The 144179-nt window shown below is 41.4% G+C and overlaps 2 protein-coding genes and 2 pseudogenes across 7 annotated transcripts in view; 3 read left to right on the plus strand and 1 right to left on the minus strand.

Moving 5' to 3' along the window:
• The first annotated feature begins 20742 nt into the window (after window positions 1–20742).
• On the plus strand, window positions 20743–84036 carry RAB2A (RAB2A, member RAS oncogene family). Of its 3 annotated transcripts, none has more exons than XM_036436995.2 (9): window positions 20743–20994; window positions 21028–21110; window positions 43121–43192; window positions 44792–44859; window positions 53549–53631; window positions 54063–54155; window positions 61655–61766; window positions 80690–80758; window positions 82726–84036. In XM_036436995.2, the coding sequence occupies exons 2-9, from the start codon at window positions 21065–21067 to the stop codon at window positions 82819–82821; spliced, it is 639 nt and encodes a 212-aa protein (XP_036292888.1). In that variant the 5' UTR covers window positions 20743–20994; window positions 21028–21064; the 3' UTR covers window positions 82822–84036. The 3 variants fall into 3 exon arrangements, with proteins under 3 accessions (XP_036292888.1, XP_036292886.1, XP_036292885.1); XM_036436993.2 differs by having other exon boundaries at window positions 20744–20970; window positions 21001–21110; XM_036436992.2 differs by having other exon boundaries at window positions 20744–21110.
• A 12469-nt stretch (window positions 84037–96505) lies between these two features.
• LOC118718294 lies at window positions 96506–97727 on the minus strand (annotated as a pseudogene).
• A 6888-nt stretch (window positions 97728–104615) lies between these two features.
• Window positions 104616–104732, plus strand: LOC118718684 (annotated as a pseudogene).
• A 22851-nt stretch (window positions 104733–127583) lies between these two features.
• Window positions 127584–144179, plus strand: part of CHD7 (chromodomain helicase DNA binding protein 7) — a 174845-nt gene continuing 158249 nt past the window's right edge. For 3 of the 4 annotated variants that reach the window (XM_036436997.2, XM_036437000.2, XM_036436999.2), the window contains exon 1: window positions 127584–127739. The gene's annotated coding sequence lies outside the window, so the exon portion shown is untranslated. Of the gene's footprint in view, window positions 127740–128463; window positions 128485–144179 lie in introns of those variants that run through there. The other variant, XM_036436998.2, reaches the window with a different exon arrangement.

Raw genomic sequence — 144179 nt, forward strand, 5'->3', positions numbered from 1 at the left:
AGAAGTTTATTTGTCACAGTTCTGGAAGCTGGAAGTCCAAGAGCAGAGTGACAGCACGGCCGGGTGAGGGCCCTCTCCTGGTCACAGACTTCTCACTGTGTGTTTATGAGGCCAAAGGAACCAGGGAGCTCTGTGGGGCCTCTACTAGACATTTAAGGAAACAATGATGCCAATCCTAAGAAACCCCTCCAGAATTTTTAAAATATATTTTTATTGATTTCCGAGAGGAAGGGAGAGGAATAGGGAGATAGAAACATCAATGATAAGAGAGAATCATTGATTGGCTGCCTCCTGCACACTCCAAACTAAGGATCAAGTCCTCAACCTGGGCATGTGCCCTTGACCAGAATCGAACCTGGAACCCTTCAGTCCACAGTCTGACGCTCTATCCGCTGAGCCAAACCAGCTAGGACCTTTTCAGAATTTTTTTAAGTGAAGGAAATGCTTACTCCATGAGGTCAGAATTAATTACCTTGATAACAAAATCAGACATAGACATTTTGAATAAGGAAAACTATAGACCAGTATTCTTCATGACTATAGGTACAAAAATTCTTAACAAAATTTTAGCAAATTGAATCTAGCAATGTAAAAAAAAAAAATTCAACTGTCTTTATTCACAGATGACATCATTTAGGTTGAAAATTCAATAAATCTTACTAGGAAAAGCTACTAGAACTAATAAGTGAATGGAGCAAGATTTCAAGATATAAGATCAATACACAATATAATGATATTTTAATTTTAGCAATAGTCTGAAATATGAAATACTTAAAGATAAAAAGACATAAAAGATCTACAAAAGTTATGGAAGACTTTCATAGTGAGAACTACAAATCACTACAGTGAGTATTATAGAAAACCAAATAAATGGATAGAAATACCTTGTTCATGAATGGAAAATTAATGTTAAGATAGCAATTCTACCCCAAACTGATCTATAGATTCAAATGATGCCAATCAAAAAAAATTATTTTTGGGGTACAAATTAACAAGCTGATTCTAAATGGCATATGGAAATGCAAACCTAGGATAGCAAAGGCAACTTTAAAAAAAAAAAAAAAAAAAAAGCCCACAACTTTTGTGAGCTTAATCCCATGTGATGTCAAGGCTTACAATAAAACTGTGTTAGTCAAAAGAGTGTGCTATTGACATAAAGATAAATAAGCAGATCAGTGAAATAGAACAGAAATTCAAGAAATAGACCCACATATATAGGAACAACTGATTTTTTTTTTACAAAGGTGCAAAGGCACTTGTTTTATAGTAAATTTTCAATAAGTATTTGTAGTAGTAGTAATAGTACCTTGCACTTCCATGCAGTTGTAAAGGAGTAAGTAAAACATGGTTGTGCTCATAGACATCCATTCATTGTCTACTAGAAGCATACTACCTTGTGATGGAGAGACCACAGGCAAGGCAGCCCTCCCAGCAGCCGGGACACAGATCCCTCTTCCTCAGGCAAGCTGGGGCCACACGTCAGAGGTCACCACAGGCACACCAGCAATGGGAGGGTGACAAAAAGCCTGTGCCAGGTCCCTGCATTAGAGGGTACACCACATTAATGATTCTATTCTAGTGAATGTTATACCTAAGCAGTAAGCATGACTAATTAAATTTACAAAGTTGACTTGAGAGGAATTTTGTCCTTTTAGCCTGAGTGCCAAAACAGCTGGCTAAGGGATCTGCTTGATGGCCATTTCTGTGGTTTTATCCTGTGGGGATCCTGAACGATCTGGAACCTGGCTTCCATATCTATGAGGATAAAGATGAGCCAACCTGAAGGTATTTATGACTCCCAGGCTACGGAGTAATAGCCAGTCCTTAGGGCATCTGGGTCCCTCCAGCTGCACTGTCTTTATCTGGATGGACAAGTGTTTAGGTAGATAATGAGCTTAATCTTTTTCTGCAACTTACAGATCGTGTGATTTCCACAGAAAACAATCAGGTATCCTCACAGCATGGAGCTGTAGGGGGGAGGGATGATACTGGAAGTTTAGTGTTGGAACAACCTCACCAGGGAAAAATAAAAATGTCTTTCCTTCACCTTCGAGGGTGGTCAGTACCCATGAATCACAGCAGTTGGCAATGAAAGATTATTAATCACATAAACAAATTTTAAAGCACTTGGTGAGAGACAGGGCTCAAAAATAAGGAAGTTGTATGGATAGAGAATTTCCAGCATTATCACTGGAAACATAATATGTGAAGGAGTGATTGGTCAGAATCATAGGTGGAGAAAATATTCAGCTGATGAGCAAGTAAGACAAACAGTGAATAATGCTTAAGATTTTCAGAGTTCATGTGTTAATCTCTAACTGAAAAGGGTGAGAGAAAAAAAATTCACCAGATGACCCATAAAACCATGAACCGATGACTTCAATATTTAGAATGCATTTTGTTTACAACAACGTCTCTAATGTAAGAGGTTTCTGTTGGTAATATTGAGGGGTTTGGCTTTTGTTTTGCTTTTTCATCAGAAAAAAATCCAAGGATCTATAGTCTCAAGTTGTATGTTTTCTAATAATTGCACATGACTGTGCATATAAATGTGCTCACTCGATTCAAAGATTTGAATTCAAGAAATGGAAACACCACTACCAATTTTTCAGTGTATGCTAATAAGTCAGGAAAAGTAGAAAAGACTGTAGTTATTTGCTGTCAGGCAGATCCAGGTTCATTTCTAAGCTCTGCCACTTACTAGCCGTGTGGCTTTCTGCAAGTTCCTTTATCTGTCTGAGCCAATTTACTTATCCATAAATGGATCCAACAGAGTACCTATCATGGAGGGTTATCACAGGTGTTAAATGAGACAACACAGGCCAAGTGCTTAGCAGAGAGCCCAGGGAACAGTATCTGCCCACTAAACAGTAGCTGCTGCTACATTGCTGCTCACATCAGCTCTGCCACTAGCTGACTTCTGTTTACCCAGGGTTTTTCCGCTCATACACTTCAGATTGGCAGGAAGGAAGTCTGTGTTACTTTTACAGCAGGAATTCCTCTTCACCTCAATTCTTTTAGGATTCCAAACCTTTTGACATCAGCACACATGAAGTATGGGTACACTGCTATAAAATAAATAGTGATGCCTTGGCCAAATGGCTCAGTTGGTTAAGCAATGGTCCATGCATCAAAAGGTCACAGGTTCAATTCCCGGTCAGGGCACATGCTGGACCTGTGAGCTTAATCCCCAGTAGGGGGCATGAAGGAGGCAGATGATTGGTTTCTCTTTCACATCAATGTTTCTCTCTCCCTTCCTCGCTCTCTAAAAATCAATAAAAACATTTCAAAAAATACTAGTAAAATCAATATTGATGTCCTGGGCGAGTGGTACAGTTGGTTGGAGCATTGTCCCAATATGCAAAGGTTGGGAGTTCAATCTCCACTCGGCACATACAAGAATCAACCAATAATTGCATAAATAGGAGGAACACGAATCTCTCTCTCTCCCTCTCTCCCTCCCTCTTTCTCTCATCAATAAATTTTTGAAAATAAAAATAAAATATATATTGATAACAAATATTTTTGGAGGGGCTCAGGACAGTCACAGTATAATCTGCATGCCAATTCTCTCATCATTTGCCATTTTTACTACTGCTTTTCCAGCAAATCCCAAAGCAACCTGAACTGCAAGAGGGTTAATGACTTGTCCAAGGTAAATTGACTCCAGGTTGAGCCAGGAGGACTCAACATAATTGAACTCCTAGAACAATGTTCTTTCTTTTTCTCTAGTTTTATTGAGATGCTACTGATAAAGAAAATTATAAGATATTTAAAGTGCACATCACGATAATTTGATATACGTATACATTGTGAAAGGATTCCTTTCAGCTAGTTAATTAATACATCCATCACCTCACATATTTATACATGTTTTTGTGAATGTTATGGAACATTTAAGTTCTATTCTCAGCAAACTTCAATTATAAATATATATATAGTATATAAAGAACCAAGATATACCTTCACAAAAGACTACATATTGAATAATTTCATTTATATGACATTCTGGAAAAGATAAAATTATAGGAATAGAAATCAGATTTGTAGTTGCCAGAGACTGGGAATGGGGAAGGAAATTGGGGGATGACAAAAATGTTTTATATCTTCGTTTTTGTAGGCTTTATAAAACTGTATATATTTTTCAAAAGCATCAAATTGAACTATTAGAAAGCTACTCATCTCAAGGGAAACATTTTTGTTTTGTTTTGCCTTTTTTAAATTAGAGAGAGAAAGAGAGAGAGAGAGAGAGAGAGAGAGAGAGAGAGAGAGAGAGAGAGCGACTTTGCTGTCTGGGAAGAGTGAGAACAAGATGCCCAGGCCATGGAGCACTGACATGATACTTCCTGGGAGACACAGCCAGAAAACACTGTTGGGAGCAAGACTCAATTATGCTCAAATGCCTTCATGACTCACCTCTCCCCGAATAATGCTTTCATTGTCCCTGGTATCCACCCACACATACTCTGTGTTCTCACCAAGAGTTTACTCAGCACTCCCAACCATGGCCTGAACTCCTGCTCCATGCCTCTATTCTGCTCCTTCTGTCTGGAACGCTCTGACATCCCTCTCTCCTCAAATGAGAAGCAACAGCTAGTCCCATGCACTCTTCAAGAGGCCTGTGCCTCTGGCACTATAACCTAGCTCTACTGTCTCATAGTTGTCTGTGACTCCTCTCTCCCTCATTAATCTTAACGTCTTAGGCTCTTTATATCCTCCACAACACGGAGCACATAAATGTGCTGTATAAATGTTTGTTGACTTTCATTGAAGATGGCATCAGATTGAGGGCACCATATTATGGTACATTCATAAACTGAAATGCTTATATAATGAACAAGTCCTATCCACAGTGATTAACAAATAATAATAATAATAATAATAATTAATAATAATAAAGATCTCTGTTTTCGTGGGTCTTAGAGTCTATTGAGAGAGAAAAAATAACACATAATATATAGAATTGCAAACAGTGCTGAGTTCTATGAAGGAAAGTTTCACTGGATGTGGTAAACTTTGGTGGTGCCCAGTGAACCATGCCTCCTGACATGTTGCCCTTGTGTAATCCCCATGTTGGGGATTACTGGTTGGCCATATAATTAATTCTGACTATTGGGACATTACATACGTGGCTCAAGCAAAGGCTTGATGAACACTTGCACAATGGGACTAGACCTCAAATGCACTTTCTTAGAATCCAGATATCATTCTGTAAAGAGGCTCACCAGCTACATGGTCCATGTGGAAGATAACAAAGGGCCCTGGCCAACGACCCCAGATGAGTTCCAGTAGGTGGAATGCCAGCCTTGTGACCTTCCAGCTACCTCCGCACTTCAGTGAAGACCATGTAAAGCAGAACCACAAGATCAAAAAAAAAAAAAAAAAAAAAAATCATGGTAAATAATAGCATTATTTACCACTGAATTTTGGAGTGGTTTTTAACACTGCAATAGATAGCAAAAACACAAGGCTATGAGAACAAAAAACAAAAAGTCCTATCTAGGCTTGAAAATTGAGAGGCTTTTCCAGAGAAATTGATGATTTACATGGACTCTGAAAAAAAAAAGGTAGGAGTTATCCTCCCAACAGAGAACAGTATGCACAAAAGCTTGTGTTTGGAGGGAAGAAAATGCATTTAAAACCAGGATGAAGGTAATTTTCTTACGAACCTTTGCCTAATTATGAAACATATAGAAAGGTAAACATATGTGTGCATACACATTTGTATCCTATACAGAAATAGCACATTTAAGAAGGAGATGAAAGCCCAAAGCTAAAACCGATACGCTTATTCTTGCTATTACTCCAGACCTGCTATTAGGAACCATCTGGGACGTGAACACTTTGTGCAGGGACCATCTGTAATGTTCCTAATCTAATGGTTTGAGCGATAGCTCACGCTATCATTAGAAGATATTAGCACCTCAAAAAACATTTGCTGGAAATAGCAAGGTACTGATCCCTTCCGATCCTAGCAAGTGGCTACACTGACAACTAATGCACAAAGGAGCAAGAAGAAAGGAAACCAACACTCATTGGGACCCTTCTGTGGACCAGGCCATTTATAAGGTCTCATTAGCCCTCTCAGTAATCTCATGAGGTAGGTATTTTTATCCCATGTTCACTTATCAAACAAAATAAGGCCTTTTAAGGTTCATCAACTTGCTCAAGATCACACAGCTCCAACGTGGCAGAGCCAGGATTTAAACCCCAGTCCCTCTGCTTCTAAGATCTGTATCTAGCCGTTGTTGGCTGCCTCCCCTGTACCCACTTGTCCCTTACTTCCAGAATTTTGTTCTGTTTTCCCAAAACCTCCAACCAGTTCTCCAATTCTCAGTGTACTTCAACTGTGCGGCCTACACATTGAACTCAATTCTGACACTATCTACTTTGTGTAATTATTAACATTGCTAAGATCCCACAGCTTCAGGGCTCAGGCCCACAGGCTGCTCCCACGTTAGATGACAGTCACAAGTCCAAGGGGCCACCTGTACTGCTTGCTGACTGACTGGCTATAAATTGGAGTTCCCAGGACCCTCACTTCAGGTCTGATAATTTGCTAGACTGTCTCACAAAGCTCAGGGAAATATTTACTTAACATGCACCTGTTTATTATAAAAGGATACTGCTCAGGAACAGCCAGATGGGAGAGAAGCAGTCTCCAAGCACACCACCCTCCCAGCTGCTCCATGTGTTCACCAATCTAGAAGTTCATCAAATCTCTCATTGTCCAAGAGTCTTGTTGTTGTTGTTGTTGTTGTTGTTGTTGTTTTTGTTACTAGAGGCCCAGTGCACAGATTCATGCACCGGTGGGGTCCCTCAGTGGGGATTGGGCCGAAACTGACAGTACAATGCCATGTGCTGCTTCTGCCTGCCACTCCTGCCTGCCACTCCCATTCATCCCAGTCCCGCTCCAGGCCAGTCAGTCCCGATTGGGAGAGTCAATCCCAGCCATGAGCCCTGTGTCTACCACCTATCAGTTTGCTGAGCGGCACTCCTGCATTGAGCATCTGCCCCCTGGTGGTCAGTGTGCATCATAGCAACTGGTCAATGGGTCATTCGGTCAATGGGTCACTTAGGCTTTTATATGTGTAGATTGATTTCATAGAGAGGAAGGGAGAGGGAGAGAGACAGAACTGGCACTTTGGGCCAGTTCTCTTGTTCTGCAAGAAACTACTGTTATCTGATTTGTGTCCCCACCTTAAGTCACCTCATTAGCATAAATTCAGGTGTGATAAAAAAATAAAAAATAAAAAAAAACAGAGGGGGGGCTCCTTATGGATAACAAAAGAACTATCACTCAGGAATTCTCTAATAAAACTGCACTGCAATGTTCACTAACACCTAAATGATAAATCCAATAGGCATTTTCATCTTTAGAATTTATAGACTTTCTGTTAAGTGGGTTAATCAAGTCTTCCTTCAAAACTTCTCTCTTCTTTTGGTGTCTGGACTACCACCCACTGATGCACAGAGAACCTATCTGGGGTTTGGGACCACTTAGATATGGATTGGGTGGGGAAACTGCTTCAAAACCACATATGACAGTACAGTCACTGGGTTTTAGAGCAAGGGTTTACCTAAGGACTTGGAAATAAGTTTCTATCCTCAAAGTTTATTTTAAAATTCAATACATAATGACATGTGGTAATTCTATATAATAAAACCCTAATATGCAAATCAATTAAATGGCGGAATGACTGGTTGCTATGATGTTCACTGACCACCAGGGGGTAGATGCTTAATGCAGGAGCTGCCCCCTGGTGGTCAGTGTGTTCCCATAAGGGAGCACTGCTCAGTCAGAAGCCAGGCTCATGGCTGGTGACCACAGTGGCAGTGGCGGAAGTCTCTCCTGCTGCCTCCGCTGCAGGGAGGTGGTAAGAAGCTTGGGGTCCCAGACTGCAAAAGGGATGTCTGACTGCTGGCTTAGGCCTGCTCTCCAAGCAGACATCCCCGAGGTGTCCCAGACTGTGCACGAAATTTCATGCACCAGGCCTCTAGTAATAACATAATATACTGTAAGTTTTGTACATCCTCGCCATTATATGGGAACCCTATGACTCTGATATTATCTTCCCATTTTACAGATTAAGAAACTGAAGTGCAGATGGAATCAGTGGCTTAGCTAAGTCATATAGTCAGAAATGAATGAGAGAAAGGGCATAATATGCTGCAAAATGAAGTTCCAGGAGTGACCTAAAGATCCAGATTGGATCTCAGGGCCAGAACTTGATGGTAATTTGAACTTGTCAAGGTATTAGAAGCAACTATCCATCCCAAGAAGGGTTAGTCAGCCTTAGAAGCTCAAAAACTGAAAGATCTCAGAGATGAAAACTGGCATTCTCTATTGAAAAACTATTCAGAGAAGGTTTTCACTCATCAGAGTACTTGGTACTTGGTTAAGGCTATTGGGCCAGGCTTAGATATGCCTTCAGAGGCCACACAGATATGTCATGCAGCTCAGAGAGAGACAACAGCATGTGGTCAGACTGATGAAATGAGAGAGTGAATGAAATGACAAAAGGCACTAGGAGTTACAGATTTTCTTCCCTGGAAAGAGGATCTCAAAAGTGAGATGAAAGCTTCATGTTCTCTTAGCTTGACGTCATTAAATATTTCCACACATTTTACTTTTTGTCCAGGACAAGAAAAAGCAAATTGCGTGGATTTTACATATTCCTGTCTCTTAAATAGTGATTTCTCATTGCAAACTGCTTTTAAAAAACAGGTGAATGCAAGTCCATTCCTGAAAGATGGGTTCACTCCTGATGTAAAGACTAATCAGGTTTCTAAGCCTGGGTATACCATCCTGTGAGTTCCCTTGGGAAACTTAATACATCCTCTCTGCATGAACATGAAGTGTCCATCACTTCCTGTCGGAGGATAACTACATTTTTCTTATGTGTTACAGGCTGATGACTTCTAAGTTTGTATGTGGAGGTCAAAACTCTCATTAGACCTATATATCCAGCTTCCAGCACTGCCACATAGCTGTCATAACATGAGAAAATATTTAATTTCTTTAAGCCTCAGATTCTTTCTCTATAAAATAAAAATTTTTAATGTAAAAATAACTATATCAGATTTGTTGTGAAGTTTAGAAGACTTGAAGTAGTCTGTTACATATTTTAATCTTGTGAGATGCTGAGTAGAGAACCCATTCACAGTATGCCAGACTTCTGCCCTGCAGGTTAGTGAGGTTAAAAAAAAAAAAAATGGGCTAAGCAAAATAAAAAACAAAAACCTCATAGAAAACAGTATGGTAATTACCAGAGGGAAAGTGGGGAACAGGGGGAGGAGAGGCAAGATATAGAGGGGATAAATGGTAATGGAAGGAGACTTGACTTAGGGTGGTGAACACACAGTATAATATACAGATGATGTATTATAGAATTATAGACCTGAAACCCACATAATTTCATTAACCAATGTCACCCTGTCAGAGCAAGTTCCTCCTTGATCCTGCTTGATCATGCCAACTGTGGGAGCACAGGTTCCCCTACCAGGAACTGGATCTTCATGGATGCTGGATATTAGACGGAGAAGATATGAGAAGTTGTCATCCTAATATGCAAATAGACCGAATGGCAGAACAACCGAACAACTGGTTGCTATGATGTGCACTAACCACCAGGGGACATGCACAGAACATGGCAGGCATCCGTAGCAGGCAGGATAGTGGTGCAGGTGAGCGGGGGCACTAGACCAACACAGGGCACTGGGCGCTGTCATCAGGGTGAGTCTGGTGGTTACTGAAAATTCTTTGCTCCTACACACCATGGTCCTGCTCAGCACTTGCACCTGCTGCCAGGGCCCAGCACAAGCCGTGATCACTCAGTGCCATTAGCAGGTGTGAGCAGCAGCTGCCAACCCTGATTGCCCCTTAGGGCTTCTCCAATTCCCCCGGCTCACGAGAGACGATTGGGGGCAACAGCCACCACTCACACCTGCTGCCAGATACGGCCCCACTCATACCCGCAGCCAGTGCTGGAGCTGCTGCTCACACCCACTGCTGACGCCGGGCACCAGTCCTGATCGCTCGGCACCAGCGAGCCACAGCTGCTGAACTCCTGAGGGCTTCTCCACCTTCTCCTGCTTCTGAAGGGCAATTGGAGCAGCAGTCGCTGCTCACTCCCGCTGACAACACCAGCCCCACTTGCACCCGCTGCTGGAGCCATCCCCAATGGCTCTGCACCATCAGCAGGTGCAAGCGGGGCCAGTGCCATCAGCCCATGGGAGCAGCTGCAGCGGGAGCGGGGCTGCCAGCAGACAGGAACTGGGTGCCAATGCTGGAGGGGCTGGGTGGGGGTTCAGAGGATGGGCCAAGACCCGCTCCTGTCCCCATGGCAGCCTCAAAACCCACAGTTCCTTTCAAGGTGCACGAATTCATGCACTGGGCCCCTAGATGGGTATATAAGAGAGCCTTTATTGCAGACCATGTAGCCATTGCTACCAAGTAGCCATCAGACAAAACAGTTCTTCATAAAGTACCTGTACAAATACAGCAGCTATTGCTAATAAAGTAGCCCGATCAAGTAGCCACAGTAAAAATAGGAGCCATTACACAACGTAGTCCAGCACTAGCTGGTCAGTAACGCATCTTTATATCCACTTAGACAGAAGAGGCTTCTTGCCAAATAGTGACATCAGTATTTGGGTTATAGAAAGATACACCTGAGCAGTGTATACAGTATAATCACCATGTCCTTGCTCAGATTGGCCTGGGCCATCCGGTGTACTCTGGACAGGGCCCCCCACACCCCAATAAATTTAATTATAAAGAAAAAAAACATTGTTTTCAATTTAAAAATATGGTTGTTTGTTTTTTGTTGTGTTGTGTTGTGTTGTTTGTTTGTTTGTTTTGGGGGGTTTTGCCCCTAAGTCTGTCTGTGGTATTTTGTTATACATCAATAGAACCCTGATCCAGTAGGACATGCTTACACTGAGATATGACCTCTACACTATATGATGTGGTGTGAGTCAGCACAGAAGGGCTGGTGGCACTCCTGGGAGCCTTTTCTACCCTGGACAACTTGCAATAACTCAACGACACACAAAAGCCACTGAATAAATATTTTTTCTTTTTCTTTTTTTTTTCCATACAAGGAATTTTACCTATTGTGCAAAGAGAGGATTGTTGGCTCCCTGGAAGATTCTGGGCTCCATTAAGACTGTCCATTTCACAATTCTAGCTCCAGTTCTTCTTAGAAATTACTAAGAAAGAGATCCAAAGACCGGGATGGGCACTGGTGAGGGCAGCCCGCCCTTTGGCTCCAGTTAACGTGTCTGATGCTTGAGGAGTTTGCCACTGTGGATGCTTGCTCCCTGGTCCTGCCGCATACCTGAAGGAGCTGGTTTGGGAGTGTAAGGTTGCTGTGGGTGGGAGGCAGTTCCCTTTAGTCTAGATGAGTGATCAGCAAACCACAGCTCAAGAACCGCTCTGTTGACTAATGAGTTTGCCAACCACTGGTCTAGATCACTGCTTTCTTGGCCTGATCCTGCTGATTCCAATTTGGGACCTGCAGCATTCTCGTGTAGTCCCCCATTCGGACCTTTGTCAACACGTGAAAGAGCGTTGGGATCAAGTCTTTCTCTGTGAGTCAGAAGTCCGTTATGCATGTGGCTCTTCCATACATACTCTTGACACTTCAAAGCGTCCATATGGCCCCAGTCCTGTAAGCCAGATGAGCAATAGTGGGTCTCCAGGGCAAGGCCCAGGTGGCAGAATAGGTGGCCATGGGAGAAGGTGGCAGTCGCTAACAGCAGCATGTTGCATAAATATTTCCTTTTTTACTGTTTTATTTATTTATTTTATTGATTTTTTTTTTCTTACAGAGAGGAAGAAAGAGAGAGAGAGCTAGAAACGTCGATGAGAGAGAAACATCGACCAGCTGCCTCTTGCACACCCCCTACCGGGGTTGTACTCGCAACCAATGTACATGCCCTTGACCGGAATCGAACCTGGGACCTTTCAGTCCGCAAACCGATACTCTACCGCTGAGTCAAACCAGTTTCGGCTTATTTATTTATTTTAAATATATTTGTATTGATTTAAGGAAGAGAGAGAGAGAAACATCAATGATGAGAGAGAATCATTGATCGGCTGCCTCCTGCATGCCCCATTCTGGGGCTCAAGCCCAGAATCAGGGCATATGGCCTGACTGAGAATTGAACCAGTGACCTCTTGGTTCATAGATCAATGTTCAACCACGGAACCACACCAGCCAGCCTGCATAAATATTTCTTAGGAAGCTAAATGTGTCCCCCAACTCAACTCTTCCTTAATAAATAAAAAAATACATATCTGTGGACCCACCTCCCAACACAAGGGGAAGTGTTATAGAGAGGAAGTCTGAGTAGAGAGAAAGAACAGCTTTCATAAATTAAGGTTTAAATATTTAACTTTTGCAGATTTTACAAGAAAAAAAAAGAAAGAAAATTGACTATATGAATACATTTGCCTTAGAAAAGATTTGTGCAAGTGAGGGACCCTGAGCTTAAGCTTCATTAACTTCATGGTAAATCCTCAGCGCCTGGCCTATGACTGGTAGGTCTCAATTCTTTCTTATACACTCCATTAAATTAATCGTAAAATAAGTTGTTTACTTCAGTGATTTGCTGACTTCAAAATTTTCTTAAAGTGAACTATGTTAATTGAGGGATGCCTAGATAGTGAGTCCATTTTCAATTAAGAAATGGATCATTTATAATAACATGTATTATATATTTGTTTCCTCATCTCTGCTTGTTTCCAAGAAAGAGAAGGTAAATAATTCAGTTTTGTGTTTCAAATAGTAATTCAAGAACCTCCGTCTGTTCTTTTATAAGTAAGCAAAACAGCTTATCTTGGTGTTCAGATGAGACCATCTCACATTTGGTGTTTGCATTCAGTGTCTTTTGGAGTGAAGTGAAAGGAGAGCCTTCTAGAAAAGCAGTCAATTCAAAGAGAGGAAGCAGGATCTAGTTCTAAAGAGGGTTTTGTCTGTAATTGGTTTTTCTAAAGGAAAGGTTAACCAAAAGTATAGTATATCAATGCTGAATAATCTGATCTTTCTAACAGACACTTTTGTATTATAATTTGTGTCAAATGCAGTATCAAGAAAATTAAAATATCCATTTACTAAGAGTAACAAATGTTCTCCATTAAGTCTAGTAATGAAAACTTCAAGATAAAATTCTAAAATGGCATAAGCCCGCAGTTCTTTTACTAAAGATTACTATAATACACTGTAGTACCAGAAAAGACTAATTCTAGCGAATAAGGAAGGAGGAAGAGAGAGACATTGATCAGTTACCTCCTGTATGCACCGGACTAGAGTTCGAACCTTTTTGGTGCATGGGATGATGCCCAACCAATTTTTTATTTTTTTTTAATCTTTGAGAGATGACAGAACTAGAGGGAGGGAGACAGAGAGAAAAAAACTTAAACATGAGAGAGAAACATAGATTGGCTGTCTCCTGCAAGTGCCCTGACCTGGAATAGAACCCTCAACTTGGGTATGTTCTCTGACCAGGAATCAAACCCACCACCCTTTGGTGTAAGGGATGACACTCCAACCACGTGAGCTATACTGGCTAGGGCACAACAGGCTTCTTTACAGACTAATCTATTTATAGTAAATTTGTATTATAGATAGTTTAAGTGAACCTGATTTTTTTTTAATATATTTTATTGATTTTTTACAGAGAGGAAGGAAGAGAGATAGAGAGCTAGAAACGTCAATGAGAGAGAAACATCGACCAGCTGCCTCTTGCACACCCCCTACCGGGGATGTGCCCGCAACCAACGTACATGCCCTTGACCGGAATCGAACCTGGGACCTTTCAGTCCGCAGACCGATGCTCTACCGCTGAGCCAAACCGGTTTCAGCTAAGTGAACCTGATTTGACCCAAAAGTCAGGTGGTTAAACCTTTATTAGATCTGTTTCTAGTTCTTGATCTCTTCAGGTTGTGGAAGCCAGCTTCTTAAGATAACCCCCAATGATCCCTGTCTCTGGTATTAATGCCCTTGAGTAGTCCCTTCCTACATTTTACCATAGTGGGTCTATGGGACCAAAAGAATGCAAAGTGATGGTACATGACTTCCAAGACTAGATCATAAATGACTTTGAGGTTTGGCCTTGTACTTTCTCTCATATCACTTACTCTGAGAGAAATCAGCTTCCATGTCATCAGGATACTCAAGCAGTCCTGTGGAGGCCCACGTGGTAAAAAACTAAGGCCTTCATCAACAGCCACATGAATGAGCCATCTTAGAAGTGGATCCTCCAGCCGAAACAGGTTTGGCTCAGTGGATAGAGCGTCGGCCTGCGGACTGAAGGGTCCTGGGTTCGATTCCGGTCAAGGGCATGTACCTTGGTTGTGGGCACATCCCCAGTAGGGGGTGTGCAAGAGGCAGCTGATCGATGTTTCTCTCTCATAGATGTTTCTAACTCTCTATCCCTCTCTCTCTTCCTCTCTGTAAAAAATCAATGAAATATAATAGAAAAAAAAGATAAACGGAGAGCAGGGTTTGAAGCAATTGCATGGTGTAGTCTCTGCTGACACACAAAAAAGCAGATAATAAAATATTACTGATGTTAAATGGTTGCCTTTTAATATACTTAGATACATGTGCAGAAAATTATTTACCCACAATTTAGTATCCATACCCTCTCCTGTTAATAATGTACTTTTCAGAGTGCTTTATATCTACCTCCCAGCAATTCTATTATATAAGCCACCATAATTATTACCTATTGAACATATGACAAAAAAGTCTGAAGATAATTTTCTCAAGGTCAGCGAGGTAGTGGCAGGGAAGAAACTGTAACTCAGGCCTTGCAGAATCCAATACTGGGCCTTTCTCCAGACCACTTTTCCACTGAAAGCATTAGGCAAGTGTTAAAGATTTAGAAGCATAGTTAATTTAAGAAAACTACTCTGGTTTTTTTACTTTTCAGGTTTTTTTATTAATTATTAATTCAAAATATTTATGTGCTCCTATTTTTAATCCACTATTTTTATAAAATAAGCTATTATTATTCCAATATGCACTGTTTCTCTGGTCCATGAACTCATGTAAATCCATTGTATTTCTAATGATCAGTCTATTGTTAAAAAGAATAGCCTACATATAAAAGAAAGTTTCTTCAGCCATCTACATACACATTGACTAAGTATATGAATATGTGATCATTCACTTTTGACTCTTTAAGTAAGCTTGTGAATGATGAGCATAATGGAAGAGAGAAAACAGTCCTATCTGGCTTTGACATGCGGTCAAATAGATCACGCATAGAAAAGTAAAGCAGTTACCCAACTAGAATAGAAATGGCAGGTCAGGTGGACAAGGTGATCAATGTACAACGGAGAGGGCTGAAGCAATTGGCATGACTAGGTTAAAGCAATAACCATGGAAGATTAATGCCCTTAAATGCTCAGTTTGAATAGGTCTCCTTCCATAAAATCTACTCTCATTTCCCAAAACAAAATTCTGTCCTCTAAAATAACACAAGACCTCTTCTGTAGCCTTCCCAGGCCAAAGCCACTCATGACTCAGCACAAAGAGATTCTAGTCTTTTTTAGGGCAGGGTCTTTACTGGCCTCATTTAACTCCCGCAATTCTTAATGACAAGCTGGAGGTAGAGAACAAGCAGAGTATGAAAGGAAGGGGGAAATAACTCTGATGTCTGCTTAGTAGGCTTGACATTGTGCTAGATGCTTTACGTACATCATCTCATGAAATAAATAAGGCTTAGAGAGTTTAGTAATTTATTCAAGATCACTCAACTGATAGGTGGTAAATTCAGGATTTGAAACCAGTTCTATCTTCCTCCAAATTTGGTATTGAGCTTATTAGTATTTGCTGGAAAAATAGTCCTGTCATGGTATTCAGAAATGGCTAAAGAGGGCCTTTCATTGCAATTCTTAATTACTTCTGGGTCATGGACTCATGCAAGAATATTTCCCATAAAATGACATGTATGTAAATACATACAACATTTTGCATATCATTCCTGGAGGATCAGAGTTCCCAGAGTTCATTAAAGAACTAGATAAGGAAACCATGGAAACCATAGTAAGAACCTGTGGATTTCAGTATTCCAAGTCACTCTTCTCCCATCCCATCCCTACCTTTCTTCCCACATCTCAGAGAAAATAAAACCAGAGAAAATGTAAACACAAGATAAGTTTGGCTGAGCAGTAAATGCAAAATTCCAGTATCCTACTGTACTTTAAAATGTCATGGAGCCCGGCTGGCATGGCTTAGTGGTTGAGGATCGATCGAGGAAGCCAGAGGTCACGGTTCGATTCATGGTCAGGCCATCAGTCCTGATTGCAGGCTCGATCCCCCGTGTGGGTCGGGGAGGAGGCAGTCTATCAGTGATTCTCTCTCATCGTTGATGTTTCCATCCCTCTTCCTTCCTCTCTGAAATCAATAAAAAAAAAAATACTCTTTAAAAACAAGTCATGGAGAACTTGAATAAGGAGACCTTGGAGAATGTAGTCTTACCATTTTTATATTTCAGTTATGACCTTCACACCATATATGATGTAAGACTGAGAGATGAGGTTATTGGAATTCATACCCAAGAGGGTGAAATCGCTAAAAATCAAACTGAATGGAAAAATCCCAGGAATTGCCCTACCATGTAAGGGAAGAGAGGTTTATTTCTGTCATTTTGCCTGAGGAATTTTTCTTGAAAGTTGTTTCTGAATATTTGGGGTAAATGTTTTAAATGAAATTTCTGTGATTTCCCTGTATTGTTTCAAAAAGACAGCTTATAGGAGTAGAGAAAATATTATGGAGTACATGTAAGAAAAAGATAGACATCCTAGAGAGATAGGAATGGAGCTGATTTAAAACATGAATTTATATTATGATTAGGTCTTCACTCCCTCAAGGTACTGTAAATTTTTAAAAATTTTTCAGCACTAAGAGTTTTATGTATTAAGCATATATTTTTCATAATTTACAAAATATCTTCATATACATTCTCTCATTTGATCCTAAATTGATTTTGTGAGGCAGTTATTATCTACATTTTCCAGATAAGGTAATTGAGGCACAGGGAAGGACTTAAAAATCAAATTCTTGCTCTTTTGAGATTACACTGCTCTGCAGCAACTGATCATTACAATTCCTGTGCACAAGTACATAATGCATCTCAAATGCATTATGTTCTGTGCAAAAATAATATAATTGGATGTCTGTGGCCCTGACATTTAAATTAGATGATTATGACCTATTGTACATCTGCTTTAGAGCTGGAGGTTGGATAGACACCAAATTAAAGGACTTCAGACTTGGAACACCCTCTTTGGTAACACTTAACTCCTTCATTTAGAGGCCAAATCATTTGTCACAATCATCCAATGTTAGTGGCAGGACCAAGATCAAAAGTAAGGTTTCCTAAGTTCTTTACTTAAATTTATTGGGTGATAGTGGTTAATAAAGTTATATAGGCTTCAGGTATACAATTCCATAATGCATCATCTTTATTTGTATAGCACATTGTATATGTGCTCACTACCCCATTCTTTTCTCTCTTTTTTAATTTTTTAACATATTTTTTATTGTTGGTAGAATTACAGGTTTCTCCCATTTCCCCTCTTTTCTTCCCCCTTCCCCCCCCCCCTCCCGTCCTCCCAGCCTTTACCTGTCCACCCCCAGGTCTTCACTACCCTAATTGCCTGTGTCCATGGCTATGCATCTAAGTATATAAGTTCTTTGGTTTATCTCTTCTCATTCCCCCCAACCCCCACATCAAGGTATGTCGGTCTGTTCCACGACTCCATGTTGGGACTTATTTTGTTCGTCAATTCATTTTGTTGATTAGATTCCACAAGTAAGTGAGATCATGTGATACCCTGTTCTTCTTTACACACCATTGCCTCTATAGCATTATGCCCATTTCTATGACCTCTTATACACCCAATTCTGACCTTTCTCTTCAGTTTCCCTTGTGTCCATTGGGTGAAGTTCTTTTTTTTTTTTTTTATAACATACTTTATTGATTTTTTTTTTTTACAGAGAGGAAAGAAGAATGATAGAGAGCTAGAAACATCGATGAGAGAGAAACATTGATCAGCTGCCTCCTGCACACCCCCAAATGGGGATGTGCCCACAACCAAGTTATATGCCCTTGACCAGAACCGAACCTGGGACCTTTCAGTCCGCAGGCTGATGCTCTATCCACTGAGCCAAACCGGTTTTGGCATGGGTGAAGTTCTATATGCATACTGACATGGCTACCAGACGCTACAAGACCTGGCACCAGTGACTTCACCTCCTCCAACAGTATGGGAATGTTCCTGAGTTGTAAGGATGCTAGGTTTTTGTGTAATACCATGATAGAGTTGTCCTGTTGCGGCTATAAGTAAAGGCAATAAGCTTTCAGAATAGTAGGAAATTGGGTTTCTCCTGGAAGGAGGGGACATTCTTGATATCTACTAGTATCACCCGAAAAACCTGAGGGAAGCACTCAGATGGGAGGGACAAATGGGCTCTGCAGCCTGGAGGCTTTCAGCAGGGACCTCCCCTCCCTCAGGGGAAGGATAAGTGAACCAGATTGTGCAATTTCAGGTAACTTTTTTTTTTAAATCTTCACGTGAGGCTAGATCTGAGGACATTTTTCCCACTGACCTTTTTATTTTTATTTTTTACTAGTTGCCCAGTGCACAAAATTCATGCACAGGCAGGGTCTCTAGGTGGTCAGTGCACATCCTAGTGACCAGTCAGTCGTTCTGCTGTTCAGTCAATTTGCCTGTTAGGCTTTTATTATATAGGATTTTTCTATCACAGATCTTTAGAAAGTGAAAGTGGGGGAGAAGAAGGAGGGAGAGAGAGAGAAAAAAACAACAACACATCAATGTGAGACACATCAACTGGTTGCCTACCTCACAGGGCCTGAACAGGACTGGGATAGAGGTACGTGTCCTTGACTGGGAATCGAACCCAAGACCATTCAGTCTAAGGGCTGTTGCTCTAACCACTGAGATAAATTGGCCAGGGCCCAGATAACATTTCATGTCAAATTCTTGTATGCTGAACCTTTAGTAAAATCCCCTTCAAACACTTCAGAAAAAGTCCTGTGAGTTGACACTTTGCAAGGCCACTCAAATTGAGTAGCAGCCAAGCACAGCCAGCCCAGCATGAAGGTGTAAATAGAATTACATGGTGAGAGATCCCAAAAGAGAGAGACTATTAGGCAACAGGAACCAAGCCACTAAATTCCAGTCACTTCTCCCCATTACACAACGTTAAATTCCCAGAGCAGATCCATGAACTTTGCACATTTTGTTTCTTGTGCCTAAGACTTCAGTTCCTTTCCCTAAAGTTTTATCCTTTTGACAAATTCTTAGTCATAATTCATATGCCTAGTTCAGACATCATCTTCTCGTTTTAGGTAACCTATCCTAACACTAACACTGTCTTCTAGTCCCTCCTCCAAAATGTGTGCTTCTTTACCACAGGATCTGCCTGTAGTTGCAATTCCTAGATATGCAGGAAACAAAAGATGTACTCACTAAGTATTAGCTGAATGAACAAAAAGTTATTTGTCTAGTTCCTTAACTGTGTTTTCCAGAAGGTAATTTGTGAACACTCCAAAAAAATTTCAAACCACACATGAATAATTCAGTGAAACATGGCTCTTTCCTCCAATCACCCCCCTCTCTTGGTGCCAGTTGTGTTTCCTTTCAGACTGACTGTATACATATGGGTATTTAAGTATATTCCTGTTCTTTATTTACACAATGGTAAAAATATGTGTGCTGCGCCAGCACAGAGGGAGGGTGGGTGAAGGATGAAGAAGACAGACAAAGAGAATGAGCTGGGTCTAGGTGGATCTCCTGTGCCTTGCTGAGGCCACAGAACAGATCCAGACTGCAAAGCAGATGTTTTATTTATAGTTAGGGACAAACAAGGTAATCTACAATGTTGTTGTTAAGTTTCACTTGCTTTGGTAGCACTTGCTGCTCCTCCCACAGCCCATTAGTTACCCAGGAAAGATCTAGGGAGCAGTCACAAGATCAAGCTTTAGGCTTAGAGGACTGTGCCCTCCAAGCTGGGACTTGTGACTTTGCCAACAGGTCAGTCTGAGCCTTAACCCTATAACTGCTTCCTACAAATATGCATTTATATTAATGCAACAATAAAATGTAATTTATGTGTTATTTAATACATAAGTAATTATATATATATATCACCTATGACTATATCTGCTATATACATTTATACACTGAGTCTTGTGCTTTGTTTTTATATTTTTTAGTTAAGGGAGGGCCGTGTAGTATTACAACGTAGGGGCATACCATCATATACTTCACATTCCCTCCTTTGCGGTCTCAAATATACAAATAGATCATTTTCACTGTCAAGCCCTGGTCTCCAAGTTCAGAAAGGTCATCGCACTCCAGCCCAGCCTAGGCAGACGCCTGCATTTTCAAACACCTTTTCAGGACCCCAGGGCGGGGCCTTGCTCCGAACGCTACAGAACCGAACCCTCACTTCACCTCCCGCGGCAGCTCCGGGCCGCAGGGACCGCCCGCCCGCTCCAGGACACCGGATCCACTGGCCTCGCCCGGGTCGGATGGGACGGGGCGCGGCTCGCTGGGCGCTGGGCGGGGCTAGGCCTCGTGTGGGCGGGGCTAGGTCCTGTGTGGGCGTGACGAGGCCCTGTGTGGGCGGGGCTCGGGCTGACAGGCGCTGCCGCCGTGCGGGCTCCTCCCCTTTACTCCGGCGACGCCGGCGGCCGAAGCCCTTCCGGGTCGGCGCGGCGGAGGGGCGGGGACGCCACGGCGGCTGTTATTGTTCGACTGGGCTTTGCCGGGCGCTGTCTATCTCGCCTCCTCGGCTGTCGGTTTGTCCGGCTCCTCCTCATCTCCATACTCTCGGCTGCTGACGGCGACGGGCGGAAGTTGCGACGGGCGGACCTGGCGTTTGGAGGCCCTGCTGCGGCGGCAGGTTGAGGGGCGCGGAGGAGGAGGAGGAGGAGGAGGAGGAGGAGGTGGAGGAGGAGGAGGAGGAGCAGAAGCCGGAGGAGGAGCCGTGTGCCCTGGCACGGAGCGGCCGCGGCCATGGCGTACGCGTATCTCTTCAAGTACATCATCATCGGCGACACAGGTGAGGGTCCCGGGCCTCCGGGGCCTCCCCGGCGGGTGTCTGCGGCCTGCGGGCCGGGGCAGAGGGGCTGACGGCGTCGGGCACGGGCGCGGGCGCCGCCGCCGCCGGGCGCCTCCCTCCGGGCCGCGGCGCTCCCATTTCCGCAGTGCGAGCGCTGGTGACGTGGGCACTGCGAGCGCCGCGGCCTCGGGCCTCGGGCCCGGTGCGCGGCCCCCGCCCGGAGCGGCTGCAGCTGGGCCCCGGCATGCAGCTGGGCCTGGGCATGCAGCTGGGCCCGGGGCATGCAGCCGGGCCGGGGCATGCAGCTGGGCCGGGGCATGCAGCTGGGCCCGGGGCAGTCGTGTGCGGCGCTCGGCCTGGGAAGTGTCTGACAGGCGGGGCCGCAGCCCAGGGCCTCCAGGGCCCGGCTCAGATGGTTGCAGTCTCCTCGCCAGAGCTGCTCACTTTGGGGGCCTCTTGGCCTCCCCCCCCCCCGCCCCCCGAGAAAGAACAGGGGAGACAGAGGAGAGCAGAAAAGGTGATGGATGGGAGGGGAGGGTCTGGGGTTTGCTGTAGGAGTCCCACCTTCTCTGACCTACATGCATCCGCCTTGGCCTGGGCATAGCGCTCCCTGGTGTGGGACAGCCAGCTGAGAAGGAGAGGAGACATTTAAAAAAAAAAATGGTGTGTGCTTTTTTTCAAGGCCTACAAATATTTTTTTTAATATATACATATATATATATATATATATATATATATATATATATAGTTTACTTTTTCTAACACCTTCACTTATTAAGTTAGAATAAATCCGATCCCATTACTTGACGGCTGAGGAATCCCTGTCGGGGTCGTTAAAAGCACGAAATAGTTCTGTCGACTTTTGCCACGTGTAAACTGGGGTTATTGGATAATAATTCAAGACTCTGGGTGTGTGCGTGTGTGTCTGTGCGTTGGGGACATGGATCCCCCCCCCCCCTTCCCCATGTATCAAATCTGGGTCACAACTGCTGATTTTTGAGTCTGAAGCAGAAAGAAATTCAGGTATTCTCACTTTAAATAACATCCGATCCGAGTGTATCTCACCTGTAAGTAAACAAACACGCAAAATAATTCCTCAAAACCTGTGACTTTTTTGGTATAATGTGGAATCTAATAATACAGCTGAGGCTTGTTCAGGTGTTATAACTATTAATATACCAGAGTCTGATTTCACTGATGACTCTTGCACAATTTTGGACGCTTTACACAACTTTGGAAATGTAAGATGCAGCTGTGGTTGCACTAGTGATGAAGCAGATTCAATAAGTAACACTAGGAGGATGTTGATTGCTACCTAAAAGGAAAACTTTCTGCCATAAGTAAGATTTTTCAGCTAGGTTTTTATGGTGTGTGTCTGTGTGGAAACTGGATGATTTTCTACAGAAAATCCCAGTGGTTTGCAAATGTTCAGAAGCAAGTTTATATACTGTTAAAAACGCTGTGGCATATTTTGAAGGAAAATGAAGTGGTATTCTAAAACCCACGGACAAATTTTGATTTGGGCTGTAAATCCAAGGCTGGAAGGGGACTTCACCTTAGGTGTAATATGCATGGTTTGGAAAAGTAGAGAGAAAAGTGTGGGCATTTTCAAGTTGCCCTCTGACAGCTCATTTATTGAGCATTAAGGCATGGTGTCAGGAGTAGCAGGGCCACAAATGTTAACCTGTTGGTGCTGTTCTCTTGGAGTTGGCTCTCATTTAAACACAGTCCCCAGGCAGTTCTTGCCGTTGCTGCTGTTCCCTAGTTCAAGCACTGAGTGAATATTTGACACCGGATGCTATATTGCAGTACTTGTCCCCACACCAGTTCAGCCTGTATAGTTTACTGCCCAATTAATCTCACGAAACATCACTGTTAGGAGGCTGTTCCTCTGCCCACATTTTGTTTGTCCTGGAAGGAACTCCGTATTTTAGCCCCGTTTACTGGTCATTGTTCCAGGCGCCCAGTGGCTTTTTTCCTGTTCCCTGTAGATCCCTCTGCTTGAAGTGCCTTCTCTGGGGAAATTCGATTAGTCTTTCAAAGCCTAACCTGGGTCTTCCATAATGCTTTCAGAGTCAACATGTATTAAGCTCTTTAGATGTGTCAGGCTTTTCCTGGTAGCTGGCTGAAAGTGATTGCTCCTTATCGGGGGGGGGGGGCCTCAGCACTGGGTGGGTGCTTGGAGTGGAAGCTTCTGTCCCATCTTCCTGCTCCAAAAGTCCATTCGGTACATTGTCCTCAAGTGTAGATATCTTATCAGATTCATGCATAATCTTAGCCTGAAGACTGAGAAGTGATTCATCTTTCTGATATTAATCCCAGCAGTTTTAGAGCTACTTGTATAGACGTGTATATTTGATTATGTACTTCTTGAGGGCAGAAAAGGTGTTTTATATGGTTTTGCATTTCAGGAAGAATGTAATAGAAGGTAGACCCTATACATTTAATTAAATTAATGCAAGAATAGCCAAACAGGCCACTGTTGTAGCTATCATTATACGTTAATAACTTTGCAGTCCCCTTTCATAGAAGAGGTGTGTGTGGTTTATCTTTTGTTTTTAATTTAGAGATTATGTTTATTAAAGTTGGACTGTGGAAAAAGGAAGGGCCTAGGATAGAAACAACAGTAGTGAGACGAAATGGGACTGCTTTGGCTCCTTAGAAACGTTATTGAAAAGAAGTGAGCCAACGTGGGCCTGCTGTCAGCTCACTGGAGAGTCATTGAAAAAGGGTCCTTGGGAAGGGGTTTAGGGGTTTAGCCCAGGACAGGCTGCCACTGCCCATTGCTCCCCTGGTTGCAAGTCTTGTGGGGTCCCTTAAAGTGTTTTTTTAAAAAATATATATTTTATTGAATTTTTACAAAGAGGAAGGGAGAGGGATAGAGAGTTAGAAACATCGATCAGCTGCCTCCTGCACATTCCCTGCTGGGGATGTGCCTGCAACCAAGGTACATGCCCTTGACTGGAATCCAACTGGGACCCTTCGGTTTGGCGGATGCTCTATCCACTGAGCCAAACCGGTTAGGGCTCGTGGGGTCCCTTAGAGTTTAAGCGATGAATGCTTGGGGGGAGAGGGGAGCATAAAAGGGAAAGGAAGGTTAGGTCACAACTTTTTTACCTGACCAACTCCTATACATCCATTCTTTTAAGATGGTAACAAACCCAATACTCCTTATTGCATTTTAGTGGTCCCCTTCACTCGTCATTCTTTTGAGGATAAGTGCTATAATAAGAAAATAAACAAGACCAGCCTGGTTATACATTATTATATCATCTGAATATATTTTTTAAATTGAGATATAATTGGCATATAACATTGTATTAGTTCCCAGTGAACAACATAATGATTTGATATATGTATATATTGCAAAATGATTACCACAGTCAATTTAGTTAACATTTATTGCCACAAAATACAAAATTTTTTTCTTGCCATGAGAAATTTTATTTATTTTATTGATTTTAGAAACAAAGTTTTAGAGAGAAACAGATGTGAGAGAGAAATATCAATCTGTTGCCTCCTCATGCATCCCAACCTGGTATTGAACGCACAACCTGGATATGTGTGTGCCCTCACCAGGAATCAAATCTGCCACCTTTTGGTGTACAGGATGATGCTCCGACCAGCTGAACCACAGCAAGGATACTATGAGAACTTCTAAAAATTTATACTTGCTCTAGCCAGTTTTGTTCAGTGCATAGAGTGTCAGCCTGTGGACTGAAGGGTCCCAGGATTAATCCCAGTCAAGGGCACATTTCCTGATTTCAGGCTCAATCTTATAGTGAGGGGCATGCAAGAGGCAGCTGATTAGTGATTCTCTTGATTCTCATCATTGATGTTAATATCTCTCTCCCTCTCCCTTCCTCTCTGAAATCAATTAAAATATATTTTTAAAAATTCATTGTCAACTTCCTGCTATATAATATAGTATTGTTAACTATATTCTTCATGCTGTTCTTGACATTCCTGAGACTTACTTTTCTTATAACTGGAAGTTTGTAATTGTGACCACCTTCTCTACAGACATTCTAAATAATCTTATTTTTTGTTGCTTATCTAGAAAACTTTTAACTTTTAACTTTGTCTTAAATGTTAGTGTAAGAAATTTTTAATAAGTGATGAGCCCTTGGGGGGAGATGTAGCAAGGCTTTACCTGGAAGGTGATATTTAAACTGAAATTGGAATGGTGAATAGGGATTTGCCAGTGGAAATGAATGGTAGACAGTTGGAAGTTCATACCTGTTTTCAGCTCAGTGGATCAGTCTCAAGATTTGTGGTTTTAAAACGAGAGATACTGGGAAGTTAAAGGTAGAGCCATTTTATTGAAGACTTTGAGTGTATAAGAGAAAGAAACAATGAGAGTTGGTTGTAAGTTCAGGTTGACTCGTGTGAGTGTTAAGATAGGGCACACTTGAAGTTGAAAGATTGAAAATACAAGAAAGAGAGCAGGAGCAAAATTCTAGAGGATTCTCTAGCACTTTAGAGGGGTGGGAAACCTTTTTACTGCATAAGGTCATTTGGATATTTATAAGATCACTTGCTGGGCATACAGAATTATCAACTTAAAAATTAGCCTCCAACGTTTGGTCAGACAATTAACTCACCCCTGATGCCTTGGCAGGGCCAGGCCAAATGACTTGCTAAGTGAAATAATTCAGACAGAGAGACAGATACCATATGATTTCCTTTAAATGTGGAATCTAAAATAAATAAATAAATAAATAAACTCATAGATACAGAAAACATATTGATGGCTGCCAGATAGGAGGAGGGGTTGGTGGAATGGGTGAAAAAGAGGAAGAAATTAAGATTTACACATTGTCTTGTATAAAAACAGCCAGGGGGATGTAAAGTACACCATAGGGAATGTAGTCAATCTAGTATATAAAAGCCTAAGCAGCCGAATGACAGGTTGACCAGCAGCGATGTCATGCACTAACCACCAGGGACAGACGCTCAATGCAGGAGCTGCTCTCTGGTGGCCGGGCTCATGGCTGGTGAGCCCAGCAGCAGCAGCATGAGCTTCTCACACCTCCGCGACAGACGCTCAATGCAGGAGCTGCTCTCTGGTGGCCGGGCTCATGGCTGGTGAGCCCAGCAGCAGCAGCATGAGCTTCTCACACCTCCGCAGCAGGGCTACTGAAGGGCAGCGGGAGCGGCACCCAGCTCTGGCTTGGGCTCCTCCCCAGCCGCTTGCTGCTTCACCTTCATGCACTGCTACATCCCTGCGGGGATCGGGCCTAAACCAGCAGTCCGACATCCCCTGAAGGATCCCGGGTTTCGAGAGGGCACAGGCCAGGCCGAGGGACCCCACCAGTGCCCGAGTGGATCGCTAGTATTGTAATAAGTACATTGGTGTCATGGATACTAGACTTATTAGGGTGATCACTTCATAAGTTATATACATGTCTAATCACTATGTTGCACACCTGAAACTAATATAATAGTGTATGCCAACTGTAAATGAAAAATTAAAAAAAATATGTTTTAAAAAATTTTAAAGCCCTTGCCAGCTAGCTCAGTTGGTTAGAGCATCATCCTAATGCGCTAAGATTGCAGGTTTGATCTGGTCGGGGCACACACAAGAATCAACCAATGAATGCATAGTAAATAAATACAATAAGTTCATGTTTCTCTCTCTCTCTCTCTCTTTTTCTCTCTCACCCTCCCTCTCCCTTTCCCCCCACCCCCATCCTCCTTCCCTCTTCCTCTCACCCTCCCTTCCTATTTCTCTAAAAACCAACAAATAAAATTTATGAAATAAAAATTTTTAAGAAAAGAAAAACCAGAATTCAGAGGTAGAAAATTTCCACTAAAATTTTTAGCTATGAAATGAATTTTTTAGTTATATAACTATTCATAATTTAATAGTTTTAAAGAATAGCACTAAATTAAACACTCATGCTAAAGAAATACAGATCCTCATCACAAATCTCTCTTCCAGGCTTCCACTAGCCTGTATTAACCTTCCCTTCAACTGTCACATGCATCTCTAAACTATATTGTTTAGTTTGCCTGTTTTAAATGTGTTTAATAATTTTATTAAAGGAGAGAGCTAAAACATGTCTGAAACATACCTTTTAACATCATCTAAAATTAGACAATATAGTTTTTTGTTGTTAATCCTCACTGTAGGATATTTTTCCATTGATTTGTAGAGAGAGTGGAAGGAAGGGGGAGAAGACAGAGAGAAACACATTGATATGAGAGAGACACATCAATTGGTTGTCCCCTACCTCCTGACCAGGGCCAGGATGGAGCCTGCAACCAAGGTATGTGCCCTTGACTGGAATTGAATCTGGGACCTCAAACTGGCTAGGGCAGTGGTCCGCAAACCGTGGCTCGCAAGCCACATGCAGCTTTCCAGCCGTGGTTTGCTGCTCTGTTGACTAATGAGTTTGCCGACCACTGGGCTAGGGCAACAATATACTTTTGTTATATTTAAATTTCTGCTTTGTGCATGTTACATGTAGTTTTTCAAGATTTTTGACCAGCCTTTTCTGTTTCTCCTAACCAGTTTATTTGCTACTTGCTTCCCGTAATATTTATATTGCTCTTTTAAATATATATATATATATATATATATTATTGATTTTTTTTACAGAGAGAAAGAGAGAGGGATAGAGAGTTAGAAACATCGATGAGAGAGAATCATCAATCAGCTGCCTCTTGCACACCTCCTACTGGGGATGTGCCCGCAACCCAGGTACATGCCCTTAACTGGAATCGAACCTGGGACCTTTCAGTCTGCAGGCCGATTGCTCTATTCACTGAGCCAAACCGGTTTCGGCTATATTGCTCTTAAGACTGTATTGAACCATCGTAGCATTGACCCTGTGTTTTTAGTCTTTTTTTTTTTCTTCCTTCCCTTTCCTAGTGAACTTACCTACTCATCTCAAATAAAGCTGCTTTCTCATTGCTCTTGTCTTTTTTATCCCCACTCCATTCCTGCTCCTGCTCCAACATGAAATTAATTTTCTTCTTTATCGTCCCTACTGCCCCCCCCCATCAGTTTATCTTGCTAGCTCTCCTCCTCTTCCTGTCGCCAGTGATTTTGCTGTTTTATTTGAGCCGATCCTGATTTTGCCAGCTCAGCTGTTTTTCCCTCTCACTCTGGCCCAGCTGTGCTTGTTCCATTTTATTTTGTTCATCCTTCTGTCTGTGATGCTGTGTCCTTTGCTACAAAAGATGCAGCCACATCCTGACCTCCTTTGCCCCCCTTTCTAGCTTTTTACTTTTTACATGAACAACCTTTTTTATTTGCAAGATTTTAAATACTTTACATTCTACTTGTAAATAAGGGACGCTTGGCAAGAAGATGCTAGATTCCCTCTGCTACCATAGATGTAAGACAACCTTCTCTTTTACTGGTAACTCCTGCAGTGTTTGTTAACTCAAATGACTTAGGTCTCATGCAGGTGCTGTTTTAGTAGAGCTGAAGTGAGTCTTGGATATTTTTTTTTTGTCTCAATTTTTTTTTCTTTATTGATTAAGGTATTACAAATGTGTCTTTATCCCCCCATTATCTTTTCCTTTTTTAAAGCATTGTTCGTTCTATCAATATGACATTCTTCTCTAGTAGTCAATCTTGGGCCTTTTTTGCTTGCCTAATTTTCTAAAATGGATTTTTTCTTTTTATTGCCAGATTTTCTGCTTTCTGGGATTTTATGGATATTCCTGAGACATATCCAGGCTGAATTTATATAAAATTCTGTATCACATTAGCTTTTGGCACTACGTCTCTATAGTAAATTCTTATGAGGAATTCTCTACATTTTTTGTAGTTCATACACAATATTGAAAGCTTTTTTTAAAAAATCCTTCAACAGATAATATGAAGTTACCATTTTATAGATAAAGAAATGGAGCTATGTCATTTGGGACAAATTATTTATTTGCCTCCTCTTCTTAACCTCACCTATCATAAGTTTTTAGTTTTTATAGCTATGGTGTAATGTAGCACTTTAAGTTTCTTCCAGTTATCTCTTCAAAATATTTCTGTTTTCAGGTGTCATTGACAATTAACTGTGTTTCTGGTCAAATCTAAGGGAGAAATGAAGAAAGTTCATTGAATTTGCTGCAGCAAAATTCTTGAAAACAAGACCATGCCTGGCACAGAGTTAGTGCACCAGAGAGTGTGTGCTAGATAATCTCTGCTGAGTAGGCTAAATGCACTGACCAGTTCGTTTTTCCTGCTCAAGAAGAATTAAGGACACATAATTTTTTTTAAAGTACAGTCTTTTTAATGCAAATGAGAGGAAGGGTGTATTTTATGTTGCTACCGTAAACTACCCTTAGCAGCTTAAACAACACAACTTTATCTTACAGTTCTGAAGTTCTACATAAGTTCATGTACATATCAAAAGTATGACTTGTGTCTCACAAGACTAATGTCAAGGTTTTAGCAAGGCTGGATTCCCTTGTGGAGGGTCCTTGCTCATTCATGATATTGGTAGATTATAGTTCTTTGCATGAGTGAGTGGAGGTGGTTATCTGTTTTAGTGAAGGGAACTGACAAAGCAGTGGTAAGCCAATAGATGAGGTCTGATATCAGCTGCAGAACTGATATCTCCATTTTCTTGCTGTCATCTGAGGGCTCTTCCCCACTTTCTAGAGTCCACCCATATACCCGCATTCCTTGGCATATGACTCCCTTTCTCCATCTTCAAAGCCAACAACAAGAACTCAGGTCCTTTTAGTGTCAAATCTGTCTGACTCGTCGCATCTCTCTGACAGTTTCTGCTTTTTAAGGGTTTCTGCTTTTTAAAAATTCATGATTAAATTGGGTTTGTCTGGATAATCCAGGATAATATCATCTCAAAGTCTATAATCTTAATCACATTGCAAAGTCCCCTTTGCCTCCTAGGGCAACATAGTCACAGATTTTGGGGATTAGGACACGTATATCTTTGTGTGGTGAAGGTAGGGGGTGGGAAGGACAGCATTATTCTGCCTACTATGGAGGACTAGGGAGAAACATAAGATACAAACAGTAAGTTGAAGTCAGAAGCAGCATTAATACTTGACAATGACTGTTGTGTACACCTTTTAGGTTGTTTATTTTTTGTGTTAACTTTTATTGATTGAGAAAGAGAGAAACATTGATTTGTTTCCAACTCATTGAATTTTAACAGTAATATCCACAAGGAAGGCTATATTTTACAGATGGGAATAGGGAGAGTAATCACATCACACAGCTAGTAGCTGATCAAGCTGGAATTTGAGACCAGGTGTTTCTGACTCCAAAGTCCATCTCCCTCTTCCATATGAGACATATGTCTTGATTTCTTCAAATTCCATATCAGGCCTTGTTATTGGTTTACCACTGCTTTGTCAGTTCCCTTCACTAAAACAGATAACCATCTCCACTCCACTCATGCAAAAGAGGGATAAAGTCCTATAAAACAAGGATAAAGTCCTTTCTCTGCTCCTTTGTAGTTAACCTCTTGAATCTCCCTGAGTCTCATTGTCCTCATCTATAAAAATGGAATGAATGTTTGAGATAATGTGTAACACTTGTCATGAATAAGGAGTGGTTAATATTTATTTCATCTTTTTGTCCTTTGTAAATATAAATTTTTTATTGATTTCAGAGAAAAAGTGTGACAGAGAGAAAATCAATGATGAGAGAGAATCATCTATTGACTGCCTACTGGGGATCAAGCCTGAAATATGGGCCTGCTTGTGCTCTTGACTAGGGATTGAACTAGGTATGACCTCTGGTTCATAGGTTGATGCTCAACCACTGAGCCATACCCGTTAGGGCCATCTGCTTCTTTGAATGTTTCTATACTTTTTCCATATGCATTTAAAAAACTAACCCATACTTGATCAATATTGTATAGTAATGCTGTTCATAGCAAAAATTATTCTTTTGCCCTTCATGTGTCCTACTGATTTGATTTCCACTCTCCCTCTCCTCCCATCCCTGCTTGCTTTGCTCATTTGGGACCAGCTGATACTTAGAGGAACCTGCTATACTTGACTCTTGTTTCCTAGCTTATATTGGTGTTTTCTTGTACTTAGCATATTTGTTTGCATCTAGATGTTCTATAGTTTATCAGCATTTTTTTTAACTAAATCTTTATTGTTCATATTATTACAAATGTTCCTCTTTTTTCCCCCCCTTCTATTGCTCTCCTCCACCAGGTTCCCCCCCCACCCTCTGCCCTTTCCCCATCCCCCATTGTCCTCATCCATAGGTGTACAGTTTATGTTCAGTCTCTTCACACATCCCCCTCTCCCCTTTTCCCCAAGAATCGTCAGTTCACTCCCCTTCCATACCTCTGATTCTATTATATTCAACAGTTAATATTGTTCATCAGTTTTTGGTTTTGTTTTTTAATTTCCTTGGTTTTTAGATTCACTTGTTTTTTTGTGTTTTTTTAAAGATATTCCAACTTTTTTTTTTAATATATTTTATTGATTTTGTACAGAGAGGAAGGGAGAGAGAGAGTTAGAAACATCGATGAGAGAGTCATCGATCAGCTGCCTCTTGCACACCCCCTACTGGGGATATGCCTGCAACCAAGGTACATGCCCTTGACCGGAATTGAACCCGGGACCTTTCAGTCCCCAAGCTGACGCTCTATCCATTGAGCCAAATCGGTTTCGGCTAGATTCACTTGTTGATAGTTACGTATTTGTTGTTCATAATTTTTATCTTTATTTATTTTCTCTTCCGAAAGAACTCCCTTCAGCAATTCATATAATTCTGGTTTGGTGGTGATGAACTCCTTTAGGTTTTTTTTTTATTAGTGAAGCTCTATCTGGCCTTTGATTTTGAGTGATAGCTTTGCTGGGTAGATTATTTTTGGCTGTAGGTTCTTACTATTCATCACCTTGAATATTTCTTGCCATTCCCGTCTGGCCTGCATGGTTTCTGTTGAGAAATCAGCTGACAATCGTATAGGTGCTCCTTTATAAGTAACTACCTGCTTTGCTCTTGCTGCTTTTAATATTCTCTCTTTGTCTTTTGCTCTTGGAATTTTATTTTATTTTTTTTAAATATATTTTATTGATTTTTTACAGAGAGGCAGCTGATAGATGATTCTCTCTCATCGATGTTTCTAACTCTCTATCACTCTCTCTTCCTCTCTGTAAAATAAAAACAATAAAAAAATGTATGTGTGTGTGTGTGTGTGTGTGTATATATATATATATATATATATATATATATATATACATACACACACATCACTATACAAATAGAGGTTGGCTGACTAAATAGCAGCACATTTTCTAAAAACTTAGTTTGGCATGACATGGTTCAGTTTGAGTCAGTTGAGTGATAAAGCTAACAGGAGTAATTGTGCTACTGGGTTAGTAAAAGTAAAATGTACAGACAAGGCAGGTAATAGTTCTATTCTTGTCAGGACTCAACTATAAGTTATGGAAACACTTAAAATTTTTTTAATGTTTTTATTTATCTTTTAGAGAACGGAGAGGGAGAAGATATAGGAACATTGATCAGCTGCTTCCTACCCACCCCCTACTGGGTTTAGAGCCCATCACCTGGGCATATGCTTGATCCACTGAGCCAGGCAGTTATGGAAACTTGATACACATTGGAGTCTGTGCTCAGGAGACTAGTCAGGGTGGTATATGAAAGCGCTATCAACCATGACATTTTAGTAACAGTTGAAATAATGGAAACATTTTAACCTAAAAAAGAAGACTTAAAGAATATAATAATGACTTATAAAAACTTAGGTGACTGTCATATAAAAGAGGGCTTAAACACACTTTTCTGGCTTTTCACTGGCAGAACTAGGACCATGAGTAGAAGAAAGATTGATTTGGACTCCCTATGAAATGGAAAGAGCTTGTTAAATGGTGTGTTGGGCCCGAGTTGGTTTGGCTCAATGGATAGTGTCGGCCTGCAGACTGAAGGGTCCCAGGTTCTATTCCAGCCAAGGGCACAGGCCTAGGTTGAAGGCTCAGTGCCCAGAAGGGGGCATGCAGGTGGCAGCCAATCAATGATTCTCTCTCATTGATGTTTCTATCTCTCCCTCTCCCTTCCTCTCTAAAATCAATAAAATATATATATATATATATATATATATATATATATATATATATATAAAATGGTGAGTTGGTTTGTTACCGGAGCTGTTCTGGTAGGGGTTTTATTTGTATTGGGGTTTGGGTGATGGAATGTATGCAAATAGTAGATGATTAGATTAGCTTTTTTTTTTTTTTTTTTTTTAAGAGAGAGGAAGATGGAGGGTGTGGGGGAGAAATCACTGTGAGAAACGTCAATTAGTTGGCCTCCTGTATGCACCCGGACTGGGGATTGACTGGGGATGGAACCCAAAATGTGGGTATGTGCCCTGACTAGAGATCAAACCCAAGACCTTTCAGTGCTTGGACAACAGCCAACCAACTGAACCATACCGGCCAGGGTGGATTTTTTCTTTTTTTTCTTTTTAAGGAAGTTTAAGGTATTCCTTGGGCAGTCCCTATAGTGGAGTTAGAAAAATAAACAAGACTTTTCTACCCTATAGGGGGAACCAGTTTGTTGTAGTAATTACAAGGTAACGTAACAGAGATATGTACAAGTGGAAAGGGAGCTGGAAAGGATTAATTGTAACTGGAGTGAATGACTCAGAGCAGATTCATATTTTTAGTAAACATTTATTGAGCACCTACTGTAGGCTGAGTGCTGTACTCTTGACTTTCATATGTGTTCTTACAATAATCCTATTGACCCTACTTCACAAATGAAAAATCAGGCGTGATATAATCAGACATAGTCTCATTTGTTTGACTAATTCCCCACTTAATAATCCTGTAAATCAGTTTGTGCTTTTGGTCCTATTTTTTATATTTGTTTTGAGAACAGAGAATTGAGCTGAGCTGCTTACAGTCTTTTATTTCGCCAAAAAGGTTGGTTGTCCTTATACCAGCAATGTGATACAGAATGTGGGGGTATAGGGTTTTTGTCAGGATTTTGTGGGGGGTTTAAGACTAAAGAGTCTTGGGATTGTAAAGAGCATTATGTGGCATAGAAAATCCGGTTTTTATCCTCTGGATAATTTCTAAGAAATAGCCTTATTCCCCATCTCTAACCAGGATAATTTTCTACCCTTAACTCATTTTTCTGACATTAATTAATGATCCCTTTCCACAATTTAACTTTTCTTTCTTGACCTCTTCCCCATTCCCCAATCCTTTCTGGCTTAACATTTTCCTTCTTGGAGAATTTACCCAAGAAATAGAAAAATCATGTTGGATTTGAGTGTGAATATGTGAATTTTAGTCATGAAGAAGTCTTGTTAAAAAGTTCTACTGGTCCTTTTGTGGTTTTTAGGGTTTTAAAAAGGAAACCAAAGCCTTTTATTTCACAACTCATTATTTTACTTGCAGGCTTCCTTGTAATTTTCTTATCACATAAACATTTAGTGTAACTATTTTTGATCACATTAAAAGTTTTGCTAGTTATTTAAATACCACATACTATGGAGGTTGTTGGATGAGGCCCTAAAAGTATTGCTTAGATAGTGTTTGACCCTAAAATAGATCATTTATATCTAACTACATATGTGTGTGTATGTATATACATATACATATGTGTGTGTATGTGTGTGTGTGTGTGTGTATAAATAAAATCGTGAAAGTGATAAGTGCTCATGGTGAAAAATGATAATTAAATTATCTACCACTTTACATAAATAATGGTAAACAATAGTTAGTGTGTCCTTCCAGTTTTGTCCTATGCATTTTTTTCCCACATAAGGGTGAATCTTGGGTGTATTAAAATATCATCACCTATATAAAACCTCTCTCATTATTTTTAAGCACCTGCATAGCTGAACCACAGTTTAATCTGTTCCTGATTTTATTAGTCTTGGTCTGTGGTTACAAATAGTAGAAACCTACTATAGCTAAATTAAGCATAAGATTTTATTGGGAAGATTAGAAGTCCACAGAATTAATAGGAAGGCGGTATTGTCAAGCTTGAAAATGGCATAACCAAGGAAGGCACAAGGCACTGCCAAATTCCTGCTTTCAGTATGGCCTTCTGAAGAAGAAGCTGGGCACATGCCAGTATCTCTCATCTCCGCTATAACTACTACCGTGGAGTCTCTGATATTGGAGCACTCCTTCAAGAATCTATATTAAGGACAATAGCATCTGATTAGCTCATCCTAGGTCACCTGTCTGTGCCCTAGCTGCCAGGGAGCTCAAAGAAGGGTTCTCCGATGCCAAGTTGCCAAAAGCCACAAATGTCCAGGACACTTTTTGATGAATATTATACATACACGTTCTGTAGTATGCATTCTTGTGAATTTGTATAACAAAATTTGTGGATCAACTAAGATATATATTTTACATTTTGGTAAATACTGCCAATTACCTTCCATTAAAAAATATAAGAAATATTTAATTTTGAGCTTGCTATATGTTTTGTGTACTTAAATTCAGCAGGCTACTCTCAACATCGTGTTGACTGATGCTTCATCTACTAGTATGTTTGGGAGTTTAACAGTTTGACTTACTGTTAACATGTAGTAGTACTTCTTGGGCTCTTATTAGTTTAATCTGGCAACTGCATAAAATAGTTCTTTTTGCTTGCAGCCTTAACTTTGATATGCATTTCTATCATAACATACCATTAGACATCATGTACAGTAAATTTTTTCACGATTATTATAATGTACATTCAAGCTTTTTTTTCATAGCATTCTGAAAAAATATTCTATTCAAGCTACTTCATTCAAATGTATTTCTTAGATGTGCACTTTTTAAAAAATATATTTTATTGATTTCTTATAGAGAGGAAGAGAGAGGGATAGAGAGTTAGAAACATCAATGAGAGAGAAACATTGATCAGTTGCCTCCTGTACACCCCCCCACACACACACACTGGGGATGTGCCCGCAACCAAGGTACATGCCCTTGATTGGAATCGAACCTGGGACCTTTCAGTCCGCAGCTGACGCTCTATCCACTGAGCCAAACCGGTTTCGACTGAGATGTGCTCTTCTTAGTTGGCATCTTTGCTTATGAAAAAACTGGGCAAATGCTCCGATTAGTATACATTTAATATACCTGTTATTATTTGTTGTCAGTAGCGATCAGTATTAACGGTTTCACTTGGTTTTAGAAGCTCATAATATACCACACCTTCCTGATCCCACCAAACACGGAGAATTGGCCTTGCAGTTGATGTTGATGGTTGATCTGGATCAACCCATGATTTTGTGCATTTGGGATTCTCAAAATAAATCCACTTTTCATCACCACTCTCAACTCTATGCAAAAAAGACTTTGTTTCGTGCTGTTGAAACAACATTTTTACTGACTTTTCGGTTTTCCATTTGTCTTTTATTCAGTTGATGCGGCACCTATTTTCCTTCCTTTAAAATTTTCCCTATTACTTGATTGTAAATGATCATAAATTGTTTGCTGAGCAACATTTAATATTTCTGCAAGGTTTTGTTTTGTTTTTTTAGTTTGACATGCATCTTCACCCAATAATGCTTATAATTGTTGGTCTTCAAACTTTTTCCGTTGACCTGGGCATTCTTTGTCTTCCACATCGAAATTACCACTTTTAAAGCTTTTAAACCAGCATTCACAAGTATCTTGAGATGGAGCGTGATCACCATAAGCTTTCTGAAGTATACAATAATTTTTTCTTCAAAATAAAGTGATGAGTTAAAACTTTCCACAAATGCTCTTTTTTCACACAAAATTCGACATTTTTAAGCATAAAAATATCTATGATGTTAACACCTTCAGCAAATTTGACATATGAAGTTTTGAAGCTTGCAGTCGATACAACAAAATAGCATACATATCAAATCGCATATATATATAAACATATGTGTAACTCCGTCTATTGAAAAAAATCCACATTATTAATTGGTACACCTAGTAAATAACACAAGTACACTAGTATAGACTTGGTTTATAGGGTTCCATAGATACAATAAAAAAAAGAAATGTCCATTGACGTGGTTTTTTGAGTATTTGGCAGATAGCATGTAGTCCAGCTATTTTAAACTGGGTGATTGCCAAAGATAGTAAGTCAAAACCAAAATCGTGTTTTAAATTTAATCTGTACTGTGGTGAAATATATCTCCAGCATTTTCAGTTATTTATCTGTTATACTTAGCATGTAGTAGCTTCAGATTGGTTGTAGTTGGAAAACTAAACTGAAAAGGATTGGGCACTGAAACTACTAGCATTTTATTTTATTTTTTTAAATTTTCACTGTGAAGAAACTACTACCATTTTAATGGATGTGTTTATGGTAGTGGTCCTCAAACTTGACTGCACATCAGTGTCACCTGGAGAGCTTGGTAATCCACAAACTTCTGGGTTCCACCCCACAGTTTGTGATTCAGTAAGTCTGGGATGATGCTAATTGCATTCTAACAAGTCTCCTGATACTGCTGATACTGCTGGGGTGGGTGTTTTAGGGAAACCGTATACTTTATATCTTCCAAGCTGATCCATACTTGATCAGAATAAGAGGCATAACTGAGCCTGCCGCGGTAAACCAGGATAATATAAGGTCATCCTAATTTTACCTAGTGGAAAAATCTTTTTACAAAGAGGTTTATGTAATAGAATTGTCACCTGGTGGATGACTCATGCTACCCAAGTTGTATTTATTATATTAAATTGCCAACAGATGATTCGGTCAGGTTTCTCCCTTGATTCCTGTCCTTGTAAATGTTAATTAAAAGATAATAGAAGTATTCTAGATTCTTTAGCTGATTTATTTTGCAAAATTATTGTAGATGAGTTCTTGAGTTCTTTCATTGCATGTGTTGCTGGATTAGATATTAGAAAGTAATTTCCAAGTTTGTTTTTGTTAATCTTCACCGAAGACTATTTTTTCTGGTTTTTGTTTGTTTGTTTGTTTGTTTTTGTTTTTTTTAAGAGAGAGAGTGAAAGGGAGGGAGAGAGAGAAACATCTAAGTGAGAGAGATACATCGATTGGTTACTTCCTGCATGTACCTGACCAGGCGAGGATTGAGCCCACAACAGAAGTATATACCCTTGACTGGAATGGAACCCACAACCTTCTGTCCGCGGGCAGACCTCTAACCACTTAGCAAAACCCACCAGGGCCCAAGTTTATTTTTTATAAGCCCCAATAATATATTATGTTGCAACCCAGAGTTCATATATGTTCTAAAACAAAAGTTTCCAAACAGTACTGTCCTAACCTTGTATAGTACTAGTATATACAGTCTAATATTTATTACTTTGTTCTAGTCATTTTTTAATGTTAGTTGTGACCTAACTGGTTATAGTCTACTGTTTAAAGATCACAGCACAGTCAGGCCAGTATGGTTTGGGTTGAGCGTCTACTCAGGAGTAAAATGGTCACTGGTTTGATCCTAGTTAGAGCACATGCCAGGTTTTGGGCTCAGTCCCCAGGGACTGATAGATTATGTTTCTTTCTCATAGATGTTTCTATCTCACTATCCCTCTCTCTTGCTCTCTCTCGAAAAACCAATAAAAACATTTTTTTAAAATCTCTGCACAAAGGACCTCTGATTTCAACAAACTGTGACATTCTAAGATTCTGAAAAGTAGGTAGTAATACTTCACTTTACTCTGATTCTTCTCAAACACTCCAGCCATTCTCCACCATTACAATAAGCTAATGGGAGAAGGTGTCAGAAGTTGGGAAAGAAAGGAAAATGATGCTATTTTTACCACATTCTGCTACCTGTCTTGCTGTTAGCTTTAATAGTCTGTCATTTATTCCCTGTGAAATAAATTTGACTTACCTTAATAAAGGATGTATTAATCATACTAGTTGTATCAGTCAGTGTCCAACCAGGAGACAGAAACCACACAGGAATTTGAACAGGGAAAGTCTAATGTAAAGGATCATTAATTATAATGTGGACTTAAGAGTAATAGAAAATTAACTAAGAAGTAAAGAGAACACTGAAGAATACAGTAAGCAAGTAAAGGGCATAGCTACTACCCGTAAGACTGAGGCAGAACATGGAAGGAACAAATCCGGCATCCATATCTCCTTGGAGGGGCATGGTTGAGGCCTACTGGATGGCAGAGAATTTCATTGAGAGGCCAAAAGTACTACATGGAAAATTCCGGAGAGAATTCAGTAAACAATTCATAAATTTTAAATTGTATGCAGACCTGAGTAGTATGATGTTATCCCATGCTTTCCCACTGTATCCTACCCAGCCATGAATCATCCTTTGTCCAGTGTCTCCACATTGTAAATACTTGCCGCCAATTAGTCCCTCAGTGGCCATCTGGATTATCAGATCAGCTGTGGTGGCATTGCAGTGCTCATGTTCAGGTCACCTTATTTTACTTACCGATGGCCCCAAAGCGCAAGAGTAGTGATGCTGACAATTTGGATATGCCACAAAAAAGCCATAAACTGTTTTCTTTAAGTGAAAGGTGAACGTTCTGGACTTAAAGGTGGGGGAATCATATTCTGAGATTGCTAAGATCTATGGTGAGAACAAATCTACCTGTGAAATTGGGAAAAGTGAAAGTCATGCTAGTTTTGCTCAGCCTCAAACTGTGTTAAGTTATAGGTACAGTTCATAAGTGCTTAGTTAAGGTGGAAAAGACATTAAGTTTGTGGATGGAAGATATGAACAGAAAATGTGTTCCTATTGACAGCAATGCGTTACATCAGAAAGCATTGTGCCTTTAGGAAGATTTCAGCAAGGGATCCCCTGAAATGAGTGACCACGTTCAGATAACCTTTATTGCTGTATGTTATTACAATGTTTCTATTTATTATTTATTGCTAATTTCTTACTGTGCCTAATTTATTTATTTATTTTTTAAATATATTTTATTGATTTTTCACAGAGAGGGAGAGAGATAGAGAGCTAGAAACATCGATGAGAGAAACATCGACCAGCTGCCTCTTGCACAACCCCTACTGGGGATGTGCCCGCAACCAAGGTATATGCCCCTGACCGGAATCGAACCTGGGACCTCCCAGTCCGCAAACCGACGCTCTACCATTGAGCCAAACCGGTTTCGGCTTACTGTGCCTAATTTATAAGTTAAACTTTATCATAGGTATGTACATATAGGAAAAATCACAGTATAAATGGGTTCAGTACTATCTACAGCACATGTGTCAAACACAAGGCCCGCGGGCCAAATCCGTCCCGCCAGGCCTTGCAATGTGGCCCGCACCGCGCTGTCATCACTGCACTCCGCTGCATTTCCATCACAATGACAGTTTATGACTGTTCAGTAAACCATTCGGCCCGCGATTTAGGCTGGATTTTAGATTTTGGCCCCTTCTCTTATTGAGTTCGACACCCCTAATCTACAGTTTCAGGCATTCACTGAGGGTCTTAGAATGTATCCCCCAGATAAGGGAGACTGCTGTGCAAAAGGTGAATGTTACTGCTTTTAAAGAAGGAAGGTGGATGTATGAACTGACAAAGCATAATTTGAAGAGTGCTTAATACAGTACGTATAGAATATTCTGGCTTGGGCACGGGATAAAGTGTCAGCTTGCCTTTAGGCATTGGGGAACAAAAAAGGAGGAGATATAGTATCTCTTATTTTCCACATGCTAGCTCTTGTATTCTCACAATAGTCTTATAAATAAGGTAAGTGGTAATATGATAACCTTCTATACAGTTATGAAGTAGCAATGAAAATAATTTTATGGTTGGGGGTCACCACAACATGAGGAACTATATTAAAGGGTCGCAGCATTGGAAAGCATTAGAGAACTGCTGATTTATACTAATAGCCTAGCCCTTATGCTATAATGCCCTCATACTGTCACAAGCTGGCTGTGTGTGCGGAGGAGGCGGCGCCCGGTGGCTGTTCCATGCGGCTCCAGCCTATCTCTTTGGGGCAATTAATTGAGGAGCCCTGGGTGGATGGGTGGAGCCTACTTCTTTGAAGCGATTGATCACGGGGTTACCGCACTGTGAGAGGTCACAGGCCAACCTCCCCCTCACCCCTCCGAGTGCATGAATTTCGTTCACTGGCCACTAGTCCTATATAATAAAGAGGTAATATGCAAATTGACCATCACTCCAACACATAAGATGGCCGCCCCCATGAGGACACAAGATGGCTGGCAGGGAAGGGCAGTTGTGGGCGATCAGCCCAGCAGAGGAGGGCAGTTGGGAGGGACCAGGCCTGCAAGGAAGGCAGTTGGGGGTGACTGGGCTGGCAGAGGAGGGTAGTTGTGGAGGACCAAGCCTGCAGGGGGGCAGTTACAGGAGACCAAGCCTACAGGGCAGGGCAGTTTAGGGGAGGACCAGGCCTACAGGAGAGTGCAGTTAGGGGGTGTCCAGGCCTGCAGGAGAGGGCAGTTAGGGGCAATCAGGCCAGCAGGGGAGCAGTTAGGCATCGAACATCCCTCTCACAATCCAGGACTGCTGGCTCCCAACCGCTCTCCTGATTGCCCCTAACCGCTTCTGCCTGCCAGCCTGATCACCCCATAACCATTCCCCTGCCAGCCTAATTGGACCTAAATGGGCAGTTGGACATCCCTCGAGGGGTCCCAGGGTGTAGGCTGACCTGAGGGACAGACCCCGCCAGTGCATGAATTTCACCCACCAGGCCTCTAGTCTGTATAATAAAAACCTAAGCAACCATTATGGCAGAATGACCAGAATAACTGGTCACTATGATACGCACTGACCATCAGGGGGCAGACGTTCAATGCAGGAGTTGCCCCCTGTTGGCCAGTGCACTTTCAAAGGGGGAGACTCCCACGCCTCCATGGTGTGCTAAGGAGTAGCAAGCTGGTGGGCAATAAGGAGTGAGGGGTCCTGGACTGCAAGAGGGCACAGACTAGACACCCCTCTCCCTCCTCTTTCCCCCCTGCCCTCCTGCATGAATTCTGTGCACTGGGCCTCTAGTTATATAAATAAGCAGACAAGGCGTAGAGACCTGAAACAACCTTTTCTACCAGTATCATACACAGGATTCAAATGTAATCCAGTATATTTGTTATCTCTTAAATTGGTGTTATACTTTGAAATGCAGAAAGCTACAATAGTAAAAGTTGACCAAATGTAAAGCAAATGGACTAGGCACTACTAAGAGGGATTTAAATTCTCTTCTGTTACTCATTCTAATAACACTTTATTCTCTTCTTTCAAATGGTGATTATTACAATTATTTCAAATTACAGCTCATACAAATTATTTGGCCATTCATCCTGTTTAATTTCTCTACATGTATTAAACTTTAAGGATAGAAGCAAAACAGTTTTCCACACAATTGTATTTTCAAGTCTCTGGTGCCGTGCATAGTTAGCATTCAATAAAGACTTTTTTAGTAAATGAATGAATGAATGATGTCTGCCGTTAGTGTTTTATAGAAGTGCAGGATGCTATCAAGCAAGCAGACTTGGTCTAGTTGAGGATAAGTGCCTGAAAATGAATAAGAGTTGGTGTTATTGATGTTCTATATACAATTCTGATCAGAAGGCAAGTAGGACGAATATAGAAAATAGGCCTTTAATTTAGGAATGTGGAAGTTATTTATAACCTTAATGCAGTGAAATTTGGAGGTAGAGTGAAGGAATGCAATTCAGATTAGAGCTCATCCTGAAATGAATTAGAAGATACAAGAGCTTTTCCAGAAAAGTTGATCCAAACACTGCTAGCTTATTTATTTACTAGAGACCTGGTGCACAAATTCATGCGTGGATGGGGTCCCTCGGGGTGGCCTGCGAGGATTGGTCCCTAGCTCTCTCCCCCAGCCTTGGCACCCCACAGTGGACTGGCACCGCCCGTTCACCTGCTCCACCATTCTGCTGTGGTCCCGCTCTCTTGCATGAAGCCTGACCAGGAGGGTACATGCCATTTACTGAAATCAAACCTAGAACCCTTTGGTCTGCAGGCCAGCCCTCTACTCTCTTAAGAAATGAGTGCATTGAGAAGTCATGGTAGATTGTTCACAGAGCACCGGAAACCCTGACTGCCTGTTTTCCTTGTGCTTTTGTAAAAGTTCTTAACTTCGGTGAATTTGATGTCTTAATTTTTATTTTTTTTTACTTTCAGGTGTTGGTAAATCATGTTTATTGCTACAGTTTACAGATAAGAGGTTTCAACCAGTGCATGACCTTACTATTGGTAAGTTTTATAAAAAAGATGAGAAGCATTAGAAAGTTTTGGGTAGTGGAAATGGAATATGCTTCCAATCTCTAACAAATAGGGTCCAATTGAATAGTTACGAGTAAAAAAAAAAGTCAATGAAACTCGATATGTCGCTGTGCAGAGTTCAGTCTCCATCACTTTTTTTTTTTTTAATAATGTATAAATATTGGTTTATTAATTGTGACAAATGTACCATACCAACAACGTAAAATGTTAGTAATAAGAAAAACTGGGTGTAGAATATACAGAAACTCTGTACTATCTTCACAATTTTTCTGAAAAAATCTATAGTAAAATATTCTAAAATAAAAACATTACTACTAAACAAACAAACACATACATAAAGTGTTTGTGGGGAGGGTGGTAATGAAACTAGTCTTCCAGGTTAGGCTAAAAAAAAAAAAAAAATGAAAGAATATCTGGTGATTCACCGGCTAGTGGGTCGGGTAGAGGAACCGGGATGAAAGGTTATTGCCAGATTTCACGCCTGGACATCGTGACGGACAGAGGAGCTATTCGCTGGGAAAGGAGCAATGACCATGAACCAGATGTGGAGGGGAAACTAAGCATCTACTCGAGGCCCCCTAGGTGCCAGGAGCTTTTCAAATTCTTACAATCATTCTGCACCGCAGGCACATCATTTGGCCCAAAGCCAAATCAATCTCCATCACTTTTAAAAAATATAGGTATAATTAATATTGCCAATTTTGTAAAAGTGATTGAAATGCAGCTAACTTTTATTGTTTAAAGTATTACATATATTCCCCTTTGTTCCCCATTGACCCCTTCTAGCCTTCTCCTGCCCCCCATCCCAGGTTTTCCCCACACTGTTCTCTGTGTCTATGGGTTATGCACATATGCATACAAGTTCTTTGATTAGTCTCTTCCCACCCACCCAAGACATTAGTAATGTTTTTTATTGTGTTTACTGATTAAACAAATGAGAGACAAGATAGCATAGGGATTAGAAGCATCTTAGAGCCCTGGAAACAGCAATTGTACAGTGGTCCTGCTCTATCCATTGAGCCATACCAGCTATGGCAATAATTGTGGCTCTTGATCTCACATCTAGTTGTTTTTATATTACAAAGCCTGTGAAATATGAAGATGATGGTTGGTGTCTTGACTACCCTAGCCTTGAATATCAGTGTTTTAATTATGTCCTTAGCTTATGTCTTTCTTTTTTAAAATATGTTTTTATTGATTTCAGAGAGGAAAAAGGAGAGAGGAAGGAAGGGAGGGAGGGAAGGAGGAAAGGAGGGAGGGAGGGGAGAACCATTGATTGGCTGCCTCCTGCACACTCCCTATTGGGATCAAGCCTGATATGCCCTTGATCTGAATCGAACCCAGGACCCTTCAGTCCACAGGCCAATGGTCTATCCCAGCTTATGTCTTATTAGCACCTCTGCCTTAGCTTATATGTTTACTCAGGATAGGAGCTGTATTTGTAAAAATCCATCTGAATATTACCTAGTACAGGATGTCCTCCAATTAAACATCTGTTTCTTTTTAATACTTAAATGTGAAATATATTCCCACTAGATTATGTAACAAATCATCTTCTACTCTATTCAGGTGTAGAGTTTGGTGCTCGAATGATAACTATTGATGGGAAACAAATAAAACTTCAGATATGGGATACGGTAAGTATAGCAAAAATACATTGTATGACTTGAGTGAAGTTCTATGAAAGTACATTGTGTGTTTATTTTGTTTTCATGTTATTTTATGCCTGTTATGATTTGTTAAACACAAACACCCCGACAGCCATGAGATGAAATGTAGTACCAGAAAGATTAGTTTTTTTCCTTTTTTTTTTTTTTTTAAATCCTCATCTGAGGATATGTGTCTTTATTTTAGAGAGAGGGGAAGATGGGGGGCGGGGGAGTGAGAGAGAGAAACATCCATGTTAGAGAGAAACATCCATCAGTTGCTTCCCATACATGCCCTGACTAGGAATCGAACCTTTAGTCTTTCAACCCACTAAGCCACACTGGCCAGGGCAAGATTAGTTTTTATGCACTATTTTCAACAGATGTACCCCAACTATTGGATGTTCGTGAACATGAATGCTCAGGCTGTGGTCTAAACATAAATACTACAGAAAATATGTTTTTAAGAAAAACAAGCATCATGTCTGAAATACACATGTGAGGTAAAATATGAATGCCAACACCGTAGAACCTTGATCTGACATTGCATTAATTTTACAAGTTTGATTTAGTGTCAACCACTTGAAGCCACCTTGCTTTCAATCCTGATTCTAACATTTACGTTCACTGACTGCCTATTATATTACTGGCTATATAATTTTTAAAAATCTTTTTATTGAATTTATTGGAGCGACATTGGTTAATAAAATTATATAGGTTTCAAGCCCAGCTAGTGTGGTTCACTGATTGAGCACTGACCTATGAACCAGGAGGTCATGGTTCGATTCCAGGTTGCAGGCTCTATTCCCAGCTGCAGGAGGCAGCTGATTAATGATTCTCTCTCATTTTTGACGTTTCTATCTATCCTCCCTTTCTTTCTGAAATTAATAAAAATGTATTTTTAAAAATTACATATTTTCAGGTGTGCAGTTTTATAATACACCATCTGTATATTGTGTTGTTTTCACCACCACAAGTCACATCTCCTTTCATCACCATTTATCCTTCTCTTTACCCTCTTCTCCCCTTCCAAGCGCCCTTTTCCCTCTGGTAATCACCTGAGTTTTTTTCCCTTTGCTTACTCTACTTGACTTTTTTCACCTAGCCCCTCTCTCCTCTGATAGCTGTTCATCTGTTGTTCTCTGAATCTATGAGTCTGTTTTCTATTTTGCTTGTTAGTTTATTTTGTTCATTAGATTCCACATGTAAGTGAAGTCTTAAGGTATTTGTCTTACTCTGATTAGCTTATTTCACTTAGCATAATACTCTCCAGGTCTATCCATGCTGTCACAAAAGGTAAGTTTTTTTGTTTTTGTTTTTGTTTTTTGTTTAATTTCATTGTGTAAGTGTATCACAGCTTCTTTATCCACTCATTTACTGATGGACACTTGGGCTTTTCCAAATCTTGGTTATTGTAAATAATGCTGCAATGAACATAAGGGTGCATATATTCTTTCAAAAATAGTGTTTTGGGTTTCTTCCAGTATATTCATGGAAGTGGAATTGCAGGGTCAGAAGGCAGTTCCATTTTTAATTTTTTGCGGTAGCTCCGTACTGCTTTCCATAATGGCTGCACCAGTCTGCATTCCCACCAATAGTGCACAAAGGTTCCCATTTCTCCATATCCTCGCCAACACTTGTTTGTTGATTTTTTTATGATAGTCATTCTGACAGGTGTGATGTGGTATGGTATCTCATTGTGGTTTTAACTTGCAACTCTGATGATTAGTGACATTGAGCATCTTTTCATATGTCCATTGGCCATCTGTAGGTCCTCTGTAGAAGTGTCTATTCAGGTCCTTTGCTCATTTTTTAATTGGATTGTTTGTCTTCCTGGTGTTGAGTTTTATAAGTTCTTTATAAGTTTTGGATATTGATTGGCAAATATGTCCTCCCATTCAGTGGATCGTCTTTTCATTTGTTGATAGTTTCCTTTGCTGTGCAAAAACTTTTTAGTTTTATGTACTTCTATTTGTTTATTTTTTTTCTTTTGTTTCCCTTGCCTAAGGCTATATATCAGAAAAATTAAGGGGTAGTTTTCTTTCCTGTGTCTAAAGGATGGTACCTTTGAAGACATCATGACTCTGCCCCCAAAGAATCCCAGTGGCTTTCATTTGTAGGGTGCTAGGACCCAGAGGCTTGTTCCAGAATTTAAGGAATGTTTTTAAAAAAAACTGCTTTTAAAAGTTGTATTCTGAGTGTCTGCCTTACAGGGTTTTCTCTTATTGTCAGTGGTTTTCTTTCTTTCATACCTGATTTTCAAAACTCTTTAATGTATGTTATCTGACAATATTAAGGTTGATTCCACACTTAGTTTATATCTGAGTGAAACAGTTTTGTAGTTTGTCTATAACCTGGATAGCAAGGTACACTTTAAGTAAGAATCATGTCTATTCCTGGCCCAAGACATTTACAAAACTATTCTAGAGTCCTTCAGGGAAAATTTTGCTCGATCTTATGGTTAATTGTATCAGCTTTAAAGAAATTATTTCCCCCTCAATGACTAAGACTCAGTATTTTAATATATTTGTCATCATTGTATATTCATTTCCAGTTTCAAAAATAAAAGTAAGGCATTTTCCTTGAAAATATCCACAACTACCATGTATACTTTCTTTTGAAAATAGTTAAGTCCAGCTTCAGCAGATACCTCTGGAGGCCTCGCTGGAAGCAGTGATAACAGCAGACCACTGCCTCCCTTACTGCACTCTCCCTTGGCCCTGTGTCACTTTTTGTCTTTTATCAGAAGTTAGGTGTTGGTATTCTTCATCTCTGTCACAGTAGGTCAGTGAAGGAATGTAAGTTTCTATTCATTTACTCCTGGCAGAAGGGCTAAAGAAGTCTATTCTCACTATTAGACCCTCATCTAGCCTTTATCCACCTAATTTTTTTATTCTTATTAGTCATTTGCTTTTTATCACTTTTTCATTCACCTTCCACATAAATTTTATTCTCACCCAAAATTTGTAATATGGATGTTTTAAGTCTGTATATCTGCTCAATTTCTCTAGAAATATTTTTATTTTATATTTACAAATATTTTTTACCTCAAGTAAAAGTTAGTGAAACTGTGTTTAAAAAAACAAAACAAAAACATGCTAAAATACATTTTCGGCAAATCACAGACATTTTTTCAGTCCTTTATAAAATATGTCCTTTTATACCCAGCACCTCACCCCGAAAAATGAATATTTTTGTGTATCAATGAAGCAGTAAGAATGGATGACCAGAATTGGGTGGGGGTAGGGGAAGGGCCTGGAACCAAGCACTGGGAACAATCCTGCCTCGGCCACTCCTGTCTGCTCCCATCCCCACAACTCCCAGAACTGAGAGGCTTTGGGAGGCCCAACTATTTTGCCTCCTTCTGCAGCTGCTCATCAACTTTTTCTAGAACAACCGCAGGGACCCTATATTAGACATTTCAGTCTACTCTGCTGTTTACTTCCCACCTATGGTCTCTATTTTCTCTTAAATGGCTGCATTAAAAGAATCAGAAGTTGATAATCACATCCTCTAAGTCTTATTTACAGCCCTGTTTCTCTTAGTCTCTCAAAAGGCCTAAGATTATAGTCCTGGTTGATTTTTCTCAAACATCCTTGCTGCGGGCACTAAGGCAGCCTAAAAGTCACTTTGATTCTTACTAATGTCGCTGTTGTTCAAAACAGAAGTCTTGTTCCTGCATGTAGATCTCAATGCATGAAATTCTCAGTGTCCTCGATGATAGCAGTTCCTTGATCACTGGTCTAGATTTTTAAGTTGAGTCTGTTTAGTGAAGTACCTGAGATTTCATGCTTCTGCACTAGACAATTTACTTTACTGTTTAGAAATCCTTTTTTTTTTTTTTTTTTTTTTTTTTTTTTTTTTTTTTTTTTAATTCTCTTTGGTTCTTGGCTAGGGTTTGATAACTGGAGTTGTTAGATGAGTGACTGACTGAAAGTAAAAATTAATACTGTAATACTGATTCTCATAGATCTTAATTTTCTAACTTTATTTGCTCTTTGGTTCAATCAAGATAACATTTTAGTGCCTACTATAAATATGCTTTACTATTTTGTTAGAATATCCTTCAAAAACCAAAGAGGAAAACAGATAAGCATTTGAGCAGTGAGTGTGTTAGTTTTATCCATTTGGTAGTATTAGAACTAAATGATTACATGAAAGTGCTTTTGGATTTGTGAGGAGAAAAGGATAACTATGGGCTGTGGTAGACGAGCTTGATAGGTTTGTGAGGGAATGGGGCTTGAATTGGCTATCAAAGGTTGTAGAAATTGAATAAGTGATTTTTCAGTCAAAAATAAACATACAAAAAAAAAAAAAAAAAAAGCAGAATATAGATCAAATATTAGATTTAAAAAAGTAGTTGTTTAAGCAAGCCTTTTATTGACTAAGAAGATAAGATTCTACCCAATTTGCTCAGTGGAAAGAGCATCAGGGTCCTGGGTTTAATTCCATTCAAGGGCATGTATCTCGATTGCAGGTTGGATCCCTGGTTCTAGTTGGGGCATGTGCAAAGGCAAAGGCAGCCAATTGATGTGTTCCTCTCACATCGATGTATCAGCGTTTCTCTCTGTCTCTTTCTCTCCCTTTTATTCTCTAAAAAGTCAGTGGAAAAAATATCCTCAGGATAAATTTTGAAGAAACAAATAGAGATCAACTCCTAGGAGTTTCAGGGTATTTAGAAAGTTTTACTAAGCCATAGCTTAATGAGAGTAAAGTTGTATGTTATAGAAGTAATAAGAGAGGAAGAAGAGTTAAATTGCATTATCAACAGAAAGACTCAGACACATGGGGAATCCAGTTGGGGGGAATCTTTATGTGGCAGTGGAAGTAAATTTTAAAGGTATGGGGAAACTAATCAGGTTGATTTCACTTAGCAATCCTCATGAAAAAAATGAAGGTCTATAAGGGTTCTTTTTCACAAATGTTTTAGGACTCTGATTTTAATCCTAAGCATTACTAAAAATGGAACTTGCCCTTTATCTCTCAAAGCCAATTTACTCTATTATACTTTGTGGATATCTGGGTATCTTTGCTGATGTTTTACAGAAGTCAACAGCTGTATTGTCCACTCTGACCACAAGGTTTTTCTGATGCAATTCACTTACCTAGTCATCCTCATCTCATTAAGTACCTTTTTCTCTACATCCTTAACTTATATTAGGAATCTCTTACTACAGAGAATTCTATATCCTGTTCTGTTTCAAGCTTCTAAAATCTCTTTAACCAAACACTTTATTGTGAAGGGGTTAAAAAAAAAAATAACATCACGCCCCCTAGCTGGTGTGCATGTGGACCGAGGGTCCTGGGTTTGGTTCTGGTCAAGGGCACATCCCCAAGTTTCCGGCTTGGTCCCCAGTAGGGACATATAAGAGGCAGATGATCAATGATTCTCTCTCATCATTGATGTTTCTAATTCTCTCTCTTCCTCCCCCTTCCTCTCTGAAATCAATAAAAAAAATTTTTTTTTAAATAGCATATCTAGCGGGCTTCGGTGTCAACATGACCAAGTCCAAGAACCACAGCATGCACAACCAGTCCTGAAAGAAAATGGTATCAAGAAACCCTGACCACAAAGATAATCTCTTTCGAGTGTAGACCCCATGTTCCTAAGGAACAAGTACAATAAGAAGGGCCTGAAGAAGATGCAGGCCAACACCAAGGCCATGAGTGCACTTGCCAAGGTTATCAAAGCCCTAGTAAAGCCCAAGATCCCAGCAGCCGCAAGCTCAGCCAGCTTACCTACATTGCTCACCCTAAGCTTGGAAAATGTGTTCGTACCCGCATTGCTAAGGGTCTCAGGCTCTGCCACCCAAAGTCCAAAGACAAGGCTCAAACCAAGCGCCAGGCTGCTGCTGCAGCACAGGCTCCAGCTCAGACTGCCAAAGGTGCCCAGGCCCCCACAAAGGCTCCACAGTATAGGCCTCTGTCTGTCGGTGTGAGGACAGAGGATTGGTGTGACACCTGGGCTGCTGTCTGCTTGGAGCTGTTGTCCCCCTGTGTACATTTATTGTGCAAATAAATCTGAGGCAGAGGAAAAAAAATTATCTATTTCCTAAGTTGGCATTCTTTTTCATTTAAAATACTATATGTCAATCACAGTTTGGACAAGTTTATGTAAGTGCTTTTTAAAAAACTAGATTACTTTACTATTGGACTAGCTTTATGCAGTTAGCTGTTATTTGTTTATAGTTGGACTAGAGGACCTACCGGTGCACAAAATTTGGGCACTCAGGGGTAGGGTCTCAGCCCGGCCTGCACCCTCTTGCAGTCCGGGACCCTTTGCTTCTTACCTCCCATCTGCAGCAGAGGTGGGAGAGGCTCCTGCCACTACCACTGCACTCACCAGCCGTGAGCCCGGCTTCTGGCTGAGCGGTGCTCCCCCAGTGGGAGCGCACTGACCTCCAGGGGGCAGCTCCTGCATTGAACATCTGCCCCCTGATGGTCAGTGTGCATCATAGTGACCAATCATTCTGTTGTTAGGTCGATTTGCATATTAGAGTTTTATTATATAGGATAAGCCATAGTAAAACACTTATTTGAGCAAGATGTTTTTCGGCTACTAGTGCCATTAACTAGGCCAGAGTGTAGGGTGTTTTCCTACAAGTCAGCTTTCAAGAATTTGAAAACTATCCTGAATACTGGTCTTTGCTTATTATGTAATTAGAGATTTTTAAGATACATTCGACATTCATAGTCCTCACTTGGAATATGTGAGGGGTTTTAATTGCATTTTGTTTGATTTTTATAATGGTGGGCAAAGTCCAGATTCAGTGGATTCAGTATAAGGTGTGTATATGTTATTTCCATATCGCAATATGTTCGTTTTGGTAAAATAGAGAGGAAAGGGAATGGCATGTAGTTTTAGTTCTGTAGTGGTGTTCCTCTAGTAGCATATTTATTTTAGCTCATCTCACAGAGTGTTCCAGCAAGATTGTTTTAAAGGACTTTCACCTTACTCAGTGTTTAGATGTGACACATACAAGAGCTCTAAACCTGATTTTTATTTTAAACTAATAAAATATTTATCTTTTTTGTATTTTTTATCGCAGACTTGATATATATAATTCATGGTGAAATTAATCTCTTAAAAATTTAGGCCTTAGTTTTTCCATGCTAAACAATTAAAGGAGAAATTCCCATAATGCTTGCAATTTTGAACTTGAATTGGGAAGGTCTTTTTTGAAAGATACATCCCAATAAATTATATTAACATAATTGTAATTAATTTAATGCTTTCAACTAGTAACATATAGTATTTTTACCTCAATCTATGTGAATTGAGGTGGCTAATTTTATAGCCCTCTTATATGTGGCTTTCTCAGTATCTAACTTAGCGTGACATTATTCTAAGTGCCAGAATTGCTCATGAGTTACCAAGAGAGGGTCTAATCTTTAGTTTCCACATATAAGTTATTTTACTGAATCTTAGCATGTTATGATTTACTGGCATGTATACTAATTTAGGTGGAATGCACTATGACAACAGGATTCATTCTGTCACTCAACAGGCTTTGTCTGAATGTTGGGTGCCAGATCGGGGCTGGGCACTGGGTGTGGGGGCATGGGAAGGAGGGAGGGTGGTGGGAGGGCCAAGAAGAACAAGGCATTATAAAGTATTGAGGGTTAGAACAGGGAAGAACTTGAGCTGTGTGCTTACTGAGAGTAAGAAGGGCTTAATATTTGCATTAGAAGATCAGAATTCAGAACATGCAAACATAAATATGTTTCAAGAAGTTAGTAGGTTTTGAATACAAAAAATTGTGAAAACTGGCTTTATGTTTACTTAATTTACATATTTTTCTCAAAGGTAGAAGTGATTAAAAATGAAAAAATATTTTATAAGAACTGTCTCAATTTTAATCTTAAAGGAAATAGGCATATCCTTTACCATTCTTTCTTGAAAATTAGAACATTAGTGCCACCAGTAAAAGAGAAATTAACTAATTTTGCATAATCTCTGACGTCTGTTTTTACAAGTGGATATAAAGATGACTTTTACATCCTGTTGCCTTTTGACAGCATTATATATCAAATACAGAGAAAATTGATTAAGTGTGGAGAAAAATTATATAAATTAAATTCAGAACCATTTTCTGTTTTTCATAATAAAATGATTGCTCAAAGAATTCCATCTGATGACTGTTGAAAGCTCACTGCAGTTTGTGATATAACTGATAAAATCTGCATCCTTGGCCTTCCAACAACCTTTATACCAGCAGATGGTGGGCGTAAAGATGTCATTCATCATTTATTTACAATGGACTTTATTTATTCTAGTGTCAACAGCTGCCCCAGGGAGTGGGTTATTGAATTCAAATGTGAGGCTCTGGGTTATTTGCTTCCTTTCAAATTTGTCTTCAGAGCTTAGTTGCTAGGAGTCCATTCTGTGCTCTAATAATGATTCATGTATTGTGAAGCCATTCAGTAAATTGGGTTGTCAGGGATTGCCAAAAGAGGTTTAGAGGTCTTGGGGGTAGGGAGGTTGCATGTGCATCTGGTTGTCTGGTTGACTTGAGCAATAGTAGTAGTATGTGACTTTTTCCCAAGATTGGTGAAGCTAGGTTTCCTTCTTTTCCTTTATGCACTCATTCCCTACCTGCCCATATTCTACACATGAATAATAAGGAAATGAAGAGGACAATTTATTAAAGGAAATTCTCAACCTTTTCTTTTCTCACAGGCAGGGCAAGAGTCCTTTCGTTCCATCACGAGGTCATATTACAGAGGTGCAGCGGGGGCTTTACTAGTATATGACATTACAAGGTGAGAACTTAGAAAATTTTCAGTTCAGTGGTCAATGCAAAGAATTTTTCTAAATAAAGGTCGTTACCAGTAATAAAAGTATAGTTTTGTCTTTATGCTCTAGCTATTTGCCTTTAAACTTGTATTTCTTAAAAGAAATATAAATTTACTACAGAAATTTGTAATTAAATTATTTTTATATATGTAAAAGTACCCCCAGGTTAATCGATTTGGTAATATTAATTATATAATAGAAATTTAATAAAGTGCTATTACATTTAATTTCTAAACTGAACTATAATCACTGGATTTTAAATCCAAATATGTACTTGAAACCTGTTGTCATTACATAAGTGGATGTGACTAAAAATAGTTATCTTTAATAAGTGTTCATTGTACACTGTGAGGGGAAATCCTTTGACAATAGTAATAAAATTATCATTTATGTTTAGGAGAGATACATTCAACCACTTGACAACCTGGTTAGAAGATGCCCGCCAGCATTCCAATTCCAACATGGTCATTATGCTTATTGGAAATAAAAGGTAAAGGGGATAATTTAAAGTTTTTTTAAATTAATTATGAAGACTGTGGATAGTTGTTTATGTGATGCACTGTTGAAGTACATTTGTCCAAATGTAAGTTAATGGTTTCTGAAATTATAAAATTTTGAAAAGCCTAAGATTTTTTTTTTTAATTAAAATTAGGTGACATTGTTTAATAGTATATAAGTTTCAAGTTTTTTTGCTACATGATCTGGATATTGCATTGTGTGCCCACCACCCAATGTCATATCATCTCTCGTCACCATATATTTGGCCCCATTTACTCTTTACTACCCCTATCCCAACTCCCTTCCCTCTGGTAACCACTATCTATTGTCTGTGTATATGAATTTTAGTTTTATATTCCACATATGAGTGAAATAATTTGGTTTTTAAAATACAGAAAATAAACTTGGTTGGAAATTACTATTTCAAGTAGTCTTTTGTTCTTAAAATCCCGAAACACTTAAAATTTTTTAGTAGGTATTACATTAGTACTTTTAAACTTACCTGTAAGGCTTTATTTTAGTGTCATATTAATGTTTTTTTCTTCCAAACTTTATATTTCTAGGGAGCATTATCTGCAACAAATGTCCTTTTGCTTTACATTTAAAAAGATAGTACCTGGGAAAATGTTCTTTCCCGTAGTTTCTGTAAATTTGTAAGAGTGTGGGAAAGTTATAACTAATTTTAGTAGAAAATGAAATTAGTATTTCTGAAATGCTAGACATAGTTCATTCATTCTTTAGGTTTATAAAATAGTGTTAAAAGATAATGTTTTTAGAAAGGTAAAATCATGATTCTTAAATGATAATGAACACATCAAAGCTTTTATTTATCTCATTCATTAATAAAGGGAACCAGTAAGATTTTTAAAGTTTATTTAAAAGAGTACACAGAGTGCCATATTTATAATCAAATAAAGAATGCCTACATGAATTTACAGATGGATAAAAAACTGAAAAATATCCATAGGATGATAATTATATTTCAAGAGGTCTTTTCAGTCTGCAATTTCTACGAACCACATTATTTCCAATATTATCTGCTTTACAGAAGTTATTTTCTATCTTTTGCAATCTTTGAGAATTTGTGGGATGCAGTAAAAGCAGTGCTTACAGGGAGATTATAGTAATTAAATACTTACATTAGGAAAATGTTTCAAATCAATAATCTAAACTTTCACTTGAAGAATAAAAACTAAAACAATAAGAGAAAATTAAACCTAAGGTAAGAAAAAAAAAAGGTGGTAATAAGAAAATCAATGAAACCAAAAGTTAGTTCTTGAGAAAAGATAAATAAAATAATATTGATCATGAAAAAGACACATGACCAATATCAGGAACTGCTTATCTTCTACAGATACCACTACAGATACTTCAGATATTATAGGGATAAGAGAATATTATAAACAAAATCAACAGATTGAGGAGATGTTGGTCAAAGGGTACAAACCTATAATTAAACAATGAATGAGTTCTGGAGATCTAAGCACAGCATTGTGATTGTGGTTACCAATTACATACTTCAAAGATCCTAAGAGACTAGATCTTAAATGTTCTTAACACAACATGAAATAATTGTGTGACATGGTGGAGGTGTTAGTTAATGTTATGTTGGTAATCATATTGTTATGTAAATGTATCAAATCAATAAGATCGTACAACTTAAACTTACATGGATTATGTGTCAGTTATATCCCAATCAAAAATAAATTATTCCTAAATAATTAAAAACTATTTTCTTCATAGTTATTTGGTTCCTCAATTCAAAGCTATAGTTACTTTAGTCTTCCTAAAATTCCTATATTAGGTGACTGCAACTTTAGAGTTCTTAAGAAAAAATAAATAAATAAACCTAAATAAATAGACTGTGGCGTGGATAGAAAACTAAATATTTTTAAGATTTATTTAAAGACTCATTGTAATCCCAAGATTCATCAGACATTTTTTTTAGGAGGTAGAAATAGACAAGCTGGATTTCATTTTATTTTTTGTTATTCCTCACCCAAGGATATTTTCCCATTGATTTTTAGAGAGAGTGGAAGGGAGAGGGAGAGACAGAGAGAGAAACATTGATGTGAGGTACACATCAGTTGGTTGCCTCTGGCACAAGGCCCCGACTAGGTTTGGGGAAGGAGCCTGCAACTAAGATAAGTGCCCTTGACAGGAATTGTCCCAGGACCCTTCAGTCCATGGGGCAATGCGCTATCCACTGAGCCAAACTGCTTTTTAAATTTATATGAAAATATAAATTTGGAGGATTCACTAATAATAATTTCAAGATTTATTATGCTACTATGATCAGTCTGATAATGGCATAACACCATATATAAAAATTAAGTCATAGACCTAAATGTAAGGGCTAAAAGTATAAAAAAATTCTAGAAGAAAAAATTTTAGGGTCTCCAGTATTGTGAAACATTTCTTAAATAGGACAGAAAAAAGGCATAGGAGGAGGAAAATAAATTATACTTCAACAAAATTTAAAATTTCTCTTCAAAAGATATTGATAGTTACAAAAATGAAAAGGCAAGCTACCAGCTAAGATAAAATATATGTGGAACATATATCTGACAAAAGATTGGAATTTAGAATAAATGTAGAATTCTCCTAATTTGTTAATGAAAAGACAACCCAGTTTTTAAAAAGATCTGAACTAGCACTTCACCAAAGAAAACATACAGATGATGGCAAGTAAGCACATGAAAAATATTTTACACTACTAAATCGTGAGGGAAATGCAGATGAAAACCTCAATGATACATTATTGCACACTCACTGAAATGGCTAAAATTAAGAAGATTGACATAGTAAGTGTTGGCAAAGATGTAAAGCACTGAAACTCATATACAGCTGGTGGGAGTATAAAGTGATAAAACTTTTTAAACAATTTGATAGTTCCCTTACAAAGTAAACATGCGTCTGCAATATCACGTAGCCCCGTGGTCAGCAAACTGAGGCTTGTGAGCCACATGTGGCTCTTTGGCTTCTTGAGTGTGGCTCTTCCACAAAATACCACGGCCTGGGCGAGTCTATTTTGAAGAAGTGGCATTAGAAGAAGTTTAAGTTTTAAAAATTTGACTCTCAGAAGAAATTTCAATCGTCGTACTCTTGATATTTGGCTCTGTTGACTCATGAGTTTGCCAACCACTGACCTAGCCATTTCACTCCTAGGTTTTTACCCAATATACACGTTTCATGTGTTTACACAAAAAAATTATACTCAAGTTTTTCATAGCAGCTTTATTTGTAACAGCCCAAAACTGGAAACAACCCACATTTTAATTAACTGGTGAATGAATAAAGCCATACAAAGAATACCACATAGTAATGAAGAATGAGCTATTGGTATGTACAACAAAATAGATGAATCTCAAAATGATTATGCTGAGTGAAAAACACAGACAAAAAAGAAGACCTAGTGTGTGATCCTATTTATATATATTCTAGAAAATGCAGACTAATCTATAGTGGCAGAAAGCAGATCATTAGTTGCTGAAGGTACAGGTGGAAGAGAGAATATTATTACACTGGGGTATGAGGAAACATTGTGGAAGCTGATGGCTTCACAGCTATACACATGTCAAACTATATTAAAGGTAGTTTCCTTTATGTCAGTTATGCTGTTAAAAAGATAACAAATAACAGTATACTGTATAGATTTGATTATAGAAAGTATTTTTTTAATAGAAATCTAGGTTTGCTGTTAAAAGAAAATATCTATTTAAGCAATACTTCCATTGTAAAAGGCTAATATTTTATTTTGTAACCTGATGTATGTATTATCTTGGCTTTCACTCAGGGGCTTTCTTGTTTATCCTTTATTCATTTAAGTCGCCTCACTAAACCATTTAAAAGTAAGATTGTTGGAAGGAAGTTTTAGTCTTTGTAATATGGAAGTATTTATACTGTCATTCAGTGGTGATGTATGAAATAAGAGGAGAATATTTGGAGAGGAAAAGGAATTTTTATATATTTATCTCCAGTGTTTTCCTATGTGTGAAACTTGATGGGTGGCTTAAGTTAGGTTGCCTATGATGAGCTTATAGTATATACTAGAGGTGTTTCTAATGATTATAGATGAGTGGCCCATACAATTAGGGATATAGTAGCTATGGAAAGTCATTTTAGGAAAGAAGCCAGAAGAAAGTAAAAAAGAATGTATGACATGCAAAGAGTGAATGGGAGTGAGCAGAGATAAATGAGGTGATTATTATTAGATGAGATGAACTGGGGTAGACATGGAAACAGGGAATAAGCAATTTTTGAATTAGATGCATTAAGCACTAGGGAGCCAATGAAGAGATTTGAGAAGGGCAGTGACCTAGTCAGAGTGACAGATAACACTGATTTTTCTTACTTTGGCATTTTAAATTGGTTATACAAGAAATAACCAATATTAGAAAGCAAAATCTACAAAGATAAAAGTTTTTAATAGCTAAAGGATTAGCATACAAATCTTAAAACAAAAAGTGGGCATAGTAAAAGAATGATTTAGGAAAGAAAGATTTAAGTAATGAAAAGCAACTTAAATGGGACTAATGGGGATGAAAAGTGAAAGACGACAACATGATTTTATGCCTGGAAAACAGGAATTGACCAAAGTAGGATGATAAAACGGAAGAAGACCATGAATAGCTGTGTCGCTTCCTCTTTGAACAATTCTTCAAACATCTAGGTTCTTAACCCTCTTTGCTAAGATAACATTTCAAAAGGCAAACATAATCAGATCCTGATATGGGAATAACTTTAAATATTCCCATAATAAGAGATTGTTTCAGTAAAACATGGCATATGCATAAAGTGGAGAAAGGGGTAGTAAGAAAAAGGTATTTTCCTGAAGGTTTTGTGTAATTCAAAGCTAATTTTCCTTTAAGAATGATTGTCAGATAAATGAGCTGAATTCAGAAGCATGTATTCCCATCCCCTGTCACTTCTTCCCCACCCCCAAATTTTTCATTCCCGCTAGAGCAGCGGTCGCCAACTGGTGGTCCGTGAGGTCCAAAAGGTTGGCAAACACTGTACTAGAGTATAAGGTCCATGAGTGCAGGGGGAGTTGGATTTTTGTCTATTTTGTTGACTAATTTGTTCTGGGATCCAGGTAGAGTCTTGACTCACAGGAGACCCTCAGATTATAGTTGGATAAATATCCTTGCCTAATTAATGCTAAAATAGTTTGCCTGTTTTTTAAGTTCTCATCTTGCCATTAATATTTTATAGTACAATCACTTTTATACTTGCTATTACCTTTATAGTATCTTATATCACACCTAACATTTCAGGTGGGGTGTGTGTGTGTGTGTGTGTGAGAGAGAGAGAGAGAGAGAGAGAAGAGAGAGAGAGAGAGAGAAAGAGAGAGAGAGAGAGAGAGAGAGAGAGAGAGAGAGAGAGAGAGAGAGAGAGAGAGAGAGAGAGAGAGAGAGAGAGAGAGAGAGACTTAAAACAACACAAGTTTGTAATCTGGCAGTTGTGGAGGTCAGAAGTCTGAAATGAATTTTATGGGGCTAAAATCAAGGTGTCAGAAAAGCTGTTTCTCTCTGGAGATAGCGGAAATCCATTTGTTGTCTCAGCTACTAAGGGCTGCCTACATTCCTCTGCTTAGAGCTGCATCACTTCCCTCTCAGCTTCCATCAACACATTGTCTTCTTCCATGTCTGATTTTTAGGAGTGTTTTATCAGCACTTGTTAAACTGAATGAATGCTTAGATGGCATTTAATAAATCATGAAACATTTCTAAAGTGTAACAACTTGTGAAGGTTACAAAATAGTCACCAGAATCACCCACAGAAGTTTCAATCACAGAAAGGAGGTAACTGATAACAGCAATTTGTAAACATCATGACAGCTTACCAGTCAGCCAGCTTTGAGGTTATGAAGTTCCTGCTGAATTTTGTAAAGCTGAAACACTGACATTGCTTAACATTAGGTGAATGAGACTTTAACATCTTTGTTTTGTTTGTATTATTCCTAACTTGTGCAGTGCAGATTTGCATAAAATATACTGCCATCTTTACTGTGTACCAGTAAAAATAATATTGTAAAAGACTGCAAAAATGACATGGGAAAATGATCCACGGGATAGTCAATGGGAAAAAAGCAAATTACGATGAATAGTGATTACGAGTATATTCCGGTAGGGAAAAACAAAATGAGTTATATAGAATTATATTCACCAAGATGTTAATTACTTGGGAAAAGTAAATTATGGCTAATTTTTTTCTTTGTATTTTCCCTTGACAAAAGTTCTTCAATATAATTGGTTATCAGAAAAGGTAATCATTAAAAAATGTTTTAATGATTCAGTACAGCACAGTGGTCTGGATGGAATCACCCTACCAGCTTCTCCTAGAGTGTGAGCTTGGATCTATGGCAATGGAGAATTAAAAATGAATTGTTTCATTCATTCAATAGAATATAATACAACAGTAAAAAATTAAGAAACTAGACCTATATATATTATTTATATAAATCTGAAAAACATAATATTGACCAAAATTAGTAAGTTGTAGAATGATAACTACATCTAAATTTTTTTTAATATGTAAAAACAAAAACAAAAAATCCTTCTTTACATGAGTATAAATATAAAAGTACCCTGAGAATGAAAATGCCAAATATAGAGTGCTGGTTACCTTTGAGGTAGGAGAGAAGAGAATAAGATCAGGAACAGATAGGCACGTGGGAGGCATTGAGCTGTATAACTACATTTTATTTTATTTCTCAACAGAAAAACTGATATAAACCCATCATAATACTGTGTCAATGCTAAATGGATATTATATTATTCTCTATACTTTTCTGTGTGCTTAAAATACTTTATAATAGTGAAGTTTCAAAACTTTTACAGTAGAACACACTTGCAATTAGACTGTTACTTTCCCTCTCTGCCTTACTAATACAGTTCCAGGATGATAAAAATGAATACCATGCTCCTGTCCCAGATTTCTAGCTTAGACTTTTGTTTCTCTTTTTCTATTAACAGCTTTACTGGGAATTAAGCCGACTTGGATTAATAATCTAATTAATATATATTCCTAGTACTTTGGATTTTATTAAGCAATTTCCTTTAGTTTCTGAGAATGTGTGACTTATTTTTAATCACATTCATAGGAAGTCAGTCTGGCTGAAGGATGAAGAAACTAGTGTAGTTCTGTTCTCTCAATTTATTACTTGAGTAAAATGGTTCCTTCTTTAGGAATCCACTATACTCAAAGGCAGGGTGTTGGGCTAGATGTTTCCTTTAGGTTTCTCTTAGTTTTGGCATTATAGGCTGTAATTCAGAATCTTCTGTTTGATTATTAGTTTTTTGAAACTAGACAGTGTTTCTAAACACTGTGACCCTCATAATACTCAGCATAATTCAATTGCTTATTATGTATTAAAAATTAATTGAAAGAATCTTTAGTACAACTTTGAAACTCTTGGTACATTTTCTACAGATGCCTCTATTTGTTCTGTGATCATTAATAACATGATGCTTTCTTTCCTGTGTTTAGTGATTTAGAATCTAGAAGAGAAGTAAAAAAAGAAGAAGGTGAAGCTTTTGCACGAGAACATGGACTTATCTTCATGGAAACTTCTGCTAAGACTGCTTCCAATGTAGAAGAGGTAAGTGGGTCCTTTTAAATGTTTATTATCTTTTTACTCCATACACTTGTTCTATATATTTAAATATTTATTACAATAGTATATCTTCCATAAGCTTTTAATCACTGATAGTCTTTGAATATCATAAAGTGGAAAAATTTCTTTCTTTGAAATGCCTTGTAACATTCATCTTAGATCAGACTCTTGACTTATATTCTGAGCCTTCTCTTAAAGCCAAAATGCTTTAACACATCTTTGTATATACATTTTCCCTAAAATCTTTTTTTATGTTGCATGAGAGGGAGGAAAAGGGACACTAATGAAGTTTGGAAATGTTTCAGAATGCTGAACATTTATAGCTTATTTATAGTCACTTTTGATTAAATAGGTAAAGTATTATTGCAGTATAATATTATACAAAGCATGGGAATTCTGCCATCTTTAATAGATAAAATTTGCAGTATCTCCGTTATTTCCATTAATCATCTTGAACTTTTGGAAGTTATCTGAACACATTATGTTCCTTTATGCTGTATATGTCTGCATATGATGTTAATATAGTGTACATTGATGAGTGTAGACAGTTAATCCTCTATAAGGTATATATATTGTTACATTATAGTTTAGAAAAAGTCGGAATGAAGCTAAAAATAAGCAGCTTGCCTAGAATAATGCTGTATTTCTACTTTTTGGGTAAGACTCTTAACATATTGCAGACCAGTAGTTTTATTGCTAGCTTTACCCAGTGGCCAGATAAGTTTCCATTGAACGAGTACAAAAAATGTTTTACATAAACGTTAAAGGCATACTTTAAAATTAAATGCCCATTGCATTTTGAAGTTATTTATTACATGTTCTTACAAGCTAGTATCTTTTTAAGGTATGATTGGCCATAAGCCTTAGAACAGAAAGCATGAGAATTCTCGGGATCAGTCCCCAATGTGTCTAGAAAACAAATGATTAGAGAATCTCATTGTTCTAAGGATAGTAGAGGATGAGGTCATAGGCAGCACTTAGCACTGTGCCTTAGACGTAGTAACCAGTGAGTAAATATTTATTAAGAATGATACTTGGAGTTCTTCTAATTAACCCATGAACCCAGAAATTGACTATAGTAATAAAACAGCATTGGTATTCACTGAAGAATTCTTTCTTAGGTAAGATATTATACTATCTATACTTGATTATAGATAAATGCTCTTGGTTGTCCTTATTGCATTTCCCATAAGCACCAACTAATGCTTTACCTGTTATTGCCAATAATTTCAGCTTGATAACATACAAGAGCAATGTCTCACTTCATACAGCAAATCCAGAGAGAAATATGTTCCATCACTTTGTTAACTTATAATAAAAATGCAAACCTAGGGCCAACATGATATGGGAGTTTCAAGAAATTTGAAATTATTATTAACTATGGATTTTCTTGTTGATTTTGCAAACCACACAGAAAATTGTATGCATTTTAATATAGTACCATACTATAGAGTCAGATAACAAGATGCCAACTACCTATAATAAAGCATAATATACAAATTGAACAGCGGACCAGCTGGCCGGCCAACCATGCTATGACACCCACTGGCATTAGGCCAACCAAGGCAGGTGCAATGCAATTGGTTAGGGGCCCGGCCATCACCCCATGATCACCTCACAGAGGTAGGTCAAGGCTACCTGGCTGTCAGTGGCACTGCAGCAGATGGGTGGGGTCTCCTGGACTGTGAGAGGGTGTAGACCAGGCTGAAGAGGGGACCCCCCTTGAGTGCACAGATCTCATGCATCGGGCTTCTAGTTGGAAAGTAATCCTAGATTTCTACTTCTATCTCTAATGCCTTTGTGTTCATTTCTCTTACTGTTAACAAGTAATAGGAGGTGATTATTTATAAGTAGCAAATTACTGTTGTGATTTAAATGAAATACAGGTATCTCCTCCACTTTCAAAAGTTCCCAATGCACCACTTTGCTTTATTGTACTAATGTAAGTCATTGGTGAAAATAAAGTGACATAATGTGAACTTTCAAGAAAGTAGAGGATGATTCTCTTCACTTTGTGCCATTTCAGCTTAGGAAAGGTTTCATAGGAACACTGTACTTCAGTTAGTGATGGAAACCTGGGTATTCCACTAATGTTTTGGCAGCACTTGTTATAAACATTCCATATCTATGGTTAATAATAAAAATAATTGTTTAAGCCGAAACCGGTTTGGCTTAGCGGTAGAGCGTCGGTCTGTGGACTGGAAAGTCCCAGGTTCGATTCCAGTCAAGGGCATGTACATTGGTTGTGGGCACATCCCCAGTAGGGAGTGTGCAAGAGGCAGCTGGTTGATGCTCTCTCATCGACATTTCTGGCTCTCTCTCTCTCCCTTCCTCTCCGTAAAACAATAAAATATATATATTTTTTTAAATTGTTTAAATTTGATCTGAGCAGGAATTCCTCATTCTCATGAGAGAACAGCATTTTATTTATTCATGAAATTATTTTGCCTCAGAAGCTAAGAATTTAAGAAATAATCTTTTTAATTTTTTTCTTTAATATATTTTTATTGATTTCAGAGGATGATTGGGGGAAGAGAGAAACATCAATGATGAGAGAGAATCATCGATCGGCTGCCTCCTGCATTTCCCCCATTGGGGATGGAGCCCACAATCCAGGTATGTGCCCTGACTGGAAACGAACCATGACCTCCTGGTTCATAGGTCGACGCTCAACCACTGAGCCACGCATTGGGCAGAAATAATCTTTATAAATCTATTTTTAAAGGAATTGTTGACAAGCATCCAACATAATAAAAGAATAATATGCAAATTAACCATCACTCTCTTACACAAGCCATGCCCACAAGCCAATCAGAGCAAGTATGCAAATAAACCAACCAAGATAGCTACAGTCATATACAGCAGGAGGAGGGCGTTTCTCCAGCAACGGAGGAAGCCAAGCTTTCCGCCTGCCCTTGCTGGCTTAGGCCTCCACTCAAGACTACAAAGTTTCAATTATAGAAGGTAAACAAATCCAAACAGAAACAGTTGCTGCCAGAGTGAGCAGGAGGCTTGGCTCTGCTCCAGGCTACAAAGCTTGAGTTGTAGAAAGTAAATATATCCCAGATACCAGGGCCTCTGATTGGGTCGCTGGGAGGCGTGGCAGACCTGCAAACCACCACAGGCCCCTCGCTCAAGCCCCAAGGGCACCCCCACTCTGATCCGGGACACCCTTCAGGGCAAACCAACTGGTCCACACCCATTCACCAGGCCTCTATCCTATCTAATAAAAGAGTAATATGCAGATTGACCATCACTCCAACACACAATATGGCTGCCCCCATGTGGTCAAATATCCTGCCCCTATCTGGACACAAGATGGCCAGCAGGGGAGGGCAGGGAAGGGACCGGGTCTGCAAGGGAGGGCAGTTGTGGGTGATTAGGCAAATAGGGGAGTGCAGTTGGGAGGCACCAGGCCTGCAAGGGAGGGCAGTTGAAGGCAATCAACCCTGCAGGGGAGGGAAGTTAGGGGTGACCAGGCCGGCAGAGGAGGGAAGTTGAGGGCAAACGGGTTGGCAGGGGAACAGTTAGACATCAATCAGGCTGGCATGGGAGTGGTTAGGGGTGATCAGGCTGGCAGGCAGAAGCGGTTAGGGGCAATCAGGAAGGCAGGCAGGCGAGCAGTTGGGAGCCAGCAGTCCTGGATTGTGAGAGCGATGTCTCAGATTAGAGAAAGTGCAGACTGGGCTGTGGGACAACACCCCTCCCCCTGCCCTCATGCACGAATTTCGTGCACTGGGCCTCTAGTTACATAATAAAGTCATCCCTGAAATTTTACCTAAAAGCTTAAAATATTTTATTTATGATAAAGTGTTAAGAAGATGGTGGGCATTATATGTACTATACAAAAGGGTGAAAACAAACTTGAATCTCCTTACACAATTTAGGAACTGATTAAACTTGAAAATAGTAACCAGAGACTTCTGCATCTGGAAAGATGGAGTAGACTTACTTTCACCTGTTTCTCCTGCTAAGTACAACTAAAATTTTAAACACTCTATACAAAAAAATTATAAGAAGACTTTGAAAGATGGAGGGAGGAAAGGTGACCAGTTAGAGACCTTGGAACTTGAGAAATGAGACAGCAATGATTTCCCTTGGTTTTCTTTTTGCCTCATATGTCTCAGATTGGGTGCCAGAGAATCTGATGATCTAGGAAGGCTAACAGGTGCAGAGGAGCGGAAAGCTTACTCTGTAGCCAAAGGACCAGGAAAGGCACTGCCTAGCAAGACAGAAAGCTTTTAGAAAAGCAGTCTACTGCCCAGATGGCTGGCTGGCTGGCTCAGTGGTTGATTGTCGACCTCTGAGCCAAGAGGTCAAGGTTCGATTCCGGGTCAGGCACATGCTCGGGATCCCCAATAGGGGCGTGCACGGGGCAGCCTATCAGTGATTCTCTCTCCCTTTCTTTCTGAAGTCAATAAAAATGTATATGATTTTAAAAAAAGGAATACCATTCTGCAGCCAAACAGAAAAAAAATGAGTATTGCTTCCACTATCAACTAACTGTAATGATGTTCTTCCATGCTCATCATTTCCCCGTAGGAGCAGTGTCAGAGCAAGGCGTGCAAAGTATAGATTTAAAAAGACCCAGAGGCTAATGAAACAGTACTCCAAATGTCAAGTTTTCAATAAAAAGTCGCTTTTCTCAGCTAGAATCAGGAAGATCTCAAACTAAATGAAAAAGAAAAAAAAATGTAAACAGATGCCAACAGGAAGATGACAGATGTTAGAATTATCTGACAAAGATTTTGTTTTTAGACAACAATTATGAGTGCCTCAGCAAACAATTAGAAGCTTGTTTGAGCTAGCCGGTTTGGCTCAGTGGATAGAGCATCAGCCTGCGGACTGAAGGGTCCTGGGTTTGATTTCAGTCAAGAGCACTTGCAAAGGTTGCACACTTGGTCCCCAGTGGGGGTCCTGCAGGAGGCAGCCGATCCATGATTCTCTCTCATCATGGATGTTTCTCTCTCTCCCTTTCTCTCTGCAATCAATAAAATATATTTATATATATATTTAAAAAAAAAAAAAAACTTGCTTGAAACACATGAAGAAAAAAAAAAACAAGGTAGAAGAACCAGATAGAAATTTTAAAACTGGAAGATATAATAACAAATTAAAAACCTGATGGATGAGATCAGCAAAATGAAAGGTATGGCTCAGTAGAGAGTGTCTGCCTGCAGAATGAAGGGTCCTGGGTTCGATTCTCGTCAAGGGCACGTGCCTGGATTACAGGCTCAATCCCTAGTAAGGGACATTCAAGAGGCAGCTGATCAGTGATCCTCATCATTGATCTTTTTATCTCTCTCCCTCTTCCTTCCTCTCTGAAACCAATAAAAACATTTTTTCTTAAAGAAAGAAACAGAGGAAAGAAATAGTGAACTCGATGATAGAAACGACTCAGTCTAACTACAGAGAGAAAATAGATGGAAAAATTTACAGTTATCAGAAATCTAGAAAGAGGAGAGAAAGAAGTTTCTGAGAAAGAAGTCAAAGAAATAATTATTGTGATAAGTTTTATGTATACAACTTAATACCTGGATCAACTTAAAATATTCAGTGAGATACACTAAAAAAACAATAGATAAATCAGTATAGAATTCTTTAAAATGTTCAGTTATTCCTCAGAAAGGCAAGGAGGAAAAACAAAAAAATAGCAAATAAAAATAAAATGGCAGACATAAGCCCTAATAATTACATGATATATAAATGATCTAACTACAACAACCAAAGAGAGAGATTGGCAAAGAGGATTAAAAAACATGGTGTCTGCAAGAAACTCACTTCATATATAAACAATATAGGCAAGTTGGAAATGAAATGATGGGAAAAGACATATCACACAATAATCAAAAGAAAGCAGGAGTGGCTCTAGTTGAATAATATAAGTAGACTTAAGAGCAAAGAAAATAGCCAGAGATAGTAAGACATGTAATAAAAAGAATTCATCAGGATTCTTATATTTATTCTTATGTCTAGCAGTCTTATATTTGTATACACCAAACAAAAGAGCTGGAAGATATGTGAAGCAAGAACCAGTAGAACCAATGGAATTAAACTAGAAATCAAAGACAGTCTCTAATGATGATTATGATTTTGTCTATTTCTCCTTTCAGCTTTCTTGCTTCCAGTTATTAAAAACAGATAATTGGAAAAGTTTCCAGAAACTTAGAAACTAGACAGTACACTTGTAAATAATATAGGTATGAAAAGGGAAGTCTCAAATGAAAATTTAAAAGCTTTGAACTTAATGAAAATGAAAATACAATGTATCAGAATTTGGGAAGCACAAAATTTAGAGAGGGAAATTGATAGCATTAAATACATACATTAGAAAGAAGAAAAGTCTCAGTGAATAATCTTAGCTCCTAAGTTAAGAACCCAAAGCAAATACAAGGCAGGAAATTAATAAAGATAAGAGCAGAAATTGGCAAAATTGAAAACAGGAAAGCAATAGAGAAAATAAACAGAAAAAGAAGCTAGGTTTTATTTTGTTTTGTTTTTAATATATTTTTGTTGATTTTAAAGAGGAAGGGCCTAGAGGGAGAGAGAGAGAGAAACATCAGTGCTGAGAGAGAATCATTGATTGGCTTCCTCTTGCCAGCCTCTTACTCTGGGGATTGAGCCCAGAACCCTGAGCATGTGCCCTTGATCAGAATTGAACCCGGAACCTTTCAGTCTGCAGTCCGACACTCTGTCCACTGAGCCAAACCAGCTAGAGCAGAAGCCTGCAGGGAAGGGCAGTTAGGCATCAATTAGGCTAGCAGGCAGAAGTGGTTAGGGGCAAGCAGGAAGGCAGGCAGGTGAGCAGTTGGAAGCCAGCAGTCCTGAATTGTGAGAGGGATCCCAGATTGGAGAGAGTGCAGGCTGGGCTGAGGGACACACACACCTCCATGCACAAATTTTGTGCATCTAATTCTATATAATCTTTCTATACTAATAAATGGGGTAATATGCTAATTAGACCGGGTTGACCAGCCATCTTCCAGACATCCGACTTCCTTCTGGACAAAGCCATGGTGTTGGTTGCCTATGCAGAGGCAGTTAGGGTGATCAAGCAGGCAGGGGAACAAGGTAGGGGCAATCAGACTAGCATGAAGGCAACGTAGGGGTGATCTGGCAGGCAGACAGAGAGGTTAGGAGCCAGTCGTCCTGGATTGTAAGAGGGATCCCATATTGGAGAGGGTGCAGGCCGGGCTGAGGATCCCACCCCCACTGTGCACAAATTTTGTGCACCAGGCCCCTAGAATATTCATAAATGTGATAGAAGTACACCCAAGAGTTCATCTCATAAATGTCAATGAAATTAAAAAGCCAATTTGACCAAATATTCTTGTCTATATGGTATTCCCATAGTAATAGGACATCAGAACTGACTTTTTACATGTTCAATTTCTATTACTTCTGATTTTTCAAACAATATTTGGATGCTATATACATTTGAGTGCATAACATATGGGAGGGAACCCTTTATTTAGTTGCCTACCACTAACTCAACTAATATTTATGCTGAATGTGCAGAACATTTATAGTGTCATCAGTTTTTATATTAGGAAAATGAGGTTTTGGCTCTTTACCTCTGGTTGAAAAAAATTATTTTGAACTCCATTTTACTAAAGATTTTGCTGATTAGCAAATAAGAATCGACTGTGTGACCAGCAATATTGAGAACATCAGGATATCATATCTGCTGATAACTGCCCTGGATTCCCATCAGGTTCACAGCTCCTCACCCCCTGGCAGTTCATTCCAGAACCACAACTTTGTGTAGTGTCCTGCTCTGCAGGGTTGCAAGGAGATCTGACCCTATGGTCTCTCCTGTGACAGACAGGAGGTGCTATGAAGATGACAGCTCCTTCTCCTGTCCCTGGAATCCAGTGATGTGTATTGCACATCCTGTTATCAGCTTTTAAAAGAGTGGAAAATTTCTTTCAGAAGTGTTTCAAATGATTGAAACATGTCAAGTAGCTGAAATAATAATGATGTTGTATATTTGTACAGCACATTGCCAAAGTTCTTTTACGTCCGTCATTTCCATTTTCTCTGGAGGACTCAACCCCAGGAGTTCAATTCCCTATCCATTCCCCTTTATGTTGTATTACACAGTGGAGAATAGCAGGACTGAGGCTGTTCTCTTCTTCTTTGAGAAGTGTTCGTTAAAATGACCACTTCTACATCATCAAACCAGTTCAGGAGGAGCTGCATATACCCTCCTCCTTTTTTTAAAAAAAGTACAAAACAGGATTTACACAGTATATTAGTTTTTTAAACCCTCTGTTGAGAAATTTGTTGACTTTTATGTAACCCAGAGATTTCCAACTGTGATTTAGCCATTCCCCTCTCCACCCCCCACACACACACACACACCCCCGCCCTCCCCAAGAAAAATGAAATTAGGGATGGGGACACCCAACAAGGGATTAGTGTCTCTTTTATTTTGCTTATTCTCTTCATGGTAACATACAGATTGCAGTGGAGGATGTGGACACGATTTTGAAGCTCAAACTATATTGCAAAAACATTTTTTCCCAAATAAGTTGTATTTGCAGCAGTCCCTCGCAAACATTAATATGCATTCAGGTCACCTAGAAATCCTGTTAAAATACAGATTATGATTCAGTAGATCTGGGGCCTGAAAGTCTTCTTTTGGATCCAGTTCTCAAGTGATGTTGATGCTGCTGATCATGGATTCACTCTGAGGCGTATGGAAACTGAGGAATCTTCCAGAGTCCTTTCCCATCTCCTCAGACATTCCTTCAAAATCTCTCATCATCTTCAGCCTCTCTTTCTCTACCTATTCTTGCTCTCAGCGTATAATTATATAATCACATTCAGCTATCTTAAAAATCTGTCATTTTTGGTTCTGGATATGTTTTCTTTCTTTTTTTTTCTTTTTTTTTAAATATATTGATTTTGTACAGAGAGGAAGGGAGAGAGATCGAAAGCTAGAAACATCGATGAGAGAGAGTCATCGATAAGCTGCCTCTTGCACACTCCCAACTGGGGATGTGCCCACAACCAAGGTACATGCCCTTGACCGGAATCGAACCCGGGTCCCTTCAGTCCTCAAGCCGACGCTCTATCCGCTCTATCCGTTGAGCCAAACCTGTCTCGGCTGGATATGTTTTCTTATAGCTTGTATTATAGTAAGACCCATATCCATTTCCTCATTCTTCTTCACATCTCAGTGGCTTCCTCTACCATGCATGTCCAAGGTCACACTGGAACTCCTAATTGCCTCACCTAACAAATGCTTTTCTGTTCTTACTTTAATCCCTTGGTTGTTGTTTTTTTGGGGTTTTTTTGTTTGTTTGTTTTTTTACTTCTATAAACTTCTTTTTCCTTAGCTCCAATACCATTTTCTCCTCTTTATGCCTTTCTAGTCTTCCCAGGCCCTTTTCCAGCTTTTCTTTCATGTTGAAATGTCACCTAGGTCCATGATTTCAGATACCCTTCTTGGCATGTGTGTTCAGCTCTACATTGACCATTGCTCCCTGGACATCTCTGCATGAATGGCTCTTAGACCTTCCCAGTTTACCACACGCCGACTGAACTGATAACCCTTCTCTCCTGCAGAACTTCAGTATCCTACATCCTAGAGCAGTCCCTTTCTCCAACCGCTTTACAGTCATTTATTCAGTCATTGAATAAATGACCATGAATCATTTTCCTCTTGTGTCTTGTTATTTCCACCTGTTTAATATCTCTCCAAGTTGTCCTCTTCCTTCATTGCCTCCTATTTGGACTCCCTGTCTTTATTTTTTGCAGTCCTCTACACCAAGCATGTCAAACTCATGGCCCACAGGGCATATGCCTCATTTATTTGGCCTGTGTTAGCCTTTGACTTTGACATGCTTGTTCTACATTATTGTCTGTGAGATCTTTCTAAAAATGAAAATTGAATGTCACACCCCAATTTTATTAAATCATGTTGGTGATTCCTCACAGCGTCAGAATCAAATTCAGTGTGCTTATAATACAAGTCTCTTTTTCTGCCAACTCCCCACAGTGTGTTCTTTATATTAAACTAAGAGCCAGCAGCTGGGTAGTGCTCTTGACCCTCCACAGAAAGTGTTCTCTGTACTTGAAATGCCCTTCTTTCCTGCTTGACTCTTCAAAGATATAGTCAAGTTTGAGCCTCCTCTGGCAATGATACATAGCATATCTTCCCTGATCCCTATACCACTACTGACAGGATTTATTTGCTCTTTTCTCTGCATTCATTCATTTATCCTGAGCACTAATTTATCTTAGCCCTCTATGACAGTGTATGTGTGTGTCTATGTAGAAAAGTGAGGCAAAAGTCTGGTAATTAAAAGTATCTTAAAACTGTTGAAAAATCAGTACTAGAAATTCTTGGATTAGCTGTTAAAGTACTAAAGATAGAGCTAAAATAAAAATCCAGCCAGCTAATCCTGAGACAGATTGCTGAAACCTGCCAGGCCATCTAAACTGACATCAGATAGGTGGATTTCTCTGTCAGGAGGAAACACGTGACCTGATAAGACTTTAGTAACTAAGAAGACCAATTTCAAAGTCTCTTGTTAAAACTTTTGTCCTGTTCCTGTACTCGAAAATCCACAGACTTAATTTGATTGAGAACACATCCTACTTGCCTTGGGCTGTGTTGTCAGGACTTTCCACTGGAAATCTGACCTGACTCTCTATAAGGCTTAAGGGGAGTTTAGTTTAATAAATATTTACTACTCTCTTGCACACATTGGAAGATTTTGCTAACTAGCATCAGCTTCTCTATCCTTATTTAGCCATCACTCTAGACAACTTTAAGGATGATCCAAAGCACACTAAAGAAAGTTACATTCATCTTCTGTACTTTTAAACCAGGATAGCTGAACTTTACTGAAGAAAATCATGCTGATGTATGCAGATCACACACTTACACACTCACACATTGATCTGTAGTATATGTTCATAGACCCACAGTTATATATAAATCACCAACTACCAAGATTTTCCCACCTGTATATTACGTAAGCATTAGAATTCCATGTATAAAATAACTTCATTCCATCCTTGAAACCTGATTTTCTTCCTTTTTAATTGATCTCAATTCACGGCATACCCTTCCATCTTAATCACTTAAGCTAAAATTGGAATCTTCCTTAAACACCTTACCGTTCTTACCCCTTAAGAAGTCCTGCCACTTTCTCCTAAGTAGATACTAAATGACTCCTTACTGGTCTCCCTCTTGTCAGTTTTACCTCCTTATAATTCATCCTTTAAATCTGGGGTGGGGAGCCTTTTTTTATCAAGGGCATTAACATCGTTCGTGAGCCATACAAAATTATCAAAAAATTAGCCTGCTAGCCCTAGCCAGTTTGGCTCAGTGGATAGAGCCTCGGCCTGTGGACTAAAGATTCCTGGTTTCGATTCTGGTCAAGGGCACATGCCCATGTTGGGGGCTTGATCCCCAGTAGGAGGCACATAGGAGGCAGCCGATCAGTGATCCCCATCATTGGTGTTTCTCTCTCTCTCTCCCTTTTCCTTCCTCTCAAATCAATTAAAATGGTGGTGTTTTTTTAAAGTTACCCTGCTATATTTGTTCAAACATTTCATTAATTCCTAATGCCTTGGCAGGGCCAGACCAAGTACTTTCAGGCCTTATACAGCCCACGGATTGGAGATTCCCCACCCCTGCTAAACTGCCCTCTCATATTGTCTCCCCCTGTTTCCTGCCTTAATGTCTAGTGGGCCACTTCTAGACATGTCTGTCTGACTCAGCTTCCAATTGAGCTTAAAATCCTCCCCTCTGTCCAGAATGCTCTTTCGTCCCCTCAGTTTTCCTAATAAATGAATAGGAGCTTGCTTACTGCTCAGGCCTTCACTCAGGGTTTTTTCTCTTGACAGCTGTTCATGCCATATTTTCCCTATTGTGGAAGTTTCCATGCTGTGTTTCAGTTTTGAATTACATCTATCCTGTACTATCCCCTTGAGATTAAAGGTACTCGTAATTTATGAGTACGCTCGATTCGTGGTACTAATCAAGTACTCAATAAATGCTTGTTTAATGAAAGAAATAAATTACTAAGGAATTAAACATATCTGTGTGTTGTCTCTGACAGGAAATTCTTAAATACTATAATCTCCCATCCCCTTCTAACTTAATTATTCCAGTTCCTTCCCGCCTTTATTTTCCTGGTAAAATTGGTCAAGATTTGTTTAGGCCACCTTCTGTCATCATTAATAAATATTTACTGGTGCTCTTAGTCTTTGTAAAGGGAAGGAAGGACACAAAAGATGAAAATAATCACAAATATTAAGTACTTCTCAATCCTAGAAATCCAAAATAATTTTTAACTAGAAGCTTTTTCAAGGAGGTGAGACGTGTGTTTTTTAAACCGAATATAGCAGTAGTCCTCTTTCTTTTAATGAAACACAAGAAGCTCAGTATGAAAGAAATAAAAATAGACTGTGTTTGCTTTGGAATTGGGGGTGAGATGCGATGGGAAATGGGGGGAGATGAGAAAATGGTCTCCCTTCACTGGGCACTGCCTACTCCTACCTCATCCCTATGAGTGGCCCTTGCAGGATTTCCATGAAATACAATCTGAAAGCTACTATATTGGATGATGTATGTATGAGTCCCCTCCCACTGAAGCTCAGTCAAATAAAATCAGAACATTTTAAAGTCTCAGAATTTGAAGGAGTTTTGTATTTAAACTGCGCAATCTTGAATTCTAGCCTAATGTTCTTTTCCCAAAACTTTCCTATCTTTAAGACTCATCTCAATATATTTTATTCTTTAGGGCTCACATTACTTGTTGCTAATTTACTTTTTAAGTGTTTAGTTTTATTTAATCAAGAGCTATCAGTTCACTGAAGAGCGTTGATCACAGTTTCCCTCCTTTAGGCTGCAGTGTTTCAGGGCACATTCACATCCAGCACCTGTGTCCTCTTCTCTCATTCCCCACATGTCACCACACTCACGTATTTGAATGAGAAAAGCTAGCGTGCATCAAGTATTACAGGACAAGCACTGTTTTCATTGTGTTATATTCATGAATGCGTTACATTCATCCTCCCAACAATTAATATGAAGTTATTATCCTGTTTACAGAAAGGTTAAGCAGTGAGTTCAATGCAATACACGAGGTTTGAACCTACACAGTCTAGTTCTAGAGCTCCACCCTTAACCATTCTGCTAATCTTATAGTAAGTGTAAATACCTTCATCCCACAAACATGTTTTTAATATATTTTTATTGATTTCAGAAAGGGAGACAGAGATAGAAACATCAGTGATGAGAGAGAATCATTGATTGGCTGCCTCCTGCACACCCCCTCCTGAGGGACCTAGCCCACAACTTGGGCATGTGCCCTTGACTGGAATTGAGTTCGTGAACCTTCAGTCTGCAGGCCCACACTCTATCCACTGAGCCAAACCAGCTAGGGTACAACCAGCTTTTCTTGAAAGCAAATGAAAGAAAATTAATTCCTTATTTTTATACATTCCTTGGATTTTTTTCCAGAAGTAATCGACACCTATATAAATCATTTTGAATAGTGACTGGCCTATAGTAAGTACTTAGTAAATACTGGTTACTATTAGCTTCGGTAAATGGACACCTATAACATCCATAGCATTGTTAGCAATTGAGAAGGCAAGTAAACAGCATTTTAGTTATGTGAAGGGTCGCTTATTTTACAGGATACTTAGCTTATTTTACAGGGTACTTTGTCTCTATCATTTGTTCAAGATGTTTAAATAAAACTAAGGTACTTCGATTTATTTTGAATTCTTACCTAACAGGCACTGTAATTTTTATCTTTCCACCAGGTGGCAGCATGTTACGTAAGGAAATAATTTGTGTTACTCTGTTGTAGAGAATTTATTTTCAGTGTTTTGCCTTTAAAACTGTTAAACCATAATAAAGATACAGTTTTGCCTTTCTTCTCTCTCCTCAGCTGTGAAGGCCCTCTTAGCACACTGTGCACGGCCTGTAGCCAAACCTGCCTCAGTCCTGCCCTGCACGTGTTCTCCCTATGCCACTCAGCACAGAATGTTTATTTTTCCTGCATCTTCAACAGAGTTCAGCCCTGTGCTTAGGTTCTCCCAACTAGTAAATTGTTTATTTCAGCAACAATAGGAACTACATCCTCTTCCTGTATCTTCCATAGTGCCTAGAGAAGTGTTGACCTGTGGTAACAATGTAATAGATGCCCTTGGGTAAATGATATATGATAAAGGTAGGGTGTTAGTATTTACTGAATATGTATTTGAATCATAAGGCATTTATAGTTTTGCCTTACATTTACTTTGTTTTGTGCTATAAAAGTCACTGAAATTTTACTTAACACATTGCACACCAGTAGTTTTATTGTTAGCTTTACCCAGTGGCCAGGTAGGTTTCTATTGAACAAGTACAAAAAACTTGTACAAAGTATCATACTTTAAAAAGATATTAACTTGCAAGAACATGTGATAAATAACTTCAAAATACAATGGGTATTTAATTTTAAGGCGTGCCTTTAACATTTATGTAAAACACTGTGTAATAAGAAAACACGAGAATGCTCATGATTCTCCCACGATGTGTTAAGTTTAGATATTATCAGGACCATTCAGATAACTACTGCCAAGGGTTGAAAGATTAGTGTCTGAGGTGGAAGGCAATTAATGGCTAATGAAGGTAAAGGACTGAACATGGCAATTAATCAAAGTAGGGCAAAGGGGGAGAGCTAATGGTAAAATGGTAAAATGCTGAAGGGGAGCCCTGCGTGGGAGAGCAGGAGGCTCGCCAAATTAAGTTGGCTTCAAGGAAATCTGTTTATACTTCATAATCATGGATCTGCCTAGATATTGTGTGTTTACTGGGTTGATAATGCAATCCTTTGACATGAGTTTCTCAGCAAATATTTTTTCCTATTCTATAACTTATTAATATTTGGATTGACTGTATATGAAATGTGAAGTATATATGAACATAATATTCTTACAGTTCAACTTACGTGTCACAAAACCTGTAATGATCTTTAAGATGTCATGTTTCACAAGTATTGTGTTAACTGATGTTAAAATTTTTCTGTAGGTATGTCATCAGCATGCTCATTTTTCTGATATTAAGGAAATAAGTGTTCCACATAAATTTTTAATCTTACCCTTGTATACATCAAACTTGTAATAATGATAAAGGTTCTTAAAAACGTATTTTCTATTTCTTATGTTAAACGGGAAATACTGAACCTCCCTCTCCGGGATGACTTGGACTCATTAACACTTGCACTCTGCCGTCAGGAGCTGTCTGCTCAAGTCTGTTGTTGCCACAGCTGCTGTCAAGTGCCAGTCCCCCCATTCCCTTTCCATGCCCTCCCCCCTCCCCTTCCCCCCTTCCCCCCCCCCCCCCCCCTCCCCGCCAATGCTGCACATGCTCACCCCCACTTAACAGGTGCACAGACACACCCTCATGCCTGCTCTCTCTTTATTTCTCCTCCCCTGCCTCAGAATTTGCTTCTTTAGCCTGGGAAATAGAAAAGGTAGAACTGGTTAAAATTCTAAAATTGGAAGGAATTTTAAGTTAAGGCTCTCTTGTTAAAGCATGAGTTTTTAAAGTAAAGCCTTTCTAGTATCTATTTAACTTGTTGCTAATTTCCTCGTTTTTCTCCCTGGAGATATTTCAGAATGTTACATTTCTACCTTGAATAATATATATGGGGCTTGATTTTTAGTGACCAGAGTGAGATGAGAAATTAAAGAAAATGTTAGCCAATTATTGTAATAATTGTGTGTCTCTTGTCTTTCCAAGTTCTTGAGATGCTTTGCAGTTTTAGTGGACAGATATTGTCTGTGACACCCAAGACTCTTATCTTAAATGTTTCATTTGAGCTCTAATAAGCCTTAATGTTCATTGTATTTAGGAACTGGATAATTTCCGTTTATAGCCGCACATTTTTATTTTTATTTTTATTTTTTTAATATTTTTATTGATTTTATACAGAGAGGAAGGGAGAGAGATAGAGAGTTAGAAACATCGATGAGAGAGTCATCGATCAGCTGCCTCTTGCACACCCCCTACTGGGGATATGCCCGCAACCAAGGTACATGCCCTTGACCGGAATCGAACCTGGGACCCTTCAGCCCCCAAGCCGACGCTCTATCCATTGAGCCAAACCGGTCCCGGCAATAGCCGCACATTTTTAAAGCAGGCACACTAATGTGTATGTTTGTCACATTGGGTTTTAAACTCTGAGGACTCATTAAAATTGATCAGTAATTAATCACTTAATAATATTAAATATTTTTCACTATGATGTAGTTAAACAATCCACTTACTAGTATCTGCTCTATAATAAGTACTACTTTGGCAATAGAATTAATGGTGATCAGGAAATTTTATGTAGCGTAGCTTTCTTAAGGCAGGTTTTATTTTATTTTTTATTAAGGCAGTTTTTAAAGTGATTCATCAACTCCTTAGCAAAATGTCAATTTATTAAATTGCACATTTAATATTGACTTTTATAACATAAGTGTTTATATGAAGTTGTAACTCACTTATAGAACCTTGTAGCTCTGTGTAACATTCTAGTGAAATGTACACATACGGGTGCCCCTATAAGGAATTCCAGCCCTGTGAATTTATGAATCTGTTCACTTCAGTATTTAGTCAGCCTTTTTCTGAGGCCATCACCATAATTGCCATGTTATTGGAAATAAAGTTAAATTTTTCCTGATTTATCAGGATAACTTCAATTTTGAGGAATGTAAATCAGCTCATAGCTGGCTGAAAGCCCGTTTCTCCTTCCCTTTAACTCCAGCACACACATGAAAGGTGCACTCACTTCCCAAGTGCCTTATGAATCTGCAGTGATTAATTCTTCTCATTATTTTGCTGCAAATTCTCATGACCCTCTCTGATGATTCGATCAGCCACTTAGAGTTTATGCATATTCATATCTCTGCTCCTGCCGCAGTCATTCATGTCTCCTTCCCTGACTGGTGTGTTCTTGGTGCAGTAATTGAGCTGCAGTAGATTGATTACTCTGGGGAGCTGTAAGGCCTTTAAAGGTGAAAACATATCAGTCCTGTTAATTAGGAAACAAAAGCTCTGGTGGCAAGTTCAGGAGTCAGATATTTCCAGTGTAGAAAAGACGAAAGGTGTGATTTGTTCCTCTCCATGAATGCTGTTTACTTTTCAAATTTTGAATTAAGTCTGTCTCAGTGGTAGTAAAGAAAAGATATCTTTATGAATTTTTATAGAATGCTAAAGAGGACCTTAATACTATTTTTTGTGATCTCTCAAATCTGATAATTTAAAAACACCTTACATAGCATTGGGAATGCTTGCATAAAATGTTTTAATATTTTGCATAACTATAGAATGTGGATTAATGTTGGTATTTAGTAGTGTGCTGTATGAAAAAAGGGTGAAACTTTATTCAACGTGGCATGAGCTGCCTTTTCGTCTCTGTATGATAAGCATCCTTTGATTTTTCGGTCTCTAATTGAACTAAGTAACTAGAGGCCCAGTGCACAAAATTCATGCATGGCGGGAGGGGGTGTCCCTCAGCCCAGCCTGCACCCTCTCCAGTCTGGGATCTCTCTCACAATCCAGGACTTCTGGCTCCCAACTGCTTGCCTGCCTGATTGCCCCTAACCTCTTCTGCCTGCCAGCCTGATCACCACCTAACTGTTCTCCCCTGCCAGCCTGGTCGCCCCTAATTGCCTTCCTCTGCAGGCCTGATCATCTCCAACTGCCTTCCCCTGCTGGCCTGGTTTTTCCCAACTGCCCTCCTCTGCTGGCCATCTTTGAACACATGGGGGCGGCCATCTTGTGTGTTGATGACCAATTTGCATATTACCTCTTTCTTATATAGGATATTATATAGGATACATTGTCCTGACCAAGAGGACTTTGTATGGAACAGTGACCTCCATAAGTAAGCTAGTTTCAACATGGATGTTAATGCAGCTTATATAGTTGACATGTTTTTCTCCTATGTGCTGTTAAAGGGTACAATTCAATGGATTTTAGCATATTCTCAAAGTTACACAACCATCATCATTGATTTTTGGAACAGTTTCATCACCCTAACCTGAACCCCATATTCATTAGCAGTTGTTCTCCATTTCCCCCCTTCTCTGAATCCCTAACAACCAATAATCTACTTTCTCTCTCTACAGATTGACCTCTTCGAACATTTCATATATATGGAATCAAATTATATGTGGTTTTTTATGTCTGGCTTCTTTTACTTGACATAATGTTTTTAAGTTTCACCTATATTTATCGTGGAGCAGTACTTCATTTTTTTATGGCTGAACAAAATTCCATTATTTGGCTACACCACATTTGAGCTTCATTCATCATCAAACATTTGTGGTCTTTTTTACCTTTTCGCTATTGCTGCTAATAATACTAATGAACATTCCTATACATTTTTGCTCTGTTCTTTTTTTAAAATGTTTTTATTGATTTTAGAGAGGAAGGAAGAGGGAGAGAGAGATAGAAACATCAATGAATGAGCGCGCAACCCGGGCATGTGCCCTGACCAGGAATCGAACCGTGACCTCCTGATTCATAGGTCAACACTCAACCACTGAGCCATGCTGGCTGGGCTCTTGCTCTATTCTTGATCTTAGGGAGAAAGCTTTCAGCCTTCTGCACTGGGAACAAAGTTAGTCATCAGTTTTTCTTGGATGGTGTTTTATCAGGTTAATTTCCTTCCTAGTCCTACTCTGTTAGTGCTTTTACCATGAAAGATTGTTGGTTTTTATCAAATGCTTCTTCTGCATCTATTGACATTATGTGATTTTTGTCCTTTATTACTATAACATGACTAATGGGTGGATTTCCTTATGTTGAACTTTATGATATTCTATATAGCTTTTATATAATAACCTTTTTCTATGTGGTTTTAAATAATTTGAACCAATTTTTCTACCTTATATTTCAGGCATTTATTAATACAGCAAAAGAAATTTATGAAAAAATTCAAGAAGGAGTCTTTGACATTAATAATGAGGTATATACATTTAAAAGTTATTGGCTAATATTTATTTGTATGTGTTTTTTGTGTGTGTTTTTAGTATAGTTTACATTTACTGTTTGATTAGTTTCAGGTGTACAGCATAGTGGTTAGATAATCATGTACTTCTAATTAATTTAAAACAATTTTAATTACTACTTGGATTCATGATTTTATATTCTTTAATCCTAAAATGGATATGTGTTGTCATTTAATACATTAGTTTAAAATCATATAACTGAAAATTGTTGGATATTGTAAAATAGTTAAATGTTTGTGTTCTAGTAGAGCATCCCTCTATCTATGCAAATGGATTAAAGTCAGTGACCCTATCCATTTGTTGTAAGCAATGCAAAATAATATAAATCCTCCAAAGAGAAGAAAATCCACTTTCATCCACATGTCCATATGGTGTCATCTGCTTTGGGGAATAATTTTCTAGTTGTGTAAATGCGTGTGCTATGTCACTAATGCAGATGATGCTCTCCCTGTTGTCTGATATGAAAGTGGGATATACCTAGTTTGGAAATTATTTTTACTTTAGCATAGTATATTTTCAGGAAACTAAATTAATATATGTGATTGGCCATTGGCACTAGTTTGCTTTTCTGGGGGTTTTGTGTTTGTTTTTTCTAAAATTATTTTGAGCCCACTTTGATCAACATAATTAGGATAAAATGTAAAGCTATGAAACATACAATTCAGAGTGTTTAAAAGGTCTTCATTTTGACCTGAATCCCCACTTTATGGCTATAGCGTATTATTTATTTGCCATTCTATAGTAAGCTTTTTTGCTTCCAAGAGCAAAACTCTTACTCCTCACCCAGTTACAGTTAGGAAAGCACTAGGAAACCATCGCATATCTGTCTCTTGGCATATACATAAATGAGGCTCTTTATTATTTGCCTCAGTATTCTTTGCTGAAATCAAATAGTTGGCCTAAATTTTCTAAAAAGAACTTTATTTTCTCATTTGTTTTAATTTGAAGTATTATGTTTCCTAAATCCTATCTTCTAGGTTTATATGGCAATAGATCTTGTGTTAATTTAAAGGCAACACCATTCAAAGACTAATGCCGTGTAAATTGAACAGTAATTGAGCCTCTCGGTAAAAGTGCACGTTCATTGTTTCTGTCTGCTTTCATATAGTAGCTGACTGCTGCACTGGGCCTGGTGCAGCTTTGATTGTAACGTGCTGTCAGGAGCCAACAGGCCATGCGATTTATTTGGCCAAGTGCCAAATCTGACTCCTTGATTCCTCAAGAAGTTGCTACCAGCCCAGAGGGGGCAGAACCAATGAGCCATAGGGCATGCTTTTTATTAAAGAGGAGTCAAAAGAGCGAAAAAGAAACCGCATCAGCTGCTGTCAATACTGAGCTAGTGCCAGAAACCCCAAGGCTACTACTGTTGCAGAACAACTGCCAAGCACTATAAATCTGAGATTTACTGTGACGTAAAGTTTCCTTAAGAGCTTAATTTCTGAAGCTACTGTATTACTTTTCTCAAAGTGTTGTATTTTTAGGTAAAATCCACTTGAGGGAGTGAGGGTTAAGACATAAGTGTGAGTTTGATGAATGAAAGAACTGCTCTGTGTGTGGGTTCTTGGCAAGCTGCCATGTCTTTGGGGATCATAGAAATTATTGATGACACAGAACACTCTTATGCCCTTAGCCTGTACAGCTGATTCAACATGGAAGAGAAATGCTGTCTAGAAAGAAGATTTGACATTGTATTAGAGCAGCATAGGCTTTACATAGTTTTATCTTTTAAAGATGATTGTTTTCAGAAATATTTCCACAATATTGTCCCTAAAAGGAAGAAACAGCCCCTGAGAGAGATTGTTTTAATTGTTGTAAAAATCTTCTTAATATTTTTCTGAGTTGTTTGGTAAAATTGTATCATTAAGAATGCAATGGATTTTTATTGGATCCAGTTACATGTATTATTCTTTGTCTTTTATTTCAGGCAAACGGCATTAAAATCGGCCCTCAGCATGCTGCTACCAACGCCACACTTGCAGGCAGTCAGGGAGGACAGCAGGCCGGGGGAGGCTGCTGTTGAATCTGTTTTTACCGTCGCACTGCCCACATGGGGCTACTCACTGCTCCTTTCACCCTCTCCCACTCAGCTGCGACATGGAACTATTTGAAATGGCTTTATGTCACAGAAGACTTTACTCTTTCAAATTCTTGTATAACTTTGAATAAATGGTTAATGTTCACTTAAAAAGACAGATTTTGGAGATTGTATTCATAACTATTTGCATTTGATTTCTAGGTCAATTGATGTGATTATTTTTGTTAAATGTTGTCTTGTGCCCTTACCTACGAACTGAATTGTATTAAACACTACAAAGTCATCTTGAGTATTTTAAATCAGTTTGTGTAGTTAGGTTTCCCAACACCTGTGGTTACCTAATGTTTAATATTAATAGAACTGTCCTCAAAAAGTTTGTCAACTTTCAAGGCTATAAGGAAAAACCAGAAGGATTCTTTTAATTCTATATTTATCAGTTACTTTCTGTATATATAGTTTAATAACCTGCTTGGGTGTAATTTGCCAAGCTTGAATTCATTAATGCATTTGCATAAATTCTAAACTGTTTAGAGCTTAAAGCATTGTTAGGAATTGCTTGGACACTGAATTTTAAACTTTTTGACATTGTTAGCAAGCATGTTCATCTTCTCTTGTCACTAGTCCAAGAAAAATATGCTTAATGTACATTATAAAGGCTATGTATGTGTTAACCTGTTTTAATGCCAAAAGTTTGCTGTTTGTCCCACAATTTCTTTAAGACCTCCTCAGAAAAGGATTTGTTTGCCTTAATGAATGCTGTTGGGTAAAAACACAGTATAATGAGTGAAATGGGCAGAAGCAAGAACTTCATACACCTAAGCGACTCCAAGAAGAATGAATGTCCACATTTAGGTGGCCATTATGAGGACTTCAATTTTTCCTTAAACACAATAACTTTTCTTTTATTCACATGATTTCTAAATATATTTTCCATGCAGGACAGTTTTTCAACCTTGATGTACAGTGACTGTGTAAAATTTTTCTTTCAGTGGTAACCTATAATCTTTTAAATATGGTAATTCTTGTCTGTTTTGAAGGGGATATGACAATAAATCTACCAGATGGAAGATCCTGTTAAAAAGTAGAAAAGCTTTAGTAGCTTACTCAGTGTGATGGTTTTATCCTTTTTTCCCCCCCTTTTCTTCCCTAGTCTATAATGAAATTGTTATAGCAGTGCAAAATAAAATCCTATGTATAAAAGTGTTCTTTTTTTATTATGACAACACCAGTTTTTAAAAATCTTTTTTTTTTTTTTTTTTTTTTAGTCCATCCACAGCTTTTGCATGTATCTAAGCATATTTTTTAAAGGGTCAGATGTTTAATGCCCTTTTAAAAATTTTTGCTAAAATGTTATAAAACTCTTCATAATATTGAAATTCTTTTGGTTATTGATGATATAAGCAATATTTTCTTCTCAACCAGCACAAGAGCACATTTAAACTACAAGAAATCTTTATAAACAAGTTCTAAATATGAAACTAACCTTCAGTTCGCTCATGATTTTACCTTTTTCCTATGTCTTCCCTGAATGTTCAGCAATACCCTGTGAAAGCTATAGTATTACTCTTAGGGGATGTCAGCTATCTTAGTTTTGTGTTAACCAGCTCCTGGAGGGCAGGGGAAAGGGAGAGGAAATGGAGTATCGAGTATTTTTATTACAAACTTTTTCCCTGAAAGTGGTCATACCCAGAATCATTGATAGTACCATTCACTCTCTCTAGTGATGAGTAGAAGTTAAGGCAACTAGAAATTATTCCACTCCACACCAAGAAGAGGATGATTCTTTGGGTATTTATTTTATTTTAATATGTTTTATTGATTTTTCACAGAGAGGAAGGGAGAGGGATAGAGAGTTAGAAACATCAATGAGAGAAAATCATCGATCAGCTTCCTCTTGCATATCCCTACTGGGGATGTGCCCAACAAAGGTATGTGCCTGCAACCAAGGATGTGCCCTTGTCCAGCATTGAACCCGGGACCTTTTAGTCCGCAGGCCAATGCTCTATCCACTGAGCCAAACTGGTCCTGGCCGGTTATTTATTTTAAATAGCTGTGAGGTTTTTCAGAAGTTTAATGTTTCTTTTCCATGCTGTCTAGCTTAATTCTTTTATAAATAAAGTGTAAGAAGAGCAACTAATGGTTAAGTAAACAAGAACACATGCTTTAATACCCTAAGAAAAGATAGAGCCCTCAAATACAGCTCCTGCCACAGCAATCTTAACCTGCCTTAGGCCTGGACTGCAGGATGAGTAGTGAGTGGACTCCGCCAGTTCATTACCACTTTCTCTATCTCATCTACTTTGTCAATTGACAAAGTAATGTTACTGTCGGCTCTGTTTGCTCATTTTATCATCCCTATCATAAGTAATGTAATAGTGGCACCTGTAATTGAATCTTTTATACTGTAATTGAGTCTTTAATCTTTGATTAGTTTTTATATCAGTCACTAAAAAGATAAATATAACTTTTAAAGTCTCAACATGTAAACTTCCAATATTGCAATCTTCATAAAAGTAGTGTTACTGTTTCTCTTCTGAATTTAAGACACCTGATTGGAGAGCAGACTTTTGGAAGTGTAGCATATAATTCTACAATACAAGGTGGAGCAAATGTTGGTTTACAGTTGTGAGGATGGGAAAAACAGGTTATTCCTGTATTATTGTTTATTATTTTCTATACAACTGTAATCCTACTTTTGCAATCAACCAGTGAATGCATAAGTAAGTGGAACAACAAACTGATGTCTCTCTCCCACCTCCCTCTCTCACTAAAGTGAATCTTGATACATTTTTTGTGTGTGTGGCTTTTTTTTAAATACACGTTATTAACTGGAAAATTGTCTATCTTCTAATAGTCAATAGGGTAGGAGTGTAAATGATACCAAAATGTGTCTAATTACTAAAAAAAAATAACATGTCTAGCTTTGGAACATATTAAGTACTGATTTTTCTCATAGGTAGTGAAGCTTCATCTGAGCTCAGTAATAAAGTTGGCAGAATAGGGCAGACAATATGAGCTAAAAAAAATATAAGCAGAAAACCTTAATGAAAGAAGATAACCCTGTTTCATAATAAGAATTGACTATACAAATAGACAAACATATCTATTTGTGTTCCTTAGGTTTTACATGTGCTTGGGTGTTCAAATGAAAAAACCTTACAGGAGAGCATCTCACATTGCATTGAGAGATATACAAGATGATAATATATATACAATGGTACCTACTTGGTTGAAGTCATGATGGGAAACTTTAAAGTGCCAGTGTATATATTCAGTGTTCGTTAGCTTTACAAAATCATGAGGCCAACTCAAAAATTTAAGGGCAAAGGACTGAACCACCTGATAGCTATAAAGTATGTATTTTATTTTTTTAATATATTTTATTGATTTTTATAGAGAGGAAGGAAGAGGGATAGAGAACTAGAAACATCGATGAGAGAAACATCGACTAGCTGCCTCTTGCACACCCCCTACTGGGGATATGCCCATAGCCAAGATACATGCTCTTGACCGGAATCGAACCCGGGACCCTTCAGTCCGCAGGCCGACGCTCTATCCACTCAAACCAGTTTCAGCTAAAATATATATTTTTAAAAACATATTTGGAGGAATGCAAATTAAATACTAAAATATATTTTCACCGGAAGGCATGTTTTTATTGATTTTTAGAGAGAAATGGAGAAAAAACATCTATCAGTTCCCCCCCCTAGGTGCCCTGACTGAAGACCAAACCTGCAATCCAGGTGTGGGCCCTTGACTGAGAATAGAGCCCACAAGCTCTTGGTATACAGCACAGTGCTCCAGCCAACTGAGCTGCCTGGCCAGCACCTGTGGGATTCTTGCCAAAAGTATATATCCTCAGCTAATCATTAGGAAACCTCAGACAACCCCAAAGTGAACATCATGCAAAATAAGTGTCCAGTGATCATCAAGGCTATAAATGGGGAACTCCCCTGGATGGGCAGCTCAGTTGATTAGAGCATTGTCACGATGCACCAAGGTTGCAGGTTCATTTCATTCAGGGTACATGCAAGAATCAACCAGTGAATGCATAAGTAAGTGGAACAACAAACTGATGTCTCTTTCCCACCTCCCTCTCTCTAAACAAGTAAAAATTTTAAAGAATGAGGAACTGTCATACATTGGAGGAGACAGGATTGCATGAGGACTAAATGCAATGTAGGATGCTGGGAGGATCTGGAGATGGGTTTTGATGAAGGAAGGGCACCCAGGCCGCCTCTGGTAGCAGCAGTGGAGGTTACATGTGTATTTGCTTTATAATATATGCACATGTGCTTTATGCACGTCCTTGTGAATATGATTTTGTCTCCATTAAACAAAAATGCTGCCTTATGAGTTGCCCTCAAAACTTAAATTGTGGCTGGGCCAGAGTGGTTGAGTGTTGACCCATGAACCGACAGGTCACCAATTCAATACCCAGCCTGGGTTGTGGGCTTGATCCCCAGTAGGGGACATGCAGGAGGCAGGCAATCAAAGATGTTTTTCTCACCAATGTTTTTCTCCCTTTTCTCTCTCAAAATCAATATAAAAACTAAAATAATAAATATGTTAAGTTTACCTTACTCCCTTGATACGGGTTGAATTGTGTCTTTCCCCATTGGGGTGGGGGAGGGAATGCTGATGTCCTAACCCTAGGACCTCAGAATTTGTCTTTATTTGGAAATAGGATGGTTGCAGATGTGATCAGTGAAGATGAAGTCCTATTGATGTCCTAAGAAGACAGCCTGTGAAGAAAGACACACAGGGAGGCCACGTAACGACAAGGTCAGAGCTTGACATTAGGCAGCCTCAACCAAGGGACACCGAAGATTGCCAGCGAGCCACCAGAGGGAGGATGAGGCTAGGAAATATTCCCCTACTGGTTTCAGAGGGAGTCAGGCCTGCTGACATCTTGACTTCAATCTTCTAGTCTCCAGAACTGAAATATTAAGTTTCTGTTGTTTTAAGCCACCCAGTTTGTGGCACTTGGTTACAATCACTCTAGAAAACTATTCTAGTCTGTGAATGAGGACATTTTTTATAGGTTGTCTGTATCTCCCATGAAAGGTCATGTTGAAGCTGTGGGTTTAAAGAACGGTAACAGCTGCCTTTTCTGCTCAGCACATTTGAGCTAGCTCATCCTGAGAGAAGCAAAATTTATCTCTAGAAATAGAATGTTTAGATCTTCCTACTTCAGAGTAATTTAATTTATACTTCAGGATGACACTCAGAATATGAAATTTTTGTATTTAGAGATTCCATGAGAAATAGGTGCTGCACATAGGACTTTCTGGATAGGACATTAAAGATAGGATTTTTAGAACTCATTTAAAATTGAAGCATGTGTCAAATGTATACAAAGTGTGATCTGATGATGAAAATGAAAGTGAAGATGTAACAAATGCTAAGAATGGTGTCCCTCCTGCTATGGAAGTAAGAAAGTAGGAACAATTAAAAAGTGGAGCAAGCTGACCGTGAGGGGTTGTGTGTTGGGCTTGAAATAATTTATGATCATTTATGAGTATTGCGAAGGAAGTACAGAGCATGAGGTCAAGAGTGAAGGTGACTAGCTGGAGGGTGAGGGACTCACTAGGAAAGAGCCAAGGCAGTCTCCTAGTGGCCAATTACTTTTGCAGTAAAATAGCCACATCCCAGTCCCCATGAGCTGCTGCTGCACAGAAACTGCATGCACAAGAACGTGGTACACAACCACAAAGCCTGCCCTCCGCTGCGTCTTTTCCTAAGTGCCTGTATACTTTATTTTTCATTGCTGATGGCATTACAAAACAAATATGGGAGCATGGGGTATATGGCAACCTGTTTTGCTATGAAGTTAAAATTCCTCTTAAAAATAAAGTTTATTGGTTGGCCCTTGCTGAGTAGTTCAGTTGCTTAGAGCATTGTCCTGATACACCAAAGTTGCAGTTTCAATCCCCAATCAGGGCACATACAAGAATCAACCAATGAACACCTAACTAAGTGAAAAAACAACAAAACAATCGCCCCCTCCATCTCTCTCCGCCCTCTCCCTCCCTCTCCCCCCGCCTCAACGTCCATCCTCCCTTCCGTCCCTCCCCCTCTTCGCTCCCCGTCCTTCCTCCTCTCGTCTTCCATCTCCTCCCTCCCTCCCTCCCTTCGTCCTCTTTCTCTCTCTTTCTCTTCCTCTCTCTCTCTCTCTCTCTCTCTCTCTCTCTCTCTCTCTCTCTCTCTCTCTCTCTCTCTCTCTCTCTCTCTCTCCCTCCCTCCCTCCCTCCCTCCCTCCCTCCCTTCCTCCCTCTCTCCCTTCCTACTCCCCCTTTCCCCCCCCCTCAAAGCAATAATTTTTAAGTTATTTTTATTGATTTTTTTTTTATTTTTTTTTTTTTGAGAGCGAGAGGAAGGGAGGAGAGAGTAACATTTCATTGGCTGCCTCCTGCATGCTCTGATTGAGCCCACAGCCTGGGTGTGTGCCCTGACTGGGAATTGAATCAGCAACTTTTTTGGTGCATAGGACAATCAATGCCCAACCAACTGAGCCACCCTGGCCAAGGCAATTTTTTTTTTTTTTTAAGATTATATTCCTACTTTTTTGGTGGTAAATGGCTTTTCTCAAGTAATAATGGTTGCTTCTTTGGGAGGGACATTTACCTTTCACTGTTATCCTTCCTACCTTTTGGTATTACTACCCAAAAATAAATATATATTTAAAATAAAACAATCTAAGTCCTTGCTTTTATAATGGCAATTTTTAAAATGTCCATAATTGGCAAAATAAGTTTTAAATTGCAATCTTATATTAATTTCCTGGTGTTATTTAATTTTCTTTTTTTCCTTTTTTTTTATTAATAGCAATACACCAAATCCCAAAGCACTGAGTACAGTGTCTTGTATATACTTGGCACTCAAGTATTTGATGTGTGAATGAAGCAAATCTAGTTTTTTGGGTTTTGTTTTGTTTTTTACTGATTTCAAAGAGGAAGGGAGAGTGAGAGATAGAAACATCAATGATGAGAATCAGCTGCCTCCTGCTCACCCCCTAGTGGGTATTGAACATACAACCCTGGCATGTGCCCTTGACTGGCATTGAACCCAGGATCCTTCAGTTCTCCCCCCGCCAAAACCTCTCCGCCCCCAAAACCTCTCCGCCCCCTCTCATCACCTCCCCCCGCAGGCTGACACTATCCACTGAGCCAAACAAGCTGGGGTGAAGCATCTCTAGTTTTACAGTAAATGCTTGAGCTTAGTGTATGAACTTTACAAATTAAAAAAAAAAAAAAAGTCTCCTAGCCAAACCGGTTTGGCTCAGTGGATAGAGCTTCGGCCTGCGGACTAAGAAGTCCCTGGTTCGATTCCAGTCAAGGGCATGTACCTTGGATGCGGGCACGTCCCCATAGGAGGTGTGCAGGAGGCAGCTGATCAATGTTTCTCTCTCATCGATGTTTCTGACTCTCTGTCTCTCTCCCTTCCTGTCTGTGAAAAATCAATAAAATATTTTTTATAAAAGGTCTCTTCGCATGGTTAAGGGCCCTTATCACCTGTAACTGTACTCTAACAACAAACTCTCCTAACTGCTTTCTCCGGGACTCGTTTCCCCATTCCCCCTATTGTCGGTCTACAAGCACATGGGGGTCCAGGCAGGGTGTGGGTGAAGGCTGGGAGGGATGAGGACTCCAAGGACTGCTGCTGCCCCCTGAGGTGAGTTGCAAGTGAGGCTGTGTGTGCATCTGGAGCTCGTTGGGCTTGTTGCAAACACAGATTCCAGGGCCACAGAATGTAAGTGAAAGTGGGAGTGGGGAGGGTAGCCTGAAGTCTGGTCGGAAAGACACTCTGTGAGACCTTCCTGCAGCCCTGCCCTCCTCCCCTGACCCCACCTCCTCCTCCTCAGCCATCCTGGGGTCTAGCAGAATGTGACCTTATTTGGAAGTAACATCGTTGCAGGTGAGGTCATACTGGAGTTGGAAGAGAGGGGACTTAATCCAATATGACTGGCTTCCCCAAAGGAAAAAGAAAACAGCGTGTTGGAGGCAGACACCCAGGGGCAGTGCCATGTGCCAACCAGGACCGAGCCTGGAGCTCAGCAGCTGCCTGCTAGGGGCTGCCAGGAACCCCAGGAGCCAGGAAGAGGAGGGAAGGATGCGTCTCAGAGGTACCGTAGTTCTGCCTGCACCTGGATTCTGGGCTTCTAGGCTCCAGAACAAGAGAGTAAATTTCTGTTGTCACTTAGTCTGTACTTACTCATCACGGCAGCCCTAAGAAATGACCATTTTAAGGGTAATGGTGGCCCACTACGTGGCACTCTCACCCACTATCGGTTGTTTTTTATTTTGTTTTGTTTTGTTTTGTTTTATCTTGAGAGTGATAATATAAATTGAGTGTTATATATTGATTGAGCTCTGTGAGATAAGGATTCCCTTTTAACCCCCGCCCCCCACCCCCAGTCTTGCTATCCCCAGAAACACAGGCTAAAATTACAGACATGACATAAAGGGAGTCTTGCTTCAGCTGCGGCCACTCTGGGTTCATCCCCACTCAGTTATGCTCTAGGCCTGGCTTCTCACCGTGATGCGGCCACAGCCCCCCAAGGATCTGGTTAAGCACAGATTTGGATTCCGAAAGCTCAGGGGACAGCCTAGGCTTCTGCATTTACAATCAGGTATTCAGTTCTAAGAAGCTGCTGGACCTCAGACATGCTTGGAACAGCAAGACTTTTAGTTCACAGCCCATTCAGGTCCGTGGGCACCTTTTATTTTAATTTTTTAATGTAATTCTTTATTGATTTCAAAGAGGAAGGGGGAGAGAGAGAGAGAGAAACATCAGTGATGAGAGAATCCTGCACACTTCCTACTGGAGATCAAGCCCACAACCCAGGCTTATGCCTTGACCCAGAATCGAACCATGTCCTCCTGGTGCATGGGTCAATGCTCAACCACTGAGCCACCCCTGGCGGGCTGTGGGCACCAGTTAGAAGACAGCGAGGGCTGACCTGGGGAAAGGACGAAGCAGGGAGTCCCAAACAAGATGAACACAAAGAGACTCACACCAGGACACATCATAACTAAAATACCAAAGTTTAAAGACACAGAGAGAATCTTAAAAGCAGTTAGTTACCTATAAGGGAGCACCCATATGACTGTCAGCTGATTTCTCAATAGAAACTTTGCAGGCCAGGAATGGCAAGAAATATCCAAAGTGGTGACTAGCAAGGACCTATAACCAAGATTGCTCTACTCAGAAAAGCTATCATTTAGAATAGAAGGACAGATAAAGAGTTTCCCAGACAAAAAAAAGAGCTAAAAGAGTTCATTACCACCAAACCAGTATTCAAAAAAAAAAAAAAAATGTTAAAGGGCCTTCTTTTAAAAAAAAAATTTTTTTTTAAATACACATTTTTATTAATTTCAGAGAAAAAGGGAGAGGGAGAGATAGAAACATCAATGATGAAAGGGAATCACTGATTGGCTGTCTCCTGCACATTCCCCACTGGGGATTGAGCCCACAGTCTGGCATGTGTTCTGACCAGGAATTGAACCATGACCTCCTGGTTCATAGCTTGATCCTCAACCACCGAGCCACCCCAATGAGGCAAGGATCTTCTTTAAGATGGCAAGGGTCTTAGGGGATGGGTGAAAAAGGTGAAGGGATTAAGAACTGCAAGTTGGCAGTTACAGAATATTTCACATGGGGATGTGAAATACAGTACAGGGAATATAGTCAATGTTATTGTATTATAATAACTGTGCCTGGTGTCAGGTGGGTACTAGATTTATTGGGATGATCACTTAGTAAGTTATACAATGTCTAAATCGCTGAGCTGTACACCTAAAACCAATATAATATTGTATATTAACTATAATTGAAAAATAGAAATTATTTAAAGAAAAAGATGCTTTTTAATCATCATAATAATTGCAACAGTACAAATAATATTTAAATTAAGTAACAATTTAAAAAGGAAGTCTCAGTATTTTCACTTGTCAAACATCTAATTATTAAAGCAGAGAAATTGATTGTTGGGACACTGTAAACACCAGGCTGAGGAGTGATGGGAGGGCTGGATACATTATAAGCTCCCGTTGCTTTTTCACGTTAATGTTTGACAATGTGAGAAGTGGATTTCATCAGATTAAGGACAGCCTCACAGACACTGTATCAGAAGCCTGTACCCCGAATAAGCTTTTGTCCTTCTGAGGATACAGCACTGAAGTCAGCCCGACCTCCCACTTACCCTGTCCTGGGCAGGCCTCGGTGCAGGTAATTCTCACCCTCCGCACAGGTCACCGCCAGCGTTTCTTCAGTGGCTTTTATTACTACGAAGATAAACTTTTTTATTTCTATCACGTGATTTGACACTGAAAATTATTTAAAAGGACGTAGCAAAACCAAAGCCACGACGGAAAACCAATGTGCTGTGTAGGTATCATTTTTTATGCTTGGGACCAGTTTTATTATTTTTGGAACTATTACAAGACTTCTGTTAAACATGTTGAATGTTAAGAGGAAACAGACTCTTGGCAAATGTGGAAAACCAATTACAGAAAACGTCTCTGCTGGAGCTCCAGAAACACCAGGGCGGCCAGGGCGCTGTTCTCCCCCTTCTCTGATTGCCCACAGCACAGACGGAGGAGCTGCCGAAGGAAATCCACCTGCTGCATTGTCTTTGTTTTTATGTTTATAGGCAGAAGACTGTAAAATGGTACTGCTCAGTTAAATCTTATTATAGAGTGGGGTACAACACAGAACTACTTTTCCTAAGGCAACTCTGATGTAAGGAAAGTAATATTTAAAAAATAAAAAACCAAATGACTATTTGCTACACACATACACACACAACACACACCCACACACACAGCTTCACCATTAATAAAAGAAATCAAATTACCTTAGATTTTAACCACTTGAAACCAAAAATATTAATTCACTCAACTTTTGAGCAAATTATTAATTTACTCAACTTTTATTGGTAAAAGCATGCTATCATGTTAATACTCAATATCAGTTAAAGAATATCATTTTATCCATGTAAACACTGACAAGATTGAAATGAGTTAAACTTTAGTTTTGAATCCATTATATTTTGAAAAACTGGAAACCTGATCTAGAAAAAAGAAGCAGTGGAGGGAACAAAACATTTTCAAATTATTTATCCCAGCTTGTGTGGCTCAGTTGGTGGAGCAGTGTCCCATGCACCAGGAGGTGACTGGTTCAATTCCCAGTCAGGGCACATGCCCGTGTTTTGGGCTTGATTCCCAGTAGGGGGTGTGCAAGAGTCAGCTAAGCAATGATTCAGATCATTGACATTTCTATCTCTCCTTCTCCCTTACTCTCTCTCCCCCCCCCAAAAAAAAATCAAAATAATATTTTAAAAAATTATTTAGCTATTATTTCATGATGTTATTCCATGTGTTCAGCACTGTCCTACGCACGAAGGTTGTGTCTGACTCTGTCAAAGCCATGTGGCTGTATGTTCTCAATTCCTCACTAAACAGACTTATTTATTTCTATAGATATGATCTTTAATCCACTTTTGATCAGATCTTTTAGACAGTTACACATTTCAATATTTTTACATTAGCCCTTTCATGGGCAAGACATGATCTTTGTTTTGTTTGTTTGTTTTTAAAATATATTTTATTGAGTTTTTACAGAGAGAAAGAGAGAGGGATAGAAAGCTAGAAACATCAATGAGAGAGAAACATCCATCAGCTGCCTCTTGCACACCCCCAACTGGGGATGTGCCCGCAACCCAGGTACATGCCCTTGACAGGAACCAAACCTGGGACCTTTCAGTCCCCAGTCCAATGCTCTATCCACTGAGCCAAACCGGTTTCGGCAAGACATGATCTTTGATCTCAAGGAACTTCTAGCTTTGAAAAGGCAAAGCAGTGTTTCAAATACAATGTGGTAAATGAAGTTACAGATATAGCCCATGTGGGAGGGGCCCAAGGACGACCTCACAGAATGTTCCTGAAGGAAAGAATAGCGTACGAGGGTCAACATGTAGGGGAGAGGAATTTGCTGCATGAGAGGAAAAGGGTGAAGAAGGGAAAGACCACCGAGGTGTGGGTAGGTGCCAGGTCGTGATGGAGTCTGAGGCAGACATGGTCAGAAGATGAAAGAAAAGACACATTCATGAGGCTTTGTGAAGAGCCTGTTAAGAAGTGTGGGCAGAGTGAAAGCAACGGTGGGAAGCATCAGCACGCTGAGGCTGAGGAGTGGAAGAGAGAAGACGACGGCATGACCAGAACCTGGTTGGGCCCAGGAAGACAGAGTGGCCACGGGTTGAGTGCTAAGAAGTCCTAGAATAAAGATAAATGAAAAACAAACAAACAAAAAGATGTGACTGAAAAAAATATATATTTTTAAGTCTATTTCTTTATTGATTTTAGAGAGAGAGGAAAGATAAAAATATCAATGATGAGAAAGAACCATTGGTTGGCTGCCTCCTGCACGCCCCCTACTGGGGATCAAACCCGCAACCCAGGCATGTGCCCTTGGCCGGAATCAAACCTGGGACCCTTCAGTCCGCAGGTTAATGCTCCATCCACGGAGCCAAAATATTTCTACACATTTATAAGATGCATTAATATTTGGATTTGAGAAATATTAAGTGGTAAGAGCTTAATTACTGAATTTTGTAAAAATAAAATGAAAAGGCAGTCGCTAGCTAATAAGAGGCCTGGAGGCTGTCAGTAGGGGGACCTGCCTCTCTGGGTGTGAAGACTTGTTGCAGCTTTGCCTGTCACCCACTGATGGCAGGGGGACGTGGTGGACCAGCTTGCCTGATACTGTCCTGTGCTCCAGGCAGCTGTGTGGCTCGCCTGCCAGTGTTTCACGGGCAGCGAACTGCTTACTGGCCCAGGACAAAGCGCTAAGTGCTAGCTTCCTGTGCGGGTGGCAGTGGGAGGAAGGCAATCCTTTTATCCTTCTGGGCCGCCGGAACATCAAATCCTAATGCCGATCCTTAATCACAAAAGTTAAACAGACTTAGCCAACTCAATTTTCAGTGATAATGTGCATCAGAAATCACATGGATTAATGAGTCACATAGGATCCCCTCCAGAATAATTTTATTTCTAGATTTTAACAGGCACTGTGAACAAGCAATGGTGGGGACTGATTTCAGGCTGACTCCCCTCGGCCCCCCACTGTTGTCAGAGCTATAGAAGACCACCTTCCTGGCCACTGACTGCGGAACCAATGCCAAAAAAAGACCAAGGTAAATGGGAGGGGCAACAACCTTCTATCCTTGCTTGTCATTGAAGATGTCCCACCTCTCAGCCAAAGGTACAGAGTGAAGAAGAAAGGCAAATATATAATATTTTCCCCCTGAAAGGCACAGTTTTATGCTACTGAACCCCCAAAATCCCTATCTTGTGTTCGTGACGCCTCATCCCTCTCCACCTTTTGAAGGACTGGGCAACTTGTAAGTATTCGGCCAATAACTGAGTGGCTGGCTGCACCAGCACCTCTTCTGGGCCTGACACCGACTAGATGCAATAAACACGGCCAACAGGTGCTATTGGGGTCCTATGAAGTGATCCATCTGAAAGAAGGAAAGAGAAAAAGACAGAAAGGCAGAGGGTGAGGACTTAGCCTTGTGCTTCTGTCCATGTACATGCCTGTTTAAAAAAAAAAAAAAGAATAGATGCACATTTGAGAGGTGCTTATTTATTTATTTATTTATTATTTTACAAATCCGTTTTCTTTATTTTCAGTAGGTGTAAGTCCCTGAGGGGTACAGCATGACACGGGTCCTGTGTCCAATGGCCTCAGCGGGAAGGTTGCTTGGGAATTTAGCACGAACCAGGCCACTGCTTCCATAAGCATGAGTTTACCTTTCCCCAGGCAACTCTGGTTTGGTTTGGTTGTTTGGTTTGGTTTGGTTTGGTTTGGTTTGCCACCAGGAGTCACTGTGGTGTTCTTTGCTTTGGACACATAAGCACATCTCTTGCCTAGATAGAATTCTGCTTCCTCTGGAGCATAAACACCTTCAATTTTAAGAAGAGCTGTGTGTTCCCTCTGTGTGTTCCAGAACCCCGTGTAAAGCCAGAAAAAATGGCCTTGGGCTACAGCCTTCCAGACATTTTTGTCCTTATAGAATTCTGTTCCCAGCAGGCCTCCACAGGGTCCAAGATGGTGAAAACAAGTGAGAAGTGCTTCTTAAAAAAACACACACACAAATGATAGGGATGCTTGACTTTCTGTAGCAAAATAAATACGGCAATCTTGTATCCACATGGTCATCTGAAGTATAAATGAAAGGGCTATACCAAAAATATTCAAATGCATAACTGTCAAAAAGATCTGATTTTAAAAAAGGGTTAATAATCAAAACCATAAAAATAAGCAAGTTTGCTTAGTGAGTGGTCGAGAATACATACCCACATGGTTTTGAGTTAAGTCAAAAGAGGATTTTAGGCCCCATTCCTGACTCTGTACTCACCAACTGTCAGACCTTGGGCAAGCTAGCTAACGTCTAGAGCTTCAGTTTCCATGCTTCTAAAATGGGGATAATTGTACCTGCTCCTAGGATTTTTGTGAGGATCAAAGAGGAAAGTTGGTTATTTTTTATTACACTATTTCATCACCTAGAAAACTTGTTTAAGATGAAAGAAAACCCTGCTCTTCGCTTTGACTAATAACTGAGAACCGTGTACAGCATATCCCAAGTTCCACAAATATTATCACTCTATATAGATTAATCTATAGTTAGATATGAAACACCAAAGCAAAATTCCTAAGGAAAAGACTTGCTGGAAGTCTCAAATTTATTTGGCAAGACTTTTCGGACCTTATAGACTATATAACCTGCTGCTTGTGTTTATTACAAACATCTTAATTTCAGCTTAATCTTTAAATTTAATCACTTATTCAGTCACTTTTAAGTAAAAATTTTAATTATAAAAACCAACAATTTATTTATTTAATATATTTTATTGATTTTTCACAGAGAGGAAGGGAGAGGGATAGAGAGCTAGAAACATCAATGAGAGAGAAACATCGATCAGCTGCCTCTTGCACATCCCCGACTGGGGATGTGCCCACAACCAATGTACATACCCTTGACCGGAATCAAACCTGGGACCCTTCAGTTCGTAGACCGACGCTCTACCACTGAGCCAAACCAGTTTCGGCTAAAAACCAACAATTTAAATGCTAAAACTTTAAATAATCAAAACTAAATTTACTACAGACATCCACACAGCTACCTGTGCCACTTCTGGAGAGAGTTATTCCTTATGCTGATTTCTGCTGTTTTAGTCATTCATTATGGTGGGTGAGGGTGAGGAGCCTGGAACCATTGTCATCTGAGAAAGCTGCTACACTTTTAAACTATTTTAAAAGGTTTCTTTGTATCTCTTCACTGTATAATACCAAAAGGAGAGGGACAAATCAAATTAGTATCATCTGTATAATAAATTTATTTAACATCAAGTCTGGTTTAGTGGAAATCCCTCTATCCCTCTAATAAGGAATGAGGTCATGTCTCCAACGATAAATCATGTCCATTAAACTTATCTTCTTTTCTGGATGCTTTCCTTCTTTCATTTGTTTGTCGTTTCCAAGTCTCTAATTCTTGTTGATTGCTCAGTTAAATGAAATTACTTTTTTTTTTTTAATGTTGAAGAGGGCATGTAACTGAAACTACAAAATTAAACCTATAGCAGCACAAGCCTGCTCTTAATTCTACAATCATTTTCCACGTTCATTTTTTTTTAAAAAAAAAGCAAATACCAATTTAATTTTACTCAAAACTCTCCAAACATTTATTTTGTGTGTGTGTGTGTGTATCTTTTATTTCATGTGTGTCTTCTCTCTTTTGCCATTTTTCTATTCCTTTGATACTAGGAACAAAATGGGAAAGTTGGGTATAGTTTATGACACTATTTTATTACCTGGAGAGCTTATTTAAGATGAAGGAAAACCATGGACTAAGAACTGATTGATCTCCATACATTTCTTTACTGCTTTCATTTTCCTTTACTCCGAAATTACACACGGAAAGATTACAGCTCTAAGTAACTCCCACATATTTTCAAAGTCAATCTGAGAACTGTGATGTCCTCAAGGGCTCTTTAACAGGTCTCATCTATTCCCAGGTCTTGAGTTATGATCCCCTTACATAGAATATATCAGGATTCTAAGTCTAGGATCAGAAAAAAAGAGTAATTTTAACAAAGGGAGCAAACTTGCAAAGCTACCAGTCCAGAGTCGGACTTTTTACACATGTGGAAACTAAGACCCAAACAGGCTGCACTGTCAGAACAAGGTTATTTCATTATATATATATATATATATATATATATATATATATATATATATATATATATATATATATAATTTGCTTAAAATTCTTAAAGAATATTCAGATGAATTATCATAGATTCTAATGAAAGAAATCTTTAAGACAAAACAGTTGGCTTTTTCCAACGACCTCATTTTACATTTTATCTTAAAGGAAGGAGATCTTTATGGGTCAAGCACAACGATTTTATTTCCTTGTGGATAATGCTTTTTTGTGTGTGTGTTTTGAAACGGCACCTCGGTGCCTTTCTTAAAATCTATCATCTCGCAAACGTTGCGTTTTCCCGCGGCGGGGTTCCCACCACCGCGGCAGGGGCGCCCGGCCCCGCACCCATTCGGACCGCGGCCGGCGGCGGCGGGCGCGGACAGAGCGGCCGCCGACAGACAATGTCCTGCATTCACCGCGGCCTCGGCCAATCACAGGCCGGCGCCTCCCGGCCCCGCGCGGCGCCACCGGCCACGGCCCGGCCGCGCGGAAACCTGGCCTCCGGGCAGCCATCTGCGGCCACCACCCCCGGCCGGGCGCGCCGCTCCCACGGCGCCCACCGGGAGGAGGGGGCGCGCGGCGGCGGCGCGCGGCGGGCCCTGGGGGCAGGGGTCGCGCACAAGGGCAGGACGCGCCGCCCCCTCGGGCTGAACGCGGCGCTGTCCCTTTAAGACGAGCCTCCCTCCCGGGACCTGGGTGCGCGTCGGCGGCCCCGCCGCGGAGGGCAGAGACATCCGGGCTACCGGGCTGGCGAAGGCGGCGGCGACGGCCCCTCGGGGAGCTCCCAGTCCCCGCCGGGCGTCCGGGTGGCCGTGGCCGCTGAGAGCCGCCCGGGCCAAGAAGGGCTTTCAGTGCCGCGCCAGCTCCAACCCGCTGCGCCCCGCCGCCGCCGCCGCCCGCTCGCCCCCACCTCGCGGACGCCCGGGCAGGCACACCGGGGCTGGCACGCGGGTCACGGACGCTCCGTCCGCGGAGCCGCGCCGCGCGCGCCCGAGCCCGTCCGGGGACGCTCCGCCTCCTGCGCGTGCACAGGGGGCGGGGTGCCAAGGAGGCAGCCAATCAGCGCCAGTCAGCCAGGGACCGCCTCCCAAGCCCCGCCTCCTGCGCGTGCACAGGGGGCGGGGCGCCAAGGAGGCAGCCAATCAGCGCCGGCCAGCCAGGGACCGCCTCCCGAGCCCTCGCGGGGGGCCGTGCGGGAGGGAGAACTTCGTGGGGGGCGCCGGCGGGGAGGAGCGGGAGCGGCCCGGGGGCTGGGGACCGGGCGGGGAGCGGGCGGGCGGGCAGGACTCCGAAGCTCTGCCAAGGGCAAGGGGCGGGAGCAACCGTGAGAACCGGCGCGGGCGGGCCAGGCGGGAGGACGGGGAGGCGCCGGGAGCAGGTGGTGCCGCCGCCGGAGGGGGGCGCGGGAGGGGCGGTGCTGGGCGTCCTGAGTCGGTGCCTCCGGGAGATCGGGGAACCGGGGATGAACGCGCCGCCGAGCTAAGGAGCTTGCAGCCAGAATCTGTCAAGATCTGTTTATGCAGCCCAGAGAACTGGAAGAACTTCTTCCTGGTAGAGAGAGATTCTAAAATGCACCTCTGTCTATCCAAGTGTTCTGTTGTTGTTTTAAAGGAAAGTGGAGATATATATATATATATATATATATATATATATATATATATATATATATATATATATATATATAACTTTTTAGTGATGTTTATTAAAATTAAAGTTGATCACATAATTTCTTTTTTCCACGGGGTTTGGGAAAAAGGAACAGATTTTTTTTTTTTTAGAAAAACAAACCTATTTCTGGGACCTCCTCTTCCTAGCACTGAAGAGGAATGGATGTCCGCAATCGGGTGCGTTGTGTTCCTGTGCAGAGTGGGGTGGAGGGGGTGCCGGCTGGCCGGCTGGACGTCAAGGTTCACCTCCAGGTGATCAGGAACAAGCCCTCACCCCAGGGTCTCATTTGCCCCACCTGCAACCTTAGAGCAATCACCTCCCTATCTGCCTCGCAGCATGTAGCGTGCTGATTTGGTGTGTATTTGCAGAAAAGTGGCATGCAAGCACTGTCCCGCCCCGCGGGTGGGGTGCCCTGGGGAGCTGTCCCGCAAACCCCCCTCTCCCGGTGCACCCCCGGAGCGGCTGGGCCACTCGCAGACCAGGCTGTCCTGCAGTCCGGGCGTGTTTACCAGTCACTTGGGTGCCACAGAGAGCTCATCCTCCATGTGTACGCACTAAGCGGAGCTCCACACCTTCCCTCCAAACTTTGCGTGTTTCCCGTTTTTAGCCTCACGACGACTCGGTCACTGGCCCACCCACTTCGCCCTCCAGTCATTCAGCCCAGGATGCGTCCTGCTCCCGTACAACCTGGCGCCCGTGGTCGCCCCTGCCACGCTCCGCTCCTCCGGTGCAGGCCACCGGCTTCGCCCCCGGATCGCTGCAGGTGCCAGCTCCACAGCCAGGTAACTAACCCCTTCGCGTGGGCTTTCCTCCTCCCCCACCCCACCCCCAGCTCCATCTTTCAATCCGTTTGTTTTAGAGGGACTCGGATGGTGTTTCTCTCGTTTAAATATTTTAGGGGATCTCTGTGGCCCTCAGGTTAAAACCCTATCGCCATAAACTTGCCCTAGGAGGCCCTCCGAATCTGTTTTCATTTACTTCTCCCCTCCAGCTGGCTCTTCACCGCCGGCTCGGCTCGTCCCCCGGTGAGTTCCCAATTCACCTGACAGGCTCTCCTAGCTCTAAACGTTCTGATCTTCCCATCTGTCTCCTCCTTTCCCCAGAAGTGGCTGTTTCCCCTCCCCTTGCCCATTTATTTACCCAAAGGGAGGATCAGGGGTGCCATGGCATACCTCCTTCTCAGAGCACCCAAAGCCGTACACCCGGGCAGCCCGCCCTCCTGCAGGAGTGTGAGTGACACCCCACGCCTGCCTTCGCAGCGGGGGTGCATCCTGCTCGCCATTGTCCCCAGCTCCCAGCATGGGCCGGGCAATACTGGCCGGAGACCAGTGACCCTTTTAGCATATACGATGGTGGGCACAGGAAAGCAAACAGAATTAGTGGTGCTAGGCAATGGGTTCATTTTGTATTGCTGTATTTTTCAGCGAATTCCTCCTTTCTTAGCTGTTCTATAAGAATAACATATTTAATACATATATATATATATATATTGCAAAGTGTATAACATTTTTAAAAAGCTTATATAATTTTACTTAAACCAATGATGTGTTTGTCACAATGACGATACATGTCTAATAGCAAAAATAGTGTGTGTGTGTGTGTGTGTGTGGATTGTGAAGTGAAATTCTGGAACAGTGCCTGGCTGTTCTGTGCAAGTGGGCAGAAATGTTCACTTTCAACTCAGACTCGGAAACTTCAAAACGAAGCTGAAACTAATGCCCTCATTATGATTGAGGGAAGGCGTGGAAGGAAAGACTATTAAGCTCAGAGTTCTGGCTCCTTGTTTATTAGTAACTTTTAGGATAGCAATTACTAATTTTAAGAATACTCTGATACTGATTTTTTTTTTTTAATCCTGATACTCTCGATATTTTTATTTTGTTTACAGGAGATGTCATTGTAACAAATCGAATTTCTCGGGGGTTTTTTTTTTGGGGGGGGGGGTTCACACACAGCTAGCACCACTAACATACGTGCATTTCGATCTGTACTGTTTCTAAACACCGCCCTGCTACATACTTTGCAATAAAGTGAAACAAGAATTCTTTGTTAAGAGATGTAATATTTAGAGGGTAGGATAAGGGAATAAATCTTAACTACTACAAATTGTTTCCCTTCAGCCTTACTCTGAAGGAGATCCTTGTTGGTTTTCTCATTACTGTACAACCATTCTGTTGACTTAGTTACATTTTAGTGGAAGAAAGTAGAATTTAGTAAGAAATAAAAAAAACTTTTAAGAGAAGAGAGGGAAAGTTTGTTTCTTTAGTGTAATAAGCAAAACATACATGGGATTATATATGAGTAAAATCAAGTAATGTATCTAAAGTATTTAAATCAGAAAATATACATTGTAATTACTTACTGTTTCTATAGAAAAGTATTCTAATATGTTTCATATCTGTCAATAGGACACACCAAATGATTATTATAAACATATTATAAGGGAAAAGTAAATGCTGGAGAATCATTTTGAGTTTAGAAAACATTTTAGTCACTGTGATTTGGCAAAAGTCCTGTAAATATACTTAAATTTTAGCAAACTGTTTTTCAGTTTTTAAACATTTTTAAAAATCTTGCCCTGGCTAGGTAGCTCAGTTAGTTAAAGCATCATCTGCACCAAGGTTGTGGGTTTGATCCCCATTTAGGGAGCATATAAGAATCAACCCATGACTGCATAAATAAGCAGAACAACAAATCATTGTCTGTCTGTCTCTCAAATAAATTTTTAAAAATTTTATTTCCAAACTTTATGGAGTGGTGAAAAAAATTTTTAAATGTTGCCCTGGCCAGTGTGACTCAGTGATTAGAACACCAACCCAAGCAATGAAGGGTCTTGGGTTCTATTCCCGTAAGGGCATGTATGCATGTGAGTGGATTGCAAGTTCACCCCCTGGCCTGGTTGGGGTATGTGCACAAGGCAACCAATTAATGTTTCTCTCTCACATCAATGTTTCTCTCCCCATCCCTTCCCCCCTTCCTACCTTCCTCCCTTCCTACCTTCCTACCTTCCAGTCTCTCTAAAAACCAGGGGGAAAATATCCTCAGATGAGGATTAACAACAATAATTTTTTTAAGTTTATAGTGACACATTTTAAAAAACAACTAACTTAGCCGAAACTGGTTTGGCTCAGTGGTAGAGCGTCGGTCTGCGGACTGAAAGGTCCCAGGTTCGATTCCGGTCAAGGGCATGTACATTGGTTGCAGGCACATCCTCGGTAGGGGGTGTGCAAGAGGCAGCTGGTTGATGTTGAAAGAAACATATTTAAGATTGCCATTTGCTACCCTTGTTGGTTATTTAGCCGTGATTTCGAGCCAATTGACATTGAAAATAAACAGCTGGCCCAGCAGAGATATGCCGATGGTAACGACTAGCAGAAGTGTAGTGGAAAGAGGATGGGATTTGGAATAAAAAGATCAGGTCGAAATCAGCTTATTTCATATCTTCTGCACGTTATGTCTGAAACTTAGCTTCCACATTTATAAATTGGACAATGCATTCCCATCTTGACCACCTCACAGTGCTGATGTGAGGATCAAATGGATAATGGATAATGGATACCACCGACACTAAAATAGAGCACAAATGGTTACCAGGATTGTTCTAAACCTTCTGTGTTGGACTTAGAGACATTTAGTTTTCATGGAAATCATTATATATACACGAAGGAAATACATTACTTTTTCAAAAACTCAGATTCCCTAAAGGGGAGTCACATACACTTGCACTTGTTTATGAGTAATAGCTGATATTACAGACAACTGGAGCACTTGCTATAAAAAAGAATCAAGTACAGCAGACTTGGATACACTCTGGGTTTTGTTATGTTCTATGTGTCCTTCAAGGGCAAAGTGATTTCTTCTTAAGGTGAAGAAAACTGTAATTGTCTTAGAGAAGTATAGTAGCTTTCTGTTCACCCTTTGCAAGTAAAAAGGATGGATCGTTCCACTACTAACATGTAAAAAAAAAAAAAGAGCAAGGTGATATTTGTATGTATAAGAAGGTGAGAGAAAAAACTAATAAAAATGGATAAGGAAGAACAAGGGAAATATTTAATAAAGTATTATCTTGCTCAGTGCCCACTGTCAAAGGTTAAGAGAGGAAGAGATTCTATAATGACGATATGATTTGTTATTATTGATCAGTGATCAACCCGAAGGATAAAGTGGCAGCAAAAGCACATCTATCATCCTTGACTCCTTCACCCAAGTTTGAAATATTTGGCCAGCGGTTAATGATCCTCCCAGGTTTGAGAACTTACGTGCAGACAGCTATTGTGCACGCTATATGGGTGGTCAAATAAATCAAAGGAAGCTAGCACCGAGTTTTGAGCCCTTCTGCCCTTGGGAGTGAGCCACACTCTACGAGGGCAGGAGAGCCGGTGGCCATGCTCCAGCCGCCTCTCTGCAGCTTCTAACAAGCCCCCCGTGGGCAGAGGGGGTGATGCCTGACTGGGTACGTCACCCTCCCCTCTGCCAGTCCACCATTAGGGTCTCATTCTTTTGAATCCTAAAGTTTTTAATGTTCTAAAATTGCTCCTTAAAACTTAAATATCCCTGGAAGAAGTGTAGGTGGCACTTGAAGCTAACAAACTCCGAAATAATCTTTTACCTGCTCAGTAGAGACTGTTCTCATCCTGTTGAGACCGAGAAAGGGAACAAGCTTAGCCAGCATAGCCCCAATGGTTGAGCATCGACCTTGAACCAGAAGGTCACGGTTGGGTTCTGGTCAGGGCACATACTGGGGTTGCTTAGGGTTGCAGGCTCCATCCCCAGTAGGGGGCGTGCAGGAGGCAGCCGATCAATGATTCTCTCTCATCGTTGATGTTTCTGTCTCTCTCTCCCTCTCCCTTCCTTTCTGAAATCAATAAAAATAGATATTTTTTAAAAAATTTTTTAATAGTTTATTGATTTTTTTTTTATAGAGAGGAAGAAAGAGGGATAGAGAGTTAGAAACATCGATCATCCTTTTCCTGCACACCCCCCACTGGGGATGTGCCCACAACCAAGGTACATGCCCTTGACTGGAATCGAACCTGGGACCTTTCAGTCTGCAGGCAGATGCTCTATCCACTGAGCCAAATTGGTTTCAGAACGAAAAATATTTTTAAACAAAGCAGTCTGGAAGCCCACAGTGGGACCCTGGCTGGAGACCTGTTTGTGCAACATGCCTGATGCCATGCCCTGACTTTTCTGACTTATCCTCAGCCCCTCCCTATGTGAAGGGACTGCCTCCCTAGTCTTCTCCAAGTATTCCTCCTCTTCCTCCCTCAGCACACACACTCCTGGACTTGGGCTGGAATCTGCATTCCCCCAGCTCGTCTCAAGCAAAACTCCCTGCTCTGCCCCTCGGCCCCAGGCTGCCATTCCAACCCCAGGCCTGGCTCCCCCTCGTTCAGTAGGGGCGTCTCCTGCCACTGCCCAGGTCTGAAGTGCGTCCATGGGCAGCCTACACCCACAGCCTTCATCCTCCCCCATGACTTTTATTCCATCTGCTTTTCAGTCTCACAAGACCCCACTCCCTCAGCCTCTCCCCCACACCCCCTCTGGCCCTCGGGGGTGGCCCGCCGGCCGCCGTTGCGTGCACTGGTGCCGCTGCACATTGGCTAATTGTCTGCAGCCCCAACTGAGTTCAAAGGGAAGCTGACCAGCCCTTTTCCACAGGTCTGTTGGGGACTTCCTTTTTCACTCCTGAAAACGGAATTCTCCTTAAGCCCCGTTCCGTGTCCACGTGGGCCTCTCTATTGCCCCGTCAGAGAACACCGTTGTGTCACGTTCCAGCGCAGTTCTGCATGAACAGCCCTCCTCTCTAATTGCCTTTCCTGCAGCCCTCCACAAGTCTGTGCGCCCTCTGTTCCCAGTTTCCACAGCCACAGAGCCCACCGCCCGCATCTGCTTCTTTCTTCTTCTTGGTCTGCGGAGCTCCCATTGGTTCTTCAGGCCTCAGGGGGACCTGGGCTCTGAGCAAGCATTACCTGGCCCTTTCCCAGCTGCAGGAGGGTGTGCCCTAGCACCTTCTGCTGAGTCCTACTATCAGAACTGTCTTACAGTTTCCCCGGGTGTGAGATGCAGGAGGGCGCTGGCGGTGGCTTATTCATTAGGGCATTCTTAGAGTCTGATACCGGGCCTGATACAATACAATTAACTGAATAGGCCACTGAATATGCTTTTAAAAACATCATTGTAGCCGATACCGGTTTGGCTCAGTGGATAGAGCGTCGGCCTGAGGACCAAAAGGTCCCGGGTTTGATTCCGGTCAAGGGCATGTACCTTGGTTGCGGGTACATCCCCAGTAGGGGGTGTGCAAGAGGCAGCTGATGGATGTCTCTCTCTCATCAATGTTTCTAGCTCTATCCTTTCTCTTCCTCTCTGTAAAAAGTCAATAAAATATATATTTTTTAAAAACAACAACAAAAATCATTATATGTTTAGTCTCGTAGATGATAATTTGGCTTACAATTTGACTTCTGTGATTTTATTCTTATAAATACCTTTTACATAATCTTTGTTTAAACCAATAACTAGTTAATTGTAATACTTATATCTCAATTAGTATTGGGTTTGGCTGCATATAACAGAAAGTTGTCAAATAACATCAGCATAAACAGAATAGGGGTTTTATCCCAATTCTGTACACATTCATGTACAGTGTTGGGCAGATAGGTGTTTCACTCCAAATCTGCAGGCTCAGTTTTCTTTGGCTTCACCTCCCCCTGCCTGGGCTGTGCCACTATCTTTGTGGTTTCAAGAGGAAGGCTAGACTAGAATTCCAGGCAGCATGTGAAGGAAGGAATAATGAAAGGGTGAAGGGCATATGCCAACTATCTTTCTGGAAGTTCCTCAGATGCTCACATGCTGTCAGTTGACGGAATCACACTTAGCTGCAAGGGAGGCTGAGATACACAGTCTTTATTTTGAGCAGCCATGCACTCAGCTAAAAATTCTATTGGTGTGGAAGGAAAGAAGAAGGGAATATTGGGGGATTAAAAAAAGAAAGCTGGCCATACCTGAGATTAACAGGATATGTAAATATAGCCATCCGCCCTTGTCTGTGGGGATATGTTCCAATACCTGAAATCACTCACAGCACTGAACCCTTTATATACCATACTGTTTTCCTCAGTGTGGTATATATACTATATATAATCCATGTTTAAGATTAAGTTTAATTTCTAAATTAGGCATACTACGAGATTAAGAACAAGTAATGATAAAATAATTATAACCATGCTTGCCAGTGATTTTCATATTTTTTAGTCCAAACCTATTCCTGAGTCTGTGTGACCATCCTTCATTTGTAGGAAGTGGCGAGGTGTCACTCATTTTAGGGGACCCCTTGCTGAAGCTGTCTTTCAAGTTCGATGCTGCCTGGCAAAGCACAGGTGGTCAGTCGGGACATGTTTTATGCACGTCTTCCACTCTCAAAGGCAAGGCCTTTTCCATCTTCACTGAGCATTTATCACGCACCGTGGTCCTAACTTTTGCAATTCGAGGTGCGACAGCAAAGCTAGTACAGATTTCTTTTTCCTTCCTCACAATTTCACAGAAGATTCACTCTTACAATAGAGCTTAGCAACTTTAGCATACGCTTTTTTTTTTTTTTTTCTTTCCTTATCAAGTTGAGACTTTCGCCTTTTCACTTACAGGAAACAGTTAAAGCTTCCTTCGGCACATCCGAGTTGCCTACATCACTACTCTTGCACTTGGGGGCCATAGTAAGTAAAATAAGGATGTCTTGGACACAAGCCCTGCCATACCACGACAGCCACTCTGGTCACCAAGACAGCTGCTCAGGGACTCCCTGGTGGGGGTATGTACAGTGTGGCCACACTGGACAAAGGGATGATTCACACCCTGGGTCGGAGGGAGCAAGACTGTGAGACTTCATCATGCTACTCAGAACAACTCTCACTTCAAAAGTTATGAAGAAGAAAAACAGTTACCTACAAGGGAGTACCCATACGACTGTCAGCTGATTTATCAACAGAAACTATGTAGGCCAGAAGGTAGTGACAAGAAATATTCAAAGTGATGAACAGCAAGAACCTACAACTAAGATTACTCTACCCAGTAAAGCTATCATTCAGAATTGAAAGTTAGATAAAGAGCTTCACAGACAAGAAAAAGCTAAAAGAGTTCATCACGACTAAACCAGGATTACATGAAATGCTGAAGGGTATTCTTTAAGAAGAGGAAGAAGAAGAAAAAGGTAAAGGTAAAAATTATGAACAACAAAAAGACATCAAATACATACCTACCAACAAGTGAATCTAAAAATCAAGTGAATAAAAAAAAAAATCTGAAGAACAGAATGGACTGGTGAATATAATAGAATCAGGGACATAGAAAGGGAGTGGACTGACAATTCCCAGGGGGAAGAGGGTCTGAAGGGTGTGGGAAGAGATTGGACAAAAATATTACACCAATGGATGAAGACAGTGGCAAAGGGTAAGGGCATGGGGGTGGGTGCGGAATCAGGTGGAAGGGAGCTATGGGGGTGGGGGGAGGGGGAGGAACAACTGTAATAATCTGAAGAATAAAGATCTATTATGTATTTTTTAAAAGTTATGAAGAGTTTATTTCTCGACTTTTCCATTTAATACTTCAGACTGCAATTGGCCACACGTAACTGAAACCACAGAAAGCAAAACTTTGGATAAGGGGGACTACTGTCTGTCAGCATTATAATTCAGAAAAACCTAGATTTCAAATGTTCTCTCTCTCTCTCTCTCTCTCTCTCTCTCTCTCTCTCTCTCTCTCTCTCTCTTATTGATTTTTAGAGAGAGAGACATTGATGTGAGAGAAAAACATCGATTTGTTGCCTCTTGGGCCGGGGATCAAACCCAACCTGGAATGTGCCTGACCAGTGATCAAGCCCATGGCTTCTTGGTGTACAGGACGACCCTCCAACCATCCGAGTCACGGTGGGCAGGCCTCTTCCTATCTCCTAATCTCCTCTGTCGGAGAATCATGATCTTTAGACCCGGGAGTTTCACACCAAGCAAGTACCTACATTTCCAGGTTTTTCCCCCTTCTGTGATCAGGGGAAAATGTTAAAAACAAGTACTATCATCCTGTCCTGATAATGATGTTGGAGATGGCCTAGGAAGAGTGGAGGTGGAGAGTGTAAGTAGATAGAAGGGCTCAGTAGTAACAAAGAGAGGATGTCACATTGTAGCAGTGCTGGGGTGACCCCTGAGTCTCACCGCTGGCTTGGCTTGGTCCTGGTTTTCTCCCTGGGGAGGGTTCGTATCTCCCATCAAGCACCTGCAGTTCCGCCCTGGGAAGCTGGAGGTCTCTATTCCACCACGGGCCTCTGTGCATGCAGTTTAGCACTGGGTGTCAGTTGACACCCTTCTCCAGTCACCCAAGGGGAGGTGTCATCAAAGGCCACACGACAATCTCCGGAAGAGGACAAGGTGCAGATGCTGCCAGTGAGGGACGCCACTCTGCACTCCACACACCTGTTCTTGCTTATTACCAGCTCTGCCCTCCTTCCTTCCTCCGCCATTGGCCCAAATGTCAAGCCCTTTACTCAACTATCCTCTCTTTCACTCTCATTCCGGTGCTTCTCTGTGCTTCTTCCTTCCCCATCTGGTCTTTTACCTTCCATTGTTTTTCCTCCTGCACAACCCCTTCTAGTGTCCTCAGGAGCCCTGATTCCTCCCATGGCTTTGTCCTGTCTGTATTCTCCACCGAACCAGCTTCTCCGAGCCTCTGACCCCACCACAGGGCCGGCTCTCCATCTGCCTTCCTGAGCTGAGGCTCCTGGCCCAGCATCCTCCAGCGCTCCCTCCAGCAGGCTCCTCCTCATCCTCCTGCAAACTTGCAAGGGGCCCCTTACTTAGAGAAAGGGCACCCTTGTCTTTGCTGCACTATCCCTTTCCTTTCTTTCATCACCAAATAAGGAATATACAGCATCAACTGCTTCACCACCACTGCTAACTGAATTCCTGTCATGGGGCGGGGGATAGGGGTGAGGTACCTTCAGCGTCTTATTGAAACTACTGTGCTGACATCATCAATGACTAACTTATTTCTTGATTATAACTTAACGCCATCATCATTGCCCTTTCATCTAAAATTTATCTTAAGTCCTGTCATGCTGCATGCTATGGTTCTTTTCTTATCTTTTACAAACAGTCTAATGAACACATTCATTTGATTTCACCTTAAATTTTTCCACCCTCGATTGTTTGGCTCAATTGATAGAGCGTCAGCCTATGGTCTGAAGGGTCCAGAGGGTTCCATTCCAGTCAAGGGCACAATCCCCAATAGGGGGCATGCAGGAGACAACCAATCAATGATTCTCATTGTTGATGTTTCTATCTCTCCCTCTCCCTTCCTCTCTGAAATCAATAAAAAATATATTTACAAAAAAATAATAAGATTTTCCTAGGATTCTTCTTTGGGCTACCTGCTCACCTGTCTGCAGGCACTTACCTTTACAAGGAAGTATTTGACTTTCATGGGGTGAACACATTTATTTATTTTGTTCCTATTTATTATGGAACATTTTAAACACACATGATACAGAGAATTGTGCAATGTGTCCCTCCCCCCCCCCCCCCCCGCCCCGCCTCCAGGTACCAGCATCCAAATCCAAAAAACATCTATTTATGGCCACTCTTGATTCTTTTTTCTTTCTTTTTTTTTTTTTAAATATATTTTATTGATTTTTTACAGAGAGGAAAGGAGAGGGATAGAGAGTTAGAAACATCGATGAGAGAGAATCGATTAGCTGCCTCCTGCAAACCCCCCACTAGGGATGTGCCCGAAACCCAGGTACATGCCCTTGACCGGAATTGAACCCAGGACCCTTCAGTCTGCAGGCTGACGCTCTATCCACTGAGCCAAACTGGTTTTGGTTCTTATTTCATCTATACCATAATATTCTTGGTGCTCCACCTCCACCAGATTATTTTAAAGCAAATTGCAGCAATCAGTTCATCTGGAAACATTGCAGTATATGTTTTAATAACATGAGGACTTTTCAAAAGCCTTAACCAACAAGATATTAATATGTTTAAAAATAGAGAGGAATATATTTATATGAGCAAATAATTAGATCAGATTTCCTTAATTCTGTCATAATTTGCTTAAAGAGTTGATTCAGATCAGGATCCAAATAAAGTCCACAAATTGCACTTGATTGATGGGACTCTTTAAATAGCTTAATATTTAGATTCTCTTTTCCTCTCTTTTTAAAATTTATTTTTTAAAAATATGTTTTTATTGATTTTAGAGAGAGAGGGGGAGAGAGGAAGGGAATCATCCATGTGAGAGAGGAAAACATCAAATGGCTGTCTCCTGCATGTCCCCTATTGGGGGGGGGGGGGGGAGGGGGAGATCGAGCCCAAAATCTGGGCAAGTGTCCCAACTGGGAATCGAATGGCAACATTTTGGTGCATGGTATGATTCTCAACCAACTAAGCCACACAGGCCAGAGCTTTAATTTAAATTTTTATTTATTGTTTTCAAGGAAGGAGGAGGAGGAGGATGAGGAGAAAGAAAAAGAAAGAAAGAAAGAAAGAAAGAAAGAAAGAAAGAAAGAAAGAAAGAAAGAAAGAAAGAAAAGACTTGATTTGTTTTCTATTTATTTATGCATTCATTGGTTGCTTCTTGTGTGTATTGGGATGACGCTCCCAACGATTGAGCTACCTAGTCAGCTTCCCTCTCTTTTTACCCCTTGCAATTTATTTATAGAAAACACCAGCTCACTTGTCCCGTGCACTATCCCACATTCTGAATTTTGCTGATCTCATTTCTACGTGCTGTTGTTTAATACCTTTATCCCTTCACCCACCCAAATTTCCAGTAAATTGTGTCCGATCTAGAGGTGTGATCTGATCCAAGTTCATTTTCAGCAAAAACATTTCATAGGTGAACTACATACTTTCATCAGGAATCTTATTCATTTACTTATTTATTTATTTATGAGAGAGAAAGGAGGGGAGGGAGTTGTTGTTCCACTTATTTAGGCATGTATGGTTTGTTTCTTGCATGTACCCTGACCAGGGTGTAGCCTTTTGGTATATCAGGAGGATGCTCTAACCAACTGAGCTGCCTGGCCAGGGCCAGGAGTCTTACATAGGTGGCTTCTGAATCTGTGTTCAGCATCATTCCTTTATCTTCAGCTAACTTCTAGATCATTCCACTTAGCCTGCCATCATCTCAAAAAACAAATTTATCTTCCCACAAACAAGCTTCTCTTCTGACACCTTCTCTTATTTCTGGAATTCCTATTGTCCTTTCAAATCACTTGGGCCATGGTTCACTTCTCCTCAGCTCCCATATTCAGTCACAAAGACCAGTTATTTTTCTACGGAGTGTCAGCATCTTTTCCTGTGGATTCTCACACCAAAGCATTACAATACCCTTCCCTTCTGGTCTCCTTTTCCTCCACTTTACTCCCTGTACTACCACTGGATTAAGCATTTATACATTACGTGGTCCTTACTGTGTATTTCCTACTCACAATCCACCCATGAGTACCCATTACTTACGGAACGAAGTCTAAACTCCTAAGAGTTTTCCAACACACACTGATCCTAGCCTACAATTCCAGGCTCCCCACCATACTTCACCTTGCTTGGGTTTAGATGTCTTCCCATAGGAGTAGAAACCAATAGAGTTGAAAATGCAACGTTGAGTGTTGGAGATGCAAATGAATTGGAATACGCAGAGCTTCCCTGTGGGAGTCATCCAAGGTTTGTCTTCGGGGACACCTGGGGTCCCACACTAGGGGAAGGGAGGTTGCCTGTCACCTGGAAAAACACTGCTTGCTGGGTTTCTCAACTTTCCTAAGAGGATATTTGCACTACTACCAGTTTGTCTGGTCCATTGACCAGGACTAGAGAATGCCAGCCTCCCAGGCTCTGCCCTCGTGTCACCTGCTCTCTGGCTCTCCATAAAAGCCAAGCACACAAACACCCAACAACACAGAGAACTCTCAGCGGAGAGGGGGACGTGTAGGGACATTTCTCTAGGGCAGTGTTTCCCTCCCAAACCTTTGACATATGTGCACCCCTTCTATAATTTTCATAACGCTGAGTACCCCTCGTACTCATGAGAACGTAGAATTAGGCACAGCTAAGCACGGTGCATTACATATCCCCACCAAACTCCGGTGCGACGTGTACCCCCACCAAACTCTTCCCGTACCCCTGGGAGTATGTGTACAACACTTTGGGAAACACTGCTCTAGGGGACAATATTCATCGACTCTTCCAAGAACTTTCCAAGGTAGACCAGTAAACATCCTAGGTGACCTCCAACCAGGATGCCCTTGAACATGGTCCTGGCTTACGTGGACCCCTCCAGGGCTGCAGCTCACGGTCTCCCGTGTGATGATGCTTCCTTACCAAATCTGACAGGAAGCACTTGTATTCCAAGAGCTGGTTCGCCATCCTTCATGCCACAGGAGTTTATCGCGTTCCTTTCACCAGGAGGCTGAGATACAGTTTCAAAGCTCGGGAGCTGGTTAATCCTTTTCTGTGGAAATGTTATATTTGGCCCCGGGTTCTGATTTCAATTTCTACTTCTACCTTTAAAAAATGTGTGCTGTTAGTCATCTTACAATATGCATTTTGGAACGAGCCGGTGTATACATTAAGTAAATAAAACACTCCCACATTCTCCCCACCCGGGCGACGCCGATTGATTTACCTCATCTGACTCCCAGCTTGCTTATTCTGTGCAGTTTTAATTGGAATGCTGTTCCTCCCTCTTCTCTTACCAAACCCTCCCCCCTCCCCGCCCAAGGCCTACCCATCCTGTCTAGTTCCTTTGAGGGCTCATCCCCCACAAACAGCCTGACTGCCCCAGCCTAGGGCAAGCCTTCCTCCCTCTGAGAGCTGTTCATGCTGTTCGTACTCTACTCACCACTTCCCACACGCTGTCTTTTATTGTTGGTGTTAAGCACATTTATTTTAAATTTGAAAATAATATTTGCACAGAATAGAAAATGCACGAGAGAGGCTGTACAGGTAAAAGTGCCCCTAACTGCCTCAGAGGCTATCTCTACTGGTCATTCTTTGTGCATCCTTCCAGACATACCTATGCACTCACAAGCACATGAGTATTCATGTTAAGTCCAAGCAAACATAAATACGTATACACGTGTGTGTGCTTATACATCCTTCATCCTTTTCCCATATCTCTAAACATACCGTATACATTTGTCTGCGTCTAGACATTTTTTTCATACAACTGTATAGGCTGACGATTATACCATAGCAATCAGTACATAAATATCTATCTCATTTTGTGTTACTTCTATCATAAGATAAAACGTGCTTTATTTGATTAGTTATGCCATCAAGGTCTATATACGTCTGATTAAATGTACTCTTTCTGAAAGCAATGGAGGGAATATGTCTATACTTAATATATTCCCCCAGAATTCCAGAGTATAGCACCCTCTACATAGAAAAAGCTTAGTAATTACCGATTGTCGGTGGTATCAGTAAATATTGGAGTGGCAAGTAAGTCTATTATATAAAAATATTTTAAGAGTAACTTGAGAAAGTCTAGCATTATCCAATCAGGCATATCTGCCTTTCACTGAACTTTTCCATTTTGTAATATGCCTGTCGTATTATCTACAGCATGTTTTAGAAAGGTTTGGCCTTGCCTGGCTGGCGTGGCTCAGTGGTTGAGCATCGGATCTATGAACCAGGAGGTCACGGTTCGATTCCTGGTCAGGGCACATGTCTGGGTTGCAGGCTCAATCCCCAGTGTGGGGCATGCAATAAGCAGCTGATCAATGACTTTCTCTCATATTCTCTCTCTCTCTCTCTCTCTCTCTCTCTCTCTCTCTCTCTCTCTCTCTCTCTCTCTCTTTCCCCCACTCTGAAATCAATAAAAATATATAGTATTTGGAGAAAGGGTTGGCACTGAGGCATACTAAGTTTCAGCTCCTGCAGAGAAGGGCTGAGGGGGTTGAGGACCATATCTAAGGACAAGAGCAGGGGCTCTGCAGGACCAGGAAAACCGCCCCAAGGAAAGAGCACAGCAGTGTGTGAGGAAGCCAGCTTCAGTCCTGCTCCCAGGAGGCGAGGCCTTCATCATGGGGTGGGCAAAGGGACTAGAGGAGCGAAGGTGGGGGTGGGCTGGCGGTGAGCTGAGCTGGTCTTAGGGAAGGGGAGTTAGTTACAAAGTGCCAGGACTTTTGTTGGTTGGGTCCCAGTCTTTAAAAGGATCACACTGTACCCATGTTCATAGCAGTGTTACTCACAACAGCTACACAGTGGGAACAGTCCAAGCCAGATGAATGAATAAAGATATATCTCTATCTGTCTATCTATCTATCTACCATCTATATCTATCTGAATATTACATATATAATGGAATAGTAGCTATAAATAATATAATATTATATATAATGGAACATAATGGAATTACATATAATGGAATCTATATTATGTATATTCTATATGGAATATATTTTCTATAACATATTATATATTATATAAAATGGAATATCAATCAGTCTTAAATAGGAAAGAAATTCCACTCTGGTCAGTGTGGCTCAGTTGGTTGGGTGTTGTCCTGTGTACAAAGGGTTGCTGGTTCGATTTCTGGTCAGGGCACATGGTGAGTTGTGGGCTCAATCCCTGGTGGGGGAGCATACAGGAGGCAGCTGATCAATGTTATGCTCTCATATCAATGTTTCTCTCTTTTCCCTTCCTGTCTCTCTAAAAACTAATAAGCTATTCTTTAAGACAAAAAAAAAAAAAAAGACAGAAAAAAAAAAAAGGGAAGGAAATTCTGACAGATGCTACATAGGTGAATGTTGTGTTAAGCGAAATAAACCAGATACAAAAGAACAAATATTGTATGATTCCACTTAGGTACCTAGAATAGGCAAGTAGCTAGTGACAGAGTAAAACAGAAGTTACCAGGGCCTGGTGGAGGGGAGCATGTTGGCTCATTTGGTTGAATTTCAGTGTCAGCAGGCCAAGGCCTTGAGTGCCATTTCTGTTCTGTGATCTCAGTAATGTCAATGTCATGCAGTGGGGCATAATATCATCATCGCAAGTTCTTGGACAATTCTAGGCTAACCTGTGTCAAGCTCAGAGTTGTGCTTTGGCATGTAAAATGAGAACAGGTCAGCATTTGAGGTTGCCTAATTCCATATCTCATGTATCAGGCCTCATGATACTCCTACATTTAACTCTGCTTTAGATATTTGCCAATAACTATTGTGAGCGCATAAAACTCCAGTCTTCTTCCTCCTCGGTCGAAAGATTCACAGCAGATAGAATATTGGGCCTGGTTTTTGCAGATCGTGGACACACAGCTCACTTTCACAGATGAGGAACCTGAGGCTTGAGAAGTTGCCCTGCTGTGAAGGACAGAAATGCGATTCAAACGCTGGTCTCCTAACGCTGGCCCCAAACAAACCTAAACACTGCCAAAAGGCCACTTGCCTCTCTCGTGACCCAGTGTGAACTTACCTCCTTTACATCCAACTGTTTGCCCTTCTCTGCATTAAAGGGGGAAAAGTCACATTGGCAAGACAAGTCTGCACCTCGATTTTCACAAGATCTCGCCTGAGGTGGAAGCTCTGGGTAAGACTGACTTGAGAGTTATGCAACGATTATGATGAACCCCTTTCTCCTGGTTGGGAAACTGACGGCTCTGCACCTAACTGCTGATCCACGGTGCAGTATGCAGTCACAGGGACCCACAGATTCAGGACGGCACGAGGGTTTGTGAAAGGTTGGTGCCAGAACCTAATTCAGTGCCTGGCACGTGACAGAGGCTCGTGGAATTAGCATTGCATTTCATACACTGGGGTGCCTGGAGACAGGAAAATAATTTTTTAAAAAAATATATATTTTATTGATTTTTTACAGAGAGGAAGGGAGAGAGCTAGAGAGCTTGAAATGTTGATGAGAGAGAAACATCGACCAGCTGCCTCCTGCACACCCCCTACCGGGGATGTGCCCGCAACCAATGTACATGCCCTTGACCGGAATCGAACCCGGGACCTTTCAGTCCGCAGACCAACGCTCTACCACTGAGCCAAACCGGTTTCGGCAGGAAAATAATTTTTTAAACAAGCCAAAAATAATTTTTTAAACTATATTATTATTTATTTCAAAGAGAAAGGGAGAGAGAAAGAAACAGTAATGATGACAGAGAATCACTGATTGGCTGCCTCCTGCACACCCCACACTGGGGATCGAGCCCACAACCTGACATGTGCCCTGACCAGGAATTGAACCGTGACCTCTTGGCTCCTAAGTCGATGCTCAACCTCTGAGCAACACCAGCCAGGCAACAAATAATTAAAAAAATAAAAAAAATTATTCTGTGTACTTGAATCTGAAAGTAGAACCATTCCTAATTTTATTTTAATTTGTATTTTAATATAGTTAACTTCCACCCAACTATTTACTTTTTAAAGTATGCTTTTTACTGTTTTTGTGTTGGGTTTTTTGTTTGTTTGTTTGTTTTTTTAGGGAGAGAGAAAGGGAGGTGGAGAGAGATAGAAACATCAATGAGAGAAAAACATCAACATATATCAGCTGCTTCCTGCATGCCCCCAACTAAGGATGGAGCCAACCCAGGCATGTGCCCAGATGGGGAATCAAGCCTGCCACCAAGGTATGTAGCATGACTGGAATCCAACCTGGAACCCTTTCAGTCTGCAGGCCAACACTCTATCCATGGAGGCAATCCAGCCATGGCTATTTATTGGATTTGGAGTTCCACCTTCGGTTGCCTTAGAAGGCCAGACCAAATGATTTCACGGGCCTTGTACGGCCCGCAGGCTGGACGTTCCCCGCTCCTGAATTAATCTGAAGTCTGCACCACTGTCTACACTTCTATAACTCCCATTAACTTTCTTATCCAGCCCTATGATCTCACTTTTACTCTCAACACTCAATACTGAAAAGGTTAGCCATAGCTCGTTTGGCCTGAGAACTGAAGGGTCCTGGGTTTGATTCTGGTCAAGGGCATGTGCCTGGGTTGTGAGCTCAACTCCAGTAGGGGGCGTGTAGGAGGTAACCAATCAATGATTCTCATTGTTGATGTTTCTATCTCTTCCTCTCTGAAATCAATGAAATATATATATATATTAAAAAAAAAAACCCAATACAACTGAAAAGGTCAACAAGACCGAATTTAGCAAACACTTCTCATTCCTTCCCTAGTTGTTCTGTGACATTTGACATGGTTGCCCCTTCCCTTCTAGAAACTCCTTTCCCTTAACGTCTTATTTTCCCTTTCAGATGGATCTTTGTGAGTTTTCCTTAATGGATTCTCTTTTGATGTGTCCCTTTATTGTTTTGTCTTAACATGAGTTTTATATGGATAAGTAATGTTCCCCAATGAATCACTCCTCTGGACACGCATGCACTTTTCTGCTCAAATTGATTGTGGGCTTGACTGTGACTTGCTCTGGCCAGAGGAACATGGAGCCAGCAGGTAAGTGCTTGTTCTTGGGGGCTTGTCTTCTTGGAATACTCCTCAGAGATTGCTATGTTATCCAGATGACTAAGATGAAAAATCAAGTTGAACAAAAAGGAGAGGGAGGGAGAGGGAAACATCAATGTGAGAGTGGAATATGGATCAGCTGCCTCCTGCCCACAACCCAGACATGTGCTCTGACTGGGAATCGAACAGGCAACCTTTCAGTGCATGGGACAATGCCAAAACACTGAGCCATACCACTAGGGCTAACATAGAGTTATCAAGATTCCTGTTGTCAGCCTGCTATTGTCTCATGTTGCATGTTTTACAAGCCATGTCATCCATCCCAATGAATTTAAGTACCCTTTATACTCCATACTTCTTACACCCACATTTCTAAATCAGATCAGTCTACTAAGTTCTCATCTCTTACTGGGCATCCACTTGACTATTCTGCAGATCACCTTGAGTTCCCACATCAAAGTCTTTTCCCACAAACTGCTCCCACACCTTATTCTTTATCCTGGCTAATGATACAACCAGTTATCAGTCACTCAAGGAGGAAAGACAGCCGCTAGTTTTCATTCCTCCCTTTCATTCACTTGCCAGCAATCGTTCACCAAATCTTATGTCACCTCAAAATCTCTCACAATTAATCCTTTATTTCCAGCACCTGAAATGCTGTCTTGTCATACTTTGACCATCACCAGTGACTGCGTACTGTCTCTCTGCTTTGAGGTCTGGTCGACACAGTCAATATGTCCCTATTTCCCCTGATCATGTTCCTGCTGACAATCCTTTCATGGCTCCTCCCCGCCCATGGGTTTAAGGTAAAGTTTCCTTACTACATTCTGAAAAACCCTTCCTGATCTGGCACTACTTATATTTCCATGCCCATTTCCTGCCCTTTCCCTGTCTGTGCTGTGCTCTGAGCCAAATTCCTTGCAATGCCAATATTAGCCATCTGCCCCATGGATGCCCTGGACAGTTTTCCTGCCAGGTGTACCTCCCCACCCCTGCCATCTGCAGAGTTCTTGAAGACTCAGTTTCTGTGACTTCTTCTCTGCCTATCTGGGCGGAAGTAAAAGTAGTTGTCCCTTCTTCTGAGCCATAACTTTACCCAATGTTACCACTGTGGTACACATTTTAATTGTAGTGACATGCTTAAATGTTTGTCACCCTTAATAGACTCAGAGAGCTCCTCCAGGCAGGGGATTGCTTTATTTTTGTTTTTGCAACTCTCAGCACAGTGTGCGATGCACAGCAAGTGCTCAATAACTATGGAGTGAATAAGACACAGCCCTGCTGGGTGTGGCTCAGCAGTTGAGCATCGACCCAGGAACCAAGCGGTCACCAGTTCGTTTCCCAATCAGGTCATGTGCCTGGGTTGCAGGATAGATCCCAAGTAGGGGGCGTGCAGGAGGCAGCTGGTTGATGATTGTCTCTCATCATTGATGTTTCTAATTCTCTCTCCCATTCTCTCTGAAACAAAAAATATATATAATTTTTTTTTAAAAAAAGAGGCCCTAGCTAATTTAGCTCAGTGGATATTATGATGGCCTATGGACCAAAAGGTCCTGGGTTTAATTCCAGTCAAGGGCACTTACCTTGGTTGCAGGCTCCTTCCCAGCCCGGACCCTGCTCAGGGCTCTTGTCGGAGACAAACAATCGATATGTTTCTCTTACATCGATGTTTCTCTCTGTCTTTCCTTCTCTTTTCCACTCTCTCTAAAAAAAAAAAAAAAAAAAAAAAAAAAAAAAAAAAAAAAAAAAAAAAAAATCAATGGAAAAACATCCTTGGCTGAGGATTAACAAGACAAGACAAACAAACAAAAGAATAAGATGCTATAATTTCTCACTTTAAATGTTTTGTAGCCCTGGCCAGGTAGCTTGGTTGGTTAGAACATATGCCAAGATTTGGGGTTCAATCCCTGGTCAGGGCACATATAAGAATCAACCAATGAATGCAATGAATGCATAAATAAGTGAAACAACAACTAGATGTTTCTTGATCTATCTCTTATTTTCTCTCTCTGAAATCAGCCAATAAAAATGTTTTGTAAAAGTGCCTTATTATGATTGGCTAAGATGGCACTATAGATTTCCATTTATTAGTTTAGAAGTAGAAACAAAGGGGCCCTCGCTGGTGTGGCTTAGTGGATAGAGCGTCAGCCTGTGGACTGAAGAGTCCCAGGTTCGATTCTGGTCCAGGGCACATGCCTGGGGTTGCCAGCTTGATCCCCAGCAGGGGGCGTGCAGGAAGCAGCTGATCAGTGATTCTCTTTCCTCATGGATGTTTTTATTTCTCTCCCATCTCCCTTCCTCTCTCAAATCAATAAAAAAAAATATATATATATAATTTTAAAAAGTAGTGACAATGGGATGCTTTAGGTCTGTCCACAGCTACTTGGGATAAGTTCAGTGACAATAGGTCACAGAATATTGCAGATGATAGCTCAGGGAGAAATAAGCAAAGTGGCTCACTCCAGGTTGGGGGCGGGGGCCATGATGGAACCGCTGCCCCCACACTCCCCGGATACAGCTCTGCCTTCCTTGGCCACAGGGCAGAGTGGCTCTTCTGTTCTGCCTGGTCTTCCCTATGGATGAGGACTAACGTGACAAACATTTAGTAATAGGCTGAGTCTGAATAGTATAAAGACGTTGATAATTGCTTTTTATTTCTCTTTAAGGTTTTTTTTTTTTTTTTTTTTTTGTAGGAAGGGACACCATACTTCTACTCAATTAAGAGAAACCTTTACAGAAAATGTATTTTTATTGATTTCAGGGAGGAAGGGAGAGAGAGAGAGAGAAAGAAACATCAATGATGAGAGAGAATCATTGATCAGCTGCCTCCTGCACGCTCCACACTGGAGCTTGGGCCTGCAACCCAGACATGTGCCCTGACTGGGAATCGAGCCGTGACCTCCTGGTTCATAGGTCGATGCTCAGCCACTGAGCTATGCTGGCTGGGCAAGAGAAACATTTTTAACATTACAGAGGTCTTCTGTGTTTTTCACACATGTCATGCCATGCCACAAATTCACAGGGAGTGGGTTCCAGCAGCTCAGGCTCCTTCCCATTGGTTCTGACAAAGTGTGCTTCTCTGGGTGGAGCAGGCAGGCACTTCAATGGAAGCCAGGTACCTTTCACTTCGGCTTCCTTCTTTTCTGGTTCTTCCTCACATGGTTCAGGAAGCAGTCTCGGCTCTTAGCGCGCTGACTATGCTCAACACGTCCATTCATCCTCTTGGCAAGAATCTTGCCCTTGCTTGTGGCAGGGGTGGGGAACGTCTGGCCTGTGGACCATATGAGGCCCGTGAAATCATTAGTTCTGGCCCTGCCAAGGCATTAGAGGTGAGTTAGTTAAATGTTTGACCAAACACAGCAGGCTAATGCTTAAGTTGATAATTTTGTAGGGCCTGCAAATGATGTCATAAATATCCACATGGGACTTTGGCAGATAAAAGGTTCCCCACTTCTGGTTTACAGCAATGCCCACTGCATACTGGGTAACACCGTGGACTCTCCCAGTTTTGCCATGGTAATATTTGTGGGGCATTCCTTACTGAACAGGGCCCATTCCCTTGATGTCCACAATATCACCTTTTTTGTAGATTCGCATGCATGTGGCCAAAGGAACAACGCCATGTTTTCTAAAAGGCCTGGAGAACATATAGCCGGTGCCTCGCCTCTTTTCCTTTGTGCTAGTCATTTTGGAGGGTTACTGGGAAATGGGGTTCCGGCTGAAAAGAAAGGTAATTGCTTTTATATCTTCCCTTTTCTTATTTCATGAGGTCCTTTTCACTCTTCCTCTCCCTCCTCCCTGCTGCAGGTCTGGTTGCCCCCACCCTTCTCCTTACTGCAGAGCTTAGAAGGACAGATCTGATTGTGACTCCCCCGCTGAGCTCTCCAATGACTCTAAAATCTTTGGGGTGACGTCTAGAGCTCTCCTTGGTTCTGATCTAATCTACTACCTCCCAAGCCCACCATTTGTATAAGGAAGGAAGTATCTATTGAGCTCCTTCTATATGGAAGGCTCTGTGCCCATAGGGGACTGAGGGGGGGGGAACAGGTACTAACAGACAAGACAGAGTCATTGCCCCAGAGTAGTTCACAACCCAATGAGGAGATGGGACAGGAACTCATTATAACTTAATGTAAACCAGTGTAGATGGAGATGGGAAACCAAGGAAGGACAGCCCGCCCATCCTGAAGGGGATGGGAGAAGGCTGAGGAGGAAGATTGGCTTACCCTCCATGTCCCACTCAGCATGAAGTCACTTGCAGGAGCCCGCACTCACCAGGCTTTGCAACCTCAACACATCTTTGTTGACTCTTGGGAATACACCTCACCCTTCTTGTTCAGACAAACTCCTGTGCCTACCCAAGACCCAGCTCAAGCCTCCGTGGGAGCAGCCTTCTCTGCCGACCCAGGCAGCAAGAATCATTCCTCTGTTTCTGCTGCCACAACCACGGGCTTCTTGCCAACGGGAGCTAACCACGGTCTCCCAGGCGAACAGAGAATCTGGTACACAGTAGGCAGCCAACAGAACCTAGCTACACATGCTAGCTTTAGGAGGCCATGGTGGCCTAATTGTAGTCCTAGAGGCTTTCTATGCACCTGATAGCTTGACTTTCGGGATCTTGACAGTTGCCAGCAAAAGCTCATAGCAAGTGTCCCCACGATGGGTGGAATATGAAGAGTTCTCCCATCCAAAGAGGTTCTTTCCCTTATGAACGAGGGAAGTTATGCTGTTATTCCAGTGGTGCGGGACATGCTTTTTACTTGTCTATTTCATGTTTTCTGAAGACTCTAAATATAGCCTCTAAACACCTATGCCGCTATGTTTTCAATGACAGTACAACTTCGTCATTTAAAAGTGATGTATTGTTTGGAGCTCACCAAAATTATGTGGATGCAAATTTGGTAAATGATGAATAAGAAAGCGTTTAGTGGGGGAAAGAAGAGATAGGAGCTCTACAGAGAGTTATTGTCTTTGACTCGCGAACTGGTTCTGAACAGTCTCAAAGATGAGCTCCAAAAACGCATCCAAGTTTGTTCTCAGCACTGGAACTAGTGTAATGTATGTAATCTTTTTAAGTTCCCAACATGTGGAAGGACAGATAGGGAGGTGTTCCAATGTTGTGGTGATTTTCAGTGGTTCTGGCTGTGCAAATTATAACACCCCTCCCATCCCCCCAAGTCTTATAGTTTGACACATGTGGCTATGTTCCCAACCAAAGACAAATATTTATTTGTCTAAGGACTAACATAGCTGAACTATATAGATCAGTTAGCACTAGTTTGAGTTCTTGGAAGAGACTTTTCATTCATTCATGGGTCTAGAAAGCCTTTTTGTAATGGTATTTTTTTCTCAGCTGCACCCACCCCATTCTTTAATGCCACATTATTTCCCAGGTTCCTAGTACCTTTCACTCCCTCTGGCTACATACAGCAAACAAACAACTCCCCCCACCCCCTGCTTCCACCTCCTCCTCCTTCCAGCACCCCCCAAATCACCATTTTCTCTTGCCACTAAACCCAAACTACCAGTCCATTAGACTGTAAACTCCAATAGATCTTTAAGTTTGTGAGCCTCAGCTAGTGTGGGGAGGAAGACAACCCATTGAACTTACACTCATCTGTGAATGACCCTGAGTCCCTTATCTCTCCCTAAGGTATTTGCATATTTAAAAGGAAAGCTTGTGAATTCAAATTATCCTCTTTGGGAAAAGCTCCATAGTGAAGCAAATGGAGAGGAAACATTGGAGGCTAAAGGTGGTGGGGGGTGGGATTTGGGATTTAAGTAGGCCAGAGCTGCCTAGGGGTGTGCCCAGGAGGCGTTCCGCTTTTCAACGCCCCTCAAGCTCCACGCCAGCCCCGCCCTGAAAAGCTTAGAGACTTCATCATGGCTGAAGGCAGCGAGGACAGGGGCTGAACCAGAGAGGGCTGCAGGGCTGTTTCCACCTTGAGCTTTGGATGCACTATTTTTTACCGCCTCCCCTGTATTTCAAAGAGAGGTGTCCTAACCTTCTAGTTAAAATAGACAGATCTCCTCATGGTCACTTAATATTATTTGTGGATTAAAGGTTAACTCGTTTACTTTCACTGTATGTAGATGCTACATTTTTAGCTTGTAATCTGACTTGAAACAGATGCATGTCTGACAATGAGCTGGGGTATACTCTAAAAGAAGATTCCTCTTATGCCACTTTGATATTCTGTAACATAGTCAGGTACTAGTGGTCTCTTTGTAGACATTGGGTCCTCCTCTCTCCCCTTCCCCCTCTCCCTCTCTTACACACACATAAACACACCCCCCCCAAAGCACCCCCTATATGCTTTCACTGAGACATATAAGCTTATTGGAAATGCAAAACTAACTTCATAATTCTGATTCTTGGTTTATGATATGAGGCTATTAAAAAGGCAGAAGAGTTATTTAGCGTTTTTCAATTTTTTTCATGCCAGAATTTTCTGTGGTGTCAATTTTCTCTGTTGTTTATCTATAAATCCCTTCAGTGAATCATTTATCTTTTTTTTTTTTTAAACACCACTCAAATAGATGGGGGGTGGGCAAAAGGTTTCATGTACTAGATAAAATGTTTATTTTTATATTATTATTTATTAATTATTGTATTATTTATTTGCATTACAATTATATAAACCTACTTTTGCCCACCCTGTATGATGAAAGCCCAAACTAGTGCATTTCAATAAATGACACTATATGTAACAAATATTTAGAAAATGATTACTAATCTAAGGAAAATAAATATTTAAGTCTAGGACACTTAAACTTAGTTATTGAATAGTTGTAGCAATTACCAAAATACTTTTGATCACCCTTTTGTCCAAATAGAAATACTGTGATATTACTAAAGTCTCAGCACAACAGGTGGTGAATGAAGAGAAAGTATATTTTGCATAGTTTGGTAATTTTTCTGTTTATTCTAGAGTCCAATAATGAAAAGTTGCTTTACTCTGTTATCTATTATAAACCTATCTTTGGTTGATTTAAGTTCCTTTCTTGATTTAAAAATAAATACCACCTTTAACCTAATAAAATCATCTGAAAGCGTACAATCATTGACAGCTTAAAAGAATTATAACTGCTCGGTATTTTGCTCTACAAGGTGCTTGATAAATATCTGTAGATCCATCTCCTAAAAGGAAAATTAGTAAAAGGCAAATTTATTATTTACTATTTATTTTGCACCGGGAGGAGAAATAGAATGAGTCTCGATTAATTTAAGGCTAGGAGACCCTATAAAAAGGGCTATTTTGCCAAAAGAATGATTAAAACATTCCAGTCCCGACACGTTTAATAATGGGCACACTACCTATTTCTTTGTTTCATAACCATTGCGCTGTCTCTCCCCCCCTTTTTTTTTTTTTTTTGGCGTGGCAACAAATTCAACAAAATCGGCTCCATCTAGTTAAACTTTTTTTGATTTGGCCACGGACGCGAAGTTCTGTCAACGAGGAGGAGGCAGGAAGAGCAAATGTGGCGAGGCAGGATCCATGTATTTGCAGTGGAATGCGTCCATGCTAAATAATTTCATGTGGGAAAATCATTCCAAGTTGAAGGATAATTACAGAGAAGACCTCCACACCCCCCTGGAGCCGCGGCCGTCCGTCCGCGTAGCCTTGGAAACAAGCCCTGGCCGCTGCGGCCAGAGAACCGCCGCTGGCTCCCCGCCGCCGCTTCCTGCCCCGGGGCGGCGCACCGGACCCGGGGAAGGTGCCGCGCGGGGAGACGTGGCACCCTCTCCGGTCCGCGCCCAGGGGCACCGCCGAGCGGCAGCCCCGAGCGCTCGGACCAGCCCGGCCATGGCCATCCCCGGCCGCGCACCGGGCCGGCGGGAAGATCCGTCCGCACAGCCGGCGCCCGCCCGCCCGCGGACGGGAAGTGGCGCCCGGCCCGCCCTCCGCCGCCCCGCCGCCCCGCGGCCCCGCGGCCCGGCAACCCCGTGCCGCCCCCTTTTTCTCGGCCTCTCCCTCGGCCTCCGCCACCCCGGCCGAATTCTTGCATAAATTATGCCAGGCGCGCCTGACGTCAGGTGGCGGCGCGCGGGCGCGGGCGCGGGCGCGGGCGCGGCGCGCAGGAGCCGGCGGCGGGCGGGCGCGCGCGGCGTGGCGGGGGCGCGCAGGCGCGCAGGCGCTGGCGTGCTGGGGCCGCGGCGGCGGCGGCGGCGGCGGCGGTAGCGGCGGCGGCGGCGGCGGCGGCGGCGCGGGGGTTGAGCCGTGCTGGTGCGGAGGACGCGCTCGTGCTCGGGAACTATCGGATTAAACTTGAATCGAGTGAAATTACACAAAGGAGCGCCGCGGAGGAGGCGGCCCCGGGGACCAAGAGACCCTGAAACTCGCCAGAGCCCCGTTCGCTCCCCGGCCAACTCCGCGCCCGTGGATTCAGAACGGGCCCCCCCTCCACCCCCCCACCTCCGGCCGCGGCCGCCCAGCCAACTCTCCGGAGCCTGCTCTGCGTTTTGTTCCTCCCTCGGCACCGGGCAGCGGAGGAGCCAGCCCGACCGATCGAGCCGGTGAGCACGAGAGTTCGCCGGGCGCCTGCGGGAGGGGCGGCGGCGGCAGGAAATCGCTCCGGGCCGGGGCCGGGGCCGGGGCCGGGGCCGGGGCCGCGCGGGGAGTTGGGAGCGAGGAGTTGGGCGTGTGCGGGGCGAGGGGCCAGGGGCGAGGGGCGCGGGCGGGGGCCGGGGCCGGAGCGCAGCGCCGCCGGTGCCGTGTCGCCGGCGTCGCCGTCCGTCCGCGGGGCCCGAACCCGCGCCCCGAGCGCAGCCCGGCGCCCCAACTTTTGCCTGCGTCCGCGGGGCGGGGGCGCGCGGTCCGGCCGAGGGTCACTTCCTCGCATGTAAATGGCTTTTTGTTGTGCTGCCGGCTTGGGGGTGGGGGGGGGGGAGGGAACGGGGGACGAGGGACGGGGGACAGGAGGGAGCGTGTCTGCGCGCGGGGGAGCCAGAGCGTTTCCTCCCGCCGGCGCCGAGCACGAGTTGCCGGCTCCACTGGAGAGAAAAAGGAAGGAGGAAAAGTTGGGCTCCAACTCCGGCGCGAGCGGGCGATGGGCGCGCGGGCGCGGGGCGGCTGAGCGGCGGCGGCGGCGGCTCGGGGACGGCGGCGACCCCCGCCTCCCTCCCGCGCCCGCCCCCGCCCCCCGCTCCGGACCGACCACGCCGCGCTCGCCTGGAGCGGCGGCCGCACCGGCGCGAACAAAGTGCGTCCCTCCCGGCGAGGCGGCGCCGCCCGCCCGCGCGGGGACGGCCACCGGGCGAGGTGGGTCGGCGGCGGGGAAAGTGCGCGGGGCTCCGCGTGGGGCGGGGGCGGCGCGAACACGCGGTGCTGGGGGCGCCCCGGTCCCGATCGCGGTCCCGGCCCTGGCCCCGGTCCCGATCGTGGTCCCCGCCCCGGCCGGCCGCGGGCGCGGAGTTGCGAACCCGGGGCCTGGGGCTCCCGGGGCTCCCCGGCGGCTCCCAAGTGCCCGAGGAGAAGAAAGGGAGCGGGGCCGGGGAGAGCGCGGCGCGGAGAGGAGGGGACCCCACCTTGCTGAGCTGGCCGGGCCAACGGCGGCGGCGGCGGCTGCATAATAGCGACTCTAACCCGCGAAAGCAACTCGGCCCCTCCACCCCCGGGCCCGCCGAGGTGGGGGTCGCCAGGTGGCCCCCGAGGCGGCCGAGGTGCGTCCTGCCCCCCCGCAGAAACCCCCGGTTCGGAGCGTGAACGGCGGAGGTGGCCGGAGGCCAAGCGGTCAGCGGGGAGAGGAAGGAGGGCGGCGGGGGACGCGTTGTTTGTTTGGTTCGCACCGGGGGCTGAGCTCGCTGGGGGTGCGGGGCGCGGGCACCCCGTGGGCTGCGGTGCCCGGCTCGGCAGTCCGCTCGGGGCCGGCACGGCACGGGGGCGGGGGGGGGGTGTGGAGAGGAGGAGGGCGGCTGACCCGGGGCGGGAAGGGGAGGGGGGTCGGGAGGCTCCGGGGAAAGAGCCGCCGGCCCCGAGCAGCCATCATTACCGAGCCGCCTTTCTCCGAATGGCTCTGCCTCGAGGAGCAGCCCGGCGGCGCCGTGGGAGCGCACCCCGAACTCCCGGCCGGCCGGCCGCTTTGTGAGCGCCCCAGCGGCGCGGGCGGCGCGGGGAGTGCTCCTGCTGCGGGTCGAACGGTTTTCTTGGAGGTCACTTTTGGAGATTGTTCACGCCTCGATTTTTAAACTAGTTTTTCCCCCCCACCTCTCCGGAACAGACAATGGACAAAAGAAAAGTAGCAACCCACATGGAGAGTTTCCTTTTGAATTGCTAGAATTAGATACACTATCCAGCTCTCCACTTGCTAAGTATACTTTTTAGTTTCCCATTGTATATTACCCAACAACCGGTTTCAGGAACTTATCTTGAAATAATGCTCATCTTCTGGGCTTGATTTCTGGGATGTATGAAATATTTTAATTTATTTTTTTAAAAAGGATTATGTAGGAGAAGGCCCTGATTTTTATTTTAAAAACATTAATTTAAGCCGTTTTTGCAATGGGCAATGCCTTTCACAGAGGTTGCGTGTATTTTCTCTCAATCCTCTCCTAATAAGGGGAGGGGGAGTACTCGCTATAAGTAATAATCAAGTAGGAAAAAAAAAAAACAACCTTGTCTTTATTTCCTCACAGATCTATTCTAACGATGACAAAACAAAAATCTTAGTGACTGTGACCTTAGCAGCTTGGGAACCTGCTTTCTCCCAGTTATATTCCATTTAGATTGTAGTAATGTGTAAGTACTGGGTCATTCTTATTTCAGAAATAACTTGAGCAGTGATTTCATGAAGTTGAATCCTCTCCCAGCCCCCAGAGTACATCTGTCGCGGAGTGTTTTTGTCTTGCTGTTGCACAACAGAGCCCTACAGTCTTTACCCTAAAATGGCAGCTTTCATTTGACTGGGGCCCATTCATTGACAATGATAATAAAGAGGCTGAAAGCTAGATGCTTGGGGCACGTGGTTTGCCTTTCTAGGTGATAATAAGTAGGAGACATTTTATGTCTTCCAGATTTGCTCAGGAAAAGTTTATTTTCCCTAGACAAAAAACCTGTAATGTAGAAAAAAGTTACTAAGCAAACAATTTGGAAATGGAAAGGGGCTTGCAGCAAGTTTTAGGAATTAAATTTTCTTATTTGGTCTAATAGTTGAAATCGGGCATCTCCCCCTTACTACCCACTTTTTAGTAACCTGATAAAGGGAGATCATGGATCTTTGGGGGGCTTTAACAGGTGAATTGCCTCACCATGCCACTCAAGAATTGTTTTCTAGCACTATGGACTTTATTATTTATGTTTTCTTGATATTTTTCATTTTTTCCCCCACTCAGTGCAAGCCAGTAAATTAAAGCTTGATGAATTCTAGGTTTTTTGAGATTAAAATGAGTTTCTAGATAAGAAATGAACAATAATAATGAAAAACGGGTTTGTGAATTCCAAATTCTAGTTATGTTGGTTTAATCAATGGACTTATTTTTAAATTAATTTTAAAAATTATTTCCTTTTCAGTATCTTAATGCAGAAGTCAGGGTAGAGAAATGATATGAGTTCTGTATAGATAGGTAATGGTTGAAAACCCAAATGTTACTTTCCTCTTTTGAGGAAAAACATACCCACACCCCAAAGGTGAAAATACAGAAGTCATGTTTAAAATAACTTCTGTAGTAACTTAACTTAAAAATAGTACATAAATAGATTCACCTGCACTTGATCTAGTTTTTAATCAGTTCACCTTATAGGACCAATTCCAAACTTTTTTTCATGAGAGTGTGTTACTTATATTGAGTTAAAATGAATACACGAGGAGTACATTTAAGTACTGTATCAAAGAAATGTTACCCTTTTTCTTCCTACAGATGCAGTCAATATAATATTTATAGTATAGTTTTTAAGCAGGTCAAGAGAAAAATAATATTTTCCTCAAAGAGCGAATACAGTCTGAGTGTTCTTATGTACATGTTGTGTAACTCATAAGAACAGTCTACATGCCAAGTTTAGAGCCATTATTTCAAACTTAGGCTTATAGCATGTTATTCCCTTCGCTTAAGAAAGGTTGTCTGCCATGCAGTCTTCTCCCTGTAGTTACTTGGATTCAGCAACCCCTGGCAAGCTTTCAGTGTGTAAATGAAGGGGCAGTGCCTTCCCTCAGAGAGTTTACCCTCTAGTAGGAGAGAGGATTCTATAGGTAACCGAATACATTTCACTTTTAAGATTAGCTTTGGAGGTAGTGGTTACCTTTTTTATCCATAGATAACCACCGATGGCCTTTTGGGTTTGATAGCAGACACCATGGCCATCTTATAAACATCTATAAATAAGGCATCGCAAGAATAAAAAATGCTTAGTCAGGGCTGAGCAAAGTGTGTGACTACAGAACAAAAAGGCCCTTAAACCTTTAAGCTTTGTAATCAAGTGTTTACTTCCAGTATTCAAATGCTTTCTAGGTGTAAATAGACAAGTACTAAAATAGATATAGGTCACATAGCTAAATTCACTAAAAACAGATGGAGAAGGAGCTTTTTGGGTGATATCAAGAGGATATTGGACACATATTGGCCCTGTGTGACTGTCTTTTTCATTCACATGGACACATTCGTGTATTTTTTTTTTAACAAGCTATTCTTTTTATGCTATTAGAAAATCACAATTTAATATTGTATCTTATCAGACTTATAAAGCCATTATACCTTTGTTAGTTTGAGAGGGAAATTATTTTTTCCAACTAGAAAACTTTGTTATTTTGTGTTCGTTCTAAAAACAAAACACAAAAATCCTAATATTTAAAGATGATGGATAATATAAAATATAAATTATGAGTAAATGATCGCTTAATTTTCCTACAAAAACCTGAAGATGTGGTGATTTGTTTTAATTTGGGTGTTCCTCAGGTCATGTTGCAATTATGGCAGAAGTCCATAGCTGACGGTGGCGGTGGTTAAGAGCTGGGGAGATAATTAAAAACACTACTACTGCCCTTTTATTATTTTATTTGTATCAATATATTAAAAACCTTAAAGGAAATTTCACCTGTAGGATAAAAATAACAATAATAGGAAATCAGAACGATATTGTCACATAGAAATTTATCTCACAACCATTAATGAATCTTTGGATATTTAGAATGTGAGGGACATTAGAGAGCTGGTCTAACTTTCTCATTTTACAGAGTAAGAAACCAAAGCCCAGGGAGATTAATTAAATGAGTTGCCTCTGGCTGGTCACCCAGTTATTGCGGAGCTGTCTCCGTTGCAGCTGTCTTCCCGTGCCTAGCTCAGTGCCCGTGCAGGGCCATGCAGGGCCGCCCGGGGTTTGTGTGCAGGGCCACTGAGCTGGTGCTGGCAGAGTCCAGCTCTCTCCCTCTTAGGTTCTGACTCGAAGTACCTTTTGGGTTAAGAATCCTACAACATATGCCGAAACCGGTTTGACTTAGTGTATAGAGCATTGGTCTGTGGACTGACGGGGTCCCAGGTTCGATTCCAGTCAAGGGCATGTACATTGCTTAAGGGCACATCCCCAGTGGGGGGTGTGCAGGAGGCAGCTGGTCTATGTTTCTCTGGCATCGATGTTTCTAGCTCTATCCTTCTCCCTTTCTCTCTGTGAAAAACCAATAAAATATATTAAAAAAAAGAATCCTAAAGGTGTTCTTAAGCCAATAGTAATTTATTTGCCTCGACTGCGGAAAGGTTTGGTGGGGTTTTTTGAGAGGGGTGGTGGTGGTGGTAGCGTTGATTATCCATCTAAAAAATGCAGAGATAATTATTCCAGGATTTGATTACTGTTTTCATTTTAGAAGCATGTATTCATTACCATAACTTGATTCCTGTACCTTTTAACTAATGTTAGGTGACTGCAAACATGGTAGTTGTCTCAGTGAAGTATTTGTGGAGGGCTCTGTTTTGTTTTTACTTGGAAAGTTAAAGACTGTGTTTTAAAAAATAAACATCATGTAGGATAGTAGTGAAGAAGCAGGACGTGGTGATAGTAAAGGGCTGATTGGTCCTCGGGCTTGCTTCCTTGCTTAGGCCCACGTGGAATCAGCAATTTGTTGGCCATTTTAGCTCCACATTACTGCTGTAGGAGTCAGCTTGGCTCTAGTGGCAAGTGACTCTGGATTGCAGTCAGTTTTCCTGTTTCATCTGTTTTCTTGCTCATTGGTGCAAGTATTTATTGGGTACCTGCTACCTGAAAAGTGCTGGGTTTGTATGAGTTACATACAGTGGTGCAAAGAGAAGACATGGCAGGCCCCCACCCAAAGTAAATAGAGCTGCTGCAGTATCATTGGTCATGGAAACCGGGAGGAGGGAGGGCGATGTGGGAATTCATCCCTGTGGGGCATTACCTCTTGGGAAGTGGCTTTAGCGCTGCCATCCAGATGATGGTAGAAGAAAGAAGGAGAAGAGGTAGAAGAGGGAGAGGCCGTGTGTTCGAGGTCAACAGAGAGCAGCTAGATGAAACTCAAGAGACTGGTAGAGGCCAGCTTGGGAAGGAATTTGGGATTTTTGAAAAAGCAGCAGAGCTACCGATGAGTGTTAAGCAGAGCTGGACACAAGCAGATTTAAAGACTGAATTGGTGGGTGGGCGAGGAGGGAGGACAGGGGTGGGGAACAGTACCGTGGCTGGTATGGTGGTTCAGGGGATGGGGAAATAATGGTTTGGACTGGACTAGAATGGTGGCCATGGGGATGGAGGGAAATGGAGGGACTTGAGAAATATTTAAGAGGTTCAATGAATAGGACTTGAGGATGGATTTATTCTCAGGGAGAGGAAGGTATCAGGGAATGTAGCTTTCCAGTGTGTTCCCTGCTTGGCTGGCTGGTGATGCTGTTCATTCCCTGAGGCAGGGAGCTCTCCTGGGGAGGACTAGATTTGAGGAGGATGTTCATGAATTCTTGTAGCAAATGACTGACGTAGCCACTTAATGGACCATGGTGCCATTGCTGGTAGCATTCCTAAACTTTGCAAGATAATATGCTAGCTTCCCCCCAAGATGCTGGTGCATGGTGAGCCCACCACGGATTGCTGGTGGGATCAGTGAAGTGGGGGCGGGGAGGGAACCTTTGTTACTTATGTAAGGTGTGATGCTTTCATTTGTTCCTTGCCTAATGTGTAGCACTTCGCTTATATTTCTTGCTTACTATGTAGCACTTTGTAGGAGCTTGCTCATCATAGACTGAGAATCCTATGGTAGGCAGACTTTGCTACATTTTGTTCTTCTGTGTCTCCACATTCTGGAAACTGTTTTCTGTTGCTAGTTACATATTGGGACAAGGTCCTTGAGCTCCCAACAGTGGAGCCCAAGGGAGTTGTATTTTAGGAGCTGGTTGCAGTCATACATGGGTGTGGTAGGAATGAATACATTATTAAATATTGTGGGAAAAAATACTAACTTTGATCAGAATACTTACCTGATCTTTAATATACGTAAACTATTTTTATGTGTGAAAGGTCTTAAAAGCCTCTTCGTTCATTTACTATAAAAAGGGGATTGTATGACATGGTTGGTAGTAAATGAGAGATGCTAACTGATAGATCCAGAACAGAAAGGCTTCTAAGTTGCTGACTTTAATATTCTGTGAAATAAGTTATGGAACCCTGAACATTTATCTTGAAGCCATTTATTGAGGAGTATTTGCATTATAGTTTTTTGCCAGTTTGTATAGGTGACACTGCCATCCATTTGTTTTTGTGATGTGTCAGACTTTGACCTTGGTTTGCCTACATTTCCTTCCAGGGACTTGGGACTCATTGTCTTTGGTTGGGGGTCTATTTCAAAGGCACTTTTATTGATATTGTTCCTCATTGGCCTTTCTGGTGGCCAGTATAAATTGGTCAAGTCCACCAGGGTCCTTTCTGTCTCCTTCAGGGTTGTCAAGATCGTGTGGCTTTACAGGTTAATTTCGGGACTTAGGTTGTAGGGACCTGCTTCATCGGCAGGTTTTACTTTCACCGTAGGTGGCTTTGAGGGCTATTTGGGTAAGTGTCGGGATAGTAATATTCCCATATGGTAGAATCAAAGAAAATCTGGGTGTGTTGACTTGGATTCAGATGGGCTTGTGCCAACTACTTTTGTAGCAATTGACTTCTAATGCATTTTCTTCAACTTGCTAGTTTAAAAATTTTCAAAATTCTTGAAAAATATATTCTGTTGTTTGGTCCTAATCAACGGTGTATTTTTTTATTTTTATTTTTTAAAAAAATATACTTTATTGATTTTTTACAGAGAGGAAGAGAGAGGGATAGAGAGTTAGTAATATCGATGAGAGAGAATCATTGACCAGCTGCCTCTTGCACACCCCCCACTGGGGATGTGCCCGCAACCAATGTACATGCCCTTGACCGGAATCCGCAGGCCGACGCTCTATCCACTGAGCCAAACCCGTTTCAGCTCAACAGTGTATTCTTATGGTCTAAGAAAAAGTTGCCTTTTCAGAGGTGTAAATACTAAATGGAAAGCTGTATGCAGGTTCCTGTGATGTGGGTTTTAGTGGGAGAATAAAGAGGATGTTTATTTGGGGCTCTCTCTCCCCCACCCCCACCCTTCAGCAGTGGCCCAGAGGCAGCAGATTGCTTTTCCACCATGTGTCTCATCAACACGGGGGTGGGAGAGTAGGAGGTGGGCAAAGAGCCACTGTCATTGAGCCTTTGTGTAGGGAAAGGCAGGGAATTAGACACGTGTGTTAGTTTTGACATGTTAACTTACTCTCCCTGAGGTTTCCACACTATATTTTATTTGCATTGTATCTGATAAAAGGACGTGGTATCTCTGTCGTTCATGTTCCCCTTAGTTCTGTGGCAGGCTGGGGGACTTCTTTGACTGATTAAAGAGTCTGTTCTCTCTTTATCCTTCTGAAAGAAATATAACATTTTTAGAATCTGTTCTGTTGATATTTAAAACAGTTATCAAACACACCTATTTAAATACACCTAAAAACTATCGCCTTTAACATGATACTAAGCAGGCAGATAGTGAGAAGTCCCTTGTAGTATGCATGCCTTTAGTTTCCAAGGCAGTGCTTCCGTTGCAATAAGTGAATAATAAAATCAATTTGAGCACAGATGCACGATAAAAAATATGCCTTAGTTGGTGATGTATTTTAAAGTGTGTGTGTCTGGAAATTACTTTATGTAAATATGAGACTAACAGGATATTGAAACTGTTAAGCCCAGATCTTCAAGGTCAACTTAAAAAAAAAAAAATCTCTCTTGCAGTATTTTATATTCTTGTATACATGACCTTACTTGTACTTGAAATTCTGCTTTGGCCAATTGTAGGCATGTTGATTTCGTCATAAAGATCATGCAAACTCATCTTGAGAATTTAAACGTCTCGATTAAATTAAACAGTATTTATTTTCTCTATTAAGGTGTGTATTCGGGCAGTCAACTAAATAGTACAGAAATAACACAAAAACAATAAAAATAATAGCCATACCCTTAACGAGTAACAGTCACTGAGCATTGAGTGAGATAGGCATTATGCTAAGTGTTACTCGTCAGAACAACTCTAGGAAATAGGTAGATGATCCTATTTTACAGATGAGGATGCTTGGGTTGACAGGTTAAATTGCCCAGCGTCACACAACCCCAGCAAGCAGTGGGGGAGGAATTTGAATGCAGGTTGGTCATTCTCCAGAATCTGTGTGTGCAACCATTGTGCCACCCTGCTATTTAGATCAGCTCTGAGGCTTGCATCATTGTGCCTTAATAGGAAAAGGCCCATTCAAAGTACCTGCAACACCCTGTAATCCCATCTCATATCCTATTGCTGTATCCTATCAGCTCAACGTCATTTCTGTCCGCTCCTCCTCTGTGCCCACTGTATTTGTGTAGCCATATGTCTTGGGATGCTTGGTGCCTAAGATGACCAAGTTCCATGCCTGTCAACCTTAATTTCCTTCTTCCATGAGGAGAACAATTGTTCTTGTGAAGGTTTTATTCTGTGGTGGCTGAGACCTTGAGTTGAATTGTGACATCAGAGAGATCCATAAGTGAATCATAAAAATGGAAATAATATTAGTCTCCTGGAATGATGGTGGAAGATTAAAGGAGGTACTTGGTATAGCGTCAGGCATATTTGCTGAGTAGTTACTAGCTCACTCTTAATCATGGAACTTATCAAACCACATATCTTGATTTTGTTATTAATTTAGAAAGGCCCCTAACCTCAGATGATGGCTGGGAAAGAATACCACATATCTTGATTTTGTTATTAATTTAGAAAGGCCCCTAACCTCAGATGATGGCTGGGAAAGAATGAGTGGCCTGCAATGGTGATTGGCTGCAACACGTTTTCTCAGGAGGAGACGTCAGTGAATATCTGCATGTGTCTTTGTTCTGGGGTGTCACTGGGTGTTGTTTCTTGATCCTCTCAGTCACACGGAGGTGATTCAGACGACCCAGGTACTAAACACGACAAGTTTTCGGGAGCAGTTGATGCTCATATCAAGATGCTCATCTCCCAACTGGATTATGAGTGTCTTGCGAATGAACCAATCATTACCTTTCCCCCCCCCCCCCCCCCCCCCCCCCCCAAACCTGCAGTTCTTTAAAAATGGGTGACGCTGTCCTAGACAATCGGGTAGGACGTATTCAGTCCTTCTGGAAAGTTCGACCTTTCTGGCGTAGACCAGAGCGGTACAAAGAGTTCTCAAAGAACATTTGATCCAGTCCTTTCCCCTCCACATTTTGTTTGTTGCTGAAGAAAGAGAGGAGATGGGATCTCAAGTGAGAGTAGTTTTGGGGTTGGGATCTCAGATTTGAGTGGCACCTGGAGGGTGAGGGGAGGTTCTTCTGGAAGGGCAGAGGCACTGGGCGGCTTCCTGGGAACCCCTCCGCTGTCCCCATGGGCAGGAACGTGGAAGCGATGGGGCGCGGACAGCTTTCATTTCATGCTATTCTGTTTCATTGTCAATGACAAGGGATTCTAAGGGAGGAATGAAAACCCGGGCAGAGTATAAACAGTTGACGACTATGGGCATATGGGAGTTTCTGTGCTATTCCTTCCATATTACAAATTTGAAAAGTTGTTATTAAAAGCAAAATGACAGTGACTATAGGACTTGATATCCATAGCTGACACTTGTGGAGCATGGTCTTTATGTGAGTTTGCATTTTGCTGAAAGTATTTACATACCGGTTTTCACGAAGCATCAAAGTAGGATTCATCAAATGGTGAGGTTGGAACGGTAATCACCACTTTATGGGTGAGGAAATGGCATTTTAGAGATTGTTTAATAAGTGTGCCTGAGAGCACAGCTATTGGTGATGGAGTTGGGACTCAAATCAGGATAGGCTGTAGTTGTAATACGTGGCTTAAATAGGGGTAGAACTCCAAAATATAGAAATCAGGAGGTTTCTGTCTTTTAGAAAGAGATAAAATCTCAAATCTGAGGTACTACTTAGCTTCATATTCTTCAGTAATATATTTCTAGATTTTTGTACAGGTTTATAGTGTTTTCCCCACTTCACAATTGAACAAGGTGTCAATTAGCTTGAGTACAGTGAGCTTCTAGTTATAACTTAAATTTTGCTATTTTTGGTGCACTTAAAATTTTAATTTTCGTCTTTTTTTTTTAAACTGATTTTTAGAGTGAGGGGGAAGAAGGGAGGAAAAGAGAGAGACACATTGAGAAAGAGCGAGAAACATTCATTTGTTGTTCTAGTTATTTATGCATTCATTGGTTGATTATTTATTTATTTTAATTTTTATGTGCCCTGAGCTGGGATTCAACTTGCAACCGTGGTGAATCGGGATGATGCCCTAACCAACTGAGCTACCTGGCTAGGGCCTTAATTTTTGTCTTGATGTATAAAGTTTCAGAGCCACATTCATCATCAGAATTAGCATTTTAGGTTTTCCATTTTCCCTCATATTAAAAAAAAAAAAAAATCTGGGCTGGTGTCTGAAACAAACTTCAAGTTTATAAGGAACCTTGTGGCTAGTTCCGTTTCGCCGCTCGGGTTCACAGGATAAGGAGACTCTGTCTGTGCTGTCAGATGAGGACACAGCACGGCGGGGACGGAGGTCATTTCTCCGCGCGGTTGAGCCCAAGGTGGTGCGGCTGCTGGGCCCGAGTTGCTGGCTGGCAGGCGGGGCCTTCGGCTGTCGCTGGGGTATGCACGTCCACATGGCACTGCCTGGGTGAACAAAAGGCAGTGTCCTGTTAGGTCCTGCCCAGAAGCTGAGGCTGTGACTCACACATGGTTGATATTGAGGCCCGACCAGCATTCTCTATGCTCAGGCTTTTTGGAACGTAGGGAAATGCCCATACCATTGGCATTATTCGTTGTGGATCATTGCAATATTACTATTACTAACTACTACTATTACTACTCCTCGCTCAGTAGACTGAAAACGACTCTCTACTACCTTTCTTCCTCTAAGAAAGACCGCTTGGGCTAGCTCTTGCACTGTAAGTGCTCTGATTTGTTTCACCCACACTAGCCTTGTTGATTCAAAGCATTCAGTGTTCATTTATATCCCTGTGAAATCTTGTGTAGCTCTTACTCCTCCAATATTCCATTTTGTAAAAGGAACCTCAGCTCCCCCTTTTTTTCACTGTTTGGAGACATTTGCACAGAAAATGCTTGTCCGTGTGTTCTCAGACAGAAAGGTAACGGAGTAGTTGCTACTTGTCGTTGCTGGGGAGGAGGGAACAGGCAGCCCTAAGCCTGGCCTGCTGTGTTGATCCTGCAGCTTTTCAACCCAGTTCTCATCTCCCCTCCCTCCCACTCCCAGGACTCAGAGGTATGAGATTGCTTTGCAGATATAATGCATCCATTAGCGTTTATAAAGAAAGCTGAGCTGGACTCAGCTAGCTTTTTCATCTGTTTCCTTCAAGAGATCTACACAATGGGTCTAACAAATGATTTTTGAGGATCTTATGTAATTATTTAAAAAGTTCATCTGGTAATAAGAGAATTACTAATAGGCCTGGCCAGTTTTTTCAGTGGTTAGAGCATCGGCCTGCAGACGAAAGGGTTGCAGGTTCGATTCCTGGTCAAGGGCACCATACCCCAGTTGCAGGCTTGAACTGGAGGCAACCAAGCAATGTATCTCTCTCCTCTTCCTCCTTCCCCTCTACTCTAAAAAAAAGTCAATGGAAAAAATATTCTCAGGTGAGAATAAAAAAAAAAAATTAAAAAAAGAGAAAATGACTAAGAGATTTATCAGGCCTTAGAATCAACACAGTCATCTGGAATACTTGTTAACAATGCAGATTCCTCACCCCCACACCAGTTTTACTGCATTAAAATCTCTGTGGGCTGTCTAGAAGCTGAACTTTTATTTAGGTGCTTCTGATGTTTTCTGAAGTTTAAAAAGCCACATGTTGAGGCCAATATGTTAGTTACACAATGAACATACTGTGGAAATAGAAAACAAACACTTAGCAAAATGGTAACTCATATATTCTTAGATTATTTCTTGTGAATTTGCAAGTAATGCTACTCTTTTTTTTAATATATATTTTTATTGATTTTTTACAGAGAGGAACAGAGAGGGACAGAGAGCTAGAAACATTCATGAGAGAGAAACATCGATCAGCTGCCTCTTGCACACCCCACTGGGGATGTGCCTGCAACCAAGGTACATGCCATTGACTGAAATAAAACCCGGGACCTTTCAGTCCCCAGTCCGACGCTCTATCACTGAGCCAAATTGGTCTCGGCAATGCTACTCTTTTTGCACATTAATATAAAAGGTAAAAATAGATAAAAGGTCAAGGGCTTGAAAGCATAGTCCACTTTAAAGACACTGTTAACAGTGATGGAGAACAGCATGTTTTGCATTTATTTGTTAAAGATTTCATTACTGCCACAGAATAATCAAAAACTTGTTTTCTGTGTAGTTCTAGTTTATGTGATACAAAAAGCAAATTGGTTTAATATGCATCAGCAACACTTTTGGGGCAACCCATTTCAAGCCAGTATTATTTCCAAGGGCATGTGACATGTTTGAAATGAGAATCATCTAAAGGTAATTTGGTGAGTGGGTTACTGCCGTCTTTGAGGACTTGGTAGCATAATCCTACCTAGCAGACAGGATGTCAGGTGGAAGGTGGAGGAAGTCCATACATGGGGCTCTTTTCTCAGCTCTGCTTCTCCCTTCCTTTCGGGGTTTGTTCCTCACAAACCATCCCATCCTCTTTGACACTTGTCTCGCAGGCCTTGGCGCAGGCACGGTTGGAGTCCAGGGCCTTCCCTCGCACGCGCTCTCAGCTCCTCATTTCTCCTCTTCCTAAACACAGTCTGCACTCAGGCTTTTCACCATGGCCTTGTCTGGGGGCTACCTCAGGCCCACAGCTTCAGCTCCATGTGATTAACTCCTAAACCTGTATTTTTATTTCCAGTATCTCCCCCAAACGTCTGTCCTGAATGTTCCCACCTTGTCTAAAATCTGAAGTCTTCCTAACACCTTCTTTCTTGAAAGCGTAACAGAAGCCTGAAACGCCAAGCACAGCGCTTTTCTTGAACCTCAGCTCCCCATCTCAAGCCTGATGTCCTCTGGCCCTCACTGCACTGCACGCTCCTTCTCTTCGGTGGAAGAAGTGTCCTTGTGCTCTGACATCCTTCTGTCACATTGCACCCTCCCTGACACCTGCTTGGCTGCTGGGGCACAGTCTCGGGCTGCAAGGCCACTGCTGTCATTGTTATTTGCAGTGGAGATCAGGGCAGTGGCCAGTGTGGGGGGAATTCTCTCTTTGTAGCCGGTGCCTCACCACTCTGACTATGAGTTTGCTGAGGCTCCTGCCCCTTAGCCCTTCTCTGGGGCACGGCTGCCTGCAGAGAGGGGCCTACCCCAGCTCTGCTCCTTGTGGGCCAGGCTTGTGGGCCGCCATGGGAGAGGCCTCTGCGTGCGGCAGGACGGCCTGGGTTCAGTGTTGCAGCTGTGTCTCAGGTGGTGTGAGGTTGCCCTGCACCTGAGGCCTGTCCCCTCCCTGCCTCTGCAGTGACAGGTACCACCCCCTGCTTGGCTGTCTCCCAGCTGCTTCAGAACGTGGGTGGAAGAAGAGGTGCGAGTTAGTCTGGCCTTCTCAGACCCCATCACCACGTTCCTGCCAGCAATTGGAGCATTTCCCCACCGGAGCATTGTTTTGACTAGTTACTCTGGGCGTACTGTGGGTTAATCTGCTACTTTTGTAGGTCAGTGTGCAATTATGTCGTGTTATAATATTGTGCTGGAGAGAAAACTTAAACTAGCAACTGGAATGGTTTCGGGAGGGGATCTCTTGCTTAAGTGAGCTGTACTGGATTGGGTCGTGTTAGCACTGAGGGACCCATTCAGTGACACTGGAGTCCGGCACACACCTGGTTGGATGGCAGGCGTTCAGGAAGGGGTTAGGCGTAGGGGTGTCGAACTCAATCAGAGAAGGGGCCAAAATCTAAAATCCAGCCTAAATCGCGGGCCGAATGGTTTACTGAACAGTCATAAACTGTCATTGTGATGGAAACGCAGCGGAGTGCAGTGATGACAGCGCGGTGCGGGCCACATTGCAAGGCCTGGCGGGACGGATTTGGCCCGCGGGCCTTGTGTTTGACACATGTGGAGGGAAAAAACGGACTTATCCAGATTCATGTTGGAGTGGGCTCTGATGCAGGCCAGTTCTAGGGAGGGTTTTAACGAATGCAAAGATGTGGCTAGTAATGACAAGGAAACAATTCAATAATGTTTTTGGATTACGCCTCTGAAGAGTAAATGGCAATTTTTGTGTAAGGCTTATGATAGTTTTTTGTTTTGTTTCTGTTTTTAGACATATGTATGTACCTGGTGAAAGTTATTTTATTAACTCTTCTCAAAGATGGAGAAGGAAGAATTATCAGTGTGTAGACCTTTAGAATATTCTTGCTATTGTTTTGGTATGACTTTAATGTTTGTGAGGGGGGTGCTTATGTAAAATGATAACTGTGCTGAGGTTCTGTGGAATAAGCTAAGAACATTAACACACAGGTGAGGGTGTGGAGCAGAGTGGCACAGTGTGAAGTGCTAAAGGTGTGATGCTGGTACAGTAGTAGGGACAGGGCGCAGCTAGTGCAGGACTTAGCAGTGGAGAAAGAAATTAGGAAGTATGACTTGCACTCTCTTTTGATAGGGTGGAGGAACTGAAAAATAGCATGAACAAAATCATGGTGATACTGTGAGCCAAGGGTTCTGGCAGGAAACAGCCCAGAGCAACCTGCAGGGGTCAGGGCAGGAACCTTCGCCCCAGTGTCCTCCTAGGGAGAGTGGGAGCTTCAGAGGGACACTCCGCCCCCTCCTCCTGTTAGCCTCCTGGGATGGCCGGCTCAGGGAGGATCAGAGTTAGCCAGGAGGAGAGGGCCCGGGCGAGGGTGGACTATGGCGAAATTGGAAGTTTAGACAGAGTAAGATCCCGACTTACATGATGGAAATGGAGTTGAAAGGTTAGTTTGGCAACATGTGATGGATTGCACTTGAAGAGGGACTAGAGGCCAAATGTCAGAGGCTGTCGAAATAGCCCAGCCAACAGGCACAGGAGCTCTGACTATGGCAGGGAGATTTGAAGAGGAGAGGGGATGCACGGGGTGGGCGGGATGAGTAGCCTATCCTTTCAAGGGCTCCAGCATGGAGCTGAGAATGGCATGAAGAGAACTTAAGTTCCATATTTTGAACTTTGATTGAATTAAAAAAGCAGAACACATTTGAGGAGAGTAAGATGTATGAAAAGATTTTTAAAAAAACCAGTTAGAAGTGTTCCAAAATAAAGCTATTTCATGATGAAGTTGTACAATTTGTGAATCAAGAAATAGCAAAATATTAAACCTTTTAAAAAATATATAAACCGAGAAACCAAGATGGCGGCATAGGTAAACATCTAAACTGCTGCCTAGCACAATAATTTCAAAACTACAACTAAAAGACAAACATCATCCAGAACCACAGGAAGGCTGGCTGAGTGGAAATTCTACAACTGGAAGGAAAGAGAAAAGCTTACTGAGAC

The sequence above is a fragment of the Pipistrellus kuhlii genome, unplaced genomic scaffold, assembly GCF_014108245.1.
Source record: "Pipistrellus kuhlii isolate mPipKuh1 unplaced genomic scaffold, mPipKuh1.p scaffold_m20_p_14, whole genome shotgun sequence".
In the NCBI taxonomy this organism is placed as follows: Eukaryota; Metazoa; Chordata; class Mammalia; order Chiroptera; family Vespertilionidae; genus Pipistrellus; species Pipistrellus kuhlii.

Excerpts from the sequence above, each read along its gene's own strand:
- RAB2A (XM_036436995.2), top strand. The coding sequence starts at position 21,065 with ATGGCGTACGCGTATCTCTTCAAGTACATCATCATCGGCGACACAG. Across the intron at positions 44,860-53,548 it reads AACTTCAGATATGGGATACG|GCAGGGCAAGAGTCCTTTCG; the intron begins GTAAGTATAGCA and ends CTTTTCTCACAG. Across the intron at positions 80,759-82,725 it reads TCTTTGACATTAATAATGAG|GCAAACGGCATTAAAATCGG; the intron begins GTATATACATTT and ends CTTTTATTTCAG.